Source organism: Pelophylax lessonae (assembly GCF_965119305.1).
Source record: "Pelophylax lessonae genome assembly, chromosome: 1".
In the NCBI taxonomy this organism is placed as follows: domain Eukaryota; kingdom Metazoa; phylum Chordata; class Amphibia; order Anura; family Ranidae; genus Pelophylax; species Pelophylax lessonae.
This window is the reverse complement of record NC_138768.1, coordinates 451,289,685-451,424,160: the sequence shown is the minus strand read 5'-3', so window position 1 is coordinate 451,424,160 and position 134,476 is coordinate 451,289,685. Positions and strand designations below refer to the sequence as shown.

The following is a 134,476-nucleotide window of genomic DNA, read 5'->3' as shown; positions in this document are numbered from 1 at the left end:
TAGCAGGTTTAGCCCTGACACCTGTGTTTAACCCCTCTGCCCATCCCCTAAGAAGTGCAGTATCAGCAGATTACTGTCACTTCCGATACACAGAATACTAAACCACAGCGTTAGCAGAGTCAGGCCTGATTTTTGGTAGCGGTTCAAACAGTCCTTGACAACCAGGTGCTTTTTTACCTGTGAGTCACACTTGGTACCTATAAATTTATTGGCCAAAATGTTCAAACAGAGGTACACTAGTGAAGAGGCCTACACGATGCGGAGCATGACAGATGAGAGCAATGGGGAAGCCTCACTGTCAGAATCAGGCTCAGTATTCCAACCTGTAGAGAGTAGCAACACCCTGACAGATAGTTCTGACAACGGAGTAGTGCTCCCTGCTAAGGTCAGGCATACCCGACCCGTTCTTCTGTTGCTGAGGTGCAACAGTCGCAGGGATCTTGTATGCAGCAGAGTGTCAGTACTAGTGCCGCTTAACCTTCTGGTGAACTGGCAAGAACTAGCAGCCTAGTACATCCTGGTCATAGTGAACCAGCACTGCAGTAACACTTGGTCATGTGGCGAGTCCCATTAGTGCAGTGGCTAGAGCAATTAATGTCCCGCAGCCACCAATAATTAGAAGACAGGCCTGTACAGCCCATAGTGTCCTTCCTAATGCGCTTGCAAATCCTGATTGGGAGCCAACTACTTCTGCAGCGCCTGTACTTCCCGCCATTCAATAGCTAACCCAGAATTCAAGTGGAAACAGCAGATTTTACTCCCCTTGGTTTTTAGGAGCTGTTTTTCTAGGAAGATCTGTACAGATCTATTGTGGATCAAAGCAATTTATATGGCGATCAATTAATCACCGCAAATCCAAAATTTGACCCTTGCCAGAGAATTTGCATGGAAACGTATCACTGTTTCTGAATTTAAAACATTTCTGAGCCTATCCCTCCTCATGGGCATTATTAAAAAGAGTGAATTGCAGTCATATTGGTTCACTGACCCAATTCATCATATGCCTGTGTTCTCTGCTGCCATGGCCAGGACTAGATACGAGCAAATCTTGCGGTTCATGCACTTCAGTGACAATGAACTCTGTCATCCTCGTGGTGACCCTGGATATGACCCGCTGCACAAAATTCGGCCCCTCGTTAATCACTTCAACCAAAAGTTTGCAGCCTTGTATACGCCCCAACAAGCCATCTGCGTTGAGGAGTCCCTGATTACATTTTCTGGCTGCCTTTTTTTCAGTTTCTCCACAGCAAGCGTGCCAGATATGGGATCAAGATGTATAAGCTCTGTGACAGGGCAATAGGCTATACATGTAGTCTCTGGATTTACGAGGGAAAAGATAGCAATGTAGAGCCCCCCAACTGCCCAGACTACATGGGGAGCAGCGGCAAGATTGTTTGGGACTTGGTGTCACCTTTATTCGGAAAGGGGTACCATTTATATGTGGAAAATTATTGTACAAGCGTGCCACTTTTTAGTCACCTTTTTGATTTTGTAATTGGAGCATGTGGCACTGTGCAACCTAATCGCCGGGGCTTCCCTCAACGGCTTGTAGATTTCCGACTTAGACAGGGGGAGAGAGCTTGCTTGAAGTGTAATAAATTGCTTGCAGTGAAGTGGAGGGACACACAGAATGTTATTGTTTTGTCCTCCATTCACGCAGATACAACAGTCCAAATTCCAACGGCGACTGGTGTTGAGAAGCCCCTCTGTGTCCACGAATACAACCTTAACATGGGAGGGGTGGACTTCAACGACCAGATGATGGCGCCGTGCTTAATTGCCCATAAGGCCAGACACTGGTACAAAAAAGTGCCTGTATTCCGATTGTCTCTGCTGAACGCTTAGGAAGAAGTGGATCCTTCCTAAAATTCCAAGAAGAGATAGTCACATCCCATGTATCCAGAAGGTGCTGTGGCCAAAAATTCACAATCCAGATGCAGTGAGCCGGCCGCATGAGAGGCATTTTCTGGATGTCCTCCCTGGTACTCCTACCCAAAGAAGATGTCCTATCTGTAGAAAACGTGGATGTAGGCGTGACACCTACTATTTTTGTCCCTCCTGTCCTGGCCAACCTGGTCTCTGCTTCGGGGACAGTTTCCGTCACTACCACACACTAGTAGAGTATTTGTATAGGGTACAGCATGGCACAGTCTAGGGCACACTTTCACCCTGGTCTCGAAAGATGTTAGATGGCTATCACATTTTGAAAAACCCTAGCCTGGAACGTTTAAAGTTTTTTTACAGTTACATTAAAAGTGTAAAAAAAAAAAAGTTACAAATTTTTTTTTAAAAATAAAAAACCCAAAAATTGTTGTTTTATTGAGTTAATTTTTTTGTTCTTACTCTACTTTTCTACTTTTACTGTACTTTATAATATACTGTTATACTGTAATGTTTTATTGTTATGGTTTTTCATTGTTAGCCATAGTTTGCTTTGAAGATACCACCATTCTACTGTACTGTATGCTATTATAATGTAATGTTTTATTGTTGCTGTGTTTTTCATTGTTAACCATTGTTTTTTTGCAGATACCACCATTATACTTTCTTACTGCACTGTATGCTATTATATATGTTTTATTGTTACTGTGTTTTGTTGTTAACCATTCTTTGCTTTGCAGGAATGCCCATCAGATGCAGCACTGATTTGTTTATTCTGCCAGCAACAGTGTTTGCTCTCAGCATATACGTAAATCAACGATTGCAGCACTGTAGGAGAGGAATTCACCACCACAGTTAAAAAGAAAAGAGCATATATGGCGAAGCATAAGGGATGGGGTGGACACAGAGGGCGGATCTCCCCTATGCTTCACCATATATTTTTTTAAACACTTTTCTTAGCAGAGATTTCTTCATCCACATCGATCGATGTGAATGGAGAAATCGGTTAGGTTATCCTTTTTCGTTCAGCCCACAGGCTGCATGAAAAAAAAAAAGAACCTTACAATATATGCCCAACAAGGACTAACAATGTACTGGTACATCGCTGGACTTTGAGTGGTCATTCCATGATGATGCCTACAGATTTAGTCGTCATCTTGGTATTGTTATTTTACAGCCAGCAGTCGGCTTTCATGTAAAAGCAATCCTAGCGGATAATTAGCCGCTAGACAGACTGCTTTTACAAGCAGTGGAAGGGAACTCCCCCTCCCGCTGCCTTCCACATTTTTCTAGGGCTCTTCTGTCCCACCGGGTAACCTGAGACTGCAGGCTGTTCCGTCAGCTGACCATAGAGCTGATTGGAGACCAGAATGGCATCTCTATGGCCTAAGATACCGGAAGCTACGAGCATTTCATAACTTTGGTTTTGCCAAATATAAACAGCACCATTGGGAAATTGGAAAAGCCTCTTATCCCACCAATCAAAAACAATAAAGCGTATACAATTGCGACACAAATAATATTGAAATTGAATGTTATTAAAAATTACCTTTCCTTTTCAATCTGCAGCTGTTGTATTTTCTGAAATTGTAATGCAATATGGCCACCTGGAGCTGTTCTGTAATGTGTACTAACCACACTCCAGAAACATAATTTCCTGCTTGTGTGATTGGGTCACCAATTTTCCAAGAAGTCTGCTTAAGATACAAGTCAGATTTCTGGCATCCCCAGAAACAAAAATGTAATTTTTGGTGAGATACTACCAATAGAAACACATCTAAAAAGGGATGCAGACCCAGCAGATTTCCTCAGAGCCCTGCAGCTGCCACAACTGACAGATAATTATGAAACCACTCCCATTTGACCCACTCAACACAGAGGAACAAACAATGATTTCCTCAGAATAACAAAAGGTAGTAATCTGCAAAAAAGTTTATTAAAATATTTTAAATATACATAGATCACCCAGAGGGGGATGTTTTTTTCTAAACAAAACTGGAGTCACGCTTTAAATTCCCTGTAAAAACAATAAAAAAAAAAAAATGAAAGGGAAGGTGTCAAAATAAAATAAAAAAGCAAAAGAATTAATAAAAAAAAAAATCAAGCACCTCTGTCCCCCCCCCCCCCCCCCGTGTTTGCGTACAAAGGTGAATGCAAGCATCTTGTCTGGTGTCATATGTAAACACCAACGCAACATGCATGTGAGGTATCGCCGTGATTATTCGATCAAGGGCAGTAATTCTTGCAGTAGACCTCCTCTGTGAATCTAAAGTAGTAACCTGTAAAGGCTTTTAAAAATGTATGTAGTTTGTTGCGGCTGCACGAGCGTGCGCAATTTTAAAGCATGTTATGTTTGGTATCTACATACTTGGCATAAGATCATCTTTTATATTTTACCAAACAGTTGGGCAATATATAGTGAATTTGTGCATTACATTTAGGAAAAAAGTTTTCTTTTCCCACAAAATTGTGTTTGGAAAATCTCTGCACAAAGATCGTGTGACAAAAAAATTCCCACAAAATAGCGTTTGGAAAATCTCTGCACAAATATCGTGTGACAAAAAAAAATTGCAACACCCACCATTTTGTTTTGTAGGGCCTCTGCTTTAAAAAAATAATATAATGTTTGGGGGGGGGGGGGGTCAAAGTGGTTTTCTAGTTATAAAAAAAAAATAAAAACACAAAAGTTGTCACTAAATGATATATTGCTCACACATGCCATGGGTATATCTGCAATGACAGCCCAAAATACATTCTGCTGCTTCTCCTGAGTACAGGGATACCACGTGTCAGACTTTTTGGGAGCCTAGCTGTGTACGGGACCCCGAAAAACGAATCGCCGCCTTCAGGTTTTCTATGGGTGTAAATTGCTTTTTTACTTCCTCACTACCCATCAGTTTCAGTGGCCCTGAAATGTCACAATACCACAAACCCCCCAAACGACCCCATTTTGGAAAGTAGACACTCCAAGCTATTTGCTGAGAGGCATGTTGAGCTATTTGCTGAGAGGCATGGAATATAACATTTTTTAAAACTTGTGACTTTGTCCAACATGGACAAAAATACTTCAAAAGTATTCCATGGACTCAACATGCCTCTCAGCAAATAGCTTAGGGTGTCTACTTTCCGAAAAGGGGTAATTTGGGGGGGGGGGGGGGGTTGTGCTATTGTGGCATTTCATGGCCTCCAAAACTGTGATAGGTAGTGAGGAGTGAAATCAACAATTTAGCCTGAAGGTGGTGATTGGTTTTCGGGGTCCTGTACATGGCTAGACTACCAAAGTCTCACACATGTGGTATCCCTGTACTCAGGAGAAGCAGCAAAATTGTATTTTGGGGTGTCATTTCACATATACAAAGTGACAAAATGTAACAATAATATCCTTAAAACAGTTGTAAAACCATATACATTAAAACAGTTGTAAAACCATAGACATTAAATACAAACAAAGCACATCCTTCTATAATCTGTATTTGTGTCTATCCAAATTACTAGATGTGACTGGCTCATTCCTCTTATCTGCATGTGTCACTTCGGACAGCTTTTTCCGACTTTTAGGAATAACTGGAAACAGGGGAGGAGAGCTCCAGCACACAGCCTGTCACCGGCAGTCTCAGTGGTGCATGTTCACGTATACTATAAGGAGCAGGATGTGTTCCTCCAATCAGGGCTCAGAGCTCTCTGGAAAACTAAGCTCTGCAGTATGAAACGTCAGATCCAATTCCCCTGCTTTTCAGAGCTGAGAGATGCTGTGTAAAATGTGTGTTTTGGAGGGCTATACAGAAGAGTGGGCTATAGATAAGATAAATGGATAGGCGCTATTTAAAAGGGTACCACCTAAAAAATTTTGATAACTTAGACCAATAATAAATTATGGCACCGTATAAATCAAAGAAAATGAATAACCATAAATAACATCTGCAAAGTGCAAAGGGAAATAAATAGTGGTTGAACAAAAATTAATGAAGTGCTATGTGAAAAAAGTATACATACATTGAGTATATAGCCAAATAAGCATAAACAGCAAAACGATTCTGATACGCAATTATACCAATTCTTAAATTAAACAGACAAAAATTATTATGGTATATATCCTTGAATGAAGTGGCCGTTGTGCTTCAAAGACAGTATTATTTAAAGTGATTCAGTGCTCCGTAATAATATAAATATATGATGAAGTGACTATGTGCTAAGACACAAAATCATGCATATAGTGAAAAAATATTAAAAAAATAATACATATATAATAACAAATATCACATGACGTGCTGATGATATTCAAAATAAATAGTAAAATGGTATAAAGTGTCCTTTGTGCTTCAAGAAAGTGTGTCCATTAACAGATAAATAAATATAAAGTGACACTGTGTTGAGCACTCTAGTCCAATTCCAAAAAAATACAGAATTCCAAGAATCTTTGGCTAAGTGGGTGTCTTCAAGTGGTATAGGGGATCCCAAATCACCGGACCAGTGCAGCTTGTGGATACACACTAGTAGCAATGGCCACTCAAATTAGCAGTAGATCTATTGGATACAGTGGGTGTCTCCCTCAGACGATCATCAGGTGCCAGGTCCCCTTTATAATACACGGATGGATACTCCCTCTGGAATATTCCACTAATATGCCCCTCCGCTCATGCAAATATAATCAAGTACATCCTCATAGTGTAGTAAAAAATGGCAAGCTTTATTGAAAAAATAGTAACTCACATATAAAGTTACTATTTATCACATATAAAGATGGACCCATGCCATTTTCAGTATGTTGGCAGAACAAAAAGGCCCTTATGGAAAAAAATTGAGAGAGTACGTACAAAACATTGTAAAGGGTTACCCTAAACATAGTGTCTGTAGACACTATGCTGAATATCACCAAAAGGATCCATCTTCCTTACTTTTTTGGGGCGTTGAAAAATTCAAGCCACACTGGAGAGGAAGTAATAAAATTATCTCCTTAAGCCAGGCAGAATCCAGGTGGATTTTTGAGATTCAATCAACTGCGCCACTTGGTTTGAATATAGAATTCGACCTAAATTGTTTTATTTCAGAATACTTTTTACACATTCACTTAACCACTTTAAGACCGGGCCTATTTTTGACACTTTTTCTTTACAAGTTAAAATCAGTATTGTTTGCTAGAAAACTACTTAGAATCCCCAAACATTATATATATATTTTTAGCAAAGACTCTGGAGAATAAAATGGCGGTCATTGCAATATTTTTTGTCACGCGGTATTTGCGCAGCGGTCTTTCAAACGCCATTTTTTTTTAAATTACAAAAAAAAATCACATTTCACTGCATTTAAAAAAAACTAAACAGTAAAGTTAGCCCATTTTTTTTGTATATTGTGAAAGATGTCACACCGAGTAAATAGATAGCCAACATGTTACGGTTTAAAATTGCCCAAACTCGTGGAATGGCGACAAACTATGGTCAATAAAAATCTCCTTAGGCAACACTTTAAAATTGTTTAACGGTTACCAGTTTAGAGTTGGAATGCAGCTCTTTTTTTTTTTAATTATTGCTCACACTCTGGCGATCGCGGCAATACCTCACCTGTGTGGTTTGAACAGCGATTTCATTTGCAGCTCGACTTCCATATAAGTTTTCTTTCATGCGCGAGCTCACGGCGACGGGGGCGGCTAAAAAATTTTTTTTTCCCATTTTATTTTTTTTAACACAGGTTTTAAAAAAAAAAAAAAAAAAATCTTATCACTTTTATTGCTGTCACAAGCAATGTAAACATCCCTTGTGGCAGCAATATGCAGTGACAGGTACTCTTTATAGAGGGATCGAGGGTCTAAAAGACCCTAGACCCCTCCACTACACTTCCATGTATTCAAAATGCCGAAAACTGCATTTTTGAATACAGTCACTTTTTGAATCTGCCGCCTTACCGAGTAACCCGGATGTGAAGTCATGGACGCCGCCTCCAGGTTACGTCATCGGAGACCCGATCGAAGCCACATCCGGCTTCAATCGAGACTCCATCCAGCTGGCGGATGCGTCGGCTGGTTGCTCGGGTCTCCCGGTGTGACGGGAGACTCGGGCAGAGACGCAAACTGAGGCGGGAGGGGCGTCCCCTCCTGCTCGCCTGGGTAACGATCGAGCAGCTCCCGAGCCGCATCGGTCGCTACTGCCGGAAAGCCAACCCTTGGCTCTAAACAAAGGTATCGGGATGAGAGAGGCATCATCCCGGTACAACCACTTAGGTCCGGTTCACACTTATGCGAGTGTGGGAAGGCTGCGAATCCGCAGCCTGTTCCCGCATCGCACACGCACCCCCGGCAGTTCACACTGCCATATGCGATACGCTGGGGGTGTCAATGTAATCTTAACGACACCCCCAGTTTGATCGCATATTGCAGTGCGATCGTGCAGTTCGCACAGGATCGGATCGCACAAGTGTGAACCGCTGTGCGATCCGATCCTGATGCGGCTGCCAAAAAGGGTCCCTGTGCGTGTTTGGTGCGGCTGCGGTGCGAATTTAGCCATACAAACTGTATGGCTAAACTCGCACCGCACAGCCGATTGCATGTAATGTCGGAGCAGTGTGCTCCGACATTACATGCGAACCCCGCACACGCACAAGTGTGAACCGGGGCTTAAAGTCAGCCGACGTAGGTCTACGTCAGTTTGCGTTAAGTGGTTAATATATATTTTGAAGACAATATTTTATTTATTTAATAATTATATTATCTACATTGATGTATTTATACCTTATTTTAAATGCGTTTTTAATATATTTATATGAGTATTTATTTGAATTAATTGTAGATTTATTGTGTCAGTTATACTGAATTGTGCATTTCATCTATGAATTCGTTGTGCCATATTTATTATGGATGTATATATTTAGCTTTTTAGATGTATATGTTATTAAGATCGGCTGTCTCTAGAGTCTGTATATGCCTTTTATAATATCAGTGCATGTTCCCCCTGTTGTTGGCTTGTTTTTGATTGATGAGCTTTTCTATTTAAATCGCTGTTATGGTTGCTCGTTGATCAAGGGGTTAACATGAGGAAGAAGCTGATGTTTGGAGCGGTTTCTATGACAACCACCAGCCAGTGTTAATTTTGGCAGCAAATTTCAATTTCGTTTTAGTCTTATTCTTAGGACTAAAATGGCATTTTAGTTTTAGTTCCATTTTAGTCTTCTGCAAGTGTTTTAGTTTTAGTCGTATTTAGTCGACTAAAACTCCAGTACATTTTAGTCGACTAAAACGTCCTACATTCTAGTCGACTAAAACGTCCTACATTCTAGTCGACTAAAACTCATTTTTATCATCTATAACCGAATGGGTGTAGTTCAATTGTAATTTGTAATGCATTATTTAAGCATTTCTCTACAAATTCCAAACTCATTATATACTACTGCTGGTCCTGGAGTGAAAAATCTAATATTATTTATGGTATTAAGCTTTGAGCATGCACCAGTGTTAATTTTGGCAGCAAATTTCGATTTAGTTTTAGTTATAGTCTTTTGACTAAAATGCCATTTAAGTTTTAGTCGTATTTTAGTCATCTGAATTGTTTTAGTTTTAGTCATATTTTAGTCAACAAAATTAACACTGCCGCCAGCCTTTATATCCCGTCGATCGTCACCCTAGCTCCAACCCTTGAAAAAGTCATGCTAGTGACGCAACGCGTTGGGAGGAGCCGGGTGACGTCACTTCTGGTTTTGGCCGAGACCGGAAGTAGTTGTGAAAGACGCTGGATCAGTCTACGGACTCTGGCGGTCTATTACCCACGCTGGTTTTATGCAACTTTATATGTGATTTACTATTTTTTTCAATAAATCTTGCCATTATTTACTACACTATGGGGATGTCCTTGATTATATTTGCATGAGCGGAGGAGCATATTAGTGGAATATTCCAGAGGGAGGATCCATGAGTGTATTATAAAGAGGACCTGGAACCTGATGATCGTCTGAGGGAGACACCCACTGTATCCAATAGTTATACTGCAATTTATCATAATCATTAAGGTGAGCGGCCATTGCTACTAGTGTGTATACACAAGCTGCACTGGTCCGGTGATTTGGGATCCCCTATACCACTTGAAGATACCCAATTAGCCAACGATTCTTGGAATTCTGTATTTGCACTTTTGGAATTGGACTAGAGTGCTCAACACAGTGTCACTTTATATTTATTTATCTGTTAATGGACACACTTTCTTGAAGCACAAAGGACACTTTATACCATTTTACTATTTATTTTGAATATCATCAGCACATCATGTGATATTTGTTATTATATATGTATTCTTTTTTAATATTTTTTCACTATATGCATGATTTTGTGTCTTAGCACATAGTCACTTCATCATATATTTATATTATTACGAAGCACTGAGTCACTTTAAATAATACTGTCTTTGAAGCACAACGGATACTTCGTTCAAGGATATATACCATAATAATTTTTGTCTGTTTCATTTAAGAATAGGTATAACTGCGTATCCGAATCATTTTGCTGTTTATGCTTATTTGGATATATACTGAATGCATGTTTACTTTTTTCACATAGCATTTCATAAATTTTTGTTGAACCACTATTTCACTTTGCAGATGTTATTTATGGTTATTCATTTTCTTTGATTTATATGGTGCTATAAATTATTATTGGTCTAAAGTTATCAAAATTTTATAGGCGATACCCTTTTAAATAGCGCCTATCCATTTATCTTACTCAATACCTTTTTTATGTGGTGACACATGTAGGATTGGCAACTGTTTTAATTTAAAGGTTATCCACTAGATTTGCATTCGGATTCGCATCCTGTTTTTTCTACCATATCTGTGAGGTTTTTGAGTGGTAGCGCATTGATCACTTTACACTTTATTATCTATAGATAAGAAGGGTACAATTTATGCAGGAGGATTTTTTACATATAGCCAGAGAAGTGACTAGCATCAGGTGATACACAGAGATGAAGGGGTTTACAACTACGTTTAGATAAAATTTTCTCCAAAGAGGTCTCATCCTGATCTAATTCCACAGAAGGGGGGGAGGAAAATCAGCTTCAACTACTACTGCCACCTCCTCAGGTAAAGTTTCTGGCTCAAGACAGAATCAGGACGGGAGGCTTAAAGGTTGAAACCCCTTTTTTTTTTCTATTGGATTCTATAAGGCATGATCTTCTTCCCATGAATTCTGATGTTGTGGCATAAGAATCCTCTCAAAACAAGAACAAAAAAAAACGAGGATTGCGTGGCTGGCAGGCCAGCAGAATGGCCACAGAAGGCAGGGAGTCAGAGTGAGCGGGCAACAATCTGAATAAAGAGTACTGTGTTAATTATTAAATACCCTGTTGAATACATAAATATGAAGCATTTTGTCTGCAAATATATTTGCAATTTTCTGCTACCAGTATTCTTATTTACATATGCATAGCAACGATGATTACACAACTATTCAATGTTGCAGCTTTCTGGTCTGCTCGTTGGACAATACATGAGCATCATCACACTGGAGGGATCATTTTGGTGCCCCCTTCCTCCTGCAAGATACCCTTCCCTCTATTCCTTAGTGCCTGAAACAATTATCCACTTTATCACCGGAGGATTTTCCTGCTTTACGTCCAGGCCACTTTTTGCAACTTGGCACTGTGCGACTTTAACTGACAATTGCGCGGTCATGCAACGCCGTACCCAAACAAAATTTACATCCTTTTTTTCCCCACAAACAGAGCTTTCTTTTGGTGGTATTCGATCACCTCTGCGCTTTTCATTTTTTGCAATATTAATAAAAAAAACGACAATTTTGAAAAAATAACAATATTTTTCTACTTTGACAGTTAAAAAATATCCAATATATATAAATTTTTGTCATATATTTAGGCCAAAATGTATTTAGCTACACGTCTTTGACAAAAAAATTCTCAATGAGCGTATTTTTAACCGCTTTAAGACCGGAAGATTTTACCCCATTCCTGACCAGGCCATATTTTGCGATTCGGCTCTGCGTTAGGTTAACGGACAATTGCGCGAGCGACGCTGTACCCAAATTAAATGTATGTCCTTTTTTTCCCCCCACAAATAGGGCTTTCTTTTGGTGGTATTTGATCACCTGTACGATTTTTACTTTTTGCGCTATAAACAAAAAAAGAGCGACAATTTTGAAAAAATAACAATATTTTTCACATTTTTTTTTTTTATATGAAATCCCCCCCCCCCCCCCCCCCCCCCCCCCAAAATGTAAAAATAAATTTTTTTTAACATTTTAGGCCAATTTGTTTTCTGCTACATATGTTTGGTAAAAAAAAAAAAATCGCAATAAGCGTATTTTGATTGGTTTGTGCAAAAGTTATCGCAGCTACTAACTACGGGAAAGATTTGTCATTTTTATTGTTTTTTTATTTTTTTTTAAACGAGTAATGGCGGCGATCTGCGATTTTTTTTGCGGGACTACGAAATTGCGGCGGACAGATCGTACCCTTGACTGACATTTTTGACACTTTTGGGGGGACCAGTGACATTACTACAGTAATCAGTGCTATAAATATGCACAGTTACTGTAATAATGACACTGGCAGGGAAGGGGTTAACTTTCTTGGTGATCAAGGGGTTAAATGTATGCCTGCTGCTTACTGACGTGTGTGCGGGGAGGGGATTGTGTGACACAGGCACAGATCGCAGGTTCAGCTATGCTGTATCCTGTAATCTGTCCCTGCCTGTCACATAGGAGATTTCCTCACTCGATCCCCAACGATCGGGGAAGAGCGGCGGTGATCACCGCCTCTCCTCCCCTGGCCCGACTCCCGCTGTGTCTAAATACAGCGGGAGCGAGCCTCCGGCGGCGCGCGCACGCCACCCACAAGGGGAGGAGGAGTCCAGCGACGTAGGTCTACGTCGCTGGACGGAATCGAGCCACTTTGCCGCAGTACGGTCAACGTGAGCAGTCGGCAAGTGGTTAAAGACCGACACCACTGTGCAACACATTAGTGCCTCTGACTCTGTGAATAACCTCATACTCTAATTTCTGCTGTGTAGAAAATTGTGAGGAAAAAAAAAAAAAAAAAAAGACAGATTTCTGGCAAAATTTCAAAATTGTTTTAATGTACACACAACTATACTAAAGATGTTTTCACATTTGCCTGGGAATCATTGGTCTATCATTATTTTGCCAAGAAGCCACAATTACAGAATACTGTTCCAAGCATGCTTTGTTTTTCCTAATTATGTAAAAACACTGATAAAAAGGTCTCTAATTCAGATTTTCCTAAACTGGGAGAATTTCCATGCTAATTCATAGGACAGAAGAGGCCAATTATTCAGAGTTAAAAAGATATTTATTAAATTCATGTTTTTCAAGGAAAGCATCAACAGTGTGAGGGTAAACTGGGAAAGAGCTGTGTGGTCATCCAAGGTTCAGTTCCTGCTGGAATAGATTAAGTATTCCAGTACACAGTTGGACATATAGGTTCTAACAGCCCGCAAACAAGATAGACACAGTACACTTCAGATGTGGATGAGTTCAACATACGTTTCATGGGTCCATCAGTAGTAGGGACGTCTTGGGTTATTCTGCAAGGATGACAAACATAAGTTAACAATGCTGATTCTTGCACTGTATTAAGAAAACACAATCTAACATTTTATTCTACCTTTTTATTACTCTGCTAATATGCGTATACCCAAATACATTTTGTAAGTAAGGCTGCTTTAATTACAGATCTATTTTAGTACACAGTTCCTCCATGATCATGGCCCAATCTAGTTGTTGGTGCCATACTTTGATTATTACCTAGCCATGGTAAGGTCAAATACATCTGATAGTATACACTCACTACAATGTGATTGTATAATCTCAATTACCAAGATCTTTGCATAGTACAAGGGAATACTAAAAAATCCAGACAAATTTGTAGCCAATCAGGAAGGCCCTTGGCCTATAAAAAAAAAATGCTGGTAAAGCTAGGAGATTGCAAAATAAGAATAAAACTTGATTGGCATCAACATTTTCATTGTAAAACTATGATCTTCATTTTGTGGGCTAAGTGATAAAAGCAAAGTGTGAGATTTCAGGCTGCTGCTTTCTGGCTAACAAAGATCGCAATTAGCTTGTCTGAGAAAAAAAAAAAAAAAAAAAATCGAATTTTGCCAATGCATCATTTCTTTTGATATTTTGGACATATCTGTTAAATATTTTAGTCCACAAAAAGGCATTTTATTACAATGAAATGAATAAATCATTTAAAATATATTGCATTTGTTGACATTTAAAGCTCAACTCCAGGCAGATTCAAAATACACAAATCAATGCAGTTCTGTATTCAAGTGGTTGTAAACCTCAGGACATGAAATATGTACAAAGCATATCCCTTTATAGTGTGTACTTGTCTCAATCCAGAGCACCAAGTGTCATTTCTGTCTTTCAGTTTGTTCTTCTGCCATCAGCATCATTTCTGACAAGTTTTCCTGACACCAAGAGAAAAAAAGATGACAGGGGAGGGACCTCCAGCTGATTGACAGCCTCAGCCCTGTCCCTGTGTGAACAGGGGTGTGTCCATAAGTTTTTACAACCATTTTCATTAAGGTGGTTGTAAAGCCTTAATATTTTTCACCTTAATGTATTCTATGCATTAAGGTGAAAAACCTTCTGTGCTGCAGCTCCCCCCCCCCCCCCCTCACTGGACAGACTGATAGCAGCCGGAGCCATTGGCTCCTGCGGCTGTCAATCAAAAGCTGTTACACGGGAGCGGGGGGCCGAGCCCCACTGTCTGTCAATGGACGCAGCAGCAGGACTCGGGAGCGAGCCTGTACAGGTGCCCCCATGGAAAGCGGAAGAGGAGGGGCCTGGAGCACCAGCAGGGGACCCCAGAAGAAGATTGCGGCTGCTCTGTGCAAAAACATAGCACAGAGCTGGTAAGAGCCGGTTCACATACAGGCGACCCGACTTGCCGTGGCGACCTGTGAAGTCGCGGTGCGCACTGCGACCTCGGAGTGACATGCACGGACTTCATATCATTGAAGTCAATGCAGGTCGCTCCAGGTCGCCCCAAAGTAGTACAGGACGCTTTTTCTAAGTCGGAGTGACTTGTGTCGCTCCTATTAGAACGGGTCCTGTGCTGCCCAAGTCGCCTGACAAGTCGCCCCAGTGTGAACCGGCTCTAAGGCTCCGTTCACATGTAGGCGTTTTGAGACGTTTTTGGGGAGTTTTTCTGCTCTAGGATCAGCTCTCAAAACGCCCAACTAGACAAATCCTATTCATTTTAATGGCCCCTGTTCACATCTGAGCGCTTTGATGCTCTGAACAAACGCCCAACACTCAAAAAAGTACATGAGCTTCTTTTTGGGCAGATTACAGGCGTTTTCCATCTCTATTCAATCTAAAAACGCCTGCACAAAAAAACGCCTGTAAATCGCGGTAAAAAACGCTACGCTCAGGTGTGAATGTAGCCTAAGTATAGTCATGTTTGTTATTTAAAATAAACAATCCAAACATTTACAACCACTTCAATACATTAGTAAATGGATTTTTTAACATAGGCAGTGCAAGTACCTGAATTTGATTTGGTATCAACTTCCAGCAGTCCCTAACTAGCACAGCTCAGTCTGGGAGAGGGAGGAGTAGCACAAGGAGCCAATCGGTTTTGCTGCAGTGCTTATGTGCTAACAAGAAACATGCTGATAGGAGGAGAGAGAAGAGTGACAAAGATAAGCTCATGACTCTGCTGCTTCTCCATAGGTTGGGAAAGGGATAGGAAATGTAAGTGTTATGCCAGGTGGCAGACCAGAGTTGATGGGCTATAAAAATACACTATCACTATTACACTCTAGTTGGGATAATAAGGGACAAAAAATTTATGATATTTTCCCTTGCCCTGAATAAAGCTTTCAACACACTAGCTTGGCCAAATCTATTCCATACTTTTACACAAATAAACTTTGAGCCTCAATTCCTAAACCTTTTATTTACTTTATATTTAAACCCCACATCAACTGTAATAGTGAATAGTGAATGGCTGCACATCTGAATCAATAAAAATTAAGATAAGTACTTGACAGGGATGCCCATGATAACCTCTTCTATTTATTATTGTCATAGAAACACTAGCTATAGTGATTAAAGTAAGCCCTGACACACTGGGGGTCAATGATACACACCCCAATTATGCCTTTTTTGCAGATAATTTGGTAATGTTTATCTTGTCTCTATTACAACACTACCACATTTGTTTAACCACTTTACTACCAGTCACGTAACCTCTACGTCATCAGACTTTGCGGGGTTATACCGGGATGATGCCTCTAGCTAGAGGCATCATCCCGGTACCGTTGTTTGAAGCCGACGGTCGGCTTTCCGTCGGTAACGATCGATGCGGCTCGGGAGCCGCTCGATCGTTACCCGGGGGGGCGGGAGGGGACGTCCCCCCCCTCCCGCCGCCTTCCGCGGCTTTGCTCGGGGCTACCGTCCCACCGGGAGCCCCGAGCACCCAGCCGGCACGTCCGCCGGCTGGATGGAGTCCCGATGAATGCCGAAAACGGCATCGATCGGGTCTCCGATGACGTAACCCGGAGGCGGCGTCCATGACGTCACGTCCGGGTTACTGTGCTGCAAAAGGCGGCAGATTTGAAAAACGGCTGTATGCAAAAATGCCGTTTTCGGCGTTTTGCATACAGGGAAGTGTAGTGGAGGGGTCTAGGGTCTTTTAGACCCTCGATCCCTCCATAAAGAGTACCTGTCACGACATATTGCTGTCACCAGGGATGTTTACATTGCTTGTGACAGCAATAAAAGTGATCAGATTTTTTTTTTTTTTAAAAACCTGTAATAAAGTTTAAAAAAAAAGAAAAAATAAATAGGAAAAAAAAAAAAAAAAAATGTAGCCGTCCCCGTCACCGTTAGCTCGCGCACAAAAAAAAACGTATACGCAAGTCGAGCCGCAAATGAAATCGCTGTTCAAACCACACATGTGAGGTATCGCCGCGATCGCCAGAGCATGAGCAATAATTAAAAAAAAAGAGCTACACTCTAACTCTAAACTGGTAACCGTTAAATAAATTTAAAGCGTCGCAGATTGAGATCTCTATTGACCGTAGTTTGTTGCCATCCCACGGGGGGGCGCAATTTTAAACCGTAACATGTTTGGTATCTATTTACTCGGCGTGACATCATCTTTCACAATATACAAAAAAAATGGGCTAACTTTACTGTTTAGTATTTTTTAAATGCAGTGAAATGTGATTTTTCAAATTTTTTCCAAAAAAATGGCGTTTTAAAGACCGCTGCGCAAATACCGCGTGACAAAAAATTTTGCAATGACCGACATTTTATTCTCCAGAGTCTTTGCTAAAAAAATATATATAATGTTTGGGGGTTCTAAGTAGTTTTCTAGGAAAAAATACTGGTTTTAACTTGTGAACAAAAAGTGTCCGAAATAGGGCTGGGGCTAAAGTGGTTAAAATATTGGCGGACATTCCTAAAGCTAGAGGGGTATCTACTGCCATTGGAAAGACCTTCCTATTCTCAATGCTATTCCTTCAATGCATTCTGGAAGGCAGTTTTCTTTTCATTAAGGGAATGATCCTTGGTCAAAAGTATACTATAGCCTATAACTATGCCCTGAATTTGGGGATTGTTAATTTTTTTTTTTTTTCGGCTACTTTAACCGCTTGCCGACCGCCGCACGACTATATACTGCGGCGGTCAGCCCCTCACAGGCAGAGTGACGTATCGGTACGTCACTAGCCTGGGAGGGTCTGGGGAGCTCCCGCGCGGTCACGGACCCCCCCGCGCGTGTGACCGGCGGACCCGATGTCCGCCGGCCACTCTGCGATCGGCGGGGGAGAGGGAGAAAGTCAGGCAGCTTGTGTAAACAAGCTGCCTGTCATTCTCCTCGGTGTAAAGACACTGATCACACGGATCTACTATGTAGATCCGTTGATCAGTGTCCTTACAGCTCAAGCCACTGCCAATCACAGTTAGAATCATGCCCCTAGGGACACACACAGCCCCTCCCTCCCAAATAAAGTTAACCCCTTCACTACCAGTGTATTTTTACAGTAACAGTGCATATGTATAGCACCGATTACTGTAGAAATGTCACTGGTAACCCCAAAAGTGTCAAAAATGTCAGTCAAGGGTCCGATCTGTCCGCCCCAATGTCGCAGTACCGCAAAAAAAAAAATCGCAGATCGCCGCCATTATGCGTTAAAAAAAAAAAAAAAAAAAAAAAATGACAAAAATCTTTCCCTTTGTTAGTAAAAGCCATAACTTTTGCGCAAACCAATCAAAATACGCTTTTTGCGATTTTTTTTACCAAACATAGGTAGCATAAAACAAATTGGCCGAAAATGTTAAAAAATTTTGATTTTTACATTTTTTTGGGGGGGAATTTCATATAAAAAAATGTGAAAAACAGTGCTATTTTTGCAAAATTGACGCTCTTTTTTTGTTTATAGCGCATGATCAAAAAATCGCACAGGTGATCAAATACCACCAAAAGAAAGCTCTGTTTGTGGGAAAAAAAGGACGCCAAATTCGTTTAGGTACAGCGTCGCACGACCGCGCAATTGTCCGTTAAAGTCACGCAGTGCCGAATCGCAAAATACCCCCTGGTCGTTTAGCAGCCAAATCCTCCGGGGCTTAAGTGGTTAAAACGGTTATTGTAATTCCGTGAGGATATGGTACTATAGGGGAGGGCATTTCAATATCATGGTTGATCCTAGTCTGGACATCTCCAGCAAAAACGCACCTCTCCTATAGAGCCCCTAAAACATGTTTGAAAACTCCTTCACGACTTACAATTGGTGGATTGTTGGAGAGTGATGCATACAAAAGTCAAAAACCTCAGCCTCTACTACAAAACATTTGATACTTACTCAGGTCTTGACTTAAACAGGAACTGCAGTCTCCTCACATAATTTGTAATAAAAACATATTTGCCATTCCGCAGCTTCCCTTCAACCACTTTTCATATTTTATATATACGGTTATTCTGTACTTACCAAATATCCTGCAGAAATCTCCCTCCACTAGGTCTAGCTGCAGCCATAATAACTGTGGGCAGCTGAAGCTGCTGCCTGTTCACTTTCTGGATTTACACAGACACACAGAGGCAGACAGACACACAGATACAGACACACATAGACAGACACACACTACAGCTTGCCTACACATTTCTCCTCATGGATCTCTGCAGTCTCCTGTTATCTCCCCCCTTACCCAGCCCCCTTCAGCTTTGTAGCTGTCATTGGCTCTCTTAGGACTCACCCCTCCTACCTAGATGGCAAACTCTCAGAAGAGTTATGGCCGGAATACACAAGTAGAATATCGCCCGATCATTCGACCACCGACTTATAAAAAAGTCTTAGTTGGTCGAAAACGTTGCCAACATACACGGGCTGAATATAGCCCGGCCGTTGACCGCCGACCATCGAAACAGTGTTCAGCGTGATGATGTTCTACAGATTTCAAATGAGCGACCTTAACACCAATGTATAGAATATCGAGACGACAGAATTTTTCGTTTTTTTCAAACTGTATTTTCCGTTCACAATATCGATATCGCTCATTGATGGCTGGGCATTAATGAGTAGAATATCGGCCGATCGTTTGCTGAACGGAAATTTTCGGCCGATTTTCTTATCGTGTATTCCGGCCATTAGAGAGAGAGCTGTTCATGTCATTAGCATAGGCTTTTTACCAGACAAAGAGGAAGAGGCTGTATATGGTATTTACTGGCAGAAAAAAAATGTCTTACTATCCAAAGTTAAAACAACAAAGGCAGAAGATTTGATAAATGGAAAGATGAAAAAATGACTGCTTTAATTCTTGTAAACCAATTTTTGCGGAGTAATGTCCTTATCCTTTTCCATAGAGTCCATAACCGTATTCGATCATGCCCAGGTGTCTCTAGGTCAATCCCAGGGGAAGTCTTTCTGTCCCGCTATCGCTATCGAATGTTAAAGAAGCAACAGGTGCTGCGTCAGGTTTACAGTCTGGCCGTGCAAGGCAGACATGCGGTGGACACCTCCTCTATCGCCCAAGAGTTTAAACGTTTTCATGAATTACTATATAACATCCCATCTGCCTCCCCCCGCCCCCTTCTGGGGCTCCTTCCCAGGCGGAGAAGATGCAGTCCTATTTACAAGATTCTGCTCTTCCTCATTTCTTCTCCACCATAGTTGAGGAACTTGAGTGCCCTATAACTTCTACTGAGTTGGGCACCATTTGTTTCTGACCTTCCCTTTGGCAAGAGTCCGGGCCCATTTGGCTTTACTAATCCATAATATTAGAAATGGTTTACTTTCCTAGCTGATCTCCTTTGCCAATATTTTTATACCATAACAGCCGCTAACCCTCTAAACCCTGAGACACTCCTAGCTCACATTACAGTCTTACTGAAGCCTGGATGAGATCCTCAGTCTTATTAAAATTACAGGTCCATTTCTCTGCTAAACTCATTTACTAAGATTTTGGCTAAATTAATAACTTTCCGTCTTCATGATCATTTTACAGATCTCGTGCACCCAGGTCTGACTGATTTCATGGTAAGCTGGGAAGCTTGAGAGAACACTATCAGAGCTCTGCATATTTTGCACTATTCACACAGCCTCCTAGCATGATACTATCGATGGATGCCGAAAAGGCCTTAGATAGGGTCAACTGGACACACATGGAAGAACTGTTAAGGAATCTGGGCCTGGGTGAACGGATGCTTGGCTGGAAAATTACATTGTATCAGGGTCCATGGGCTAGGGTGAAAGTGAATGGGATGCTGTCTTTTTGTATTGGCAATGGGACTCAATAGGGCTGCACGCTGTACCCATTGCTGTCTGCCCCGATTCTGGAACCTGTTCTCAGGACAGTCAGATGTTATGGGGATATTGCTGGGATCCATATTGGCTCCATAGAACATAAAGATGTCGACCTATGCCAACTATCTCCACTTCTGTCTTTCCTAACCTCATATGTCACTTCCAGTGCTAATGGAGGAACTTTATCAGTTCAAATTATTATCCAACTTCAAAATTAATTGCAATAAATCTGACCTCCTACTGATCCATGTGTCCTCACATATGGCAACCTCTTTACAACACTCTTGCCAGTTTCTTTGGCGGGTAGGATCCCTTCCGTATATGGGAAGGCATATTTCAGCGGATCCCAAATGGTTATATGATCTCAACTACAGCACACTTTTGGATGGAGTGGTCCGAAATCTGAAGCTATGACAGGACTAACTTTTAATGTGGTTTAGACAGATAAACATACTTAAAATGACAGTCCTCCCATGCATTATCTATCTACTGTACTACATCCCCATTTCCCTACTGCAGACCTTTTTTAAATGGTTGTGTCATTTTCAACTTTTTTATGTATAGGAAACAACCAAGACTGGCCTACGGTATATTGTGCCGACAACAACTGGATAGTGGGCCTCCCGAACATAGCCTTTTATTACAAGGCTTTGGCTTTAGTGCGGATTTTAAACAGGTGCCACGACCCATCGACCAAAGTTTGGGTTCCCCTGGAAAAGTCAATGGCGGGTAGAAATTTAGCTGTGCCCCCCTTTGATGCCTTTAGAGCGCTTTCCCCGATTTTTCCCCGGGGGAAGATTTTCGCCTTTTTTGCTCCTGGGGAGCTGATAGAGATTCCTCCTGTGCTAAATTTGAACAGGGAGGTAAACTCCTACCTCCTAAATAATTGCATGCTGCGCATGGGACTTTCCCGATGACTACTTGGTGATATCATCAATTACAGGGCTTCTTTGGCAACCTCGCACCTGCACTACGGGCTCCGGACATTATTTCTCAGTTCGAATCCATGTGTGTTGGGGCTTTCGGAATCCAGACATCTCCTTTCACAAATGTACAAACCTGTCATGGGATTTCAGGTGGCGACAACCCTTTACTATATCAGAGAGTGGGGGAAAGAACTCGATGTAGTATCTTCTCACCCCAAAATTCAGAAAATAATAAAATTGACACATGCATCCTCCATTAGCACTTGCATCCAGGAATCCTCCCACAAATTCCTTGCTAGGTGGTATAGAACCCTTTTCTGTCTGGCTCAGATCTGTCCAGCTGCTGATCCTAGGTGCTGGAGGAGAGGCGGTCAATGGGGCACCTTTTTACATATTTGGTGGTCATGCCCAATGGTCAAGGCTTTTTGGGAGGCAACTACTCCTTGGATTAAAAAGAAGAACTCTTCGACCGGTCACTTGCACTCCATTACAATTTCTCTTTTAGGATATCCCCTCTTCTGTAAAACTATATATAGGAAGAGTGTCACCGCTCATTTGTTAAAAGCACCTAATTCCATGTTACTGGAGAAAGTCTGCTTGCCCCACAGTGGCAGATTGGAAGCAGGAGGTGAACACCATTATGATGGGCACATACGGTCAGAAATCAGTCGGGGAAGTTCCGGGATGTACGGATGGGCTGGATGTATGATTCTAAAAATATCCCATATGATTGAAAACTTGTAAGCATATGTGATCGTAGCGTTATAGGCCTTCCTATTATGCAAACAATTTATTCTACACTCCCCGTTGTGACCCCCTATATTTACTGTGAATACATTTACCCGATTCTAGGACAATATCCCCCCGGACAATATACCCCCTGGACAACATCCCCCCGACAATATCCTCCCTGGACAATATCCCCCCCCCCTCTAACTCTAACCCTATGTCCAGGGGGGGATGTTTTCCGGGGGGATATTGCCCCGGGGGATATTGCCGGGGAGATGTTGTCCAGGGGGGATTATGGTTAGGGTTAGAGGGGGGATATTGTCCGGGGGGGATATTGTCCGGGGAGGATATTGTCCGGGGGGGATATGTCCTAGAATCATCCAGGGTAATGTTTTCCGGGGGGATATTGTCCAGGGGGATATTGCCCAGGGGGATATTGTCCTGATACCATTTACCCGGGATCTTTCTTCTCAGGTTTTTTGAGTGCATTGTTCGTGTCCCCTTTTTTTTAAAAATGTTTGTCTTTGCATTCTGCGCTGTATGCAATACCGCTTGTTATATCGTATATACTGGCTGATTTACTAATGATCTATGCACAGGATTATTAACCTGTTGTTCCCTGACCTAAGGACTACAGTTGGAAATGCTGAGAACTAGGATTAGAATAAAAAAAAAAAACACATACACTGAGTTGTATTTCTTGTAATAACAGAGGGGCTGGCAGTAGCTGAGATCACTAACTTTACTGCAACACGGAATAGCGACAGAAGGAGAGGGGTGGCTCACACACAGGAGCTGACAGGGAGGGGGAGTAGGGGAGATTGGGGGCTGACAAAGGCATGTAACTTGACCACGGTATCATGGCTCAGCAGCCATGATTATAGTGGGTCAGCACACACAGGGGGACACAGGAAAAGAACAAGGGTTTGTTGTATGGGCGCTTCCGTGGAATACAGCAGGCTTTAGGTGAGACACTGCACTTCGGCAGCACTGGAGAGGAGAAGCTGCTCTGAAAGTGATAAAGATAAAAAGACAAAGCCCTCTAAGTGCAGTAGGCTCTGAGCATTTATTAGGTTAAAAGTATAAAAGCACTCACATTTGGTAAATGTGACATGGGCATAGCAAAGATCTGTCTGGAGTCTTCCTATCCGCTGTGCTGAGTGGTTGAAACGAGGACATCCGCTTCCTGTAGATGCGTCCTTTCGTCTGTGTATCAACCTGGTCGGCATGAGATTTCCTGAAGGCAGGGTGTGGACGCAGTGGCTGGTGTCCAATAGAGCGGGTGGTGGGCGGTTACATGTTTCGGAGCTCAGCTCCTTTGTCAGGGAATCTCATGCCAACCAGGTCGAGACACAGACGAAAGGACACATCTACAGGAAACAGATCACCGGATGTCCTCATTTCAACCACTCAGCACAGCGGATAGGAAGACTCCAGACAGATCTTTGCTATGCCCATGTCACATTTACCAAATGTGAGTGCTTTTATACTTTTAACCTAATAAATACTCCGAGCCTACTGCACTTAGGAGGTGCCTTGTCTTTTTATCTTGGACACAGGAAAAGGCAGAACAAGGTTTTTTACAGTATGTTTTAAAGGAACAGGATTTTTTTTTTCTTAGGGTTACAACCCTAAATCAGTCCAGATAAATCTGAAGCACTTAAAGTGTTACTAAACCCAGGACCCTGCATTCACTATATCTGGTCTCCCACAGTACACATAACATGGTAATGCAATCATTTTAGTAAATATAAACAAAATACCTTTTCTCATCAGCAGTATATAGCAGTCTTGTGACCGGTTAAAGCTTGTAGGAGGAGTTTTCATTCTACTCTGACTGTCCTATGAAGTTGCAGGACCCCTGACCCTCTGTCTGGACAGTGCTGATTGGCCCTGTGCTGATCACATGCGCCCTCCCAAGAAAAAAAAAAACTCTCTAGCACTACACACCAAACCGAGCATATGCCGAGTGTCCCCAAGGTTCTGTATGATCAGCAGATGGATTGGGGACAGAAAAGGCGGGGAGGATCAGAGAAGACAGGATCAAACCGCCTTTTTACACAATGCAGAGGATTAACCCCTTAGGTTCCACAGTGAGTATAACAAGCATTCTTTACAGCAAATACAGAGTGATTTTACAGTTGTGATTTTAGGAACACTTTAATGTAAACCTGCCAGATACTATTTTGACTCTTAAGGCCTCTGTCCATTCACTTGACAGTCCCAAGCAATAGCATATTTTAGAATTAAACATACTTCTGATAAATCATTATATAGGGCAAATGACACCCCCCTTTTGCCACACTAGGGGAAGAAATTAATGTGTGGGCCACATACTCTCTCTCCCAGTTGGGCAGAATTGCTGCAATAAAGACGACCTGTTGCCAACAACATGTTGTTAATTATTTCAACACTTTTCCTATCCCCATCCCCTTTTTTCACCTTACAAAGTTTCAATCCTGTATTCAAAGATACATACGGGGCTCTAGGGGATGCAGATTGGCTCGCAAAGGCCTTTATGCCTCTAAACCAGAGATGGCGAACCTTGGCACCCCAGATGTTTTGGAACTACATTTCCCATGAAGCTCAACTGCACTGCAGAGTGCATGAGCATCATGGGAAATGTAGTTCCAAAACATCTGGTGCCAAGGTTCGCCATCACTGCTCTAAACTATCTGGAGGTCTGGAAGTCCCACACATTCTAAAATATTATAGGAGGACACAACTGATCCAACTAACACAAATTTATTCCACTACATATAAACCGGATTGGATCAAACTTGATGCACAAGCGAGCCTCCCACACTCAAAAGACCTAATGTGGTTACCGCCTAAAAAACTGAGCAATATTATGTCCAATCTTCTCCAAATCATTACATGTATATGATACTATCTGTAGATCAATTCCACTGCAGAGCCTATGTGGTGATGTCACCCATAGGCTTAATATGTGGCATTAGTTGTCGGCTTTCCCTTATCTACACTGAAGCTGGCACTGGGAGGTGATTATGTGACTGGACCTTAGCGTCCTCAGCATAGGCAAGTATAGACATCTTTCTTTTCACTGAGCAGTTCAAATAAACTTAGAATGGAGTTGGGAGAAGGTTTAAGTATAGTTAGAATTTGACTGGACTTCCACTTTAAAGGCCAAGTTCAACTTTTAGGAAAAAAATAAATGCACATATTTATGCAGAAAAAAAAATATACAGTTATTTTTCCTACAGAAACCTGCAAAGTCGAAATTAGTGGATCAGAGTTGTAATGTCAAGCTCATGCAAACCCTGCCTACAGTTTTCCATACCTCCATATAGGCTCTCTAGTAGAAAGCTGGAGGAAGTGTAAATGAACTAGGAAGGCGCTCATCAGCACCCTCCTAGGTTCATTTGGAACTACAAGCCATGTGCCACTGTGGCAGAAAGGACTTGTAGTTCATTCATTCACAGATCTTTGGCATTTACAAAATGTGACAGCGGCTACGAACAGGGGATACCACGCCCGACGCTGTCACAGTGGAATGGGTAAGCAGGGCATGAGCTGGAACATGTTACATGTCACTTCCTAAATACAGGTGTAACATGTTCCAAAGTTGATCTTAGCCTTTAAATACAGCTTTTTAAGTCACTCTGTACGTTGACTTACCAGTGGATTGGGTCGGAAACGGTAGGCAAGCATCATCCTTTTCCTAAAAGCTTCATATTCATCATCACTCTTTGATAATTCGGCTGGGCGATCTATGCCAAAACCTGCCCCATCAACTGCTGTAGATCCCCTGAAAACAAAAGTGGAAACCACATGCTTAACAATACCTAAGCAGTGTATGATATATCCAAACCTGTTATAAGAGTGACTCCTCTTCAAGTCGTGATACTGTACAAGAGCCATTATTGCTTTAAAATGTAAATCCAGGTTGACAGTATGACAGCAACTCCCTTCTTCCCCATAGCCTACAGCTGTGGAAGGGCTAAAAGAACTTGGTGGAAAAACTGCTTTAGATCTTTGACCATAAACAGGTACATAGTGGTCACGTGACTACAAGTGAAACAATTTCATAGACTTGTAAACTTAGACTTGGGGCTGTTTTTTTAATCAACATTTACAACTACTTTAAAAACACTGTTATGCTAAAGACTCACAGTGACATCTTATGTTAATAAACTTAATAAAAGTGTATTAACCAAAAGCAACCTCTGCTTTTCCTTTCATCTGTTGTCAAAATTTGCATTGGGAGTCAACTGTATGTATCATTAATGTTTGGCAACGATGCCCCCTGGTGGAGAAGATAAAAAAAAAAACCACACACACCTTTCTATAATGATTGCAAATACTATATATATGAAGAGTCAAAGACAAATTGCAACAGGGATTTACTTTTCTTCTTAATTCTGTGTACATTGCTAATAATTTCTAACTATGCTAAAGTTCCACTCTAAAATCAGTTTAAAAAATAACTAAAAAAGTATATAGGAAGCTGGTTAATTGTTCATTTTATATGTTCATACAGTTGGGACGGTTTAAAAAGGATCTGTTGATTAATATTCTGTTTCAACACAAATCCTGTATAACCAATACAACTTTTCAGACTGTTGCCTCTGAGAATGCAGTGTGCAAAGTTAAAAGATCTGCACAAAATGCAGTTTGTATTAATGGCAATGAAAAGAAAAAATGCAAAAAAGTCATGAAAGTCCTCTTGAAGATTAAATTAAGAAGTACCTATCTGCAAGCCACTCCCCACCTCTTGCTAAATTGTGAGCATGTATTAAAATAAATGAAATCCTTGCTTACAGCCTGTTCCTATAAGCTTCAATGATGTAAATCAGCCTTCCAGGAAAGTGGAGGATCCAAAATCATTGGGCAGCAACAAGTTTTGTTTTGCAAGATTTCAGATCCTCATTGAAGCCAGAAGCTCGAATGGCGCTTTTCCACTGCATGGAACCGAACGGTTCGGCTCGCTTTTGTGCTTTTCCACTGCTGGTAACGCATGGTATGGTGTAGGAACGGTTCGGTACGGTACGGCGGCGCTTTTCCACTGCATGGAACCGAACGGTACGGCTCTCAAAAACAGTACCACCTCGATTGTGGTTCCAAGAGGTACCATACCCGGTACCATATCCCACAATCCTTTGCATGCAGTCACTACTAGCCACTGATTGGTCAGAGAATCCCACCCACCCCGTTGTTATACCACCCACTTAACTTTAGTACTACTTTAGTGGAAAAGCAAACCAATGCCGTACCGTAGCGAACCGTTCCGACACTATACCATGCGGTACCAGCAGTGGAAAAGCAAACCGGGCCAAGCAGGGCCGAGTAGAGCCGAGCCGGTACTTGCAGTGGAAAAGTGCCATAAGTGATGCCAGTAGCATCTATGGGAAAGAGCCAGATGCTAGGGTGCAAGGTAAGCAGCTTTTACTAACTTTTGTCTTATAGGCTTTTTTTTTTTTTTTTTTTTTTATTACATCCTAGTGATGTGAGATTGGCCAACAAAAAACAGGACAACAAGGTCCACTTTAAAGGTGGAAAAAAAAACAGAGGACAGTTTCCTGTAATCTCGAACCTGATACTTTGATTCATTTTCACAGAATGTAGCAGATGATACCTGACTGTTCTTTATGGGAGAACGCTTCTTTTTTGAGAACGCTTCTTTTGCCTATGCAGGGTAAAGCATCGGGTTCCTCTCATGCAGCATATACCTTCAGTTTATCGCACCACTGCTCCATTCAGTCACTACAAAAACTAAAGGAAAGCCCTATGTAAGCTTCAAGTTTCTGGAGTTGCAGTATACACAGGGTTATACACTTCCCTGTTTGACAGCTCTGATTGGCTTAGCATAGTAACATGGAGTGAGCCATGTGCATCTCCATATGTGAAATTCAGGGTATTTCCTTTAAGCTCTTTGTGCTGAACAGAGTGGTGGGGGAGAAAACGAAAGGCCTGAGTAGGTGAAGCACCTGTTTGCCTTAATGTGCACAACACTATTCCTGTAAGTTGCTTACTTATTGTTTGTATGATTCTAGATACCTTACTAACTGCATGTTGCTAACCTGTTGGTATTCTTGTATTGTTTTACACTATAAACACAAAATGTTGAAAAAAAAAAAATACTTGTTCACAGGATTCTTGATTCCTTGGCCTTCAGTACCCAAGCCCTCTCCTTCCTTCCATCCCATCTTCATAAGCATTTGGTAACCTATGTTCTCTACAGTCAATTTGAATTCCTTATATTCTGAATAGTCTGGTTCACGTCCCTCCTGCAGGAAGAAAAAAAAAAAAAAAAGGGTAGACACATTGCAACCTATAATTAATAAAGGTCACATATCCATGTACTATTTTATACATTTTATAGATTTATACATTGGACCATTCCGGATTTGTAACGTCAATCATTTTTAATGAAAGTAAATGGAGAACAATTGCGTATTTTAAAAGGAAATGAAAAAAAAAAAAAAGCTTTAGAAGGATGTATCTACTTTCTTTTAAGTTGCAAAAAATAAAGTGCAGCGCAATCCTAATAAGTAGACATAATAGATGTAGTAAAGGAGTCCCAAACAGGTGCAAGGTGTTCATTTGATGGGAAAATAACTCAGAGCAAGCAACCTCCTGATCCACACTGTAAAAAGAGTGCTCATATGATCCCTCCACCTGTCACTCTCTGCCTCTCACACCTTATCTCTGAGACCCTGCAGGGTTAAACAGCATGTGATAACCGAGCCAAAGCAGTAATTCACCTGCACTCCTCCTCATCTTATTAATCTCCCCTCAGGATCAGATATTGGTAATCAGACCTGGAGTCATCATAGTATAGATGGACAATAACCTCCTCCGGGCGTCTCCAATATGTAATAATATATAAAAGCAAATCTAGTGCTCTCTGTATACTGGAGATAACTATATTGGGGTGATAAAAATACACTCACGTTTAACCACCAGAGGATTTTGCTGTCTTACGTCTGGGCCACTTTTTGCGATTCGGCACTGTGCGACTTTAACTGACAATTGCGCGTCATGCAACGCCATACCCAAACTAAATTTACGTCCTTTTTTTCCCCACAAACAGAGCTTTCTTTTGGTGGTATTTGATATTTTGATATTTTTTGCGATATTAATAAAAAAAAAAAAGCGACAATTTTGAAAAAACAACAATATTTTTCTACTTTGACAGTTAAAAAATATCCAATATATTCAATTTTTGTCATATATTTAGGCCAAAATGTATTTAGCTACATGTCTGACAAAAAAATTCTCAATGAGCGTATTTTTAACCGCTTTAAGACCGGAAGATTTTACCCCATTCCTGACCAGGCCATATTTTGCGATTCGGCACTGCGTTACTTTAACGGACAATTGCGCGGTCATGTGATGCTGTACTCAAATTAAATTGACGTCCTTTTTTCCCCCACAAATAGAGCTTTCTTTTGGTGGTATTTGATCACCTGTGCGATTTTTAGTTTTTGCGCTATAAACAAAAAAATAGTGACAATTTTGAAAAAATAACAATATTTTTCACATTTTTTTTTATATGAAATTCCCCCAAAACAAATGTAAAAATTAAAATTTTTTAACATTTTAGGCTAATTTGTTTTCTGCTACATATTTTTGTTAAAAAAAAAAAATCACAATAAGCGTATTTTGGTTGGTTTGCGCAAAAGTTATCGCAGCTACTAACTACGGGAAATTTATGTCATTTTTATTGTTTTTTTTTTTTTTTTTAACTAGTAATGGCGGCGATCTGCGATTTTTTTGCGGGACTTTGATATTGCGGCGGACAGATCGGACCCTTGACTGACATTTTTGACACTTTTGGGGGTACCAGTGACATTACTACAAAAATCAGTGCTATAAATATGCACGGTTACTGTAAAAATGACACTGGCAGGGAAGGGGTTAACTTTTATTGGTGATCAAGGGGTTAATGCATACCTGGTGCTTACTAACGTGTGTGGGGGGAGGGGACTATGTGACACAGGGACAGATCGCAGGTTCAGCTATGCTGAATCCTGCAATCTGACCCTGCCTGTCACTTAGGAGATCTGCCCGCTTTGTTTACACAAGCGGGCGGATCTCCACACTCGATTCCTACGATCGAGGAAGAGCGGCAGTGATCACCGCCACTCCTCCCCTGGCCCGACTCCCGCTGTGACTGAAAATAGCGGGAGCGAGCCTCCGGCAGCGCGTGAGCGCCGCCAAGAGAGGGGAATGTCTGGTGACGTAGGTCTACGTCGCCAGATGATAACGAGCCACTTTGCCGCAGTAGCAGCACAGTGAGCAGTGGTAAAGTGGTTAAGTTGAATATAAAATGCAGAGCCTGCAAGCGTGCGTGCATGTCTTTAGCCTGTAGGGAAGACACTCAAAATGATGTGACGTCACGTGACCCGAGGCCATTTTTTTAATGATAAAACCTCCAGGACACTGGCATAAGTCCTTTCATATAAATAGCATTCCAATATTACCTCCCTCACCCTTCTGCTTCTCCTAACCTCTGGTGATATATCCCCGAAACCCTGGTCCTTCATCATTTACCTGTACCCAACACGCCCTCTGGCAGCAGCCGCAATCCACAGAGCTTCATTTCCATTCCTCTTTTTCCCAAAACCAGCCTCCCCTTCTCCTGCACTCTCTGGAATGCCTGCTCTGTCTTTAACAAGCTCACCTCCCTCACTGACCTCTTTATCACAAATTCCTTTAACCTACTTGCCATTGTCGAAACCTGGGTTCATGAATCCGACGGTTTCTCCGGTTTCCCTCTGCCATGGTGGCCTTCTCTGGACTCACTCCCCCAAACCCAGTGGACAGAAGGGAGGCGGAGTGGGGATCCTTCTAGCCCCACGCATCACCTACCCAACCCTCCCTCTCCGACACTCTCCTCTTTTAAAGCACATTGTATTTGTCTATTTTCTCCCATTTCTCCAAGAATTGCTGTGATCTACTGTCCTTGCTTGATAACTTCTCTGCCAGGCTACCCTACTTTCTCTCTTTTGAAATCTCTACAATCATTCTCCGTTACTTCAACATCCCTGTTAATGCCAGTACTCCTGCTACTTCTAAACTTATCAATCTAACCCCCTCTTTTGTGCTGAAGCAATGGATACAGGCTCCTACTCATTCCGATGGCAACACCTTTGACCTTGTATTCTCCTATCTATGCACTTCGTGCAACCTCTCCAACAATCCTCTTCCACTCCCTGATCACCACCTTTTTAGTTTCGGTCTCTCCTCGACTTCAACCTCCTCTCTCTCCAACCGCCTAACAGTAACCTGTAGAAACCTTCACCACCTCAACTCTTCTGTGCTACTGACCACCTCTGTGACAAAATCTCACCACTGTCCTGCACCAACCTAGCCACTTATGTCTACAACAGCTCTCTGTCATCCTCCCTAGACAAGCATAAAACTAAGTCTCAGAAAAACTTCAATCAATATACATCTGCCCTCCAAAAATACTATTCCTGCCTCCTCACTGCCAAGCAGATCTATTTTATCAAGCTCATTAATACCATCTCATCCAGTCCCTGTCAACTCTTCTTTACCGTCAACTCTCTTCTTCGTCCTCCACTGCCTCCAACCACTAACTCACTCACTGCCCAGGAGATCGCCAATAACTTCAAAAATAAGATTGATGCAATTTATGAGATCGCCAATGTGCAGATACCTCCCCCACTTAACAACCGATGTCTACAGGTACAATCATTACTTCCTTCATTCAACTCAGCTACTATAGACGAGGTTGCTAAACCTAACCACCTGCCCCCTGTTCCCTCGCAAATTCTACGCTCACCCTCTGGCTCTATTCTACACTCTCTAACTCACATTTTCAATCACTCCCTCTCTTCAGTCATCATGCCAACTCTCTAAAACATGCACTAGTCAACCCCATCCTTTAAAAAGCCCCCTTCTCTTTACTCCTTTTTTCCTCTAAATTACCAGAATGTCTGGTCTACAACCAATTGAGCAACCATCTGACTGAGTACAAACTTCTTGATCCCTTTTAGTCCGGGTTTTGCCCTCAACACTACACTGAAACTGATCTCCTTAAACTCACAAACGATCTACTAATGGCTACATTCAATGGGCACGATTCTGTACTCCTACTCCTGGACCTCTCTGCTGCCTTTGACAGGGTGGACCACCCCCCCCCCCATCAAACTCTACTCCTTTAGTCATTGTGACTGTACTCTTCGCTGGTTCTCATTCTACCTATCCCACTGCACCTTCAGTGTCACTTCCAATTCTACTCCCTCTTCTCCTCTTCCTTTCTCTGTCTGGGTTCCCCAGGGTTCTGTTCTTGAACCTCTCTCCTATTCTAAATCTACACCTCCTCCCTGGGTCAGTTAATTGCCTCCCATGGCTTTCAATGGCATTTCTATACTGACACCCAAATCTCTCTACCCCTCCGCTCCCTCCATCAGTCTCCTAGCGTATCTCTAATTTACTAACAGACATAGCCTGGATGTCACACCACTTCCTCAAACTCAATCTATCCAAAACCGAGCTTATAATATTTCCTCCCCCACGTGCCCCTTTCTCTGACGTCTCCGTCAAAATCAATGGCTCAACTATCAACTTGTCCCTGCACGCCAAGGTTCTAGGTGTAATCCTGGTCTCTGAACTATCCTTTCTGCCCCACATCCAGTCACTGTCCAAAGCTAGCTGTCTCAACTACCACAACATCTCCAAGATACACCCCTTTCTAACCAATGACACCACAAAGCTTCTAATTCACTCTCTGGTAATCTCCCACCTCGACTACTGCAACTCCCTCCTCATTTGCTTACCTTTGCATAGCCTATCCCCCCTTCAGTCCGTCATGAATGCTGCCACCAGACTCCTCCACCACCTTACCAACCAATCAGTGTCTGCTCCTCTCTCTTTCAATCCTTCCACTGGCTTTCGCTCACCCGAGTTAAATTCAAGAAACTAACAACTGACAGAGAAAACCACAACTCTGCCCCCCCCCCCCCCGCTATATCATTACCTTTTCGGAAAATACCAACCATATAGTTCTATTCATTCCTCCCAAGTCCTCCTGCTCTCTAGCTCCCTGTCACCTCCTCTATCCCCCACAGTTATTAGCTTTTGTATCTTTTGCCCTACCTCTTAGATTGTAAGCTCTAATGAGCAGGGCCCTCTGATTCCTACTGTATTAACTGTATTGTAACTGTACCGTCTGCCCTTGTGTATTAAAGCGCTGTGTAAACTGTTGGTGCTATATAAATCCTGTATTATAATAACAACAAATGGTTTTGATTTTATATTAAGGGGGCTACACCCCACACACAAAAAGACAAAATCAAAGAGCACAAATCACCTTATTGTAATACCATCTGTCTGAACATAAAAAACAACTCACAAATTCCAATGCACTCACATAGATCTCAAAGACTAGCAGTAGGATTTAGTGATCTGCGCACACACTAGTATATTTTGTATTGGTTGTTTCACCCCTCACACAGCTACCTTTGTTATCCTTATTCAGTTTATTTGTACAGTTAGCATTTTTTATTTATCATTCATTGACAGACGCAGGTCCATATAATTCTTGAGCATTGGGTTATGCTGTGCCCCACAGGAGTAGAACACTAGGCAGAATAAAGCTTTACCACGGCTATGGGGCCATCCCAGCAGGCATTCACCCACACACTCTGCTATAGGCTTCAGTTTGTTTCTGCCTAGTTTAGGAGTAGGACCTAGTTCCCTGCTGGGACTTCGGTCTTAGCTGGTTTGTTTTGGGAACCTTTTTGTAAGACGTTACTTTTTAGTTAGTTTTGTTCCTGAGAGAACTACAAGCAACAGCCGGCTGGGTTTCAGACTGGATATGTTAGATCCTTAAAGCAGAGTTCCACCCAAAGGTGGAACTTCCGCTCATTTGCTTCCTCCCCACCTCTGGTGTTACATTTGGCACCTTTCAGGGGGGAGGAGGGGAACGGGTACCTGTTTTTGACAGGTACCCTTCCCCACTTCCGGGAAACGGCATTGCGGCAAAGTTTGTCCCCCTCCTCCTTCCCCCACCGCCCAGCAAATCTGAATGCGCATGCATAGTAGGGACCCGCCCGTGAAGCCGCAAGGCTTCACTGCCGGGTTCCCTTACTGGCAATGGTGGCAGCAGCACCCGACAGTCGATGGAAACATCATCTGGGGTGCCGACATCGCTGGACCCCAGGACAGGTAAGTGTCCTAATAGTAAAAGTCAGCAGCTACAGTATGTGTAGCTGCCGACTTTTAATTTTTGGTGGGGGCGAAACTCCGCTTTAGGGTCTCCCAGTCTGGCCAGTGAGCGTGCGCAGGTTATAGTCCAGCATTAGTCCTCGCCACGACAGAATCCCAATGGACGGGGCTGGCCTGCAAGTGAAACACCTCGCCGGGACGCATACGACCTGGGTCGCAGCATACCCCTTGGCCGTCAGCACCACCACCCCGGGTGGAAAGGTAGTCTGTTCAGAGTGGTGCCTACCCAATGTCGTTGGTATGATAAGTGTCCCCCCATTTCTCTGGCGGTGGACGTGGGCCCCTCTCTGGGAAAGTCAGACTCTCAGATATCCCTCGGTTCCCCTGGCCTCTCGGTAATACCAGGCCCCCCCTTAGGCTTTCCCCCCCCACAAGCAGGTCCCTACCTCAGGGGGGCGGATGTATTGCGGCCGCTACAGCGGTTCTCTTAGTTTCGCTCTGCATCAATGTAAAAATGTTCCCATTGAAACGCATGGGCGGCCATGTTTTGGTAGTTCCACCATAGGAATGCTTTGGGCGGCCCCTTTCTTGGAGTCCATGATCGCTGGACAGCAGGGATAAGCTAGGGTGACTCCAGTACATGACCCAGGTATTTCCTGTTCTTGTGTCAGATCGTTTTTCTCTCTGCACAGAACGTTTCTATATCCCTCCATATAGTTTTGGTGGTATGTTACTGGGATCCCTGTAGGTATTTCTCATTCACCCTGCTGCAGGCTGTGCTAGGGCTGGAACTTGTGGTGCCACTGGTGCAGCGGTGCAGATCGCGTTTTTTGCAGATTTTTCGTTTTTTCTTAAAGTGACACATTTTTTTTTTGTATTAAGTAAATATGGAGTCCCAGGACCAAATCTCACCCACAGACACCCCCCCCCCCCCCCCAGTGCAATTGCGGGACCCTCCGGGTCGCAACCCCGGTCTGCATTTACGGCAGTGTTGGAAAACCTGGTGTCAAGAGTGGATTTCGTTTTAAAAAAAATGCCACTAGTAGAAAGCGCCCTATGCCTTCCCCTGCCTCTTTAGTGTCCTCAGATTCTGAAGTAGATATGGCCACCGCGGACGCATGCCATCCTGGTGGATCTGCATATTCGCATTCGGACAGCAAGGAGGATGTATCCTTGTCAGCAGCCACGTGGGAAAGCGCGCTGGTGGAGGCACACAGTGTCAGTGCAGGAAACCTTAAAAATGGCAGATGATTTTACCGCGTCAGGGATGCAGGTGTCTTTTGGAACCCGCAAATCCCAGAAGTCAGGCAAGCTTTTCCATGTCTGGAACTTTTTGACAACATTGTCAATGAACAGTGGGGGTGCATCAAACAAATGTTAGTGGTGCCTACGCACTGAAGAAGTACTCTTCTTCCCCAATCCACCAAGGGGAAGGCACCACGTAATAGACAAGGGTCTTAATTTACTGCTCATTACCATGCCTTTTGTACCTCTGGGTCGCAGTAGAAAGAAGCTAAGCCATTCAGGTCTTCTGAGGGTTCCAAGAAGACATGGTCGGGTAAGCCGAGAACAGTTCAATCGGGATCTGCGGACAAATCCTCGTTTGCATGAATTAATGCCCTCACCCATTTCTGGGGTGGGGGGACATCTTTGCTTCTTTCCTGAACCATGGACTTCCTTGATTCAAGACAAATGGGTTCACAAACTGATCCGATCGGGTTACAAGATCTAATTCAGGTATCGACCGTTGGACAGGTGCTTCTGGTCCAACCCCTGCCTATCTCCAGATCGGTTAAGGGACCTATGAGAGGCGGTGCAAGATCTCCCTGTCACAGGGAGTGATTGTGCCAGTTCCCTGTAGGGAACGTTTTCAGGGGTTTTAATCAAACCTGTTCACTGTGCCCAGGAAGGGTGGCAAACTGCATCCAATCCTGGATCTCAAAGCTCTGAACCTCTTTGTGCGGTGAAATCAGTTTCGAATGGAGTCTATTCACATGGTGGTGGCGTCCCTACATCAGGGAGACCTGTTGGCCTGTATCGATATCAAGGACACACATCCACACATCCCTATCTACGCTGGACACCAGCGTTTTCTTTGCTTTGCTGTGGGAAAGGAGAGTTACCCTTTGGTCTAGCCTCTGCACCCAGGGTCTTCACAAAAGTGTTGGCTCCGAAATCGTCACTTCTATGTCAGAGGGGGATTGCGGTCCTGTGGTACCTGGACGATCTTCTGTTAAGAGCAGATTCTCATTCAGCTCTGTTGGAGGATTTGGAAATCACTGTAAGGACTCTGCAAGAGTTCAGCTGCACCATCAATTTTGCAAAATCAGCCCTGGTACCATCCTCAAGACTGGTCTACCTGGGTCTGACTCTGGATTTCATTTCGGCAAAAGGTTTTTCTTTCCCTGGACAAGCTGCAGGGGCGATTTGTTTGTTGTCCAGCAATCTGTCCTCTCTGCAGACTTGCATGCGAGTCCTAGGCCTGATGGTGTCGACCTTCGAGGCAGTCCCATTAGCTCAGTTCCACACCAGGTCATTACAGAGGGAAATTCTGGTTAAATGGAACACAGATTCAAAGTCGTTGGATTCTAGGGTTCGGTTGAGTCACAACACAGACTGCTCTTCTATGGTGGCTTCGCTCCTTGACATTGCGTCAGGGCAAGTTGTTCCTTCCATTGTATTGGACCGTGGTCACCATGGACGCCAGCCTGTCTGGCTGGGGAGGAGTGCTTGGGAAGCTGTGTAACCAGGGGTCTTGGACAGTGGAAGAGTCCATACTATCGATCAATGTTCTGGAACTCAGGGCAATAAAGCTTTGCCTTTGTTACTGGACAAATCATCTACAAGGTTGTCCAGTCCCGGTTCAATCGGACATTGCCACGGCCGAGACTTACATCTTTAAGGGGCACCAAGAGTGTCTTAGCGGCCTAGAAGGTGGCCGAGATCTTGAAATGGGCAGAGAATTTTGTTACGGCTCTCTCGGCGGTACACATCACAGGTGTGGAAAACTGGCAGGAGGACTACCTGAGCCTTCAGGTGTTGGATCAGGGGGAATGGTTTCTACACCCAGAGGTATTCATCTCCTGTGTGCTCGGTGGGGGACACACGATGTCGACTTGTTGGCCTCTCTGCTCAACAAGAAGGTTGAAAGGTTTGTAGCCAGATCACGGGATCCCCTAGCCGACGTTGTAGATGCACTAATGGCTCCTTGAGTACATTATAGGATGATCTATGCGTTTCAACAGCTGAAACTCCTGCCGAGACTTCTGCGCAAAATAAAGGCAAAGGGGATTCCAGTCAGTCATTCTGGTGGCTCCAGACTGGCCTCGCCGGTCTTGGTACGCATATATGGTAAGACTGGTCGCCGATGCTCCTTGGAGACTTCCTCTCAGGGTAGATCTGCTGTCTCAAGGGCTGATCTTCCATCCTGCTTTACAGTGTGGCTGTTGAAAGATAGGGGTTTTTTTGATTCAGTGATTCCTACACTGTTAGGCCAGGAAGTCTACTTCCAGGAAGATCTATCATGGTATGTGGATATCATACATTTCATGGAGTGAATCCATGAAGGTTCATCCTCGCCTTTTTTCGGTGGCTAGGATCTTGGCTTTTATTCAAAGAGGTGTCGAACAGAAGTTGGCCTTGGCTACTATTAAAGGCCAAGTGTCGGCCATGGCTGTGTTTTTCTAACGTCCTTCAGCCTCACATGCGTTGATTTGCACTTTTATCCAAGGGGTCCGTCATGTGGCCCCTCCGTGGTATCTTAATTTGGTATTGTCTGTTCTTAAAAAACTTCCTTTTGAGAACATTAGGGAGATTCCTCTGCCCACCTTGTCTCAGAAGGTTGCCTTTTTGGTGGCTATTACTTCTGCTCGCAGAGTATCAGAATTAGCAGTGCTTTCCGGCCTTTCGCCTTACTTGGTGGTCCACAGAGATAAGTGGTACTTGGACCTAGTCAGTCATTTCTTACTAAGGTGGTTTCTGATTCCCATCTAAATGAAGACATTGTGCTGCCTTCTTTATGTCCTAAGCCCAAGCATCCTAAGGAAATTGCTACTGAATCTTTCAGGAAATCAGATTCTTTACCTAGAAAGGGATTGGCTGTCTGCTGCAACCATTTCTAGGTAGATCAGGCAGACGGTGGTTTAGGCTTATTCACTGAAGGGTCAGGTTCCACCTTTCCCTGTGAAGGCGCATTCTACTAGGGGGCTGAGTGCTTCTTGGGCTTTTCGCCATCAGGCGTCAGTGATACAAGTTTGCAAGGCGGAAACTTGGTTGTATGTGCACACGTTCACAAAATTTTATAAAGTAGATGTGTTGGCATCCTCAGATGCTTCTTTTGGCCGCAAGGTTTTGCAGGCTGCTGTTTGAAAGAGACTTAGTCTCTTTGAGGGTGTTTGTCCAGATGAGCTCCTGTTGTTCCTGGTTGAGCTCTATATTCTCTGGTTGGCTAAAGTTTTAGCCTTGTTGGGAATTACGTTCTTTTGCTGCGTTGTTTTCCCACCCCTCATGCAAATACTGCTTTGGGACGTCCCAATGGTCCAGAATTATATGGAGCTGCATCTGTCAATGAATGTAAAGACTTACCGTAAAATCCTTTTCTCTGAAGTTCATTGAGAGTTGCAGCACCCGCCCCTCTATCTTGAGTGGGTTGGGGGTTTTTCCTCTAAACACTGCTTGCAACGAAACTGAAGCCTATAGCAGAGTGTGTGGGTGTATGCCTGCAGGAACGGCCCCATAGGCATGGTAAAGCTTTATACTGCCTAGTGTTCTACTCCTGTAGGGGGCAGCATAACCCAATGGCCAAGAATTCTATGGAGCTGCGTTTGTCAATGAACTTCAGAGAAAATGATTTTATGGTAAGACACAAATCCAGTTTTTCACCAAGTAGTCCATTTTGTTTTGTAACCATAAACTGGAAAATATAAAAAAAAAAAATACAAACAAACTAACCCTACAACTCATCCACACACGAGCAAAAAATCTAGTCTGTTACTGATAAAAGCTCTAGTCTAAAGCCTCGTACACACGATGAGAATATAAGACGAATATGGTGGTCTTAGTCTTCCGATTTTTTTTTTAAGAATACTGTAGTGATCAAACAAAAATCTTACGATCTGTTAACATACAGGAAATTCTTTTGTGTTAGTCTTTTTGGATAATTTCACATGAACTGTTGTGGCTGGCTCTGGAAAGCCATGTACTACTGATCAGATTGTCGTACAATTGCTTCGAAAGTGGTATTATTTGTCCAATTTTCTCATCCTGTGTACTAGGCTTTACAGCTCTTTATATTCAGGATAAAATAACATTTTCTAGAGATGATGCACAACTGAGAACACATTACTTTTAGTGCTTTGAAGGTTTCCATGAACTTATCCAGCTCATCTGGTGGCAAGAAATCTCCAATGAAATGTTTCCCTCGCCCCATTTCAGTCAGTTGTTCTGCCCATTCTGATAAAGAGGAAGGAAAATCATGTAAACAAAGTATATGGAACCCAAAAAGATAAAGCACAAATCTGTATGTTTAGTCTGATGATGATGCATTGCTTTATTGTAAAGAGCAGAAGTGCTACATTACCAATACATTTACATGTAGCTTATCTGTTCTATCAACAAAATTTAAACATTGGGAACCAACAGACCATCATGGGCAACCTATTGCCTTTAAAGATTTTTCAGGAACCTTAGGTCCCCGTACGCAGTTAGGAACCTACCAAAACATTGTTAGACTAGAATTTCTTCAAGAGTAGGAGGCCAAAGCATTCCAATTTGTTTTGTAAAGAGATCTACCTTATGTGTACACGGGTGACTGCTCTATTATACAAAAAAAAATTCAAAAATGAGAGCACAACAGGACCTAAAGCAATTCCATGAATAAGTTATTAATGCAAAATAAGTCTCCTGTCATGCCTAAATGGGCAAACATGTGGATTTAATGCTCTCTACTCTCTGTTGACAAAATGGCAAGTGACAGGAGAACTGTCCTTGTACAAAGGACAAGAGAAAGGAATGAACAGATACCCTTGCCTAAATATGTTAACCCAACATTTCATTGTCCTGATATTTACCTGCTGTACCATGTACTTGTAGGAAAAAGTATCCTGTTCTCTTTGTATTGTTTCATTTGTGCCAAAAAATATTTATAATATTTATAATACACTGCTCAAAAAAATTAGGAACACTTTGAAAACACATTAGATCTCAATGAGGAAAAATACCACGCTGGATATCAATACTAATATAGACTGGGTGTTGCGTTAAGAGCAAAAGGATGCCACATAGTTTGATGTAAATGAAAATTATCAACCTACAAAGGGGCTGAATTCAAAGACACCGCCAAAATCAAAGTGAAAAAATCATGCAGCAGGCTAGTCCATTTTGCTGAAATTTCAATGCAGCAACTCAAAATGGTATTCAGTAGTTTGTATGGCCCCCACGTGCTTGTATGCATGCCTGACAATGTCGGGGCATGCTCCTAATGAGACGAAGGATGTATTTCCTGGGGTATTTCCTCCCAGGATCTGGACCAGGGCATCACTGAGTTCCTGAACAGACTGAGGTGCAACCTGGGAGCGTCAGATGGACCAAAACATAACGTTCCAGAGTTGTTCTATTGGATTTAGGTCAGGCAAGCATGGGGGCTATTCAATGGTATCAATTCCTTCATCCTCAAGGAACTGGTTACATACTCTCGCCACATGAGGCTGGGCATTGTGCACCAGGAGGAACCAAGGATCCACTGCACCAGCAAAGGGTCTGACAATAGGTCCAAGGAATTCATTCCGATACCTAATGGTAGTCAGGGTGCCATTGTCTAGCCTGTAGAGGTCTGTGCATCCTATGGATATACCTCCCCAGACCCTCACTGACCCACCACCAAACTGGTCATGCTGAATGATGTGACAGGCAGCATAACGTTCTCCACGGCTTCTCTAGACCCTTTCACATGTGCTCTCTGCTCTGCTCTCATCTGTGAAAAGCACAGACGCCAGTGGCGGACCATGCCAATTCTGGTGTTCAGTGGCAAATGCCAATTAAGCTCCATGGTGCTGAGCAGTGAGCACAGGGCCCACTAGAGGACGTCGGGCCCTCAGGCCACCCTCAAAGTCTGTATCTGATGGTTTGGTCAGAGACATTCATAACAGTGGCCTACTGGAGCTCATTTTGTAGGGCTCTGGCAGTGCTGGTCCTGTTCCTGCTTGCACAAAAGAATAGATACTGGTCCTGCTGATGGGTTAAGGATCTTCTATGGCCCTGTCCAGCTCTCCTAGAGTAACTGCCTGTCTCTCGGAATCTCTTCCATGCTCTTGAGACCTTCTGGCAATGGCACATATTTATGTGCAATCCTGGAGGAGTTAGACTGCCTGTGCAAGCTCTATAGGGTCAGATCACCTCATGCTACCAGTAGTGACACTGACTCTAGCCAAATGCAAAATTAATGAAAAACAGTCAGAAAAGAGGAAATCTGGAAAAAACCTTTTAGTGGACTCCACCTGTAAAACCAATCCTGTTTGGGGGTCGTCTCATTGTTGCCTGTGTAGTGCACCTGTTAATTTCTTTAACACTAAAGCAGTGGATACTAACAACCCCCTCTGCTATATAACGGACCAGATCAATATCCCAGGAGTTTAATTTACCTAATGCTATACTCTGATTAAAAAGTGTTCCTTTAATTTTCTTGAGCAGTATTCTATATACACACACATACATACATAGTGCTCAGCATAAAGGAGTACATCCCCTTCGAAAATGAAGATTTTAATCAATATCTCAATGGACACAAGAACAATATCTAAAATGTTGACAAAACTGTTTTATAGAACATTTGTATAGCTGCATTACATAAAAGTAAGGTTAATAATATAACTTAGATTACAAAATCTTCAGTTTTACTCAAATTAGTTGATAAAAAAAAATGAATGCACCCCACAACAAAACTTCTACATCTAGGTATTTTGTATGACCGCCATGATTTGTAAGGACAAACACCAAGTCTTCTAGGTATTGAATCAACAAGTTGGCGACATATTCCAACATCAATCTTTTTTCATTGTTCAAGAACCTGGATGCTGGATGGAGAGTGATGCTCAACTTGTCTCTTCAGAATTCCCCATAGGTGATCGATTGGGTTCAGATCAGGAGACATACTTGGCCACTGAATCACTTTCTCCCTGTTCTTCAGATATGCAGCAGTGGCCTTAGATGTGGGTTTTGCATCATTGTCATATTGGAAAAGTGCACAACGACCAAGGGCACGGAGTGATGGTGGCATCTTCTCTTTCAATATAGAGCAGTACATCTGTGAATTCAATGATACCATCAATGAAATCCCCGACACCAGCGGCACTAATGCAGCCCCACAGGAGGATACTATCACAACCATGTTTCACTGTAGGCACCATGCATTTTTCTTTGTACTCCTCACCTTTGTGACGCCATACAGTTTTGAAGCCATCAGTTCCAGAAACATTTATCTTGGTCTCATCACTCAAGAGTACAGAGTTCCAGTAGTCGTGGTTTTCAGCATGGGCTCTGGCAAAATTCTAGGTGGGCTTTTTTGTGCATTGGCTTAAGGGGACGCTTCCTTTGTGGACGACACCCATGCATTCCCTTCCTCTGCAGTGTACGCTGTATTGTGTCATGAGAAACAAATCAACCCAGTTAGGCTTTCTACTTCCTTAGCTAACTGCAGTGAACTTGCATGGCGATTTTCTTCAACCCTTCTCATCAGAAGATGCTCCTGTCGAGGTTAATTTTCGTGGATGGCCTAGACGTCTCTTCGAGATGACTGCAGTTCCATCTTTGTTACATTTTTGTATAACTTTTGCTACAGTATTCTAATAAGTAAAGCTTTGCTGATCTTCTTGTAGTCTTCACCTTCCTTGTGTAAAGAAATTATTTTCATTTCATGGTTCTTGTGAGATTTCTCTTCTATGTGGTGCCATTGCTGACAGTATGAAATTGGAAGGGATTTTCTTTGTTCGGTAATGCCCTTTTATAAGCAACTGTCCACATGACATCTGTTTAATGAATAATTAGTTGAATTCTTGCTAACCACTTGCCGACCGCCAGCAGTACATATACTACGGCAGGTCAGCTCTGCCACGTGAAACGACGTAACTGTATGTTGCTTCACAGGACCACTAGTGGGGGGGGCGTGCACGTGCCATTGGCCACAGAAGAGCCAATCAATCACGCCTGCCAGTTCTCCACACCCGGAACGTGAACACCCGGAACGTGCGTCTCAGCCCAAGAGAGGATCTTGGTCACTTCTTGGTGCCCCCTTGGTGAGTGAAGTAAGGCACCGCCGTGGCGTTGTCCATCTGCACCCGAACCAGGCAACCCTGAAGCCGAGTTGACCAACGGAACAAGCAGAGCTTGATTGCTCGGAGCTCCAAGACGTCTATCGGTAAGAAGGCCTCCTCCACCGACCACATCCCCTGGGCACAAATCATGCCCAGAACTCCACCCTAGCCCAACAGGCTGCCATCCGTGGTGATCACCGTCCACAGCAGAGGCCGGAAGGACTTGCCTTGTGCCAGAGTCGGTGACAGGAGCCACCACAAAAGATCCGATATTGCGAGGTGGCTCAGAGAAATCCTTCTGTCCAACGACTGAGGCGTTCTGTCCCACCTGGCAAGAATCTCTGCTTGCTACAAAACTGAAGAGCAGCTCCTAGTGGCTGATGGGTAATAGCTGAGGAACAGCCCCCTAGAGGTGTGTTATGTGTAAAGGCTTTTGTTTTGTTAACCTTTTTACTGCCTAGCCTGCTCCTGCAGAGGGCGCCATTACCCACTAGTGAAGGCTAACTGAATGGGCGGCGACTCTTAGAGGACGTAAGAGAATTTGTGTTTTTTTTTTGTAAAAATGGTCACTCTTGTTTATAGCGCAAAAAAATGTAAAAATCGCAGAGGTGATCAAATACCACCAAAAGAAAGCTCTATTTGTGGGGAAAAAAAGGACATCAGTTTTTTCTAGGGCACAGAGCCGTACATCCACGCAATTGTCAGTTAAAGTAACGCAGTGCCGTATCACAAAAAATGGCCTGGTCATTAAGCGGGTAAAACCTTCCAGTCCAGAAGTGGTTAATTAGGATTTTGTGGTCTAAAATTTAGCTTTGCTTTTAAGACTTTTATTGGGGTGTATTCATTTTTCCAACATGGTCTTGAATACATTTGTCAGGAAAAAATACTTTTTTGTGTGTGCAAATTACCAAATCTTGGTTGAAATCAATGGCCCTCATTTGAAGGAGTATTTTTTAGTAAAGTGTCCCTTAGAAAATGATGATTCTAAAAGGAAAGGTTTTTTGACAAATCTGTTGGGGGTGTACTCATTTATGCCAAGTGTGGGTGTGTATTAGAGATCGACTGATTATCGGCAACACCGATATATCGGGGGCCGATATGCACTTTCCCTGATATATCGGAATCGGACTTTTGATTTACCGATATTGCCGATATTTTCGTGATGTCATTCCGTATGTTGCGTGGACACATTATGCCTTCTAACACCGCCTCCCACGCCTGCGCAGCCCATACGTGACGCCATTTCACCGTGCACTGCACTTAAGACTGCCTCCCGCGCCTCACACAGACTCATGTTACAGCAAGCTGCAGTCCGGTCCGGTCAGGCTGCCAGCCATCCATCCACCCACAGGCCCTGGCCTCAGCCACCCACCACAAAAGGGGGCCAGCCCAGCGAGCAAGCAACCAGCAACCCAGATGACACCAAGCAAGCCACCCGCCACCGTGGCCAGTGTTCCAGCAAGCCAGCTACCCGCCACAACACGCCAGGGTGAGCGACACCAAGCCAGCCACCCACACAACAGGATGACCCCAAGCGAGCCCCCCCCCCCCCCCCCACCACAGTGTTCCAGCAAGCCAGCCACCCACCACAGTGTTCCTGCAAGCCAGCCACCCACCACAGTGTTCCTGCAAGCCAGTCACCCGCCACAGTGTTCCTGCAAGCCAGCCACCCATAACAGGGTGATACCAAGCAAGCAAGCCAGCCACCAAAGTGTTCCTGCAAGCCAGCCACCCATAACAGGGTGACACCAAGCCAGCCACCCACCACAGTGTTCCTGCAAGCCAGCCACCCATAACAGGGTGACACCAAGCCAGCCACCCACCACAGTGTTCCTGCAAGCCAGCCAGCCACCACAGTGTTCCTGCAAGCCAGTCAGCCACCACAGTGTTCCTGCAAGCCAGTCACCCATAACAGGGTGACACCAAGCAAGCAAGCCAGCCAACACAGTGTTCCTGCAAGCCAGCCACCCATAACAGGGTGACACCAAGCCAGCCACCGACCACAGTGTTCCTGCAAGCCAGCCAGCCACCCATAACAGGGTGACACCAAGCCAGCCGCCCACCACAGTGTTCCTACAAGCCAGCCAGCCACCACAGTGTTCCTGCAAGCCAGTCAGCCACCACAGTGTTCCTGCAAGCCAGTCAGCCACCACAGTGTTCCTGCAAGCCAGTCAGCCACCACAGTGTTCCTGCAAGCCAGCCACCCATAACAGGGTGACACCAAGCAAGCAAGCCAGCCACCACAGTGTTCCTGCAAGCCAGCCACCCATAACAGGGTGACACCAAGCCAGCCACCGATCACAGTGTTCCTGAAAGCCAGCCACCAATAACAAGGTGACACCAGTAACCAAGCCAGCCAGCCACACATAACAGGGTGACACCAAGCCAGTCAACCAGCCACCACACACTGTTCCTGAAAGCCAGCCACCAATCCACCAATAACAAGGTGACACCAGTAACCAAGGCAGCCAGCCACCTATAACAGCGTGACACCAAGCAAGTCAGCCAGTGCCACCACAGTGTTCCAGCAAGCCAGCCACCCAGAACAGGGTGACGCCAAGCCAGCCACACTGCCAGGCGTCAGTCATCAACCCACAACAGGGTTCCAGTGCCAGCATCAGCAGCAACTTCAGCAAGCCATTTCTTTAATCTTTTTTGTGTCTTTCAAATTGAAATGGAGATGGATGAGGAGAGAAAGAGTAAAAGTGTGGTCTGGGACTATTTCTCGTCACAATCATCTCCAGGAAAAGCAGCAGTGTGCAACACATGTACAAACAACATAAGCATGGGATCAGTAACTGCAAAAAAACAAAATAAGTCAAATCTTTGGGCCCATCTAAGAGTTCATCATATTGAATTGTATCATGCAGCACAGAAAAAAACAAAAATGAATATCAATGTGATTTTGATTCAATACCTCCTCCACTATCCCATTCCCAGACAACAATACCAGATATGTTTGTGAAAAAAAACAGATGGCACTGTCTAGATTCAGATGGAAGATCCCAAATGCTGGACAGAGTAATCACAGAGATGATTGTCACCGATAACCAGCCATTTACAATGGTGTCTGATTCAGGATTTAAGCGGTTGATGTCCATCCTTGAGCCAAGCTACACACTGAAGAGTGAGAAGTATTATCGAACCAAAATGTTGGCAAAACTACACCAAAAGGTAGTTGACAAAGTAAAGGCTATGCTGCAACCAGAGAATGCTGGCAACTCACTCTTATACACGACGGACTTCTGGTCACAGAGTCCAAGTCACTACTGATTCTTACATGCCACTTCATTGACAGAGGATGGACAAAAAGACAATTGGTGTTGAATACAAAAGTGATGCAAGGATCCCACACAGCTGAGTACAGTAGAGAAATGTTTCTAGGCATGCTTGAAGAATGGGGAATCAACAAAGACCAATTGATGCTTGAGCAACTTCGAGACAGTGGAGCAAACATGCCTAAAGGAATGAGGCTTGCTGATACGTCAGACCTCTGTGTCATCCTGGCACACAACACCCTCCAACTTTCAAATGATGGTCTGTCAAGCCAAAGAGCTTTGATTGATATATGTTTTGAGAAGCATGAAGAGATTAAAAATGTTGTGCTTGCAAGTCTTTTGAATCCTCGATACAAGAACCATGCTTTCTCTTCTGATGATGTATTGGCTAAGGTGAAACAGTGGCTGACAGAAGATATGGAGGTGCAGGAGGTTCCTGTGGAAAAGACAAGTCCAGAACACTACTTTTATGAAGAGCAGCATGCTGAAAAAACAGACAAATGTCCAAAAATATGTCAACAAAAAGAAGAGAATCTGCTTCATCGTCGTCGAATTGATCAGGACATTTTCAGTATTTTATTGGGGCCTCATGCGGAGGATTCAATTTCTTCTGAATCTGCAACCATGAGCCTTGATGATGAACTTCATCTCTATTTGAAAGAAACCGTAATTGACAGAAGAAGTCATCCTCTTCAGTGGTGGAGAGAAAATGAGGCACGCTACAAAAGACTTGCTTCCCATGCTAGAAGATACCTCTCTCTCTCTCTCTCTCTCTGCTCCTCTGTCCTCCACTCCTGAGCATGTTTTCGAAGTTGCAGCATTGTTTCAACAAAACACAAGACCTTTAACAGGTGACCATGGACATGCTGAAATGTTCTGCTTTCTGCATTATAATATTGTTCTACTTAACTGGGAGTATTGAAAAGAGTAGTGTCCACTCTACTCCACTGTCTATCTGTTGCTTACCTTTTTTTCTAGCAGTTTTGCACTGATTGCTATAATTGCAGTGAGTGCCCTACTGCAAAGGTAGTCCCGCTGAGTGACTCCAACCCACTGTCTAGCTGTTGCCTAGCTTTTTTTCTAGCAGTTTTGCACTGACTGCTGTAGTTACAGTGAGTGCCCTACTGCAGAGGTAGTCCACTGACTCCAATCCAATCCAGTCTGCCTAGCTGTGGGCTTGATTTCTTTCTAGCAGTATTGCACTGACTGCAGTAGTTGCAGTGAGTGCCATACTGCAGACAGAGATAGTTCTCTGACTCCAGTCCAATCCACTGTGACATGTGTAGCTGTTGCCTTGCTCTTTTTCTAGCAGTTTTTCACTGACTGCACTGCATTAGTTGCAGTCAGTGCCTTACTGCAGAGATAGTCCTCCACTGACTCCAGTCCAGTCCAATCCACTGTGACATGTGTAGCTGTTGCCTTGCTCTTTTTCTAGCAGTTTTGCACTGACTGCACTGCATTAGTTGCAATCAGTGCCTTACTGCAGAGGTAGTCCTCCTTCACTGACTCAAGTCCATCCAATCCACTGTCTATGTGTGGTCACGGTGTACATTGTGTAGCTGTTGCCTAGCTTTTTTTCTAGCAGTTTTGCACTGACTGCACTGCACTGCACTGCATTAGTTGCAGTCAGTGCCTTACTGTAGAGGTGGTCCTCTTCCACTGACTCCAGTCCAGCCAATCCACAGTGTATGTGTATTTTGTGTAGCTGTTGTTGTTGCCTAGCCTTTTTTCTAGCCGTTTTGCCCTGACTGCACTACAGTAACATATTGCAGTGTGTGAGTCCACTACTGCAGCACTTTATTATGCATTAATGCACAATCAGATGATGTGAAATGCAAAGCAAATGTCCCTGCAATTGAAGTTTTCATATCAGTTTTTATGCAGTTAAGGTGTAAAGAACGAGCACTTAATGTTAAAAATGTTAATAAATAAAGATTAACATATTTATTAAGAGATTTGTGTCAACTTTTGTGTTTTTTGGGTAATTTTTACATGTGTGAAAATATCGGCCAATATCGATATGCTAGCTGGAAAATATCAGTATCGGCAAAGAAAAAAACTATATCGGTCGATCACTAGTGTGTATACATATATACATACACACAAACACACACAAACACACACACAGGTTTGGTCTTTCAGTTCTATTTTAAACTGAATGGGTTGTTTTTATACTAAAAAAATAAATAAAAAAAGGGCAGCAGAATACCTGACAAGGTTATTGTCACTTACCTCTTGTTTTGTCCATTTCCATGCGTCTCAGCTGATGCTCCCAGGTTCCGAACTCGTTGTCCACATCTTCATCACTATCATAATCATGCTGGTGCTGTTTCAAAGCTTTCTCCCACATAGATTGCATATCCTGCATGGCTTTCTTGTGTTTCATTATCATGTCATACATTTGTTGCATCTGAAAAGACCATAGGAGACTGATTATCCCGTCACAAAAACGAACATTGTACAATGAAGAATTCAACTCTGCCAAGGTTAACAAACCAAATAAACTGCAGAAAATTGTATTGGTCTGAATTCACTGACCTGAAAAGCCTCTAGATATAGTATCAACTTAAAGCGGTAGTATCCCGCTTTTTGACACTTTGACCTACAGGTAAGCCTATAATAAGGCTTACCTGTAGGTACAAATAATATCTCCTAAACCGGCATGGTTTAGGAGATATTTACAGCGCGAGCGGCGCATGCGCTCTGAAGGTCCGGGGGGGACCTTCAATTAGTTTGCCGGAGTTTGCCGGAAAAATCACTCCCGCGCGCATGCGCGGGAGTGACGTCATCGCGGCTCCGGCCAATCATCGCGCCGGAGCCGTCTCTTCCGGCCAATCAGCGCGCCGGAGCCCCAGAACCCGGAAGAGACGACGAGGGACCATGGCAGCGCCCGCAGCGATGTCCGGGGGTCCGTGTCGGGGCTTCGTTTTAAGGTAAGTTACACATGATGGGCTAGTATGCGATGCATACTAGCTCATTATGCCTTTGTCTTGCAGGTTTTTTTTTTTTTTATTTTTTTTTTAATTGAGTTTACAACCGCTTTAAAACACATCTTTGTTTTGAGCCCAAGAGAATGTGTACATACCTTTAAACTAAAAGTAAACATGGATGTTGCTGAAAATTAATAGTGTGCATTATACAATTTCTTAACGCAGACCTTCTACAAACACCACTAAGATTGACCTATTTAATATTGACCATGGTGGCCATGCACCATGTGACTGTAACAACTTGGTAATTGTGAAGCAGAATGCATGGCTGCAAAACAGCTACACAATTGTACACTGCTTCTACAGTACTTAGACCAAAGAGACTCCAGATGTAAAAAATTCCAGGTTCACGAGTTGTGATTTCAGGTGTTTTAGGAAGAAGAAGAAAGAACACAAAGAAAGCAATCCAACACATGACATCACTTCTGAAGTAGAATTCTGTCGTGCGGGAAAATTCGTGTGCAGTCTAGGCACATTCCAACCAACAGACACCACTCTGGACAAAAGATGGACGACCGGTCGGTGGAAATTCGTTGCGTGTGTACGAGGCTTTAGTCTTTGTTTGCCAGACATCCCCTGCATATCCTTCTCCCCTCTGCCCCTTGCCTCCTTTTTCCCCTTTTCTCCAACCTTCTCCCTTCCTTTCCTCCTTCTCTCAACACTTGATTCCTTGATCATGGAAAGATGCCATGTTGGTTACAAAGGTTAATGTATCGTTTCGGCCTCACGGCTCATATTTTCTCTCCTGCTTACCATACTGATTGTATGTAAACATTACTGTATTGCAGATTGTATGTCACTTGATATAACTATTACTTTGTTGATTCCATATTTGCTTTGTTTATGGGCATCCGTTTACTCCATTTGTAACTCTTTGTAACTCTTTTACAAAAATCAATAAACATATTCAAAAAAAAAAAAAAAATATGTTATACTTACCTGCTCTGTGCAATGGTATTGTACAAAGCAGCCCCTTACCTCCTCTTCCGGAGTCCCCTGCTGGTGCAGTCTGCACCTCTCCTGCATGTGCCCGTATAGCACACCATGTGCTATGGGGGAACCCGTGAGGGCACGCTCTTGATATGGGGTTTTTGTGTCTATAATCACACAGTGTGGCAGAGAGGGGAGAGAAGAACTTCAGTTGGGCACAACACTGGATCAATAGAAGACTCAGGAAATTGTTTAGAGAGGAGGGTAAAGGAACAGACAATGGAAGATTTTTTTTTTTTGTTTTTTTACCTCAAAGCATAGAATGCATTAGGGTAAAATTGGATTTTTTGTAAGAACTTACTGTAAAATCCTTTTCTCTTTGATTAATATCAGTAGGGTTATACTGCCCCCTACAGGAGTAGGACACTAGGCAGGAAAAACGTTCTGGCCACACTTTAGGGGCAGTCCCAGAGGGTATATCCTCTCTCTCCCTGCTACAGGATGTTAGTTATGTCACAAAGCAGTGTCAGAGAATTTAACCCAACCCAACTCAAAAATAGAGGGGCGGGTACTGCGTCTGTCAATGAGCTTAAGAGAAAAGGATTTTACGTTAAGTTCTTACAAAAAATCAAATTTTCTCTGTCGCTCATTGACAGACGCAGTCCTCTGATTAATATCAGTAGGGACGTCCCAAAGCAGTGCCACAAATGAGGGGTGGGATAACGGAAATCAAAATCCAATCCAGAAGGCCCAACCGGTGCCAACTAGAAGTTTTAAAGGCTCATCAGACAAAAGGATGAGACTCAACTGAAAACCCAACAGAAAAAAACCCTCGAGGTAGACCACCGGTCTCCTCAAACAGCGGCCTGCAGAACCTTGCGGCCAAAAGAGGCATCCGCCGATGCCAGCACATCAACTTTGTAAAATTTTGTAAAGGTATGAACCGACGACCAGGTAGCCGCCTTGCAAACCTGAACCACTGAAGGCCCAGGAAGCACCAAGCGCCCAAGTGGAGTGTGCCTTAACAGGGAACGGAGGAACCCGACCCTTAATAGAATAAGCCTGTACCACCGTCTGTCTGATCCATCTAGAGATAGCCGCGGCAGACGCAGGCAACCCCTTTCTAGGGCCATCCGTGATCACAAAAAGTGAATCTGTCTTACGGAAAGATTCCGTAGTAGTCAAGAACACCCTGATCGCCCGAACCACATCCAAGGAGTGTAACGCAAACTCCCGAGGATGACTGGGCTTAGGACACAGGGAAGGTAACACAATATCTTCATTTAGATGGAAATCTGAAACCACCTTAGGAAGGAAGGATGGATTTGGATGAAGAACCACCTTATCCCTATGAACCACCAGATATGGGGAACGACAGGACAATGCGGCCAGTTCTGACACCCTGCGTGCAGAAGTGATAGCCACCAAAAAGGCCACCTTCTGGGATAAAGTAAGCAAGGGAATCTCCCTAATATTTTCAAAGGGAGGTTTCTGAAGAACCGACAACACCAAATTAAGATCCCAGGGCGGTAAGGGCGCGCGCACCGGCGGAGCCAGGTGCCGCACCCCCTGGATGAAACTCCGCACCAAGGAATGAGTAGCCAGAGGCCTCTGAAAGAAGATTGCTAACGCTGAAACCTGACCCTTGATAGTGCTCAAGGACAGTTTCTGCTCAACCCCCTTTTGCAGAAAAGCCAATATACGGGCCACCGAGTAGTAACGTGGAGGAAACCCAAGGGATTCACACCACGCGATATAGGACTTCCATGTGCGATTGGTGATCGAAGCATTGGTGATCATTGGTGATCGAAGCCACCAAACCAGAGATTCCCTGGTCCGTTCGCTCAGCCGAATCAGATTGTCCAGGGAATCGGGATTCCGGTTCCATTTGAGAAGAATCTCCTTTTGGAGAATCCGGGTATGAGAATGGGCAAACGGTACTGCCTTGAAGGAGGCCATCATCAGTCCCAGAACCCTCATGCAAGTCCGCAGAGAAGGCCAGTTAACGGTCAATAATAACTGAGTCGCCGACTGAATCTTCCTGAGTTTCTCCACCGGGAGAAACACCTTTGCTAAGGATGTATCCAAAGTTAGGCCCAGATAGTTCAGTCTCCTGATAGGGACCAGGGATGATTTCTGCCGGTTCACCAGCCACCCGAACTCTTCCAAAGAGATCATCGTGATCTCCAAGTTTAGTAACAGAGCCTGCGGAGACTCCGCATGGAGTAGAAGGTCGTCAAGGTAGCCTAGAACCGATATGCCCCGCTGTCGCAACAGTGCCAAAACTGGGACCAAGACCTTTGTGAAGACCCGGGGAGCAGAGGCGAGACCAAAGGGTAACGCCGCAAACTGATAATGGTTCTCTCCCACGGAAAAGCGAAGAAAACGCTGATGTCCTGCATAAATGGGAATGTGAAGATATGCATCCTTGATGTCTATGGACGCCAGAAAATCCCCTTGATGCAGGGAGGCCACTACTGTGCGAATGGACTCCATCTTGAATTTTTGTACTTGGACAAAAAGATTGAGTGCTCTCAAGTCTAGAATTGGACGCACCTTGCCCTCTTTTCTGGGTATTGTGAATAGGTTCGAATAGAACCCCTGAAAACGTTCTGTCCAAGGAACGTGGACCACCACTCCTTGTTGCATTAAATCCGTCACTGCCCCCCGCAAAGCTTCTAAGCGGTCCGGGGATAGTCGGATATTGGAAGGGAAGAACCGCACCGGTGGAAGTGATCGAAACTCGATCTTGTATCCTGCCCGTATGACCTCTTGAACCCATTTGTCTGGAATCCTGGAGAGCCATGGGTCCGGAAACCGGTGAAGATGTCCCCCCACCCCAGATATGGGTGGGGGCACACCTTCAGGCTGTATTGGTCTTATCTTCAGGTCTGGCAGGGCCGGACCTTTGTTTATTCGACCAGCGCCCTTTGAATCCCCCTGGGGGGGCTTTGGAGGACTTCGCCTTATCGCCCGCCCCAGAGGAGCGAAAAAATTTCTTATGAGCGGAAAAGGAAGGTCCCCGTCTGCGACGCGGTGCTATCCCCTTAGTAGTCTGTGGTAAAAAGGTGCTCTTACCACCAGTGATACCCTTGATGATCTCATCCAAGGTGGCACCAAACAGGCAATCCCCTTGAAAGGGGAGGTTAGTCAAAGCTTTTTTGGAAGCTTGATCCGCTGTCCAGCATTTTAACCACAGCATACGCCGAAGGGCCACTGCCGAGATAGATACGCGCCCCATTAATGGAGCGGCGTCCAGGGCGGCGTCACAGACAAACTGTAGCGCTTGTACCATCTGCTCCAGCAAGTCCGATACTGCCGGGGGGAGACTTCTCCCCTCCAGATCTCGGCGTAACAACTTGGTCCACTCTGTCAATGTTTGTGCAACCAGAGCAATGGTGAACACTGGCCTTAAGGCTGACCCTATCAGGGAAAATATAGAGCAGGATATAGATTCCACTTTACGGTCCACTGGATCCCGAAAGGACGGAGCGTCCTCCACCGGCATAACCGTAGCTTTATTTAATCTGGAAATCGGTGAATCCACCGACGGTGGTACCATCCATTTATTAAGGAGAGATTCTTCAAATGGATAGCGTCTAGCAATCCGTTTGGAAATACCAGGGGCTCGTTTTGGACGGACCCATTCTTCCTTAATAATGTCTTGAAAACTTTTGGGCAAAGGAAACACCTTTGCCATCTTGGTAGGCTTGCGAGTATCAAAAGCAATTTCAGTATCAACTGCTTTCGTAGGTATAAGCTCAAGTCTTAAAGTTTCCCGCACAGACACAATCAGTGCATCTACCAATGCTTCATCCTGCGCTATAGCGGAGGGAGAAAGGTCTTCCTCACTATCCGAGTAGATGGGATATGAGACACTAGCCCCAGAAGAGGGACCTGCAGCTGCTGCGACAGGCTCAGAATCTGTATCTGAAGTGTCAGATGAAATAGGGGTAGGCGGGGGGTCGCTTCTTTGCGCCCCGTCCCTGACAGGCCACCTCCACCCGGGATACAAAAGACTCCAAAACCGCTGATAATGCATCAATACTAAGTGGGGAACTGGAGGGTCCTGCGGCCACCTCGAGGGGATCAGGTGGGGATACATGTGTAACAGGTTCCATGACAATTCCAGGAACACTTGCCAGCAACCAAGGATTAGGGATGCACCGAAATGAAATTCTTGGCCGAAGCCGAATAATAATAAAATGTTTGGCCGAAGGCCGAATACCGAACGCGGTGTTTCACATTTTTTCCATATATTTTGCCAATTTTTTGTCCTCTCTCTTGTCCTCTCGTGTCTCTCTCTCTTGTCCTCTCACTCTCTCTCTCTTGTCCTCTCAGGTCTCTCTCTCTTGTCCTCTCATGTCTCTCTCTCTCCCTAAATGTTACTGTAGGGAATGGGATTCAGTGCACACTGCAGCCTTGTACCATAGGGTTAATGTTAGTGACACTGTAGGGATTTGGGAAGGATGCTGGGAATGGAAATCAGGAAGCATGCAGGCAGCCTTGTAAATTTTAATTGCAGATACAGGGCACTGGGCAGGTCAGGGTTAATGTGGTAACATCAATTACTCAGTGACAGTCAGTCAGTGTCAGTGTGGACTCGATCAGATTATACAGTCTCTCATAGTGGTGGTAGTAGGAGGCTGGAGGTGGACTAGTAGTAGCCTGGAAAGGAGCACAGCCGCATACATACATTACTCACTCGTGCACTGCAGCCCGCCCCACACATTCAGTGAGTCTTACTCTCCTCCCTAGTTTTTTCAATGGCACATTCAGGAAGCCAATCACGCCGTGAATAGCGGCACAGCGGAACCAATCAGGTGTGCAGGCACGCGTGATTGGTTCGCTGTGCAGCTAATCACGGCGTGATTGGCTTCCTGAATGTGCCATTGAAAAAACTAGGGAGGAGAGTAAGACTCACTGAATGTGTGGGGCGGGCTGCAGTGCACGAGTGAGTAATGTATGTATGCTCACCGCTGAAGTGTCCCGGCTTCACGGAAGTCTGTGAGTCCTCCTGTCCTCCTCCGAGTCCCTTCCCCCTGTAAATATCGTGACCTCGGCGATATGAATATCGCCTACGGCCACAGAACGATAGTCGATATCATATCGACTATCGTTCAGCCCTATTATTCGGCACAAAATTATTCGGCCTTTTGACTTATTCGGCCGAACACCGAAAGTGCTATTTTTTCTATTTTCGGCCGAATAATGTTCGGCCGCCGAACATTCGGTGCATCCCTACCAAGGATTGTAAAAGAAAAAACTTTTTTTTTTTTTGTATAATCCCCCAGCGCAACAGCGCCCCTCAGTGTTACCTGCTTCAGACCCCCACAGAGAGAGAGAGAGAGACCCCAAGGGCTCCCCACCTGATGCACAGAAGCTTCTACCGAACTGCTCTCAGTGCTGTCCTTTACAGAACAGGAAGTCTTGTGGATCGATTTACCCGGGTAAAGGAGGCGGCTCCGCCCCTTTACACGCCTTCCGGCACTCCCACTGCTACTCCACGAGGTAGCTGGGTGTATCCAAAATGGCCGCCCCCATGTAGGAGACATTAGGCTATGCCAAAATGGCGGCCCGTGCGGCCTGCGGAAGAATGGCGGACCGTACGGTCTGCCGGTGTGTGCGGCCTGCGGAAGGATGGCGGTCCGTGCGCCTGCGAAAGGATGGCGGCCCGTGCGGCCTGCGGAAGGATGCATCGCTATGTGATAGGTAGGTGCTTGATCTTATCACCTCTCTGTATGGCTGTTTACAAACAGCAATGCCAGCGGCACCCTGTCCATCCCTGACTGCTCAGTCATGGCTCCTTCCTTTTAAAATGCAGGCTCCTTGCAGTGACTCATGTAGATAGTCAGCTCCCAAACCAAGCCTGCTGGAGTGGTATACCTGCAAGTAGGGAGATATGTGGAGTGTGTCACAGGATAGAGGGGACCCGGGATCATGAGGGTCCGACCATCCACAGAGAGGCCCGCATCCATTCCCAAAACCTGACAGGGGGAGAGGTGGGAACATTCTACTCACTATACCGGAACAGGCGGGCACCCACTCCTAACAGAACCCCTCTCCACCAAGGTGGGGGGGCTGTCGACCAATACGGACGCCGCGACTCAGTTTCTGACTGGTCGTAGGCGACCTGACGAGAAGTTTAACTCGCAGGGCCAGTCCCTGTCCAGTGGGACTATGTCGCGGCCGACCCAGCGCGGCGCTAGGGCCTGCACGCGCTCGTAGGCCGGCTGGGGTGACCACTGGATCTCAACATACAGCCCGTCGCCCAGCTCCAGCATAATTGCTTGAAGATCTCACAGAAACAAAAAACTGGAGAGAAAAAGCTAACTAAAAACGATTTATCTAAAAAAGCTTGCCAGGACCAGAGATCCCAGCAAGGTGTGGCCAGAACGTTTTTCCTGCCTAGTGTCCTACTCCTGTAGAGGGCAGTATAACCCTACTGATATTAATCAAAGAGGACTGTGTCTGTCAATGAGCGACAGAGAAAATACCTTTAGAGTTTAGAACCACTTTAAACTTTGTTCTGCTCAATGCGAGAGCATAAGCACAGTTTGGCATGGCTAGCCATGTTGTCTCTACAGATACAAGCAAACAGTTATAAACAAAGTGATCTGCTGGGTTGATCAACATGTGAAGGGAAAGAAACAAGTGGTAAGACATATCTCAAATTAGAGAGGAAAATGTTCTTTGCATCCAGGCGCCTACAAGACATGCAAATACTCCAGGTTTTACTGGGTTACCACCCAGTGAACAACAAGATTTTTTTTAATACAATATATGATAAGAACGAATTAGCTCCTTCACCTTATTTCTAGTATTTCCTTGCAATATAAAAGAGGATTTGTTGCTATGGTCCTTTCCCATTTTCATTGTGACCTATAGCTTTCCACGTCTTCCAAGCATAGTCTTATTTAACAGAGTTGCCAAATTTAGTACCAAAAGAAGGGTGGGGTTTGTAAGAAATGTGTTTTTTTTTCTGAAATACTAGCAGGGCAAAACGTTTTCACATTGTGAGACTAAGACCCGGTTCACACTAGCGCGATTTGGTCGCCTGACAAGTCGCCTGCCATTGATTAGCACAGGACCCGTTCTAATAGGAGCGACACAAGTCGCTCCGACTTAGAAAAAGGATCCTGTACTACTTTGGGGCGACCTGGAGGTGACCTGCATAGACTTCAATGATATGAAGTCTGTGCATGTCGCGCCGAGGTCGCGGTGCACTTCACAGGTTGCCCCAGCAAGTAGCGTCGCCCCTATGTGAACAGGGTCTTAAAGTGGATGTAAACCCTCACATATACCCAGTAAAGTGAACAGCCTGGGATGATACACAGAGATGAAACAAATCCTCTCACATAGGTTTTACTTGTATATGTGTTGTCTTCAGCTTTCTAGACTGTTTAGAAAGTGTACATCCTGTTGGAATTTTCTCTTACAGCTTCCCCCGTGGGGTGGAAGTTTGGCCATACACTGTGATACCGCTGATTGGAGAAAATGCACACACCCCCTCTCCATATAGGCAGAAACATGAAGAGCTGTGCTGTGAATAGACTAGCTATCTGCCAATTTACTTATAGCACCCACTCCTACACAAATTTCAGCCTGGTTTTATCTCAGTTGAGGGAGAACTTGTCAGAAGTTATCATGCTGATAACAGAATAACGGAGCAGGAGAAAGCCATGGGACTTAGAACTCTGAGGAGAGATAACTAAGCACTACAGTTATATGTGACCAGGTCAAATTTCATGAAATTAGGTTTACATCCACTTTAAAATTGTTGAGTAATGCTGTCACATGAGCTCAAGTTTTATTTGTAGAAAAAAATAAAAAATACAGATATATACTAAAACAAAAAAGGACTTCTATTCATTCTCTTTATTCCTTACCTCCTGCTGCTCTTTCAGCTGTTTTTTCTGGGCATCTGACAACTCTGTGACTCCCACCAGCCCCACTGGTTTTCCTTTATCATATCCCAGACCTTTCAAATCTTGTTCTGTAAACAAGGATAGAAAACAAATTGATATTGGCATATCTGGTTTAGGCTCATTTGTTTAATTAAAATTTTTTAAGTACTGTCTGTGAGAATATTCTGATATTTGATTTAACTGTGCAGTCTCTGGTTTCCACATAACGTATCTCACAAAAGTGAATACACCCCTCACATTTTTGTAAATTTATTTTTTATATCTTTCCATATGACAACAATGAAGAAATTACACTTTGCTACAATGTAAAGTAGTGAGTGTACAGCTTGTATAATAGTGTAAATTTGCTGTCCCCTCAAAAAAACTCAACACACAGCCAATAACGTCAAAACCGCTGGCAACAAAAGTGAGTACACCTCTAAGTCAAAATGTCCAAATTGGGCCCAAAGTGTCAATATTTTGTGAGGCCGCCAATATTTTCCAGCACTCTTGGGCATGGAGTTCACCAGCGCTTCACAGGTTGCCACTGGAGTCCTCTTCCACTCCTCCATGATGAGATCACGGAGCTGGTGGATGTTAGAGACCTTGCGCTCCTCCACCTTCTGTTTGAGCATGCCCCACAGATGCTCAATAGGGTTTAGGTCTGGAGATATGCTTGGTCAGTCCATCACCTTTACTTACCCTCAGCTTCTTTAGCAAGGCAGTGGTCATCTTGGAGGTGTGTTTGGGGTCGTTATGTTGGAATACTGCCCTGCGGCCCAGTCTCTGAAGGGAGGGGATCATGCTCTGCTTCAGTATGTCACAGTACATGTTGCCATTCATTGCTTCCTCGATAAACTGTAGCTCCCCAGTGCCAGCAGCACTCATGCAGCCCCAGACCATGACACTCCCACCACCATGCTTGACTGCAGGCAAGACACACTTGTCTTTGTACTCCTCACCTGGTTGCCGCCATACACGCTTGACACCATCTGAACCAAATAAGTTTATCTTGGTCTCATCCGACCACAGAACATGGTTCCAGTAATCTATGCCCTTAGTCTGCTTGTCTTCAGCAAACTGTGTACGGGCTTTCTTGTACATCATCTTTAGAAAAGGCCTCCCTCTGGGAAGACAGCCATGCAGACCAATTTGATGCAGTGTGTGGTGTATGGTCTGCCCACTGACAGGCTAAACCACCCATCCCTTCAACCTCTACAGCAATGCTGGCAGCACTCATACGTCTATTTCCCAAAGACAATCTCTGGATAGGACGCTGAGCACGTGCACTCAACTTCTTTGGTCGATCATGGCGAGGCCTGTTCTGAGTGGAACCTGTCCTGCTAAACCACTGTATGGTCTTGGCCAACGTGCTGCAGCTCAGTTTCAGGGTCTTGGCAATTTTCTTATAGCCTAGGCCATCTTTATGTAGAGCAACAATTCTTTTTTTCAGATCCTCAGAGTTCTTTGTCATGAAGTGCCATGTTAAACTTCCAGTGACCAGTATGAGAGAGTGAGAGCGATAACACCAAATTTAACACACCTGCTTCCCATTCACACCTGACACCTTGTAACACTAACGAGTCACATGACACCGGGGGGGTTGGGAATGGCTAACTGGGCCCAATTTGGACATGGTCACTTAGGGGTGTACTCACTTTTGTTGCCAGCGGTTTAGACATTAATGGCTGTGTGTGGAGTTATTTTAAGGGGACAGCAAATTTACACTGTAAGGGTCCTTTCACACTGTGTGCCTTCCAATGAGGTCCATTCTGCTCAGCGGGGGATCGATCCGCCAACCCCTGCTGAGCAGGCAGATGACAGCTCTGTCTCTGCTCTGTGTGCGGAGACGGAACTGTCAGATTCCCCACTGCCCTCTATAGGGAAATCAGATGACAACGGACCGCCTGTCTGTTCTCATTCGATCCCATCCGATCCGCTGGACGGATGGAAAATAGGGTTTCCATCCGTCCGGATTTCACGGACAGGATCGGAAGCGGAGGTCTCCGCTGACATCTGCTGCCCCCATAGGGATGCATGGAGGATCTGATCAAGTCCGCCTAAAAAAACTGACAGGCGGATCTGATCGGATCGTTCGTGTGAAAGGACCCTTATACAAGCTGTACACTCACTACTTTACATTATAGCAAAGAGTAATTTCTTCAGTGTTGTCACATGAAACGATATAATAAAATAGTTACAAAAATGGGAGGGGTGTACTCACTTTTGCGAGTATGCTACAAAACAAGCAAAAGGCATGAAAAAACATTCTTTAATAAAGCTATACTTTTTTTTTTTAAAGCTATACTTTCATCAGCTATAGGCCTTCCATAATTAGAGTGCATACAGTTGTGCCCATAAGTTTACATACCCTGGCAGAATTTATGATTTCTTGGCCATTTTTCAGAGAATATGAATGATAACACAAACTTTTCTTTCACTCATGGTTAGTGTTTGGCTGAAGCCATTTATTATCAATCAACTGTGTTTACTCTTTTTAAATCAGAATGACAACAGAAACTACCCAAATGACCCTGATCAAAAGTTTACATACCCTGGTGATTTTGGCCTGATAACATGCACACAAGTTGACACAAAGGGGTTTGAATGGCTATTAAAAGGTAACCATCCTCACCTGTGATCTGTTTGCTTGTAATTAGTGTGTGTGTAAAAGGTCAATGAGTTTCTGGATTCCTGACAGACCCTTGCATCTTTCATCCAGTGCTGCACTGACGTTTCTGGATTCTGAGTCATGGGGAAAGCAAAAGAATTGTCAAAAGGATTTGCGGGAAAAGGTAGTTGAACTGTATAAAACAGGAAAGGGATATAAAAAGATATCCAAGGAATTGAGAATGCCAATCAGCAGTGTTCAAATGAAGAAGTGGAAAATGAGGGGTTCTGTTGAAACAAAACCACAGTCAGGTAGACCATCTAAAATTTCAGCCACAACTACCAGGAAAATTGTTCGGGATGCAAAAAAAAAAAAAAAAAAAAAAAGCCCCACAAATAACTTCAGGTGAAATACAGGACTCCTTGAAAACATGTGGTCTGGCTCTTTCAAGATGCACAATAAGGAGGCACTTGAAGAAAGATGGGCTGCATGGTCAAATCGCCAGAAGAAAGCCATCACTACGCAAATGCCACAAAGTATCCCGCTTACAATACGCCAAACAGCACAGAGACCAGCCTCAAACCTTCTGGCACAAAGTCATTTGGAGTAAGGAGACCAAAATTGAGCTTTTTGGCCACAACCCTAAATGCTACATTTGGAGAGGAGTCAACAAGGCCTGTGATGAAAGGTACACCATTCCTACTGTGAAATACAGAGGTGGATCGCTGATGTTTTGGGGATGTGTGAGCTACAAAAGGCACAGGAAATTCGGTCAGAGTTGATGGCAAGATGAATGCAGTATGTTATCAAAAAATACTGGAGGAAAATTGCATTCATCAGCCCGGAAGCTGCGCATGGGACATTCTTGGACATTCCAACATAACAATGATCCTAAACACAAGGCCAAGTCAGCCTGTCAGTGGCTACAGCAGAATAAAGTGAAGGTTCTGGAGTGGCCATCTCAGTCCCCTGACCTCAATATCATTGAGCCACTATGGGGAGATCTCAAAAGATGCAGTTCATGCAAGACAGTCAAAGAATTTACAGGAACTGGAGGCTTTTTGCCAGGAAGAATGGGCAGCTTTACCATCTAAGATAAAGAGCCTCATCCACAAATACCACAAAAGACTTCAAGCTGTCATTGATGTTAAGGGGGCAATACACGGTATTAAGAACTGGGGTATGTAAACTTTTGATCAGGGTCATTTGGGTAGTTTCTGTTGTCGTTATGATTTAAAAAGAATAGAACACAGTTGATTGATAATAAATGGCTTCAGCCTAACACTAAGCATGAGTGAAAGAAAAGTTTGTGTTGTTATTCATATTCTCTGAAAAATGGCCAAGAAATCATAAATTCTGCCAGGGTATTTAAACTTATGAGCACAACTGTATCTAGGTTTCTACCCATCTGACATGTCCAGATATTACCTTAAAAGTGTATGTTGGAATACCCTAAAGCAGGGCTTCCCAAACTTTTTTGGACCGAGACCTACTTTTGAATACAGTTATTTTTCAGGACCCACTTGCTTGTAATTTAATATTGTAAAGTGCTACAGAATTTGTTGGCGCTATATAAATGCAAATAATAATAATGCATATATTAAAGGGAGGGGGGATGTTAAATTAGAAATATAAATTTACTACTTTTCAATTTATTATTGAATACACTTGCCAGATGTTCTAAGTGAGGTGTCAGAAACCTGTGGCATATAAGCGGAGTTGTAAGCAATCAGCACCCTCAGACAGTACAAGGCAGGCAGAGGACAGAAATCAAGCACCCCTGGACAGTGATCAGCAGGCTATATGGCACTCACCCTCCTTCCTCTCCCAGTGGTCCACAGTGAAGGTGAAGCCCCTGTTTGCCCTCCTCTCTAGGGCCCAGCACACCTCACCCAGAGTCTCCATGAAGAGGAGCTCTATGCTGGTCTTGGGTGTCCTGGCTCTTCTCCTTCAGATCCTCTATTGGGGTCACCGAAGCTGCCATGAACTCCTGACACCGTCAGGCCACCTGGTCCTCCTACGACACAGAGGCTGCCGTCTCTGCCCACTATAGCTGAGAGAGTCCCGCCGCGAATCTAGCCACCACCGCTGCCACCAGCAGGATCGAGGAGCTGGCTCTGCACCCCATGAACATATCCTACATAACAGCCCACATACCTACTCACTGATGCAAGTATCCTCCTTGCGGGAAATGCAGACCAGCCTCTGTAAACTGTGTGGGCGGGGTCCTGAACCCATTGCGATTTGACTGCTCTGGCTCTCTGTAATTTGCGCAGGCTCGCACAGTAGGCGGGCCCGCTTTCAGTGATTTCCAGCTCAGCAAGACCCACTCAAACGCAGGCACGCAAACCTGCATGGAACTAGGCCTACAATACCAGAGAATAGGGCTGAGGTGGTCCCGGGGAGGTTGGAGAAAGGAAGGTGTCTTTGAGAAGAAAACCCCTGAATACTCACGGTTACTGAAAACAAGGAGAAAACAGTAAACCATGTCTGATAAGGGGCCTGAGATCAACTATGCTCTGAATCCCTCCATTGCACTGCAATGTTGTTTAAAATAAGCTACAAGTGACAGGCAATTTCCAAACACTGAAAGCTCCCAAAGCAAAACCCGGCCATATCTTGCAGAAACATAAGGCTTCAAAGAGTTGTTTGCTCGGGCCAACTGTGACTGCCCTCTTCACAGATGATTGTCTGAGTATTCCAATTGGCATACCATAATATTTTAAGCTCTTATGAGCAGGGCCCTCTTAACCCTCTTGTATTTTATTGTATTGTAACTGTACTGTCTCCCTTTATATTGTAAAGCACTGCGCAAACTGTTAGCGCTATATAAATTCTATATTATAATAATAATGCCAAGAAACGTCAATAGGACAGACATAGAAGTCCACACTCTGAGAAGTTAACAGATGTGCAGGGGCTATACAGATTCAAAATCCTGTTAGGGCAGAGGACAGCCAGTTGACTCTGGAGAAGAAAAATTAGGACAATGAGTCATGCATCACTGATAACTATATAAGAGGACAGGATTTCTCAGACAAAAAGGAGTGGTGTCAAGGCTAGGCTGACCCAAAGGGGGCTCTGAGGAAGAGGTACAGCCTCGAAACGCGTCAGCCGATTTCCTGGACTTAGACAGTGGACTCCAACATTATGGACGTTGTCAGTCGGATTTGATATGCTGGTTTACATCACTTGTTTGTGAGTAGACACTTTTTAATTAATTATTTTATTAATAAAAGCCAACCGAGGATAATGTGCTAGGCTGGTGCGCCCTCTTTTTTTGTGTTTATGTTTACAGTAAGAAATCTGTGTACAGGACCCCCCAAATACTTACCTAACCCGATCAGAAGCTGCTCTCTCTCTCACAGAGTAGGTAAGTATGACATGTATGTCATTTAATAAAAAACCTTTAACTTTACAATCAAAATAATTTTTTTTAAATGCTTCAAATTGAGATTAACTTTAAGTGGCAAACAACTTAGGAGTAAATGAAAGAGTGTACTCCGCGCTAAGGAAGTAGGTGTGAGAAATGATAGGCTGCAGCCCCCCTTAGATATAACCGTAGTTATACACAAAAGGAGCTAGAGAGAAGAGGAGAAGGGGTATGGCGCTGCCTAGATGGCCACTAAGAGTCGGTTCACACTGGGGCGACATGACTCTGTACTACTTCGGGGGCGACTTGTGCATCGACTTCGGAGTGACTTGCATGGACTTCACATAATGGAAGTCTATGCAAGTCGCTCCGAGGTCGCCCCGAAGTAGTACAGGACCCTTTTTCTAAGTCGGAGCGACTTGTGTCGCTCCTATTAGAACGGGTCCTGTATCGGTCAATGGACCGTGAGGGACCGCGACTTGTCAGGCTGACAAAACGCGCTAGTGTGGACAGAGTCTAAATCAGTGTTATATAGAAATAAAAATAAATATAAATAAAAATTACAAAGGTAAATGGATAATCAAGATCAAACACTAATAAAATAAACAAATCCAAAATAAATAGGTGTAGGTTATTCAAGTAGACGAAAAGTGACTGGTGCTTGTGGAGTGTGAAACACCCTGAGCGATAATCAATAGTGGCGAATCCTTAGAAATATGGTAAAAAACTATAAATAACATGACCATAAACATACATATCCACAAGGTGAATAAATATATGGTGACCCCAATAAACTATTCAATATATAAATGAATAAAGTGGCAATGTGCATAAATATAATAAAGGCAATGTGCAACAAATATATGGTGACAAGATATCAGCAACAGTCCATATATAGCATGCAACACAGCCCGTGGATCCTCAGGTAGTGATGGCAGTGATAACCCTGTGTTGGGTATAGCGGTGGGGTGCTCGTGGTCCCTGGGGTAAGTAGCACATTCCCCGGAAATACCCACCCCACACACAGGGGTATAGAGCGGGTCTATAAATATAGGTGGATCCCTCTGGTGGGTCCTGGTTTCTTCTGTGGGTCTTGATGCAAGGTCCTCCTTAAGTTCCTCAGAGCGTTGAGGTAAGTGGTACACTCATGGGAAATGAAAAGAGAGCAGCAATCGTGTAATACCGTTGAATAAAATGTTATTGTAAAATATAAGACAGGTACTCACAGTATCACAGATATAAAAGTGCAATGGATAAGCAGCTGGAACTCAATGCAACGGCGCTGTCACATCATTTCCGGTTCCGGCTCTAGGAGGAACGCATTGCGTTCCAGCTGCTTATCCATTGCGCTTTTATATCTGTGATACTGTGAGTACCTGTCTTATATTTTACAATAATATTTTATCCAACGGTATTACACGATTGCTGCCCTCTTTTCATTTCCCACAAGTGTACCACTTACCCCAATGCTCTGAGGAACTTAAGGAGGACCTGGATTAGGATCTCTAGGAGGACCCAGGTACCCGGGATTAGGAGACCCCAGGGGACATCCCCATCCATTCCCCTAGGAACCTTAGAGAGGCCCCCCAGGATACCCACTCAAAAGTGCCAGGTCCTTACATCAAGAATCCCAGAAGAAACCAGGACCCACCAGAGGGATCCACCTATATTTATAGACCCACTCTATACCCCTGTGTGGGGTGGGTATTTCCGGTGAGTGTGCTACTTACCCCAGGGACCACGAGCACCCAACCACTATACCCAACACAGGGTTATCACTGCCATCACTACCTGAGGATCCACGGGCTGTGTTGCATGCTATATATGGACTGTTGCTGATATCTTGTCACCATATATTTGTTGCACATTGCCTTTATTATATTTATGCACATTGCCACTTTATTTATTCATTTATTTATTGAATAGTTTATTGGGGTCACCATATATTTATTCACCTTGTGGATATGTACGTTTATGGTCACGTTATTTATAATTTTTTACCATATTTCTAAGGATTCGCCACTATTGATTCACACTCCACAAGCACCAGTCCCTTTTCGTCTACTTGAATAACCTACACCTATTTATATTGGATTTGTTTATATTATCAGTGTTTGATCTTGATTATCCATTTACCTTTGTTATTTTTATTTATTTTTATTTCTATTTAACACTGATTTAGTGGCCATCATACCCCTTCTCTTCTCTCTAACTTAGGGGTAAAATTGAGATCTTATAGCGGTTAGTTCACCTACCAACATATCAGTAATAGAACATTCTTTTAGAAAAGTTGGTATGTTTACCAATTAAATTAATTAATTATTTAATGAGCTTACCAAATCACAGGTTATTGGCACTGCTAATTTACGTTAGCCACACCAGACCTTGAAAACATTCACCTTCCTGTCTCCAAACCTTTGAAACCTTGTATGTTTTCTAGTTCTAAATGTACATAATGCATAATTTTTTGGGATTAATGGTAAACATCCCTACAAGGTGCCACTATAGACTATATACATTCTTTCTTCCCTAACTGACTATAAATTTCAGAAACTGAGCACAATTCTCACCAGAAAGAAGGGTCGTATCAGGGGGCTCATTAATCACAGCTGCAGGAGGTAAATCAACCTTCTCCTGTTCGGGGCCCCATCGACTTTTTCTTTTCCTTTTTGCAGTTGTCTGCTGTGTGGGTTGCTGTGGGGGTGAAGCCGATGATGATGAGGAGGATTCAGGGGTAGGCATTACAGTAGATTTAGACTCTGGCTCAAACCGCCGCTTTAGTTCAGGTTCTTCAGTAAAGTCAGCCGAGGCTTTCTTGGCTCGTCTAAACTCTTCCACCTTCATTTTATAATACTGGTAACCTTTACCATTGGTATCATACAAAAACCTGGTAATTACAGAGATAAAAACACGGATTATGAATAGTATTAATTAATCAACTGGACATGCAGCCTGCGAAGCTTATATCTGGTACAGTGATTAGTGATGAGTTAAAGTGTTTGCCAGGCCAAACCTTTTTTCCTAAGATTTTAATAGCTTGGAGGGTAGGGGTGGCTCTTAGAACCCATGTCAGGTTTTTACTGCTATCCAGGGCTTTGTTAGAGATTTATCCTGACTTCCTGTCCTACTGACAATGTTTTACAAGACAAGAAAGGAATAGAACTCTCCAACAGTAACAAAACCATAAACAAACAAAAATGCTTTTATATAGTAGAGTAGGGGGAGGCTAGCACCCCTGCCTGATGTTTTCCTTGGTACAGATTTTACTTCACATCCTGTTTTGTAAAACATAGTTGGTAAGGTTGAATAAAGACACCTGTCCATCCAGTCCAGTCCAACCCGTGTACGTGTGCGCGTTCATATTCATTCTCCGTATCCCAGTATGCTGCGTTTGCTAAGATACCCGTCCAAGATTTTTTATAGAACTATCAATACTTCCCTCTGACACCACTGACTGGAGGTGAATTCCACATCCTTACTGCCCTGGCAGTCAAAAAACCCCTACAAATATGTAGAACTCTATTCTAACATATACTAGCCATGACATTAATACCTACCTCTCTAAATTGTTATTCCCTACACTGACATAGGAACAGGTGGCTGCAGTTGGATGCAGATATAACAGAGGATGAGGTCAGGGAAGCAGTGGCCTCTATGGCTAAAGGGAAGACAACAGCCCAGATGGTCTACCCTTGGAGACATACTGTCGATACCTAGACATTCTTGCCCCTACTCTAAAGCAAATCTATTCCACAGCTTTCCGGGATGGGAGATTGCCATCATCTATGTACTCTGGCCTCTGTGGTCCTTGTACCTAAACCGGATAAGGACCCCACTGAATGTGCATCTTATAGCCCAATCTCTTTATTAAATATAGACTACAATATACTCCCGAAAAGAAAAGCGACCTAACGCAGTAATTCTTAGTATAATTCACCCGCACCAAACTGGCTTTATGCCAGGAAAGTCAACATCTATCAACATCCGTAGAACACAAATGATAGTAAAGCTCAAAGAATTTTTGCCCGAGTCGTGTGCACTGGCTTCGTTAGACACTGCAAAAGCCTTTGACTCGATAGAGTGGCCCTTCCTTATGGCTGCATTAGGTTAATTTAGCTCCGGTACTAGGTTTCAAAAATGGGTGTCTATTCTCTACAGGGATCCTACGTCCCATCTTTTAGTTATTGGACTATTGTCCCAATCTATACAGCTTCACAGAGGCACCAGGCAGGGGCGTCCTATGTCTCTATTATTTGCAGTGGCTATTGAGACCTTAGCTCCTGACCCCTGCGCATGCGCTAATCAGGCTGCTCCAAGGGTCAGCGTTTTCTCCCTTGCGGTGGTCCTCTCACCCTCTCGCCAGTCCTCTTACTCTCAGTCCTCTCTCTCCAATCCTCCCCAGGCAAGGCAACTGTGTCCCCCTCTCCAGTGAATCCCACTGTCCTTCTTTCACTTCCTGTTTGCCTCTCTCAGGAGTGCCACCTCTCTCATAATCAGCAGGATAGGAAGTAAGGGTAAATCTCTCTAACAAAAAGGTCCAGAAAGCAGCACCCCCCCCCCCCCATTCTATACAATTAAAAAACGTTTTTGGCCTTACATTCATTTTAACTGGTTTACAGGTTGAACAGATTCATGGCCTAATCCTCAAAATTCTTGTGCCAGACAACCAGCAGTTTCTGTGATGTGTTCTCTTTAGCATTCTAGCAAGATGAAAAGAAGTAAACCACTTGCTGATCAGTCACTGTAATTTTACTGCGGCAGGTCAGCTCTATAGCTGTACATCGCTTCACGGGACCGCTAGCAAGCGCCCATTCGCCACAGGGGAAGCGAATCAGCGGGTTGAGCTGTCATGATTGGATTGGAGACAGGACGGCGGTCTCCTGTTGTAAACAAGGCAGACTGCTGTTCTGTCAGTTATGAACACCGGGATCCTGTGTTCCTCTTATTTAGGAACACAGGTCTCTGTGTTAGTGCAGCAAGCCCATCCCCCCCCACAGTTAGAAAGCACCCCCGGGGACACATTTAATCCTTTGATCGCTCATGGTGTTAACCTCTTCCCTGCCGGTGTCATTAGTACAGTATATTTTTAGCACTGATTACTGTAGTAATGTCACTGGTTCCCCCAAAACTGTCAAAAATGTCAGTAAGGTGTCCGATCTGTCCGCCGCAACGTCGCAGTCACGCTAAAAATCCTTGATTGCTGCCATTACTAGTAAAAAAATAAATAAGTAAATAAAAAATGACAAATCTTTCCCCTAGTTTGTAGACGCAATAACTTTTGCGAAACCAACCAATATACACTCGTTGGGATTTTTTTTTACCAAAAATATGTAGCAGAATACAATTTAGCCTAAAATTAGGAAAAAATTTGATTTTTTAATTTTTTTAATTGGAAATAATATATAGAAGTAAAAAAAAAAATATATATATTTTTTTTTTTTTTTTCAGAATTGTCGCTGCGCTTTTGTTTATAGCGCAAAAAAAAAAAAAAAAAAAGAACGCACAGGTGATCAAATACCACCAAAACAAAGCTCTATTTGTGGGGAAAAAAGGACATCAATTTATTTATTTATTTATTTATTTTATTTATTTCAGGTACTTCTATATCTCTGTCAATTTACGATTTTTTAGGGTACAGCATACCACGACCGCGCAATTGTCAGTTAAAAGTAATGCAGTGCCGTATCGCAAAAAATGGCCTGGTCATTAAGGGGGTAAATCCTTCCAGGGTTAGGAAAATGTCAGCAAATCAAAGTATTCATTGGAGTCTTGAGAGGAGGATTGGAGCTAGATGGTGTAATTGATCCGGGGCTGCTGTCAGTTGATTTATAACGCATCCATGCTGGATCGGCCTCGTGTAATCTAGAGGTCTGATCAATCTGGTAAGGAGCATATATATATACTGGTGGTAAGGCTATCCACAAGAAGATTTTCATTTGAATGTGTCACAATCTCAATTTTGTAGGATTCCATATTTGGGAATTTTTGCTTGTTTAGCCTTTGGCAAATGCACTTTAAGGTCTTATTTATTTGCATGTACCACTTTATTCATTACCTGCACTTTACTCCTTGCACCGCATTTATATGAATTTTTTGATGTATGAATTTAATTGCATATTATTTATTTGATGAATTCTAGAATAGTTTTTTTATGCATGAATGTTTTGATTGCACTGATAGTATTTAACATTTAAAATGTCAGCACACTCATGATAGCAGTTAATAAGCTTAAACATATGAGGTGTTGGGCCACCTATTATACAACCTATTATACAACCTACTTGTTTCCAATCCGTGATTAATACTGTAGTGAAGGTAGGATGAAGAGAGTTCCCAGAAGCTTCCAACTTCAAAAACAAGTCAAACATTTTAAAAGAGTTAACCCGGATATTCTATACTTACACCGTAATACTAATTACCTAAAGGCAGGGTTTTCCCTGTTATTCTGCAGGGCAATGGCTTCCACCTCTGGACCTCCATCTGCTACATATTTGGCCAACTTCTCTGCAAACATCTTTATTTCTTCGTCTTCTGGCACTGAAAAATGGCACAGAAACAAACAATGGCTGTAGATGGGCAGCTTGCACTAAGAATGATGGATTGAATGGCACTTCCAAAATACTGCGATCTCCCTAACATAAATGTATATAGCATCTGTGCCAAGAAAGGTTGCTTTCCTATTTTTTACAGTGAAATATCAGAAATAAATCATGCAAAAAACTTTTCCAACCTGTCAAGAAAATCTCTGCTTTAGTAGACCAAGTGCTACTGACTTCTTTATAGCTACCCCTGCATCGACTATCACATTTATCGGGCCACTGAATGCGAGGATGTAACAACACAAACATTAGCACATCAAGTACTGTTGGTGCTTAGGAGATGGATTTACTACTTACCATTAGAAGATGTAACTTTCTCTCGAATCTGACATTTCTGCTTAAACTCTGCCAGCTTCTTCCTATAATACAGGAACTCCGGGCTGCTCTGATCATGGAGAAACCTACAGGCAACGATCGAGATTTACTATTTGTTTTTGTCAACAATCAAAATAATTCACTCTTATGAGGTGTGACAAGAACCTCAACTGAACGGACATCATCCAAGCACACAGAGCAGGAGATCTAGCCTAGCCTACTTTCCTAGAGATACTTTCTGGTCATGAGATTTTAGTTTTTAAAATTAAACCTTAACTTTTAGTGGGGAGAAATACAGGAGCTGCCAATGCTGGCCTCCTTGGAGAAGCAGAAGTTGCCTGGATGTCTCAGACTTCAATAATGTCAATGTTAAGGATCAAGCATGCAGATCAAGATGTCAGAGTAAAGTTAGAACTTACGATCCACATGCTTATCCCAGGTCATTGCTTTATGAATAATGACCCCCATAGTAAGTTCAAATGTCCAACCCACAAAAAACACCCCTCCCCCCATCTGAATCATAACTGTTGGGTACATGTTTAAGATCCCCACACGGAATGAACTGCAGAAATTGAACGGCTTTGCTCCTACAATCAAGGACCGGCAATAGATCTACCATTTCCAGCTCATCCAAACATTTTTTTCTTCCATAGATACTCTAATGCTATTTCCTGTAGAACAATCTCAATACATTCAATTGCTGTAATACAGTTCTGAAAAAAATACCATTGGGTCATTTTCAATCCATGATCAGTAACTACAGACTTATTTGCAGCAGGGACCAGCTTTTCAAGCCAGGCTGTGGCTGCTTTTGTAAGAAAAAAAAAGATGCACGCCGGCCCCATTCACTTGAATGGGTCATGTTTGGTGGTGGTACTGCCCATCAAATACAAACAGGGGGTACGATTGTTGCAGTAGCCCCTAAGGTGCAGCTTTTGAACAACCTCCACTGGCTGCTGTGTTGGGAAAAAGGGGGGGGGCTGGGATCAGTAAAACCACAGCTCAACCGCCTATTACTGCTCTCTGGCTGCAAGTGTAAATGAGACCTAACTAAGACTATGCACACATTTCAGGGAATAAAAATAGCTTTAAAGAATGCTGTATGCCAAATTAACAAAGCAGATAGACCTGTTTCAGGTTTATCTGTACCAGATTCTATTTCAAAGCTAAATACAAAAACTTGTGTAACTCTACCCCTAATTAACAGAGGGAATGCGGCAGTTTTCCACATAGAACAGTCAGATTCCCACCAGGTGTGACCTTGTCATATAGGATGTAAGCTGTCAGCAAATTGCTCACATCCACCTTTCTGTCTTTGCAGTGATTATCCTACACGAACATTGAATGCAGGGTTAACAACCCTTCTCCCTTGTTTATGCCCCTTTTGTTCATTAGGAGCTGCGTCTACTTTTTTTTTTAAGCTATATGCCCTGGTTTTCTATGCAACTTCTGACAGCTCACATTCCATATGATAAGGTCACACCTGGTGGTAATCTATATGGAAAACTGCCGTCCGCCTCTGTTATTTAGGTGCAGACCTGCTTTCGTTTCTATGTCACTCTAAAATAGAATTTGGCGTAGGTAGACCTGAAACCTGTCTATCTGCCTCATGTGGTCTACACCACTCCTGACAATTTCCTGCGCCATTAGAATAGCGCAGGGATCTTCGAGTAAATAATGGGTTGGGCAACTACACGGCAGGTGAGGTTTAAAGTGGAAAAATGTAAAGTAATGCACTTGGGTGCCAGAAACCAGAAAGCAAACTACTCACTAGGAGGGGAACCTCTGGGTGAGTCTAGGATGGAAAAGGACCTGGGGGTACTGGTAGACAACAGGTTTGGCAGTGGCATGCAATGCCAAGCCGCTGCAAGCAAAGCCAACAGAATACTGGGATGTATAAAAAAGGGGATTCACTCCAGAAATAAATGGATTTTTGTAAAATCTTACCGTAAAATCCTTTTCTCTTAAGCTCATTGACAGACGTAGTCCTCGTTGATTAATAACAACTCGGGTTATACTGCCCTCTACAGGAGTAGGACTAGACAGGAAAGAAAACGTTCTGGCCACACCCTAGGGGCAGTCCCAGAGGGTATATCCTCTCACTTCCTGCTACAGCAAATCAGTTATGTCACAAAGCAGTGTTTAGAGAATTTAACCCAACCCAACTCAAAAACAGAGGGGCGGGTACTACGTCTGTCAAGGAGCTTAAGAGAAAAGGATTTTACGGTAAGATTTTACAAAAATCCATTTTTCTCTGTCGCTCATTGACAGACGTAGTCCTCGTTGATTAATAACAACTCAGGACGTCCCAAAGCAGTACCACAAATGAGGGGTGGGAAAATGGAAATCAAAATCCAATCTAGAAGGCCCAACTGGTGCCAACTAGAAGCTTTAAAGGCTCATCAATCACACGATGAGACTCAACTGAAATTCCAACGGAAAAAAAACCCTCGAGGTAGACCACCGGTCTCCTCAAATTGCGGCCTGCAAAACCTTGCGGCCAAATGAGGCATCCGCCGATGCCATCACATCAACTTTATAAAATTTTGTAAAGGTATGCACCGACTACCAGGTAGCCGCCTTGCCCACCTGGACCACTGATGCCTGATGGCGGTAGGCCCAGGAAGTACTGAGCGCTCGAGTGGAGTGCGCCTTAACAAGGAACGGAGGATTCCGACCCTTAATAGAATAAGCCTGTACCACCGACTGTCTATTCCATTTGGAGATAGTCGTGGCAGATGCAGGCAACCCCTTTCTGGGGCCATCCGTGATCACAAAAGTGAATCTGTCTTACGGAACGATTCCGTAGTCTTCAGGTATACCCTGATTACCCGCACCACATCCAAGGAATGCAACGCACATTCCAGAGGATGACTGGGCTTAGGACACACGGAAGGTAGCACAATATCTTCATTCAAATGAAAGTCTGAAAACCACCTTAGGAAAAAAGGATGGCTTCGGATGAAGAACTACCTTCTCCCTATGAATCCCCAGATATGGGGAATGACACAATAATGTAGCCAGTTCTGACACCCTGCGTGCAGAAGTGATAGCCACCAAGAAGGCCACCTTCTGGGATAATGTAAGCAAGGGAATCTCTCTGATATTTTCAAAGGGAGGTTTCTGAAGAACCGACAACACCAAATTAAGATCCCAGGGTGGTAAGGGCGCGCGCATTGGCGAAGCCAAGTGCTGCACCTCCTGGATGAAATTCCGCACCAAGGAATGAGTAGCCAGAGGCTTCTGGAAGAAGATTGCTAACGCTGAAACCTGACCCTTGATAGTGCTCAAGGATAGTTTCTGCTCAACCCCCTTTTGCAAAAAAAGATTCGGGTCACCGAATAGGTACGTGGGGGAAAACTCCTACGATTCACACCACGCAATGTAAGCCTTCCATGTGCGATAATAGGACTTTGCTGGAAGTCGCTTTTCTTGCTTTAATTAGAGTAGGAATAACTGAAGCTGACAATTCCTTGTCCTTCAGTACCTGGGTCTCAATGGCCAGGCCGTTAAAGCCAGCGACTGTAAAGCACGATGGAAGATCGGTCCTTGAGACCGCAGATCCTCCCTGAGAAGAAGTCTCCAAGGAGCGTCCGCGACTAGTCTTGCCCAAGTCGGCGTACCCGGCTTGACGAGGCTAGCCCGGAATTACCGGGGTAACTGGAGTTCCCTCCACCTCTATCCTGCGGAGAAATCTCAGCAGTAACTTGAGAAGGGGGAAGACATACAGTAGCTGATACTTCCCCTACGGGACGCTCAGCGCGTCTGCTGCGTCCGCTAGAGGATCGCGGGCGCGAGCCCTGTTGAGCCAACCTGCCAACAGATCCATCTCCGGGGTGCCCCAATGAAGGGACAGCTGGAGAAATACTTCTGGATGAAGAGACTATTCCTCTTGATCCAGAATCCGACGGCTGAAATAATCTGCCTGTCCACTCCCGTGATAACTACCGCGGAGAGAACTGGAACAACTGTTCCCCCAATAGGAAGGTTGGCCACTTCTATGGCAGCCAGGGCACTCTTGGTGCCCCCTGGTGATCGACATAAGTCATGACCGAGGCATAGTCCGATTGGATCCGAACCGGGCTGCCCTGGAGCTGCTCGGTCCAGTAAATCAGACAAAGTCTGATCGCTCTCAGTTCCAACACATTTATCGGTGACCTGGAATTTATCAGAAGAAATGACTTCCCCTGGCTGAGCATCGGAGACCGAAGCCACCAGACCAGAGCCTCCCTGGTCCGCTCGCTCAATCGGATCCGATTGTCCAGGGAATCGGAAATTCCGATTCCATATGAGAAGAATCTCCTCTTTGGAGAATTCGGGTATGAGACTGGGCAAACGGTACTGCCTCTAAAGAGGCGACCATAAATCCCAGCCAGTTGACGGACAGTAATATCCGAATCATGACTGAATCTTCTGGAGTTTCTCCGCATGGAAAAACACTTTTGCCAAGGATGTATCCAAAATTAGGCCCAGATAGTTCAGTCTCCTGGTGGGAACCAGGGATGATCTTTGGGAAAAGCAACGAAAACGCTGATGTCCTGCGAAGATGGGGATATGAAGATAGGCACCCTAAATGTCTATGGACGCCAGGAAATCCCCCTGATGCAGGGAGGCCACCACTATATGGATGGACTCCATCTCTTCCAAGACCAGAATTGGACGCACCTAACCCTTTTTCCTGGGCATTGTGAACAGGTTCGACTAGAACTCGTCCAAGGAATGGGAACTACCACTGCTTGTTGCATCAAGCTGTCCCCCGCAAAGCTTTTTAAGCGACCCGGGGATGTCGAATATTGGAAGGGAAGAATCGCACCGGTGGAAGTGATCAAAACTCGATCTTGTATCCCGACCATATGACCTTGCGAACCCCTTTATCCGGGATTCTGGAAAGCCCTGGATCCGGAAACCGGTGAAGACGTCCCCCCCACCCTAGAGATGGGTGAGGTCCATTCTGTCAATCCCACGGGATAACAGTGGCTTTATTTAGTCTGGAAATCGGTGAGTCCACTATTGGTGGTACCGTCCATCTTTGTAATGAGGGATTCCTCAAAATGATAGCGCCTAACAATGCGTTTGGAAATAGCAGAGGCTCGTTTACAGGCGACCCCATTTGAGCAAGGGAAACCCTTCATAATTTTGGTAGGCTTGCTAGTACCAAAGAAGGAATATGAGTCTTCGCTACCTCTGCCCGTGTAACCTCAAGATTTAAGGTTTCCCGGACAGACAACTGGTGCTTCCAACAACGCTTCTTGTGCTATGGCGGAGGCAGACGCGTCCTCCTCACTGTCTGAGGAGACCGTACCTGAGACAACAACCCCAGAAAAAGGGGCTGCAATGACCAGCTCAGAATCCGTATCGGAAGTATCTGATGACATAGGGGTAGGCTGGGGTCGCTCTTCTTGACCCCCGTCCCTGACAGGCTACCTCCACCCGGGATACCAAAGACTCCAAAACTGCTGATAATGCATCATCACAAATGGGGTACTGGAGGGTCCTGCGGCCACCCCGAGGGGATCAGGTGGGGATACATGTGTGGCAGGGTTCATGTAACAAGACACTTGCCAGCAAACACAAAAAAATTAATTGCAAGAAAAAAACATTTTTCTTTTTTTTTTTTTTTTTTTAACTTAGTCCCCCAGCGCAATAGCACCCCTCAGTCTACCTGCTTGGACCCCTCAAAAAGAGATAGAGAGAGAGACCCCAAGCTCACCTGATGCACAGAAGTTTCTATCAACTTGCTTCCAGCACTGTCTGTTACAGACAGGAAGTCTTTGGCTTGCTTTCCCTGGGCCAAGGAGGCGACTCCGCCCCTTTACACGCCTTCCGGCGCCTCCCCATAGCTCCTCGAGGTGTTTGGTCACCTCAAACATGGCCGCCCCCATGCTGGAGACATAAGGCTATGCCAATATGGCGGCCTCGTGCGATCTGCAAAACAATGGCGGCGGCCTGTGTAGGATAGCGGCGGCTAGCAGCGGCCTGCGGGAAGTATGTATTCGGCCGGGCGGCCTGCGGGAGTGCCTCGGCCCCACAAACTTCACCCTCCGGTGGTATAGGACCCTGGCGGGCCGCATGCGGTCTGTGGGCTGTCGGGAGGCTGTGCAGCCCGTGGGAGTGACTGGTTGCTGGAGGAATGGCGATCTGGACTGCAGTAACTCAGGCACCTGTGTACACACTCTGACAGGTAGGATACCTTCTACTTCAATAGTAATACCCTTTTGTACTGCCTCTGACTTCAGTCCCCTTACAGTCTTACAATGACTTTAGATTGTCCGCTCCCAAACCAAGCCTCCTGGTTACTATTCACAAACAATCACACTCAAATTGGGGGATCTGTGACCTGTTATAGGATAGAGGGGAGACCCATCCTACCATCCCAGAGAGGGGCCCGCGTCCACCACAAACCCGACGGGGGGAGAGGGGGAACATTCTACTCACCATACCGGAACCAGGCGGGCGCCAACTCCTGACAGAACCCCTCTCCACCGGGGTGGGGGGGCTGTCGACCAATACGGACGCCGTGACTCTGTTGGTCATTGGCGTCCAGGCGAGACGTTTAACTCGCAGGGCCAGTCCCCGTCCAGTGGGACTATGTCGCGGCCGACCCAGCGCGGAGCTATGGCCTGCACGCGCTCGTAGGCTGAACTGGGGTGACCACTGGATCTCAACATCCAGCCCGTCGCCCAGTTCCAGCTTTCTTGCTTGAAGATCTCACAGGAACACTGGAGAAAAAAAGCTGTCTAAAAAAAATCTTTCTAAGAAAAAAATCCTGCCAGGACCGAAGATCCTAGCAAGGCATCTAGGTCCTTACTCCTAACTAGACAGAAAAAAACTGATTTGCTGTAGCAGGAAGTGAGAGGATATACCCTCTGGGACTGCCCCTAGGGTGTGGCCAGAACGTTTTCTTTCCTGTCTAGTCCTACTCCTGTAGAGGGCAGTATAACCCGAGTTGTTCTTAATCAACGAGGACTACGTCTGTCAATGAGCGACAGAGAAAAAGAGATTATTCTCCCACTCTACAAGACTCTGGTCCGGCCACATCTTGAGTATGCTGTCCAGTTCTGGGCACCGGTCCTCAGGAAGGATGTGCTGGAACTGGAGAGAGTCCAGAGAAGGGCAACAAAAATAATTAGGGGAATGGAGGGCATCGGCTATGAGGAAAGACTACAAGCACTGGACTTATTCTCTCTGGAGAAGAGACGATTGAGGGGGGAGACGATTGAGGGGGGATATGATATCAATGTACAAATACTGTACTGGCGACCCTAGTATAAGGAAAAAACTATTCAGAGAAAGGGAATACAATAAGACACGTGGCCACTCACTAAAACTAGAGGAAAAACGGTTTAACCTTAAAATACGTAGGGGGTTCTTCACTGTCAGAGCAGTAAGGATGTGGAATTCTCTTCCACAAGCAGTCGTATCAGCAGGGAGCATTGATAGTTTCAAAAAACTATTAGATGGGCACCTTAATGACCACAACATACAGGGGTATACAATGTACAGTTAACAGCAAACACACACACACACACATCATAGGTTGAACTGGATGGACTGATGTCTTTTTTAAACCTCACAAACTATGTAGAGTATTCCCTGAAGAGTGTTCACAAAGCGCAGGATTTATTTTAAAGCACTTATTTGATTATTCACAACCATAAATTTACACGTCACATTTTAAATAAATTGGTCGGCTAGGCATACAGCATTCTATTATCATCAATCACTGAAAAAATCATACCAGCAATGATTTATTAAACTGAATGGCCCAGTGATGTAATCTAGTGCTTCAAAATGGCAATTCACCTGACCTAAAATGTTTTAAAGCAGGTCTGAACCTAGAAGGATCAATAAATAAAATGACGAGTGTTGACTTTGCACACTGATCATATATATATATATATATATATATATATATATATATATATATATATATATATATAAACGGTATTATAAAAAAAATGTTTGATTTGTTTGCTTTCTTCACAGTGCTTTTAGTAAAATACATAGTTAATCCTTCATAAACAATAGCCAAGGAAGAAAATCTTAACGTGGATAAGAATTCATATTTTGAATTAAATATTAATTGGAGTAAGTCTATTTGTTAAAGGAGAAGTACAGCTAAAGCTCATTTGGCTGTATTTCTCCTGTGGATCAAAGGAGTGCGGTCCATTCTGCACTCCTGTGACCCGTTTTCAGCAGACAGTGGGTTGAAGCCCGCTGCTGGCTGAAGCCACAGAGCGGGTCAAGGCTGGGGCAAGATCGCGACAATAGAATCGGGATCTACCCACATGCCTGGACCAGTAACCGAGCGGCTTGCTGAGAGGCTGAGCCGGACACTCCCGCCCTCTCCACAGCCAGGGCTCCATTGAGTAAGGGGAAGCAGAGCAGAGAGTGGCGACTGACAGTCACCAGCTCTCTGCTCACTGAGCTCTGAGAACCGAGCGATTAGCGGTCTTTGAGTAGACAGGGGACCGATCCTGGATCCACGTAGGTAGGATTTAAAAAACATAAAAAAACAAAAAAAAACAAAAAAAAAAGTGCTAAACCGATAAAAATATATGAGCCCTGTCTGAAATAAAATTACTAGGAGAAACAGAGTGAGAATGATGGGGGTGCTTTTGTCCTCTGATCTCAGCCCAGCTCATAAACTATTGGCTGTCCTCTGTGCCACTCATTTCCATCGAAGGCTGCGGTCATACCTAGGCGATTTGAATCGCAGAGGGAATCACCGCGATTCCACCCACGATTCCAAATCATGGCAAATAAGGGCAAATCGGGGGACATGTGTGTGATGCCATTACTTCTTAACTAAAGGTTTTGCCTTTAGTTATACTTTTAAGCGGTGCTACACCCAAATGAGGAAGGCCGCTTGTTTGCCTCCTCCCCCCTCTGCTGCCACATTTGGCACCTTTTGGGGGAGGGGGTACCTGGTATTGACAGGTACACAGTATTGACAGGTACCCGTTCCCACTTCTGGCTGACTTCGCCCCAGTTAAGTCACCTGTAAGTTCGACCCCCCTCCTCCTTCCCCCGCCAGACCATTCACAAAGTGCAGTGTGCTTCACCCTGGGGCAGTAGGGAACCAGCTGCGAAGCCGCAAGGCTGCCGGTTTCCCTTACAAGAAAAGACGATTTTAAAAAATCCATGGGGGTGACAAATTAGTGGACAGGTAAGTGTCCTAATATTAAAAGTCAGCAGCTACAGTATTTGTAGCTGCTGACTTTTAATTTATCTGAAAGAGCCTGGAGCTCCTCTAAGTTTCTGGGATGGTTCAAAATTTTGAAGGCCCATTTCAAACACAAACTGACGAGTCATTGCTTTGATCATCATGAACAAAACTCAGATCTGCACTGATTGAGCCTGCAAATGGATCAGAAGACAGGATACGATGGATGGCTGCAGGTCATGTCTCAGTGGGGAGATTAAAATAATGAAATTGCATTTTTTACAAACCAATTGTCTGTTTTTATTGAATGTGTGCGAAAAAATGTTTATTCTTTACAAAATTTGAATGTGAATGTAGAAGGTGTAGAGTTATAAATATCTGATCAAAACATGGTCAGAAATAAAAGATGGTGGATGCTATCAACAAACTGTCCACCTTTCTGCTTCAGCTATCATAAACTGGCCCTAAGGAGTTTTAATCGTATGGTTTTCATGTATAATTTCAAGAGTAACTAACGACCTTTTGAAGTGCAGAGACAAAATGACAAATAACTAAAAAAATACAAATATAGTTAAAAAAACAAAAAAAACAACTGTAGAATGAAAAAAAAAAAAAAACACCACATTTTAGTACATTCTTCACAATACTTTCACTACTCACCCAAACGCTGGGTTATCTTTGTAATCCTCCATTGCCATTTTTTCAAGATCTCTGCCCCCTTCCGCTACAAATCGAGCCAACTGCTCCACCACCTTTCGGGTTTCAGAGTTCTCTGGGGGTGAAACTTTAAGCAGGCTGTCAGTACTGGCATTCAATTCACACAGCAAATAGTCAACAGGCATTTTATTGCTAGGAAGAGTGCCAAGGCAAAGGAGAGGAAGGGAACAGAAGCAGGCATGAGAAAACGACACACTTATATGGTCTTCTCTTCTGGCCAGCATTCTTCATTAAGTACAAATTATCCAGTGACCTATCTTTCCACAATATCTTTTGAAATCCTTTAACTTGTACTATGTTAAGTACAGTGCTGCATGCGAACTGGTGTCACTGTACGCAATAATATATACTGATGTTTTTCGGCTAAAAGCTGAACTATGGAGAAAGCAAAAAAAATTCTTGTAGTGGGGCTGCTTCTGCACTTCAAGGATTAACTGCTCAATTATGTCTAGGAAACCAAGAAAAACACTTTACTTACCCAATTCTCTGCTCCTACAGGCGCCTACATGCACCAAGACTAGTCCTGGCAGCCTTTCTCCCCAACGATCCAGTGGTCAAAAGCTCAAGACTGATGTAGAGCTCAAAGCCCTACACTGAACGTGAGGACGTCCGGGGAAAATAAACTGTCATCTTTCGGAGGAGCTGGGACCATCATCTTCCGAGGAGCAGTAAATCAATTAAGTAAAACTGCATTTCTGTCCTCTAGACCTAAATGAGCAGTTAACCCTTGCAATGCAGGGGGAGGCCCACAAAAAGGGAGGAGCTTCACTTCTCCAGGACTATACTTTAAAGCAGAGGGAGTCTCAGCACAGCCAAGACCACTGCACCCAAAAAACACTATTCTAGCTATAGCTAGATTCCAAATGATTGAATCGTCCATTTGTTTCATTTCTCTTATGGACTCCTACAGCAGAAGTATCTCAAACTTCAGCCTTACTACTTCAGCTGCCATTTCCAAAAAATATGCACTCATAATGGCTATCATAACTAAGTGGAGCTTTCACTACTGGCAGCATACTTGGGTAATAAAAAAGCCAATGGAGCAAATTACCAAGCCAACATCTGCCAATCACATTAATATCAGTTAGAAACCTAACTGACATTTTACAATCTTCGGTTAACTGGAACCATATTCCAACAGGTAGGATGTTTTCCTTTTAATTGCTAGCAGCATTTCTTTTTTATAAACCTGCGCTGATTCTGAATTTTAATTTGTATTTTAGTTTGTATTTTAGTAGCCAAATATTATAATGCACTCCCACCCCAAACAAAAAAACACAATGCATTCTTCCCAAATAACATTAAAATGGTAACTAAGAATACACCAAACAATGTAAAGTGTATTGCTACATATGCAGCCGAATTGGGAGGACACCTACTCTATATTTTTTACCTGTTCCCATTCACATAGCACAACTTTAAAAAAAAAAAATATATGAAAAACTGCAGCTTATATTTACTTGTTCTTTGCTGAAAACTCCAAAATTGAAGAAGTTTTCCCCTGATATGTAGAGAAGGCCTGGTTGGTTATGTTTTCCAAAAGTAACCCTATTTGTACTGCTGGCAGATCTCACTACCAGTTTAAAAAAAAAGAGTTGAACACAGTCTGTCCTATTACAGGGTTAAAAATTTAGAAGCTTAGTTTCTGCAGTGTGGGTTAATGAAAGGAATCTCAATGGGAAGATCTACTTAAACTGGTGCACACAAAATCTGTGCATAGTAACCAATCAGGTTCTAACTTCAGTTTGTTCAATTAAGCTTTGACAATAAAACCTGGAAGCGGATTGGTTTCTATGCACAGCTGCACCAGATTCTATGTGCACCAGTTTTAGTAAATCTCCCCCAATGTGTCCCTCTTTGCCAGTGGGGACAGACTGAAGTTTCCTTTCATTTAGAACTATTCAGACTAGCTTGCAGTCTGTCCAAGGCCTGCTCTAAACAAAGAATGCTAAGAAATATATTTCATAATTTTTAGGTATGCTGTGTAAATAGGAGAAACAGTGGGGTTTTCTCAAATTTGACTGCAAAAGTAGAAATACGCTCATATTATAAAGAAGTTTATAAAGCAATATTTCATCTAAATTCGCTGCATAATACTATATTCATCAACAACCTATTCAGGACAAAATACACACACTATGGTGTCCAAAACCAAATACGTGATTTAGAATTAACCTTTATATTATTTAGCCTCGAATAACTGTGACTTTTGCATGTGCAATTTCTGTTTCTATGTAATTTAATGTATATGTATCCACTACATTTCTTGCATGACAATAGGATCTAACCACAATAAAGGCATTGAGTAGCAATTCATTGCAGTAACCTAGTTTATATAGCTTACTTCCACTAAAGAACTTATAGTTTAAAGCTTGGCTTACACTGCTGCAGTGCAAATTACATCTGTTTTTGAGTGCTATTGCGGGGTGAATTTGCAGTGCGATTGGTGTGTGTCAAATGCAATTCTAATGCAAATTTATAAAGGGATTTGGAAGAGCTGCAACTTTATGCCCAATAGAAAAAAAAAAAAAGCTGGATTCGCAGTAATGTGAAAACAGGATTGCAATTTGAATACAGACCCAATGAAGCCTACAGAGCTAAATTCGCACCACACCGAAAACACATACATTACTTTTTTTTAGCCGCATCAAAATTGCACCACATTAAGGTGAACGGCCTTCACTGAAAACAATGTTATTGCAGAATACATGCAAATCCATGCATTCAAAACAGATTAAAATCACATCGGAATTCGCATCAGTGTGAGCCGAACCTGAAACATTTTGGCTCAGTTCACATGTAGGCGTTTTGGGGCGTTTTTGGGGAGTTTTTCTGCTCTAGGATCAGCTCTCAAAACGCCCAACAAGATAAATCCTATTCATTTCAATGGCCCCTGTTCAAATCTGAGCATTTTGACGCTGTGAGCAAAAAGCCCAACGCTCAAAAAAGTACATGAGCTTCTTTTTGGGCAGATTACAGGTGTTTTCCATTGGTCTCTATTCAATCTAAAAACGCCTGCACAAAAAACGCCTGTAAAAACGCTTGTAAATCACGGTAAAAATCGATGTAAAAACGCACGAAAATGCTACGCTCAGGTGTGAATGTAGCCTTTAGGTTTTTATTCTCAACAGATAACATTGTTTCTGCCAAGTTTTCTGAGCGCCGAACAAATTGGTCTTACAATATGAACAGTGACCAATACTGGAGTGTGCAGTGCATCATACTATGCCCTGTAAGGGCAATTTCAGACACTGGGAGGAATTTAATAATTCTGCTGTGCCTCTTTTCTGGCGTTAATCCCTCTTGTCAACGTATTGCTTCAAACTCATGAAGCATCTGCGACATTTTTTATTCTGACTGCGACTCGTGCACCAAGTTTAGGTAGTACTAAAACGCACCACTTTTGTATTGTGGTGCACTGAATGCGCCAAATTCAAGATAAAATACCAAAGTGGAGCTAATTAGGACCAACTATCTTTTGGCGTACAAAGAGAGACTGGCTCAGACAGATTTCGCAAAAAGTGTCTCATATGCATTCTAAAAGTGGCACGGCCTAAGCCAAGTTCTAGTCAAGTATTTGAATTTGGCGCATGCTGCACCACTTTTAGAATGCATGAGAGACACTTTCGCAACATCAGTCTGCACCAGTCTTTATGAATACCAGGGATTCTATTTTTTAGGAGTTAAAAACTGCATGGACTGTTTGTGTTGCGCTTAGAAATATAAAACATTTAACTTACAACTGCAAGTGCACAAGCACATGGATAAGGTGTGGACTAAAATGTTTGGTATTAGTCCACATAAAGCCTGCTCAATACACAGATGACTGCATGGCCAACTGGCAGGGCCTTGTAAAAACACCAACAAAACCTATAGCAGTTGGTTTTAAGGCTAAAGTGCAAAGCAGATCCTGGGAGTCCATGAGTTCTTATTTTTACTGCAACCAATTGCAAGTTCAAGTATGTTCAAAGTCAAAACTTGAACAATTTTCTGATAGAGCAGGAAAGGTTTAATGTCTTATTTTTCTCTTTTGTTTCCCATTGGGGAGATTTCCTTCACTTGTTCTAAAGATAGACACAGCAAAAAACGCAAGGGAACAAGTATTGCTATTGGGAGATTTTCCCCTGTTCTGGTGACAACTTACTGTTTTTTTTCTGCCTACTTGTAATGACCTCTATGAGCTCCTAAACCTCTTCTTTTCCCTCATATATACTAGATTACCTTGCTTTCCTAATACACATAACAGAAGTGCCTAGCTCTCACACTGAACGGAATAATAAGGCCCCCAATGGCAAATGTATAAAAAAGTAGAACTTTTTTCTGGCTCACAGCACTTAAATTGTCAGTGTAGTTGGAGAGTTCTTCCATTAGACACATTTCCTTTGATTTACTCTCACATGAAAAAGCTTACTTTTTATCTCTAACCACTGCTCATAGTCCTCTTCATCATCGTCATCCTCATCAGGGGACTTAAAAACGCTGTTTCTTGTCACTTTTGGAGTCTGCTTCGGTTGAGAATAGGACTTCATTTGGTTAAGCATGCTTTCCATAGAGGACCCATGCCGTTTTCCTAGAAGTACAGGCTTCTTCTGAGCTGGTGTTGAATTCCCACTGGAGCGTGTTGCTGAGTTTTCTGCAGAACAAACAAGAGCCATAAGCGTGTACAAGAAGTTGCAGTACCCATTTCATACCTTTTTACGCAACAACGATTTTCAAATAATCAATTTAACAATTTTGTTTTTACTGTATCAGAAACAAAGGCAATAGGCTTGTAGTGGTATACTATTTGTTATAACATGTCTGTATAACTGCCTAGAACAGGCCATCGACCAAAAGTCGGTGACTGTACAAGGAGACTTGTGAGACAGACCACCCAGAGACCGATGACAACTCTGAAGGAGTTACAAGTCTCAGGGCATATTCCATGCAGTGCAATTTCAGTTCCATTCATTTTGAATGAGTTGAAAATCACACCAAATCAAAATGAGTGCATGCAAAGCTTTTTGAAACACACTGCAACCGGATTGCATGGTACTTTTGTACTATGCAATCTGGTGCGGCTGGAGAGTGCAAATGCACTGCATTTGGGGTGTCATTAACTTTGCACTGATACCCACTGCAGATCGCAAGGGCAGTGCGATTGGAATGTGATGCAGGAATGTGGGCACTGCATTCTAGTATGAATGGGCCCTCACTGGCTGAAATCCTAAAAATATTGCATACAACAGTTGCCCCGATGCATGACCATTCACAGTTTAGTAAAACAAGAAAGACATTTTTCATTAAGATTTACTTACATGGGATCCATCGAAGTATAACCAACCAGCCTTTCAGATTTTTTGCATGCGATTTCTGGCGGCTATAGCCACCAGTAGTACTCGTTGCGTTAGGTTGGCATGGAAAGTTCCACACCGGAAGAACACAATAGCGCTGTGGGAGGGAATCCCCCATCAACACTGACTGTGGTTGCAGGAAAGAAAATTGCATCATCTATGGCTTCCTTTAGATTCACACTGCAGATACACAGCTATGAGGCTGTATGCACAGGAGTGCCCAGGCAGCCTCGCTAACCAGAAATGCACTGCTAAATTTCAGAAGGAATCCAAAATAATAGGAAAAAGGTTTTAGGGTGCTGCCTAGATACAAATAACACATCTAGATGTTCCCTACAACATAGCAAATGTTCAAATTTTTAGCCTTAATGGTAAAACATTTGCAGGAGGCTCTTTATATATTTTTTTTGATAGCTGTAATTGAGCAGAAAACAGCTCTGTAAGAATCGAGGACATGCCGTTTTGAGATGGGGGGGGGGGGGTGAATCGAGATCACGATTTTTTAACAATTAATCATGCAGCTCTACTGGACTTAGACAAAGGCAGTTTACTCACAGCCCCCATGCAACGTAACAGAACTGATAAACTTTTGCAAAGAGAAATAGGGAAAATAGCATCCAGATGTGTCCAGATGTGCAAAGCTAATGGAGACTTACATAGACACCACACTGTAATTGCCACCAAAAGTGTATATACTAATGCCCCGTACACACGTGCAGATTATCTGCAGACTTACCTTTTCTATGTAGTGCAAGGGCCTGCCGGATTGCATACAAATTGAAAGTGTTTAGGTTTGACCTCATATTATATGGTTTTGGTAAGTATGTAGACAAAAGTCTGCAGATAATCTGCACGTGTGTATGGGGCATAAGTATTGACTTGAAGGGGGTTTTCCTTTTTTTACTGTAATTCATTTAAATAGCTTTGCTGAGATCCGTTTCAACTTTTACATTTAATATATTACAGCTGAAAAAAAAATAAAAATAACCGAGATTCAGTGTTCTTTTTAATAAAACATTTGACATCACCCTTCAGCAGTTGTTAAAACGTACTGTCCCTCCCTCCCAGCTATGAAAACTTTAAAGTAGGTGGTTTTAAAGCCTAAATGAATTTTACGTTAATGCATTATCTGCATTAGGCAAAAAAACTGCAAAACTATGCAAACTATTATACGTACGTGAACCATATAAAAAGAAAATTTAAAATTTAAAAAATGAGTGTGTCTGGAGGTGCTGCTATAAATAACCTTGTAAGGGAACAACACAAATTAAACTTGGCACTGCTTCCACATACTATTCACATATGCTAAATTGTATATAAAGTGCCAGTGCATCAAATATATAGATAGTTCACCAGTGCTAACAAAGTGCCAATGTTGATGATTCTTTCTTGTGAAATCCAAGGTGCCACTCAATACTCCCCCTCCTGAATTCCCCAGTCATCAACAATATGATTTAAACAGGTATGGTATATGTCCTTTGGCAAAATGTATGAATATGGCTCCTTTCCTCTCCTTCGATTGTAGGGCTCTCAGCAAGGTAATATATGGAATATGGAATCCAATAAAAGGAAGATTTCCACAGCATATTACTGTACGAGTTACTGAAAATGTAAAAGCATATACACTTCCAAAAAGGTAAAATAATTCAAGCATGTACATGGACTAGGATTGCCGCCTCGGCATGGGCTCGAGGTACGGGATATGACGTCACTCTATCGTTCCCGCTTCAAAGCTTAAAGCGGGGACGATAGAGTAACGTCACATCCGATATCTGGAAACCACGCCGAGGTGGCGATGCTAGTCCATGTACATGCTTGAATTTTTTTACCTTTGTAAGTGTAATTGTGTTTAAATTTTCAATAAATCACACAGTATTATGGTATGGAAATATTTCTCTTATTGGATTCCATATTACAACCTTGCTGAGAGCTCTACAATCGAAGGAGAGGAAAGGAGCCACATCCATACATTTTGCCAAAGGACATATACCATACCTGTTTGAATCATACCGTTGGTGACCGGGAAATTCAGAAGGGGAGCAAGCAGTGGCACCTTGGATTTCACAAGAAAGAATCATCAACATTGGCACTTTGTATGCACTGATGGACTATCTATATATTTGATGCACTGGCACTTTATATACAATTTAGCATATGTGATTAGTATGTGGAAGCAGCGCTAAGTTAAATTTTTGTTGTTAGGCAACTATAACCTGTTTGTTATTTTATAAATATAAAAACTGAACTTTTATTATCACTTTAATGATCAAATCAAATTTAGCATCTTCTTTGCGTGTCAGGACAAGTCTGATCATTGGAGGAAAGTACACGCATAGCTAGAGAACTGACCACGATATGTTCTGTTTAGTGTGGTGAGTTTTTAATAAGAAAGCAAGGGGACTAGCATGAACACCAGGGATTTCATACAAAGAGAACAGGAGACTTTCTCATACAAGTATATGGTACAGCAGGCACATATCAGGAATATTAAATGCTGTGGTAGCAAACACTAAGTAGGTACATTTACTTTTTTCCATTTTACCCTCTAGCTAGCAGAGCAGACTGGAGCCACCGCTGGGCAGGACTGCGGTGTACTGCATCCATTAGGCTTCTGGTATGGGGTTGCCCTTAACACTAGACAGTCCCAACAAAAAGGCACACACCAGCCTTCATCTAGCTTATTAGTACAAGGCAGCAGCTGGTGAGAACCTTGTGGCTTTGCTGTTTCAGGGGCCAATGGAGGTGCAATCACCATCATCATGGAGTATTTAAGCATATATGGAGGTGCTGCTAATGCCTTCCCTTTGGAAGCCTTAACCAGCAACACTGCAGTTGAACTCCAAATGAAGCCAAGAAACCCATCTGATTTGTGACAGTTGAAGGAAAAGGTCTTGTTCATCAACAGAGAGGTGTCCTGTACAAAGAAGCCTTCTGCGACCACCAGGTCTGGCCAAGCCTTTAGTGTGCACTGTAGGTTGGCAGGAAAGTGTGCAATCTGCTGCTGAAATGTGGTGTGTGCGGGGGAGTGTTACAGCTTGCAAGAACTGTGCACTAACTTTCACATTCTTCTCCTGAGCTGTTATCTTTTGCTGGAGCTGCACAATGCCCTAAGTCCACAATATATACCTCAGTAATGCCCCAGTGATCACACTTGTTGTCAGTTTGTATCAATTCTGACTGGTGTGTGCATTTGTGTGAAAATTCAAGATACTGGCTCTGTGAAAATATGTCTGCTCCAGGAACTTGACATTACATTAAAAAATTAGAATTGAAAATAAGCAAAGAACCAAAGTTGTGACTAACAGAAGCCAATCACATTTCACTATTTTGAATGGAGCGTTCTGATTGTTACTGTGGGATACAGCTGCAATTGTGCGCTAGTTTTCTTCTTTTTAAAAGAGAAAAACCTCTTAAAGATATAAAACGCGCCAACTCACCAGGGCCGGTCTTTTCCTTCTGTAACTTAAGAAACTGTTGTAAGAAGCTTCCATCATTTGCAAACTTGTTCGAGGTGGATGAAGATGAACTTGCAGGCCTGCAATATAAAAATGTGAAAACAATTTGTAGAAAGAAACATAAAAACTTCAATTTTTTTATTTAGTGCCGGTTCACACTGCAGCGGCACGACTTCGGGGGCGACATGTGAAGTCGCCTGCACCGCGACTTCGGCGCGACTTGCATGGACTTCATAAAATGAATGTCTATGCAAGTCGCTCCAGGTCGCCCCGAAGTAGTACAGGACCCTTTTTCTAAGTCGGAGCGACTTGTGTCGGTCCTATTAGAATGGTTCCTGTACCGAACAATGAGAGCGTGACGGACCGCAACTTGTCAGTCTGACAAGTCGCGGTCCAAGTCGGATCAGTGTGAACCGGCACTTAAAGATAAACTACTACAAATATAGTTACAAAGTGTTTTATCTGTTCCATCTGTCTTTGTAAAAGACCCCATCTTTAGAAAGGTTTTGTGTTCTGTGTTCATTGGAGGTGACACAGCACTGCTTTAGAGGGGTATAGTGCCCCTAGCAAGAGTAGGATGCCAAGACCAAATTAAAAAAACAGCCCAATTAAATACCCTGGCAGAGCAAAGCAAAGTCAGAGGATGGGTGCTGCATCCTCCAATGAACGCAGGAAGAAAGGAAGGATTCTACGTACAAACAAATCCTTAAAAGAAAAATCTACAGGTCATTTAAACTGCCACTAGTAAAATGGTACACCCAAAGTATGCAATCCAAGGACATACTCCAGGAACACAAATTTGATTTACTGTGTGAATATCCTTGCCCCTGACTAATTTACACTCTCTGGAAATCATAAAGACTGGCATAGACAGATTCTGCAAAAGTGTCTCTCAGGCTTTCTGAAAGTGGTGCAGAATGTGCCAAACTTGTGTACCTGTCTAGAACTTACTTGAATCTTTACAATGCAAAAAGGGGTCTGTCTGCGCCAGTTTCTCTCTGTACGCCAAATGAGAGTTGGTCTTATTTAGTTCCACTTTCGTAAAATACAAACTGTCTGTATTATATTATGAATTTGACGCATTCCCTGCACCACAATGTAAATTGGCAAATTTTAGAACTACCTGAAATTGGTGTACAATTTGCTGTCAGAACCAAAAGTCCATCACATCTCTGCTGACAGGATGGAGCTCTGTCTCTCCCCATTGATCAGCGGGTGCCGGCGGACATCCATTGCCCAGCACCTGCTGATCAGCATCTGCTGTGACTAATCCCGGTAGCACGTGCGTGCCCCCTGGACGTAAGTGCAGAATCACGAACAAGCACCCAGTAGCAGTAAATCTGCCATGGAGTGGTCGGGAAGTGGTTAAAACAAGAGGAATTAAACACCAGAAAAGTAGCACAGGACCTTTATTAAAAACCCCACACAGCATAAATCTATTTTAACATAAAAACAAAGGCAAAAGACTAAAAACATTTAAAATACATCCAGGCAATGACAGTTTCTGCTGTAACAAATATACATTTTAAAGAAAGCATTAAGATTTTACGCAAATAAGTTCACAAAGTTCTGATCCAGAACTTTTGCACTGAGATATTAAGTTTAGCAGTCTTCTACATCTGGTATGTGTACTGCAGACAAAGTTGGCACAGCGCACACTCTTGTTCCCTCTTGATGGTTTATAAACGCCACAGTTGTGGTGTTGTCTGACTACCCCAAAGAGGGTGTCTCTCCAGGGTGTGAGTTCAAAGAAGCAGGACACATTTTGATCTATGAAACTTGAAGCACATTGAAACCATTTTTCAGCAGGGAGGACGAAATACCTTCACAGCAAGCAAGTAAGACCAATCTTAGTTATTCCAAGTGAACTGATAGAATTAGTGAGGATTTCAAGATTTAAAATCCAGCCAATCTCCTCCAAATTCCTGATGGTAATGGACAAGTTGGACTAAGTTCTGAATAAAACTCCACACACACACACACACACACACACACACACACACACACACACACACACACACACACACACACACAAAAAGATCACTCAGGTAACCCCACATGAATGGCAGATTTCTAAGGGCTTTCTCGGACATTTGTGCAGCCAACTAAAACTTCACAGCAACCAGTAGTTGATAACAGCCAAAGTCATGAACCTAGAGACCAAAGTTGAAACATTGCAATTATTAAACCCTGTACCAGCTGCTCCACCAAACCGACAAACACGTGAAATTTGTTTCTGTGCCCACTTGGTTATAGTTTTATGAAATAAGCAGAAATGCAAAAATCAGAAGCAGTAAGAATCCGGTGACCATACACATAGATCTAACAGCTGCTTCCGTCTTCATTTCTATAGGATCTTTAAAAGAAGGGACATCCTCCACAGGAATAGTCATGGCCTTGTTTTGATTGTGAAACTGGAAGATAAACCACAGGTGGAGCCACGGATTTTTTTAGCAAACTTCTCTTCAAAGGTATAATACAAGAAAAAGCACCATGGCAAAACAAACGGCCGACTCAGTCACTTTGATTCTTTATAGATAAAATCCTCATAGTTACATAGTTAGTGAGGTTGAAAAATGACATCAGTCCATCCAGTTCAACCTATGATGTGTGTGTGTGTGTGGGTTTGCTTTTAACCGTACATTGTATACCCCTGTATGTTGTGGTCTCTAAGGTGCCCATCTAATAGTTTTTTGAAACTATCAATGCTCCCTGCTGATACGACTGCTTGTGGGTGGAAGAGAATTCCACATCCTTACCGCTCTTACAGTGAAGAACCCCCTACGTACTTTAAGGTTAAACCGCCTTTCCTCTAGTTTTAGTGAGTGGCCACGTGTCTTATTGTATTCCCTTTCTCTGAATAGTTTGTTCCTTATGCTAGGGTCACCAGTACAGTATTTGTACATTGATATCATATCCGCCCTCAATCTTCTCTTCTCCAGAGAGAATAGGTTCAGTGCTTGTAGCCTTTCCTCATAGCTGATGTCCTCCATTCCCCTAATCATTTTTGTTGCCCTTCTCTGGACTTTCTCCAGTTCCAGCACATCCTTCCTGAGGACCGGTGCCCAGAACTGGACAAAAAATTAGTGGTAAAGAAAAAACTTAGCAAAACGTTTCATCCTATGCATTCTAAAAAGGTACTGGTGCGTCAATGCCCCGGCAAGGGATTTTACAATTTTAAGTGTATCCGTAACCAATTAACCCCCACTCACACCCACTCATTCTGCTGAAGTAAAGTTGATGTCGCTGCTTTGTCACTGCTCCCCGAGATTGCCAATCCTGCATTTGCCGCCTCCAATTTAATTGCTGAGACTGTGCCCAATGCCTGGAAAGTCTGATCCAAGAGCACAGAAGAGAGGGGTGGGCATTTATTACTTGTTTGTGGCTGAGAAAAAACACGTTCTTACTGTAGCACAAAACCTTCCCTAAACGGATGGCAAGAGGTACAGGGATGAGGGTGGCCCTGGAATACCTGAAGCTGGCAGTGGGTAATCAGAACATGGGAGGGATGCCACCAGTAACAGTTTGCAGACATTGCAAAAATGGATCACCTGAAGCCATAGTGCAAATGGAGTGAAGAAAGAACTTACTGTCCAGTGGGTCCTCCCGTCCCTCCACTCTGACATGCTGGCCCCATGAACCACCTGCTGAACTTGTAAATGTCTGGGGCAACTGACCAGCATAAAAGAGTGCACTTACCACCCCTTCCATCCTGGTTACAGCAGTTTGTAGACTTATCTCCTGATATCCCAGTCTAACTCCATTGTGCATGTGCACTTACCTGTAAGGGAAGGAGCCTAACAGTGGTCCTTCCTGTGACTATAGGGCAAAATGCACTAAAAGTTTTCATGAAACATCATACCAACTTAGACAACACAAAGTAACGCCTGTTGCTAGAAGACACAAAAAACAAAAACGGCACCCCCCTGTAAAAGATGTCGAAACCGGAAAGTGAAATTTGTGTCATGAAAATCGTAGCACACTTGCCATACGACACTTCTGGGTGTGCCACATGGAAAGTCCCTGGCTATTGGCTTAGAAATACCAACCAATTTTAATCTGAATATTCCTTCCTTGGTATATTTTATTGTGAATCATGTTTGGATTTTATTACTTAGCTATTCTACCTATACATTCTACACTATGTAGTTGACTGTGTTGCACAATTTTTCTTTGGTTTGTTTACCCAGAAATTATGTTGTTTTTTCTCTCTTATTTTATGATGTAAAATATATTCTTGGATTAATAGAGAATGCAAGAAACAAACATAGTTACAGTGAAGCAGAGAATCATTTTAACTTCAGACTTCAAAATCCAAAAACGATTTATCTTCAAATGAGTATGCTGTCCATTGCAAAGACATCTAAAGCCATTTAATGGAAGTCTGGTACACACAGGCAGTTTCTTTTCATTCAAACCAGTGGGCTGAACGGAAAAAAAATGGAGGCAATTCCGGTGCTAACTATGCGATGTACAATAGCAACCTCCGCTGTGCTATTGTGTCTGACAAGGGACCGTCCCCCTGTCAGAACACACTAGTCACCGTTCACAGCCATTGGCTGTGAGCGCTGATCGGATGCTGATTGGCTGCTGGTTTTCCAGCATGCTCATTGACATAAGACGGTCGTGAGACCATTTTCTGTCGGACGAGTAGCTGTACACATGAGCCGAATATCGGGCGGTAACTGTCAAACAGACTATTTTCAGTCCGTGTGTAGTGAGCAGTAGTCAAGTCTGCAACCCATACTTATTACTAATATAGACATCTACATAATGTGGAAACACTTGGTTACTTACTCTGCACCTTTAACTGGGGTGCTTTGAATAGATTTCAGAGCTGCTTGTTGTGTTTTGGCCTCAATCTCTCTCTTTTTCTTCTCTATAAGCTCCTCTTGGTACTGGATATAATCACTTGGTTTCACCGGTTTCTGAGGAGCAGATCCAAACCGTCTTCCACCCAATCCTAAAAAAGGTTGAATATGTTTTTTTAGCCATCATATTACATAAGTTGTTTTAGAAGATTCAACAGTAACTCAGCCAAACTTTGAAACTATAACACTTTTTAACCAACCTATATTTGGGGTACATAACTCAAGGAACTATTTTTTGCAATACAACCCTTTGATAGCACACAGTTACTATATGTACCTTCTGTGTGGGCATATGATACTGCAGAAAGCTGCAGAGAGCACTAGTCTGAAGCCTGCAAGCTGTTTCTATCATACATGCATCCTAAGGCTCGGCGCACCACAGGTTGATTTTAGTCAATCGCCCCCTCATTTTGTGCACACAAAAGTAGCAAGCTTATAGGAGATCATATTTGTACAACAACAGGACAGTGTTACATCAGAGGGAAGATTTCCCCCTCTACAATGCTGATCAGAGGAAAGAATCCCCACCTAATACAATGGTAATTGAGGGAATAATCCCCCCCCCCCTCCATACAATGGTAATTTGAGGGAATAATTCCCCCCCACCCCCTACAATGGTGATCAGGGAGAAGAACCCCCCCCTTACAATGGTGATCAGCCTGCAAGCTGTTTTGATCAACCATGCATCCTAAGGTTGGGAGCACACAGGTGGATTTTAATCAATCGTCCCCTCATTTTGTGCACACAAAAGAAGCAAGCTTATAGGTGATCATATTTGTACAACAGGACAGTGGTACATCAGAGGGAAGATTTGCCCCTATGCAATGGTGATCAGAGGACAATCCCCCCCCCCCACAATGGTTATCAGAGGGAAGAATCCCTCCCTCCCCTTCCACCATACAATGGTGATTAGAGGAAAGAATCCAAGAATCCCCCCCCCCCCACATACAATGGTGATCAATCAGAGGGAAGAATCCCCTAGTACCATGGTGTTTAGAGAGAAGAACCCCCCTCCCCCCAATACCATGGTGATCAGAGGGAAGGATTCCCCCCCCCCCCAATACCATGGTGATCAGAGGGAAGAATTCCCTCCCCCCCCCCCCCCCAACGGTGATCAGAGGGAAGAATCCCCCGCCCCATACAATGGTGATCAGAGGGAAGAATCCACCACCCCCTCCCCCCCCCCCCATTAGTGATCAGAGGGAGGATAACCCCCAAACAATGGTGATTAGAGGGAATAATTCCCCCCCCCCCCTATACACTGGTGATTAGCGGGAAGAATTCCCCCTCAGAAAGGTACATTGGTGGGCAGAGGTAAGAAGCCCAGTTACATTGGTGGGCAGAGGTAAGAAGCCCAGTTACATTGGTGGGCAGAGGTAAGAAGCCCAGTTACATTGGTGGGCAGAGGTAAGAAGCCCAGTTACATTGGTGGGCAGAGGTAAGAAGCCCAGTTACATTGGTGGGCAGAGGTAAGAAGCCCAGTTACATTGGTGGGCAGAGGTAAGAAGCCCAGTTACATTGGTGGGCAGAGGTAAGAAGCCCAGTTACATTGGTGGGCAGAGGTAAGAAGCCCAGTTACATTGGTGGGCAGAGGTAAGAAGCCCAGTTACATTGGTGGGCAGAGGTAAGAAGCCCAGTTACATTGGTGGGCAGAGGTAAGAAGCCCAGTTACATTGGTGGGCAGAGGTAAGAAGCCCAGTTACATTGGTGGGCAGAGGGAAGAAGCCCAGTTACATTGGTGGGCAGAGGTAAGAAGCCCAGTTACATTGGTGGGAAGAGGTAAGAAGCCCAGTTACATTGGTGGGCAGAGGTAAGAAGCCCAGTTACATTGGTGGGCAGAGGAAAGAAGCCCAGTTACATTGGTGGGCAGAGGTAAGAAGCCCAGTTACATTGGTGGGCAGAGGTAAGAAGCACAGTTACATTGGTGGGCAGAGGTAAGAATGCCCATTATGTTAGCTTTTAGTGGAAACATTTCTCCCAACATTGGTGGTAAGGGAGAAGAATGCTCCCTTACATCGGTAGTCAGTAGGAGATCAAAACACCACTGGTGTTAGCAGTTACTTACATTTAACCCCCAGCAGTTAACCCTTACACTGGTGTTCATAAGAAAAAGGGCCCCATTACATTGGTGAACAATGGAATCAATACCCCCCCCCCTTCCCTCCCCTACAGATAGCCCCTAGCAACTTCTAAGAAACACATGCACATATGCTTCACCTGTGCAGGGCCGTCTGCCAAACATGGCTGCACGTACAAAGCCGCTGTGTCCCTGAACACAAACAGGGTGAGTTGTGGGATCAGAACCCACGTCATTTAAGAACACAGCAGCTGTGTCTATGCAGCTGCGTGTCCAGGTAGAAATGAATGGGACAACACAAGTGCATCCTTGTGCCGGTAAAAGATGGCCCTGCATGGGAGACTGGAGAACAGTGCTGTATCTTGGCCTAGGCCGACAAGGCCCAGGCCTAGGGCAGCACTTTGCAGGGGGGCAGCAAAAAACCAGCCTCCTCCCAGCTCCAGCACGAAAAGGGTCCCCGCCAGCTTGCGCTCCACTTTTAGTTTAGCGCCAGTATTATGGGGCGAATAGGGCCAGAGGGCAGGATCCAGGAGGCAAATAAGTCTGGCAACCCCATTAAGCAGTCACATTGCTACCTGCCGATATGATAGGCAGCACTAATGGGCACTGATAGGCTACACTGGTGGCCACTGATGGGGCTGTACTGATGGCCATTGATGAGGCCACACTGATATGCTGCACTGATGAGGCTGCACTGATGGGAACTGATAAGGATATGCTGATGGGCACAGATAGACTGTGGTTGTGGTCTGTGATGTACAGATGACAGGGCGGGTCATAAACCGTAAGGGGTGTGGTCTTTACAGGAAGGGGTGGGTCATATTGAAATTAGGGGGTGCACAAACTTAGTCAGGCCTAGGGCAGCACAAAACCTAAATACACCACTGCTGGAGAAGTGAGCTGAGGCTAATATGGACTTTCATGGAAAGGCTTGACATAATCATTAAGTTTAAAAATGTAATTTTATTCCAACAAAATATTAAAACATACAAACATCTAAAAAATAGACCCCCTAGACTGTGTATTAAACATTTGGCTCTATAAAATCACAGATGAGATGACCTTTGGAAGACGACCATTGTCAATTTTAACATATACCTGAATGTTGGACGCTCTACATGTTTCGCGGGGATACCACCGCATTCTTCAGGAGCTTATTATATACTATTATAGAGCAATCATCAAATTTAATGCTGTAATACAAAATAAAAAGGAAGGAGAAAATGAATTAAGAATACAAAATATAGTAAGATATAGTAAAATCCTATGCACGCTGTCTTACCAAGGGTGAGGGACAACTGCATGAACCCAAGAGTTACAAGTCTGTCCCGGCGAATGCGGGAATCCCACACCGAGGGGGCACACAGTCCTCCGTCTGATAAGAAGATGGTAAAGGTAATATATTGAAATAATATACAAACTTGTCGAACACAGATGGTGTTTACATAAATGTATGTTATAATGCACCGTCACAACAAATGCAGAACATCTGAGTCAGGTCCTCTCAAAAGTTTAAATTAAATCATGGCAAGGTGATAATCCTACCATGACAATAATATGCTTCAAGAACAATGGGAGAAACAACCATAGATAAAGTGCTATTTGATAATTATAGCGCCAAACCTCACAGCCCCCATATAGTAGGAGTATATCCAAGTTTTACCTTGTAGAGTAGGTATAAAAAGGATGAAAGATAAATATATCTATAGCAGTGTAGAGTTCTTAAACTGTGTTGTCTATTGTCACATATATATCTAGGGTAGGCAAACAACGGGGATATGATATTTTAATGAACTTGATGTACACATATAACAATCATCAATGTGCAAGTAGCATCACTTTTATAATGGCAGAAAACATGTACAGTATATCCAATGCTCAGCTTTGAGGGTCAGTAAGAGCATAAAAAAGGGACTGAATGCAGAAATGAAGCCTTAGGCCCCTTTCACATGGGCTTTCCGATTAAGTCTGCCTGTCGGGTTTTTCAGGCGGACCTGATCCGATGCTCCATGCATCCTATGACATGCTCGCTGACACCTGCTGCTCTCCGATCCGATCCGGTCTGTGAAATCCAGACGGATGGAATACCTGTTTTCCATCCGTCTGGAGGATCGGATCGAATGAAAAACAGACTGGCTGTCTGTTTTCACCCGATCTCTCATAGAGGAGAGCGGGGATCTGACAGCTCCGTCTCTGCACACAGAGCTGCTGAGCAGAAAGGTGGATCGATCCCTGCTGAGCAGAACAGAGTCCGCCGTGTGGAAAAACCAGTGTAAAAGAACCCTTAGCAAAGATAAAGCTGATGTTCAGGGCAAGTCTCACAAAGACTTCCCTAAGAATAGAGAGGTGCAGTGATCTCAATCTGTGGTCATAAAGAATGTACTGTATGTAGCAGAGTTGTCAGTCTATGGGGGACTCCAACCCAGCTGCCATCCAAGGAGGAATGGCCTCACTCAATGGCCTCATGCAGAAAACTGCATGACCCCTCCCCCCTTTATTTGTGGGGCTCCTGCCCATAGGTCCGACTAACAGGCACCCGCTCACCCAGAGGGATGCGGCTCCCCCTCCAGTGAGCCAGCCGCTTAATGGACAGCGATGGGAGGGCCACAGACTTACCGCAGCCCATCCATCACTACGGACCTGCACATCCACCAGAATAGACAGGACCGGGTCATCACACAGGAAACCACACCCTGAGTGGGCAAAAGCTCAAGGCTGCCACGATGGAACTGGGCAAAGTGGAACAAAACAAAATAAGGTAAACACCTGGGACAGCCTAATCAAAACAGGGTCCACAGTAGCCATGATAGCATAAGGCAAAAATCCCATAGGGGGCCCATGGCAGCCATGTTAAAAATGGGTAGATGCCCAAAACAGTGTGCATAGGAAAGCACCACGAGAATGTAGGAACATTGTGACAAAAAATGTTTTTCACATTGATTACATTTGCATATTACAATTTGTACAATAATATAAAGAAGAAAATATAAGAGATAAATCATTACAAAAAGTGCTGGACCTTAGTAGGTCACACTTATTTGGATCACGCTTTAGATTGCAGACGGGATAGGGCTATAGAAAGACATAAAAAAGGAAAAAGGGGAGAGGGCAACGAGAATACTTGGTCTTATTGAAAATAAAACTTGATGAAAAATCATAAAAAGGGTTTATAAGAATTCACCTGATTAAGCCCAAGGGGCACCATAGCATTTAAACGTTCGATCCATAGGGTCTCGTGTTGAAGTATACGCTTGTCCCAGTTCCCTCCCCTGGGATCTGGTGAAATTACTTCAAGGACAAAGGAGGACATAATTTCTGTATGGTATTTATGGTGAATTTATATTTATTCTATTTTGTTCCACTTTGCCCAGTTCCATGATGGCTGCCCTGGGCTTATGCCCACTCAGGGTGTGGTTTCCTGTGTGATGACCCGATCTGGTCTGTTCCAGTGGATGTGCAGCGCCATACTGATGGGCGGGCTGCGGTAACTCTGTGGCCCTCCCATCACCGTCCATTGGGCGGCTGGCTTACACTGGAGAGGGAGTCACATCCCATTTGGGTGAGTGGGTGCCCATTTGGCCGACTTCGCGCATGCGTACTACAGGGCCAGGCCAGTGACATCACACGCCACTATGGCAATGCGGGCAGCGCTGGGCAGGAGCCCCACACAAATACGGGGGGGGGGGGTCATGCAGTTCCTCCTTGGATGGCAGGTGAGGTGGAGTCCCCCATAGACTGACAATTCTGCTACATACATTCTTTATGACCACAGATTGTGATCACTGCACCTCTCTATTCTTAGGGAAGTCTTTGCGAGACACGCCCTGAGCATCAGCCTGACCTTTCTAAGGCATTCAGTCCCTTTTTTATGCTCTGACCCTCAAAGCTGAGCATTGGATATACATGTTTTCTGCCATTATAAAAGTGATGCTACTTGCACATTGATGATTGTTATATCTGTGCATCAGGTTCATTAAAATATCATATCCCCGTGGTTTGCCCACCCTAGGTATATGTGACGATAGACAACACGGTTTAGGAAACTCTACACTGCCATAGATATATTTAGATGTTTCATCCTTCTTATACCTACTCTACAAGGTAAAGCTTGGATATACCAATAATATATGGAGGCTGTGAGCTTGGGGGATATAATAGCACTTTATCTATGGATGTTTCTCACCTTGTTCTTGCAGCATAGAATTTTTGTGGCAGGATAACCTCCTTGCCATGATTTAACTTTGAGAGGACCTGACTCAGATGTTCTGCATTTCTTGTGACGGTGCATTATAACATACATTTATGTAAACACCATCTGTGTTCGACAAGTTTGTATATTATTTCAATATATTACCTTTACCATCTTCTTATCCGACGGAGGACTGTGTGCCCCCTCCATGTGGGATTCCCGCATTCACCAGGACAGACTTGTACCTTCTTGGGTTCATGAAGTTGGCCTCACCCTGGGTAAGACAGTGTGCATAGGATTTCAAGTATATCTTACTATATTTTGTATTCTTAATTAATGTTCTCCTTCCTTTTTATTCTATATTACAGTATTGAATGTGATGATTGCTCTACAATAGTAAAGAATAAGCTTCTGAAGAATGCGGTGGTATCCCCGCGAAACATATCCAGCGCCCAACATTCAGATGATAGATGTTAAAATTGACAATGGTCATCTTCCAAAGGTCATCCCATCTGTGATTTTTTTTAGAGCCAAATGTTTAGGACATAGTCTACCGTGTCTATTTTTTTAGATGTTTGTAGGTTTTAATATTTTGTTGGAATAAAATTACATTTTTAAGCTTAATGATTATGTCAAGCCTTTGTACGGTACCATGAAAGTCCATATTAGCCTCAGTTCACTTCTCCTTCAATTTGATAGGACTTGGGTACCATTTCTTTGTGGTATTATCTCTGGCACCCCCTCTTTCAATATACTGAAGCTTATCAATCTGTAACAGTGGTGGCTGCATTCTTTTTCTAGGCTTTTTTCACCTGGTGACCCAGTCAGTAACACACCTCCTGTCCAAGTAGCTCTCCACTGTGGATGGAGGAGCAACACAGACACTCTTAAGGCCCGTACACACGAGTCAAAATTTGTCTGGGAATTTTCGTCCGACGACCGATCTGCCGATTTTCAGCTTGTTAGTATGGTGCTCTCGACAACCGACTCCGACTTTTCGGCCGAAAAAATCCTGGTGTGCAGGCTATAAAATTTTTGTCCTCCGTCAAAACACGTCCGATTTTCGTGCAGTCAGTACAGATTTCGACAGGGAAAAATCTTATGAACAAGACTGGGCATGCTCAGAGAAGAAAGAACACAAAGAAAGCAAACCAACACATGACATTACTTCTGAAGTAGAATTCTGTCGTGCGGGAAAATTCGTGTGCAGTCTAGGCACATTCCAACCAACAGACACCACTCTGGACAAAAGACAGACGACCGGTCGGCGGAAATTCGTTGCGTGTGTACGAGGCTTTAGACAGCAGGATTGCCAGTCTAGGGAGAGGTAAGTGTTAGATGCAATTAAAGTGGAACGAAATCCTCTTATTCTTCCTAGTTAGGGAGGCTGCCATCTTGGTCTCTGTTTGATCTGCAGTTATTATGGTGCTACACATGTGATCAGCTAGAAGACCAGCCATCTGAGGGCTTGACAGTTCAGTTGAGAGCATAAGCTGTTGCGAAAGATATAATTTATGGCATGCTTTGAATGTAATGGCTATGGGAGACTAGAGTTGCACGATTAATCGTTAAAAAAAACTGCGAGCTCATCCAGCCTCACGGTCTTAATTCAGCATTTCCTTCTTGATATATACAAAGCAGGGCTGTACTCTGCTCACTCACAGCTGTCAAAAAAAGCTGCCAGCAAATGTTATTCCAACATTGCTATGTGCTGAGAGATAACTATAAACAAGTTTTACAATGTATCATTTAGTAGTTTTAGATCACTAGAATGAACTTCAGTCTGTAAATAAAGGCATTTTAACCACTTAAAGCGGAGTTCCACCTGTTTTTGTGTTCATTAAAAGTCAGCAGTTACAAAAAGTGTAGCTGCTGACTTTTAATAAACACACACACACTTACCTGTCCCACGATCCAGCCAGGAGCCTCAGTTCTTTCCCTCTTCTCCCCGTGGCGTTGGCATCACTAGTGTGGGCACCCGGCTGTGACAGCTTGCAGCTTCACAGCCGGGTGCGCACTGCGGGAGTCGCGCTGTGCGTCCTGAGTGGACGGGCAATCTTCTGGGACCTGAGACGTGTCCCAGAAGATTACAGGGAGGGAGGGCGAGAAGAGAACTTCAGCTTGAGCCGCCAAGGCAGCCCAGGCGGAAGTGGGAATGTGTACTAGGGCTGCACGATATTGGGGAAAAAAGTACATTGCGATATTTGGTTTTCAACGATATATATCGCGATATTTCTCTAGGTGGAATGCAGAAGACACTAACAGTGTGGATTAGGCAGAGTCGGGACTCACAGTGGTGATAGGAGGTAGAAGAAGAAGTTAGAACACAGCCCGACATGAGTGGAGCAGCCACAGCTCCTCACTGTTGTCCTGTCTGGAGCTCAGGATCAGATGGTGACCCGTCAGTCACAGGGTCACGCCCACTGGCGGGTGGAAGGGTCGGTACAGGACCACCTTGTCCACCCGGGGGGTTTTGATCAGCTCTGCGAACTCCATAGCGGACACAGGAGGATCCCCATCACCGTCCTCTCATCACCAGTACTACACCTGACACAGCGCTCCCCCTCCCTCACCAGAGACGAGTTTCCCCTTGCTTTCGGCTTCGATCCCAGCTCTGCCTCTAGTCTCCAGCCGACCATTACTCCGCCCTGCTCCGCCCATTTTCTCTCCGTGTCTTCGGCCAATCAGATGGCCGGAGGACGCCAACCCAGAAGGAAGACGGGTGAACATGTCGGCTGTGTCAGCAGTGCACAGGCACAGCTGCGGGGGCTTCGTTCTAAGGTTAGTATTTCATTATGAGCTAGTATGCGATGCATACTAGTTCATTATGCCTTTGTCTTACAGGTTTTTTGTTTTTTTTTGGGAGGTTTACAACCTCTTTAAAGACTTCTGAGACTTGTTGCTTACAAGTAAAAATCTGTATTTTTTTACTAGAAGATTACTTAGAACCCCCCCCCCCCCCCACCAAACATTATATATATTTTTTTGCAGAGACCCTAGAGAATAAAATGGGGATCGCTGTAATATTTTATGTCACACTGCATTTGCCCAGCGGGCTTTTAAACGCAATTTTTTGGAATAAAATACATTTTAATGAACTTAGAAAAAGAAACTAAACAGTAAAGTTAGCCCAAATTTTTTTGTATAATGTGAAAGATGTTATACCAAGAATCGTGATCTTTATTCTAAGCAAAAAAATCGTGATTATCATTTTATCCAGAATCGTGCAGCTCTATGGGAAACTGTTAAATCTATGGGTTTAGTTCCATGTCTGAATGGACACAAGGAGCTGTGACTTGGCTCAGGTGCCCCCTTAACAAGCAGCTTGCTGTGGGGACACTTATTAAGAGGGAGGAACCAGTAGCGCTGATCAAGGACCCGAGAAGAGGAGGATATGAGCCACTCTGTGCAAAACCAACTGCACAGAGGAGGCAAGTATAATATGTTTATTTTTTTTTTAAAAAAGAGACCTTTTCAATCACTTTAAAAAAAATGGCTCCAGGACCCAAGTGGTTAACCACTTGCCGACCGCCGCAAGTACATATACTGCGGCAGTCAGCCCCATGCAGGCAAAGTGACGTACCGGTACGTCACTCGCCTACGAGCCAATAGTGGGCGAGCGTGCGCCGCCGGAGGCGCGCTCCCGCCCCCGCTCGTTCACGGACACCTCCGCGCGAGTGACCGGCAGACCCGATGTCCGCCGGTCACTCGCGATCGTCAGTTACAGAGGGAGAAAGGCAGGCGGCTAATGTAAACAAAGCCGCCTGTCATTCTCCCTTGTGTAACAGCAGTGATCATACGGTCCTGCTATGTAGGACAGTAGATCTCTGCTGTTACATGAAAAGCCACATCCCTGCACAGTTAGAAACACGCCCCTAGGGACACACTTAACCCCTCCCTCTCCAATAAAGTTAACCCCTTCCCTGCCAGTGTCATTTTTACAGTAACAGTGCATATGTATAGCACTGATTACTGTAGTAATGTTACTGGTACCCTCAAAAGTGTCAAAAATGTCAGTCAAGGGTCCGATCTGTCCACCGCAATGTCGCAGTCCCGAAAAAAAAAAAAAAGACAAAAATCTTTCCCGTAGTTAGTAAACGCAATAACTTTTGCGCAAACCAATCAAAATACCCTTATTGCGATTTTTTTTTACCAAACATATGTAGCAGAAAACAAATTGGTCAAAAATGTTAAAAAATTTAGATTTTTACATTTTTTTTGGGGGGGGGGGGATTTCGTATAAAAAAAATGTGAAAAATATTGTTATTTTTTCAAAATTTACGCTCTTTTTTTGTTTATAGCGCATGATCAAAAAAAAAAAAAGAAAATCGCACAGGTGATCAAATACCACCAAAAGAAAGCTCTGTTCGTGGGAACAAAAGGACGTCAAATTCGTTAAGGTAAAGCGTCGCACGACCACGCAATTGTCCGTTAAAGTCACGCAGTGCTGAATCGCAAAATAGGCCCTGGTCAGGAAGGGGGTTAAAATCTTTTGGGGCTTAAGTGGTTAATGCAAAAACAGACCGCTTGCCCGTTTACAGTAAACCCCCCTCCAGCCGCGAAAAGTGAAATTCCGCGAAATAGAAAAACCCAATTAAAATGCATTGTAGGCATGATTTTTTTACTGTCACTGTACGTGTAGAAGCATTTTAAGGTCTTTAAACACACTTTTAAAACAATAGAAACTCATTTAAACACATAAAAGATACTTAGAGACAGAGCAAGAGCTATGAAAAACACAAAAATCTTTCATTTTTAATGATTTATATAGTAAAATAACATTACAAAAAAAAAAAAATGCGAATTACCGGGGACCGCAAAAACTGAACCGCGATGTAGCGGGGGATTACTGTACATCAATTTTTTGTCTAATCCGTTTTTTTTTTTGTTTTTTTTTCCCCCAAAAGAAAAATAGAGCTTTGATCATTCCAAAAATTGGATGTAGACGGAAGCGAATGGATGACCATCCATTTAAATCCGTTTTTCCATAGAGGTGCGCTGAGGACTGTTTTTCATCCATCAACGGACGGATGAAAAACAGACAAAAGGGGTGTGAAAAGGGGCCTAACACTTTTTAGGCAGTTATAACAACAGATATTTTTCCTTTATGATAAAAGGTTTTACATCAATGAATAGAATCCGATCATTGTAAAGTATCCGTCAGTGTTAAATAGATTGACTCAACCCTCCAACTGTCACTTTTGTTGGACAACTGAATCTGTTAAAGGAAGTTGAAAAAAAGCAAATTTACTTGCCAGATCACCAGGTGAAAATAAAGGGGGGGGGGGGGGCTAGAAAAAAAAATCCAGCCATCACATCTAAGAATTGGTGAGCTGTAATAAAATTAATGTAGTTGTTGGGTTTAATAACACTGTATTGTATAGCTGCTTTGTAAAATGCCTGTGCCTACAATAACTGATTGCAATACTAGAAACACACTGCAGACTGTATCCTATTGGCTCTGTGTGTACTGCCCAACAATGCTTTGTACAGTCATCTAATAATGGGGCCTGGAAATATCTAGTCCCCTTAGGTCCCCAGGACACTCATACATAATATTCCCCGTAATGATATAATGCAGCTCATGCACAGGGATAACCCTCTAATACCTGCACCCTTCCAGACATCCATCTTGCTCGCTTCCCGATCGGCAGCCCTCCTAGAGCATCATAACATCACAGGCGTTTCCGGTTCCGGGGCATGCCGGGAATCGTAGTCCGGAGGACGCTGCTTCCGGTGCTGGCATTGTGTGATATTCCGAGCAGTTTGTGGTCGGACTCTTCAGAAATAACTGCACTCAATTATTTATCAGGAACGGCCAACAATGAAAAGTTTACGTACAAACATCTAATTGAGGGAAATGCATAACAAAAGCAAAGGGCTAGCAGTGTTGTGTTTGCACACATCTGAAAGGCCTGCATAGTTGCTAAATTGCATTGATTTCTAAGAACAGTCCCATCGAGCCTTGTCAGCTCATCCTAAAGGTAGCCATGCATGTACTGTACTGTACACTATATTACCAAAAGTATTGGGACACATCAACTTTAAAGAGGTTGTACACCGAGAAAAAAAAATCTTCTCTTCTTTACATCCTGAAAGAGAAACCCATAATGAGCTAGTATGCATCGCATAGTAGCTCATTATGAAATACTTACCTTAGAACGAGCCCCCGCCGTGCCGTCCGCTTACCTGTATGACGGGCGACATGTATAGTCGCCCGTCTTCCGGGATCGCGGCATCCGGCCATCTGATTGGCCGGAGCCGCGGTGACGTCACTCCTGCGCACGCGCGCGGGAGCCGACGGTCACGGCACGGGGCTCTGAAGGAACGGCACGATCTGCCCTTCCTTCAGAGCGCATGCGCCAGTGACGTCACTGGCTGCATTAAAGGTAAATATCTCCTAAACGGTGCATGTTTAGGAGATATTTACAGTACCTATAGGTAAGCCTTATCATAGGCTTACCTATAGGTACAACTTCCTGAGGAGGGTTTACTTCCTCTTTAATGGCATACCAGTCTTAAATGGGGTACACACTATTAAGAAAATCAGGTGAACAATCGTAAGAGTTTGCCTCCTTTCACAGCAAATCGGCACCAATGAACGAACATTCGTATGAAAATTCTCGTATGACAAAGGCTTTTTTTTGTTGTTGTTGTTTATTGTTTATGATTTATTTACACTTGATCTTAGCCAAAAGGCCAAGAAGCGATTCTTTTCTGATTTTTCTTGTACAAAAATCGTACAAAAACAGTACACATTAAACGAAAATCGTTCGCTTTTTTCCGTACGAGAAACATTTTGGAGTTTGTCCCTTCGAGAATTTTCTATATATATTTTGTATAACATGAATAAAACTTTATACTGATTTCATTACTCAAGGTTTGGTTATTGCCTACAAAGTCCCACACTCTAGGGGAATTTTTTCTATTTTCGAGAATTTTCGTACAAAAATTCAGAATCGGCTGTAGAAAGTTTACACACTATACAAGCTATTTAAGCTATACTATATAGCTTACACACTGTATGAAAATCGTACAAAAATTCTTTGGACGAAAATGTTTTCCCAGTTTTCATATAGTTACATAGTTTGTGAGGTCGAAAAAAGACATCAGTCCATCCAGTTCAACCTATGATGTGTGTGTGTGTTTGCTGTTAACCGTACATTGAATACCCCTGTATGTTGTGGTCTTTAAGGTGCCCATCTAATAGTTTTTTGAAATTATAAATGCTCCCTGCTGATACAACTGCTTGTGGAAGAGAATTCCACATCCTTACTGCCCTTACAGTGAAGAACCCCCTACATATTTTAAGGTTAAACTATTTTTCCTCTAGTTTTAGTGAGTGGCCACGTGTCTTATTGTATTCCCTTTCTCTAAAAAGTTTGTTCATTATGCTAGGGTCGCCAGTACAGTATTTGTACATTGATATCATATCCCCCCTCAATCGTCTCTTCTCCAGAGAGAATAGGTTCAGTGCTTGTAGTCTTTCCTCATAGCTGATGTCCTCCATTCCCCTAATTATTTTTTTTTTGCCCTTCTCTGGACTCTCTCCAGCACATCCTTCCTGAGGACCGGTGCCCAGAACTGGACAGCATACTCCAGATGTGGCTGGACCAGAGTCTTGTAGAGTGGGAGAATAATCTCTTTATTTCTGGAGTGAATCCCCTTTTTAATACATCCCAGTATTCTGTTGGCTTTGCTTGCAGCGGCCTGGCATTGCATGCTACTGCCAAGCCTGTTGTCTACCAGTATCCCCAGGTCCTTTTCCATCCTAGACTCACCCAGAGGTCCCCCCCCCCCCCAGTGAGTAGCTTGCTTTCGTGTTTCTGATGCCCAAGTGCATTACTTTACATTTTTCCACATTAAACCTCATCTGCCATGTAGTTGCCCACCCCATTATTATGTTCAGATCCGCTTGTAAGGTTTCCACATCCTGCATAGAAGATATTGGCATGCTTAGTTTAGTATCATCCGCAAATACTGAGATTGTACTAGATATCCCCTCCTCTAGATCATTTATGAATAAGTTAAACAGGATTGGCCCCAGGACAGAACCTTGGGGGACCCCACTTTCCACACCCGCCCAATCCGAGTACTCCCCATTAATCACCACCCTCTGTACTCTCCCCTAGAGCCAGTTCTCTATCCAGTTACTCACCCTATGGTCCATACCTACCTTCCTTAGTTTGTACAGTAAGCGTTTGTGGGGAACGGTGTCAAAGGCCTTTACAAAGTCCAGATACACCACATCCACAGGCTTTCCTTTATCTAGGTGCTAGCTCACTTCATCGTAGAAGGTTAATAGATTGGTTTGGCAAGAACGATTTTTCATGAAACCGTGCTGATTACTACTAATAATACAGTTTTCATTACTAAAGTCTTGTATATGGTCCCTTAACATCCCCTCCAAAATCTTGCAGACTACTGATGTTAGGCTGACCGGCCTATAGTTACCCGGGATATATCTCGGCCCCTTTTTAAATATTGGTACCACGTTGGCTTTTTTCCAATCAGCTGGCACCATACCCGTCTGTAAACTATCCTTACAGATCAAGAATAATGGTCTGGCAATCACCTGGCTGAGCTCTTTAAGAACCCTCGGGTGCAAGCCATCCGGTCGGTTAAGTTTCTCTAGTTTAGTTCTAAGTCTATCTTCTGTTAGCCATGGCGGTACTTCCTGAGGTGTATTATTTAGTTTAGCCTTACAAGCTGGGTTAGTGTAGCCCCCGATTCTTTTGTGAAGACTGAAGAAAATAAATTATTTAACACTTCCGCCTTTTCTCTGTCCTCTGTGGCCATATTTCCTATGTCGTCTTTAATGGGGCCAATGTGTTCTGGCCTCGCTTTCTTACTGTTTATATACTTAAAAAAATTCTTGGGGTTCTTTTTACTCTCTTCCGCTATATGTCTCTCGTGTTCTATTTTAGCCGCTTTGATTTCGTAGGGTTTAATATAGAGTTGGCCCACCCTTTGCAGCTATAATCGCTTCAACTCTTCTGGGAAGGCTGTCCACAAGGTTTAGGAGTGTGTCTGTGGGAATGTTTGACCATTCTTCCAGAAGTGCATTTGTGAGGTCAGGCACTGGTGTTGGTTGAGAAGGCCTGGCTCACAGTCTCTGCTCAAATTCACCCCAAAGGAGTTCTTTCGGGTTGAGGTCAGGAATCTGTGCAGGCCATTCAAGTTCCTCCACTCCAAACTCACTTATCCATGTCCTTATGAAACTTGCTTTGTGCACTGGTCCAAATCATGTGGTGGAGGGGGAATACTGGTGTGGAGTTGTTCTTCAGGGTTGGGGTTGGCCCCTTAGAAGGGAACACTTAAGGCCTCAGCATACCAAGACATGTTGGACAATCTCATGCTTCCAACTTTGTGGGAGCAGTTTGGGGATGGCCCTTCCTTTTCCAACATGACTGCGCACCAGTGCACAAAGCAAGGTCCATAAAGACATGGATGAGCGAGTTTGCGGTGCAGGAACTTGACTGGCCTGCACAGAGTCCTGGCCTCAACCCTATACAACACCTTTGGGATGAATCAGAAGGAAATATACACAAACTATTTAGAATTCAGAATGCTGGTGGCCATCATCCCAATGGTTACAATAGAAACAGCAAACCCCCTAGAGGTGGGACTATAAGGGCAACCGAACTTCCAATAGAGTATAAAATAAATATTTATTCATATGAGAGTAGACAAAACATGTTCCTCAAAACAGTTTCAACAATCAATTTAGATAACAAATACAAAAGTACAAAAACGCATAAAAATTACTACAGTAATCAGTGCTAAAAATATGCACTGTTACTGTACTAATGAAACGGTCTGGGAAGGGGTTAACATGAGGGGCGATCAAAGGATTAATGTGTCCCTAGGGGCTGCTTTCTAACTGTGTGTGGGATGGGCTTGCTGAATGAACACAGAGAACTGTGTTCCTAAATAAGAGGAACACAGGATCCCTGTGTTCATTACTGACAGAACAGTGGTCTGCCGTGTTTACAACGGCAGACCGCCGTTCTGTCTCCACAGGGGGCGACCACGGATGCCAATCATCACGTGCGCTCACCCCCACTAGCATAGTTTCGTGGGACAGAGCCAACTTGCCGCAGTATATGTAGTGCTGGCAGTCGGCAAGTGGTTAGAGCAGTAGTAAGCGGCAAAAAAGAAATAGGTCCCGGGGCAGTTTAAGCATAGCTTCCAACTGTCCCTGATTTCAAGGGACTATTCCTGATTTGGAAAAATGTCCCTCTTTCCTCCTCATTCGTCCCTCATTTTGGTCTGATCTATATAGTATATAAATGCACTTTTTTCATTCAAAAAGTGTTTCTTAGTGCTAAACCTTTCATTTAGTTTCTATATTGCTGCATTTCGCACTCCTAATTGGCTTTTGGCAGCAGCGGGAGCCATTGACATGTTTATTTATTTTTTTATTTTTTTTACTAGTAATGGCAATGATCAGCGATTTTTAGCTGGACTGTGACATTTCGGCGGACAGATCGGACCCCTAACTGACATTTTTGACACTTTTGGGTGGACCAGTGACATTACTACAGTAATCAGTGCTAAAAATATGCACTGTTACTGTAATAATGACACTGGCAGGGAAGGGGTTAACCTAGGGGTGATCAAAGGGTTCAGTGTGAGCCTAGGGGAGTGTTTTTCTAACTGTATGGTGGAGGGACTTGTGAAATGACCATAGAGACCAGTGTTCCTATATAGGAGGATAACGGGTGCTCTGTGATCATTTCAAAGAGAACAACGGTCGGCTGTGTTTACAACAGCAGACCGGTGTTCTCTCTCAGCGAGGAGCAATCGCGGGTGCCCGGTGGCAATCGATGCTGCCGGTCCCGTGCATCAACATCCCCGCTCCCGCGAGCCGACGTACCCCTACATCGGTTTGCGCAGCCGAGTCAGCCTGCCGCAGTAAATCTGCAGCGGGGGGTCGGCAAGCGGTTAAATATACATAGTGCCTGATGGTCTCCTTAATGTGCCTGTAAAGTGGACCATCTGTAGCATGCATTAAATATGCTACAGCAAAAATTACATTTCTAAAGGAAAAAAAAAGAGTTCAATCCCATTTAAAATGACTTGGGGTTACAATTGCCAGCTCCTGAAAAAAACAGCTTAGCTGTACCCCCCCCCCAGTCCATACTGGGCCCTTATCCAGGCACGCAGCCTGGCAGGTCAGGAAAGAGAGGGGAAGAGCGAGCGCCCCCCCCTGAACCATACCAGGCCAAATGCCCTCAACATGGGGGGGGATGCTCTGGGGCAGGGGAACCTTGTCCCCATGTTGATGGGGACAAGGGCCTCTTCCCAACAACCCTGGGCTATGGTTGTCAGGGTCCGCGGGTGGGGGGTTTATTGGAATCTGTTCCTGCCCCCCCCCCAATGTGAATGGGTATCGAGTACATCGTACCCCTACCCATTCACCAAAAAAGTGTACAAAAAAATAAACACATGAGACAGTTTTGACAAGTTCTTTATTCAAAAATAAAAAATAGTATCCCTCGATGTAAATCCATCGTCAATCAGCCACCCGCCGTACTGAAAAAAGAAAGAAGCTCCTGTTGAACACTTCCCACGGTCTGCCTTGTTGTGGTTTGACAGTTCTTATATAGGGAGTGGGCGGGTCCACTCACTCAAATGGCTGTAAAAAACACTACGGTTAATTGCCCATCATTAGTCATCTGTCCCCTGCCGGTGTAACGTGAGAATTACCTACCCCGTGAGAAAAACCTACCCTCATCACTTCCGGCCAGAAACAGCTGAGCAGCGCAGCAGTGCGCATGCTCACAGCCCCGGATACGTAATGGAGAAGCTGAGGATCAGACTAGTGCGCATGCGCACTAGGATGAAATGATCTCGGTCACTCGGCGGCGATCGTCAGTGCAGAGGGAGAAAGGCAGGCGGCTAATGTAAACAAGCCGCCTGTCATTCTCCTCTGTGTAGGAATAGTGATCATACGGTTCTACTATGTAGGAGTAGGACCATTGATCACTGTTCCTACACCTCAAGCCACAGCCAATCACAGTTAGAATCATGCCCCTAGGGACACACATTACCCCTCCCTCTCAAAAAAAGTTAACCCCTTCACTGCCAGTGTAATTTTACAGTAACAGTGCATATGCATAGCACTGATTACTGTAGAAATGTCACTGGTAACCCCAAAAGTGTCAAAAATGTCAGTCAAGGGTCCGATCTGTCCGCCGCAATGTCGCAGTACCGCAAAAAAAAATTGCAGATTGCCGCCATTACTCGTTAAAAAAAAAACAATAAAAATGACAAAAAAATTTCCCTTAGTTAGTAAAAGCAATAACTTTTGCGCAAACCAATCAAAATACGCTTATTGCGATTTTTTATACCAAAAATATGTAGCAGAAAACAAATTGGCCTAAAATGTTAAAAAATTGTGATTGTTACATTTTTTGGGGGGGAATTTCATATAAAAAAATGTGAAAAATATTGTTATTTTTGCAAAATTGTCGCTCTTTTTTTGTTTATAGCGCATGATAAAAAAATTGCACAGGTGATCAAATACCACCAAAAGAAAGCTCTGTTTGTGGGAAAAAAAGGACGTCAATTGCATTTGGGTACAGCGTCGCACGACCGCGCAATTGTCCGTTAAAGTCACGCAGTGCCGAATCGCAAAATAGGCCCTGGTCAGGAAGGGCTTAAGTGGTTAAGAGCTAAAGCCACTATGACAGTTATCATTCATGGCATTCCTTGAATGTACCTCTTTTGGAAAACAGTTAAATCGATGCGCTTAGTTATACCTAAAGTTGCATCCATTCTGCTTCTGTTTATATTCACATTGACTTGGATAGAGAAATAAACAGTTTAGATTCATCAGAAAATCAAATGACTGTGAATTGAAATTTAAATGAGATAGTATGTAAGAAAAGAAGACGTATGATTAGGCCCAAAGTCAGTTAAAAAAAAAAAACTGTCCAGTACTGGTAGCAGTTTAAAAAAGGAGCTTGGACTGCAGTGCTCATCTTCTTTCTTGTGCGGTCTCCTAACCAATGTCCACAAAATGCCACTGTTCTTCTGGGTTGGATGACAACCAGCCTCATTCAACCCATTTCCCATAATGGAAACAGACATTGGGAATATGTCATCATGAAAGCCTAGGCGCATGGGCATCCGCAGGTAGGGGCAAGGGGGGGCAAATGCCCCCCCCCCCCTGGAATCTCAAGTTCCCCTTTCAAGTGATTGTTAAACCACTTTATACCATCCTGTCTGGTCTGTTTAATAATCCTGTGTGTCCCTGTGTCTGAGTATGTGTTTTAAAAAAATAAGCCATTCTTTACCAATTTTCAGAGGGTCGAGCACTGCTCATGTGACCTGTCGGCTCTCTCCTCTCCCGTCTGACAGCTGCCTCAGCAGGTGGGGCCGAGGATTCTTCACTGATGTCAGTCGGGAGGGGAAGGGGAGAGGAGGAGAGAGGCGGCAGGTCACATGAGCGATGAGTGGCGCTCTGAAAACTTGTAAAGAATGGCTTATTTTTATAAAACACAGACACAGGGGGTACACAGGATGACGGAGGCACGTAAACTGACAACAGTGTCAGGGCTCAGCCACCATGGTATACCATGGTCAGTTTACAGAGGGGAGGACATAGCCAGGCAGGATCAGCCAGGTATTATAGGTGATAGAAGGGGCCAAATTACACAGCAAAGCACTGGGCTGTATAACATGCTTTAACCACTTAAGCCCCGCAAGATTTGACCCCCTTCCTGACCAGGGCCTATTTTGCGATTCGGCACTGCGTGACTTTAACGGACAATTGCATGGTCGTGCGACGCTGTACCTAAACAAATTTGACGTCCTTTTTTTTCCCCACAAACAGAGCTTTCTTTTGGTGGTATTTGATCACCTGTGCGATTTTTTGATCATACGCTATAAACAAAAAAATAGTGTCAATTTTGCAAAAATAACAATATTTTTCACATTTTTTTATATAAAATTCCCCCCAAAAAAATGTAAAAATCAAAATGTTTTAACATTTTAGGGCAATTTGTTTTATGCTACATATGTTTGGTAAAAAAAAAAATCGCAAAAAGTGTATTTTGATTGGTTTGCGCAAAAGTTATTGCGTTTTACTAACTAAGAGAAAGATTTTTGAAATTTTTGTTGCTTTTTTTTTTTAACGAGTAATGGCGGCGATCTGCGATTTTTTTTTTCTTTGCAGGATTGCGACATTGCGGCGGACAGATCGGACCCTTGAGTGACATTTTGACACTTTTGGGGTTACCAGTGACATACTACAGTAATCAGTGCTATACATATGCACTGTTACTGTAAAAATGACACTGGCAGTGAAGGGGTTAACTTTTTTGAGAGGGAGGGGTTAAGTGTGTCCCTAGGGGCGTGCTTCTAACTGTGATTGGATGTGGCTTGAGGTGTAAGAACAGAGATCAACGGTCCTACATAGCAGAACCGTATGATCTCCATTCTTACACCAGGGAGGATGACAGGCGGCTTTGTTTACATTAGCCGCCTGCCTTTCTCCCGCTGTAACGGACAATCGCGAGTGCCCGGCGGACATCGGGTACGCCGGGCATTTGCGCGGGGGGGGGTCCGTGAGCGAGCGGGAGCGCACCTCCGGCGGCGTGTGCTCGCTCCCTAGAGCCTCACAGGCTAGCGACATAGTACTACGCCGCTTTGCCTGTGAGGGGCTGACTGCCGACGTAAATAGTCGTTAGGCAGTCGGCAAGTGGTTAAGGTAACAGGATCAATTTTTTTTTTTTTATGTTAGAGGCTTTATAAATACTGTAAATGCTGCTGTTTGCTCTTTAAAAATAAATACTCAAAATAAGTATAATGACATTGTTGAAAAGGGGCGGAACATGGGTGACCTTAAAATGTTGCCCCCCCCTGAAAAAAGTTCTGCGGACGCCCATGCCTAGGCGTACAGTACTGCTGTGCAGAGCAGCAGTTACATGTCAATGTATAAGCCCCAATCTGAGCACCACTAGGGACTGCCAGACCTGGACAAGAAAAAAAAGGGCATAAACAGAAGAAAGACTGATTTAAGGTATGTATAAAGTGATAAAAAAAAATAGATAATATGTGTCAGGGAGAAGTGGGAGGAAAGGGGGTAGTTGGGGGGGGGGGTCCAGGAGTTGCAATTTAATGTTTAGGTCAGGGGTCAGCAACCTTTTACATAATAACTGTCAATTCTTCAGCATTTGACAAGCAGCGTGCAAGTGAGTAATAGAGATCAACTCCAACTTTTGCATCTCCAAGCACAGATAAATCTCAATTCCTGGTCTTTCAGATCTCAGATCAACCCCAACTCCTACATTTTCAGACCTCAAATTAGGTCAATACCTGCACTTCCAGATCTCAAATCAGCTCCAAATTATGCTCCTTTATACCTCAGACCAGCCCCAAATCCTGCACAGTTATACCCCAAATGAGTAACAATTATTGCACTTTCAAACCTCAGATACACCCCAATGATGTACCTTTAAACCTCAGATCAGCCCTTTTTCCTGCACCCCAAACCTCAGATAAGTCCAATTTCTGTGCCTTCAGACCTCAGATGACCCCAATTCATGCACCTTCGAAAGTCAGATCATCTTCGATTTAAGTACCTTTGGACCTCAGATCAGACCCAATCCCTGTGCCTTTAGACCTCAGATGACCCCAATTCATGCAGCTTCCAAAGACAGATCATCTCTGATTTAAGTACCTTCAGACATTAGATCAGCTCCAATTCCTGCACCTTTAGACCTCAGATCACCCCCAATTCATGAACCTTTGCACCTCAGATCATTTCCAATTCAAGTACCTTTAGACTTTAGATCACCCCAATTCCTGCACCTGAATTACACCTCAGATCACCCCAATTCATAAACTTTTGGACTTCAGATCAGCTCCAATTTCCACCTCCTTTTTCCCCAGGATGACACTGCCCCATTGAGCATGGAGTGATCCACCCCTACATACACATATTTTGGCTTTATTAGTTGTAAGGATTCGTGTAATGTTGGATTTCTCACTACAATAGTGATACTAGTACATGGCATTACACAGCACTTTGCTCCCCTTAGCCGCATCTGTCACTGCAGCCTAGAGAGACCCAAAACGGCACAGCCCCGCCCTCCCGCGTCCCCCAGCCGCCAGTCCCGCAGACAATAGGCAGACTACAAGTCCCAGGCTGCAGTGCGGCGCCGCTCTCGCGAGCTTTGTGCGGGAGGAGTGGACGGGGCCTTGTTGTTGGTGTCAGTGATGGCGGCTGCGGCAGTGGTAGCTACGCAGGCTGAGGCCTCGGAGTCGTGGTACTTGGCCCTGCTGGGTTTCGCTGAACATTTCCGGACGTCTAGCCCGCCCAAGATCCGGCTGTGTGTGCACTGCCTGCAGGCCGTCTTCCAGTTCAAGCCGCCTCAGCGCATCGAGGCCCGGACCCATCTGCAGCTCGGCTCCGTCCTGTATCACCACACCAAGAACAGCGAGCTGGCCAGGCAGCACCTGGAGAAAGCGGTGAGCTAAGGGGGGTGCCTATCACGTGACTCTGCAAGCTCTATTCTACTGGGACAGGCTGCTTCCCCCTGGGGTGATGACTGGCACCAAGCCTGGTATTGTTATCCTTGCACTCCTCTCATCCACTTCTCCTGAGAAGGCCTGGGCTGGGGGGAATCACATGGGAACCCAATCATCACCATCTCATGTAGACTTTAACATAATCCTCATTTCCAGCAGCTTTTCACTCTTTGGAAGGCTGTAGCTTTCTTTCAGAGGATCCTGCCATTGAAGTTCTTTGTTCAGGCACTTCCTGTTTGAGTGACAACGCTCTGTCCCTGTTGTTCTGCTGTGTTGTCACTACAGGGATTTACCACTTGTGATCTCCTTCTCCAGGTAGGGTTGCCCCCTCATTGCTTTAAACTTCAACACATATGAATTACACAGGTTCTGAGGCTAATTTATAGCGGTGTTCCAGCCTCCCCCTGCAAAAATTAAAAGTCAGCAGCTGCACATACTGTACACATACTGTAGCTGCTGACTTTTAATATTCGGACACTTACCTGTCCTGGAGTCCAGCGATGTTGGCATTGCAGCCAATGTTTCCCTTGGCTGTCGGGTGCTGCCACCGCCATTGCTGGTAAGGGAAGACAGGCAGTGAAGCCTTGCCGCGTCATGGCAGGTCCCTACTGCGCATGTGCGAAGCGCTGCACATTCGTATTGGCTCGGTAGCGGGGGAAGGAGGAGGGGGCCAAACTTCCGAGGGGCAGCGCCGCGGCACCTTCTCCTGGAAATGAGGAAGGGTACCTGTCAAAAACAGGTACCCGTCCCCTTTCCTCCCTGAAAGGTGCCAAATGTGGCACGGGGGGGGGGGGGGGGGAAGCAAATGAGCGGAAGTTTCACTTTTGGTTGAACTCTGCTTTTAAAGCGAAGTTCCACCAAAAAGTGGAACTTTCTCTCATCTGCTTCCTCCCCACCTTCCGGACCATATTTGGCACCTTTCAGCGGGGAAGAACGAGTACCTGCGGCGGCGCCGTCCCTCGGAAGTTCGGCCCCTTCCTTTTTCCTCTGCTGCCAGGCCAATTACAAAGCGCAGCACGCTTTGCGCATGCTTAGTAGGGAACCAGCTGTGAAGCCAAAAGGCTTCACTTCTGGGGTTCCCTTACCCTGAACGGTGGCGGCAGCCAATACGAAAATCGGCTTCAGGTACCAACATCACGGGAACCCTGGACAGGTAAGTTCTAATATTTAAAAGTCAGCAGTTACAGTATTTGTAGCTGCTGACTTTTTTTAATTTTTTCATGGGGGACGGAACGCCTCTTTAACGCAGGTAAGGCACAGAGTGAGTTTAATTACCACCTTAATCAGCCACAGAACTTGTGTAATGTGTTATGTTTTAAAGGGATGAGGTGGCAACCTATTTCTAAGCTAATCTCTTCTTCCTCTAAGCTGGCCGTAGACAGATCAATATTCCGCTGTTTCAGCAAATTTCAATTAATATATGGGCAGGCTGTTTGTACTGAAGTCGATTTATTTATCGATCGACCTCAAGTGGAACTTTAGCTTAAAGTGGAAGTCTTATTTTTTACTTCTGGCTTACCTGTAGGTACTGTGAATATCTCCTAAACTTGCACTGTATAGGAGATGTTTACTGTACATGTAGCCGATGACGTCACCGGCTGGTGCTCCTCCAGAGCCCTGTGCCGTAAACACCAGCTGCCCTGAGCATGCACGGGAGTGACATCATCGCGGCTCCGGCCAGTCACACAGCCGGAGTCTGCAGACCCAGAGGGAAGACAGGGCGAGGATCGACGTGGCCTCCAGCAGTGACAGTGCATCGCTGGAAGGCTTAATTTTCAGTTAAGTTTTGCATAATGTGCTAGTATGCAATGCATACTAGCATATTATGGCCCCTTTCACACAGGCTTTCTGATCAGGTCCGCCTGTCAGTTTTTCAGGTGGACCTGATCGGATAATCAATGCACCCCTTTGGAGCAGCGGATGTCAGCAGTGACATCTCCACTGACACCCGCTGCTATCCAATCCAATGTGGTCCGTGAAATCCAGACGGATGGTAATCCTATTTTCCATCCATCTGGTGGATTGGATCGGATGAAAATGGACAGGCGGTCAGTTTTCATCCGATCTTCCATATAGGAGAGCGGGGATCTGACAGGTCTGTCTCTGCAAAGTAAGTGGAGATGGACCTGTCATCCGCCTGCTCAGCGGGTATCGGCGGACCGATCCCCGCTAAGCAAAACCGAGTCTGCCAGGCGGAAAGCCCGCGTGAAAGGACCCTATGACATTACCTTGCAGGTCAGGGGGAAAAAAAAAATCACCCAGTGGTTTACTACCACTTTAACTGCTACCAGTACTGGACAGTTGTGCGGGAGTGATGTCATTGTGGCTCTGGTCAGTCACACAGCTGGAGTCCGCAGACCTGGAAGGACTATGGGTGAAGATGCCTCCAGCAATGCGTGTATGCTCTGAAGGTCCTGCTTACTGTGCCTGACCTTCAGAACCCATGTCTGTAAATGGCAGCTCCTGTGCAGGAGTGACATAGCCCGTGAAGCAGGAAGAAACACGGCAAGATGTCAGCCGTCCCAGTGGTGTGCAGGCGCCGCTGGTGGCCTCGGACCTGCATACAAGCTCATTATGCCTTTGTCTTATAGGTTTTTTTTTTTCTCCCAGGGTTTACAACAGCTGTAAAAAGAAAATGAGCTGGACCGGCAGGAATTTTTATTCATGCTAAGTTACTTACCTGCCTGTCCAGCTCACTGTAGATGTTTAGCAATGCCAAAGCTGACTGCTCTCCTGCATCAGCACAGGAGTGATGTCACTCCCACTCAGCCAGTGACAGCTGTCGGATCCGGAAGCCAGCCACCTGAAGATGTCAGCGGCGGTGGGGAGCTCCCGGATGCCACATTGCTAGGTCAAAGATCAGTATAGTTCTGTTTTCAGTACAACCAGCCTGTTGGCTTTTTATAGCCGGCAACACCGCTGATTGTATTCTAAAGGCTGGGAAACCTCCCACCGTTGGAATACAATAGTGCGGAAGGAGGGATTTCCACATCAACACTGAGCCGTTGTCTTTCCAGCTTGCTTGTCTTAACGGAAGCCAGCTTGGCTGACAAACACATGGGTTGGGCGTTTTTTATTGAACCGACCAATGTCTCCTGACATTTGGCCCATGTGTACTAGGCATAAGGGTCTTTGGCCGTGCCAGGATGACGTTATCCCTGCACCAAGGTGTGCCAAGAATGTTCAGTGTATATTCTCAATGGTATTGTGGTGAGGAAGATGAGCTTTTATTGTAGAAGAGGACTAGTAGATCTCTTCTGCAATAAATGTATATTTCCCTTGCAGGTTTTTAAATTCAGGGCAAAGTTCTGCTTTAACATGCGCATATATGCGGCCTCTTAGCAGGTGGGTTTTAACGCATATATGCAAACCTATATAGATATTTTTCTGTGCTGAGAGCACGCACCTTGCTTGCTCCCAGCAGAGACCGTTGGGTACCGGAAAACTTCAGATGCATACTTTCAATCAGGAGCTTTCCGATCAAGGACTGCTTTCACAGCCATTGGCTGCCAGCACTGATTGCATGCCGGTTGTGAGTCACATTAAGAGCCGGTTCACACTGAGGTGACACGACTCCTTACTACTTTGGGGGCGACTTGTGCATTCCCATGCACCGTGACTTGCAGGGACTTCACATAATGGAAGTCTATGCAAGTCGCTCCGAGGTTGCCCCGAAATAGTACAGGACCCTTTTTCTAAGTCGGAGCGACTTGTGTCGCTCCTACTAGAACGGGTCCTGTAGCGGTCAATGGACCGCGAGGGAGCGCGACTTGTCAGGCTGACAAGTCGCGCTAGTGTGAACCGGCTCTAACTGCTACAAAGGATAAACACAACCATGGTGCTCCAGGTGATACTAGGGTGCACAATGCTTCTTCAGGTGCAGCCCTCCACAGATCGGGAAATCTCTTAAGTGCACAAAATGAACAAGAAGGCTCAACTTCTTGTGCATTACAACCATACAATTTCTTACATTCCAAATAACAAACAGATACTTACAAACCTAAAAGATCAACAAGCTTGTAACTTGTATGCTTCAGAAACGTGTCCGCTTATCAATCTGATGTTTTTGTGGTGGGGCTCAAGGGTGAAGCATATAGGTTACAAGTCTGTTGATCTTTTTATGTTTGCGAGTATCTATTTGTTTGGAATTCAATAAATTGTATGGTGGTAATGCACGAGGAGTTGCGCCCTCGTGTAGTTTTTGCACATTAACTTCTACGTTCTAACGCAGTACCAGTTATACCTAAGGGCCCTGGTTTTTCAGCACCCGTCTCCCCTCCAGCAATCGCTTTCAGTGACCTGATTGCCTAGAGTGTTTTCAGTCACTTTGGCAAACTGGTAATGGAGATTTTCCAACCCTGGTTTAGATAAACATGAACTCTAAGCAAGCTTCAGGGCAGAAAAGTAGCAAGGAAAAGGTGGGGCCCTGTTTTTAAGCTTTTACTGGGAACCCCCAAAAAAGGTACATTGCTGCAGTGTACTTCAAGAATAACACACTTCCAGCTTGCAACGTAATAGAAAAGTCAACACTTCTGATGGTTCTCACTTTACCCTTATGGCTTTCCCATCTGATTCCCCTCAAACTTTCTGTATTCCCTTGGCTGCAAACAGTTCCTCTTTTTTTGCCCAGTCAGTTTGCTAGAATGAACAACCCTGTCCCCTGGCCTACTACCACCTTGGAAAATGTTGCAGGCTGGTTTTCCTTGGGAACCTTCAGCCTTCTGTTCCTCTGTATTCTACTTGCTGCTTGTCTCAGGCAAATGTTTGGAGCCAAGACAAGCGCCAGATATTAGGCAGTCATCATCGTTTTTTTTTTTTTTTTTTTTGGGTCAGTAAAAGAATCTTTATTGATATCACAATACACAACAAAGCGTAAACAATAGAAAAACGTATAACAGAGTGTTTTCATAACATGATACAGCTTGAGTGCCGGTTCACACTTGTGCGATGCGGGAACGCTGCGAATATGCAGCGTGATCCCACATCGCATCCGGACCTCTGGCAGTTCACACTGCCATATGCGATAGGCAGGGGGTGTCAATTAAATGTTAACAACACCCCCAGTTTGATCGCATATCGCAGTGCGATCTGACAGTTCGCACAGAATCGGATCGCACAAGTGTGAATCACTGTGCGATCCGATTCTGATGCGGCTGAAAAAAAGGGTCCTGTGCGTGTTTGGTGCGGGTACAGTACGAATTCAGCCATACAAAGTGTATGGCTGAATTCGCATCCACACAGGAGATCGCATGTAATGAAGGAGCAGTGCGCTCCGAATTGCATGCGATCTCGCAAGCCGCACAAATGTGAACCGGCACTTACTGTACATAACGTTTGCATGTACACGGTTTGACATAGTCAGCTCAGCAAATAAGGTCTTTCTTATTGAATAACTATGAATATGCCATGTATCTCCAGGTCAAGTGAAGCTACTTCCAGGTACTGGATGGAGTGTATTACTAAGATCGCCCTAGCAGGGCAAAAGATGGTTTAAGACTAATTCTACTGGGGCCATGCCCGGTTTATCCAGCCACAAATGCCAGTGTTTCTCAAATTTACCAAAGCACCCTCTGTGCTGCCAGATGTATTTTTCAAGTCTTAGGATGTCACCCATCTGAGATACCCATTCCCGGACCATAGGCGGGTCAGTGAAGATCCAATGTCTTAAGATCAGTCTGTGGGCCTGAAACGGAGCTCTTGCTATGGCCTGCTTAGTGGTTTCATCAGCTTGGAGGTCACTCACAATGCCCCTGCTTGGAATCCTCATTCACTGCAACCTGAAATGAAAGATCCTATTATTGGTCTCTATGACACCCCAGACAGTCATCTTCTTACTGGCTACTTTGTCAGACCACAAGGGGAGGAAGCGCCCTGTCCAACCTCATTCAAAGCACATGGTACAATATACAACATGTATATGGTCCCTTTGGGGACAGAACACTGAAAAAAAATACGAGAGCTCCTTTTTTTTTTAAAAAAATTCTTTTTTTTTTTTTTTTTTGAGAGCTCCTTTTTAACGCAGAACAACGTGTTGGTAGAAACGCATCATAAATTTGCTTCATGTGCTGCATAAATATAGGGCCTATAATTGCACTACACAATTCTAAAATGAGATACATATACATAATTTTAGAAAGGAGGTACAGTTGAAAAAATGTTATGACATACCAATTGTTTTTTATATTGTCCTAATTACATTGTGGATTATTTTTGTCTTTCAGTGGGTGATTTCTCAACAAGTATCCTTTTTCCTGTGATTTTTACAAGCAGTGTACATTTTGGTAACTAAAGTGACCCACATTTGAATTGCCTGTTCAATACCTGCTAAAAAGACTTGCTGCTGAGCAGAATTGATCCCAACCCTATTTTAGGATTCTGAGTTTCAAATATTGCATTTTATAGGCTTCTGCTGTGATTTGCGTTCTGCTGAGATGTGCAGAGCTAGAGTCCCAAAAATCTTTTTTAATTTGCATAGGGTGATTAATGACAGGTTAGGTGTTAGCCCCCACCAACACTTTTGTGTTGGGTAATGTGTTAAAATGCCACAGTAAACCAAAAACTGCACATTATTACTTTTTGTATCTTTTCTGCAATCTGATCTGCCTGTTTGTTAGTTGGGTGGTCCAAAATATTGAGGGTATTGGATCAGCAATTTAGAAAAGTCTCATATCATTACTTGGTATTTTCAGTACACATTGATGTGTCATTTGAATGCTTTAATACAGAATGATTGCTGTTACTGTTTTTGCTTCCATAACCTTCACACCATAAATGTGTATTTGTTATTGTAAATTAATGTTCTGTTTTGAGTGAGAACCATTTTCCAAAATGTCAAGCTTAACTCATTGGAACCAGATTCCTCAGTTTGAAGATGTTAAATTTGAAGCAGCAAGTCTTCTATCAGAATTGTATTGCCAAGAGGTAAGTTACTTGGATAAATTTTAGTCTGGAGAAGGGTTGGATTAGACATTCATTTAGCTTGTTTGAACCTTTAACCACTTTACCACCGGAGGATTTTGCTGTCTTACGTCCAGGCCACTTTTTGTGATTCGGCACTCTGCGAATTTAACTGACAATTGCGCGGTCGTGCGATGCCGTACCCAAACAAAATTTAAGTCCTTTTTTTTATCACAAACAGAGCTTTCTTTTGGTGGTATTTGATCACCTGTGCGATTATTATATACATTATATTCTATAAACAAAAAGAGCGTAAATTTTGAAAAAATAACAATATTTTTCACATTTTTTTTATATGAAATTCCCCCAAAAAAAAAATGTAAAAATCAAAACTTTTTTAAATTTTTGGCCAATTTGTTTTCTGCTACCTATGTTTGGTAAAAAAAAATCCCAATAAGCGTATTTTGATTGGTTTATGCAAAAGTTATTGCGTTTACTAACTAAGGGAAAGATTTTTGTCAATTTTTGATGTTTTTTTTTTTTTTTTTTTTCCGGGACTGCGACATTGCGGCGGACAGATCGGACCCTTGACTGACATTTTTTGACACTTTTGGGGGTAATCAGTGCTATATATATGCACTGTTACTGTAAAAATGACACTGGCAGGGGAGGGGTTAATTTTATTGGAGAGGGAGGGGTTAATGTATGCCTGGTGCTTACTAACATGTGTGGGGGGAGGTGACTGAGTGAGTCAGGGACAGATCACATGTTCAGCTATGCTGAACCCTGCAATCTGTCACTCCCTGTCACTTAGGAGATCCGCCTGCTCTGTTTACACAGGCGGGCGGATCTCCAAACTAGATTCCCCAACGATCGGGGAAGAGCAGCGGCGATCGCCGCCGCTCCTCCCCTGGCCCGACTCCCGCTGTGACTGAAAACAGCGGGAGCACGCCTCCGGCGGCGCGCGAGCGCCGCCTACAGGGGGAGGAGTCCAGTGACATAGTACTACGTCGCTGGACGATAACGAACCATGTGAGCGGTCGGCAAGTGGTTAAAAAATCCCTTGTGGTTCAGTACCCAGAGTATCTTCTGCAGAGCAAATATGCAGTTATGGACTTTCCTAATATGCATACTTTTTTCCAGGTCAGGGATTCAGAAGGTTTTGAAGCCACAGAAATCGGCATAACAGCCAGAGAATAAAGCTGGCTACACACTATACAACTTTTATACAATTTTCTTGTACAACTTTTCTTTAGATTTACCAAAACCATATAATAGGAGGTCAAACCTAAACACTCTTTAATTTGTATGCAATCAGGCAGGCCCTTGCACTACATAGTTTAAGGTAAATCTAAAGGAAATCTACCAACAAAAGTTGTATAATGTGTATCCAGCTTAAGGCTGCATTCACATGTCAGCTTATAATCGCGGGCAGAACCGCCGCGGTTCCGCCCACGATTCGGAGATTTATTGCAAATCGCGGGACGCCTAGCGTTGCCCGTTGATTTGCAATAGCCCCCCAATCGCCGAGCGATGTTGCCGCGATTTACGCCCGCCGAATCGCGGCAACATCGCGCAAACAAAATCGCAGGACGCAATACGCTCCAAAAAAGTACAAGAGCTTCTTTGGAGCGTATTGCGTCCCGCAATTTTGTTTGCGCGATGTTGCCGCGATTCGGCGGGCGTAAATCGCGGCAACATCGCTCGGCGTTTGGGGGGCTATTGCAAATCAACGGGCAACGGTAGGCGTCCCGCGATTTGCAATAAATCTCCGAATCGCGGGCGGAACCGCGGCGGTTCTGCCCGCGATTATAAGCTGACATGTGAATGCAGCCTAAGGGGTTTAGGAGATCAAGAATGAAAAATATATATCTTGTAAAATGTTTAATGTTTAATTTACAATGTATTGCTCCTACCCTTTGTATGTCTTATATCCAGTAAAGAGTTTGTTAGATTAAAATTACTGCTGTCTGAGACTCCATTAGAGAAATTCTCCCTGTTATGGGGACAACCTTTTTACAAGAAAGGAAGTAAGGAGACCTCTGTAACAGACAGCCAGGGGTTCAAGCATTTCTTTAGTGTTTGTAAATCCTTCCATATACCCAATGAAGTGACTGGCCTCAGGTGATACACAGAGATTAAACAAATCCTCTTCCATAAGTTGTATCCATCTGCAGGTTTCTCTTCTTTACATCTCTTCAAAGTGCTGAATTTATAAGCTTAAGCTTCTCTGAGATGTCAGAAAAAAGGGGGCAGAGAGCTGAAGTCACATTCTGCAGAACTCAGTGAGGAGAGCTTTGAGTGCTGATTGGAGGGAAGGGAACCCCCCCCCCCCTTTTTCCACACTGCATACAGGAACAGAGCTGAGGCTGTCAATCAGCTGGAGTTCCTTCCCTCCCCTGTTACCTTTTTTCTCTTGGTGTCAGGAAAACTTGTCAGAAGTAACTCATGCAGATAGCAAATTAACAAAGCAGCAGAAAGAAATGGTAGTAACTGATAAATGTGTGACTATAGTACTTTTTGTTGCAGAATTCTGTGGATGCAGCAAAGCCTCTCCTACGTAAGGCAATCCAAATCTCCCAGCAAACACCCTACTGGCATTGCAGGCTTCTCTTTCAGCTTGCTGTAAGTGACATTATTAGTAATATTATTCTTAAGTGATAGCTACTGCATTGAGTGAGCAAATGTTTACGTTTTTATATATTTTTTTAAAGCAACTTCATACTCTGGAGAAAGATTTGGTATCGGCATGTGACCTCCTAGGAGTTGGTGCTGAGTATGCACGTGTGGTGGGCTCTGAGTATACCAGGTAAAAGAAATCCAAGTCAGTTTATCTTTAGTCATGTTTAACCACGTAAGCCCCGGAAGATTTTACCCCCTTCCTGACCAGGGCCTATTTTGCGATTCCGCACTGCGTGACTTTAACGGACAATTGCGCAGTCGTGCGGCGCTGTACCAAATTTGACGTCCTTTTTTTCCCACGAACAGAGCTTTCTATTGGTGGTATTTGATCACCTGTGCGTTGCGCTATGATCATGCGCTATAAACAGAGCGTCAATTTTGCAAAAATAACAATATTTTCAATTTTTTTTTTTATATATGAAATTCCCCAAAAAAATGTAAAAATCTAAATTTTTTTAATATTTTAGGCCAGTTTGTTTTATGCTACATATGTTTGGTCAAAAAAATCGCAAAAAGCGTATTTTGTTTGGTTTGCGCAAAAGTTATTGCGTTTACTAACTAAGGGAAAGATTTTTGTCATTTTTTTTTTTTTTTTTTTTTTTTAACGAGTAATGGCGCGATCTGCGATGTGTTTTTTTTTTTTTGCAGGACTGCGACATTGCGGCGGACAGATCGGACCCTTGACTGACATTTTTGACACTTTTGGGGTTACCAGTGACATTACTACAGTAATCAGTGCTATACATATGCACTGTTACTGTAAAAATGACACTGGCAGTGAAGGGGTTAACTTTTTTGAGAGGGAGGGGTTAAGTGTGTCCCTAGCGGCGTGCTTCTAACTGTGATTGGATGTGGCTACTGGTGTAAGAACAGAGATCACGGTCCTACATGGCAGGACCGTATGATCTCCTCAATTCTTACACAGGGAAGAATGACAGGTGGCTTTGTTTAAATTAGATCGATTAGATACATTACATTAGATACGTTAGATTAGATACATCGGGTCCGCCGGGCACACGCGGGGGGGGGGTTTGTAACCGAGCGGCAGTGCACCTCCGGCGGCGTGCGCTCGCTCCCTAGAGCCTCACAGGCTAGCGACGTAGTCCTACGTCGCTTTGCCTGTGAGGGGCTGACCACCGCAGTAAATAGTCGTGCTGCGGTCGGCAAGTGGTTAATATCGGTACAAGTTTCTTACATTGAGTCTAAACATACTTGTAGACAGAAAATGGTCGCCTATTAGGAATCAGTATGACTATTTTTGCGTAAAATGTGTGCTATAATAGGCATGCAGGCTTTAAAGATATGTAGGCATAATCTGTCCCCTACCAGTCACCTCTTTGGGGACAAATTTTGACAATCCTCCGGTGGTGGTAATGGGGGAGATGTGCGAGACGTTACCCCCATCTCCTTTTTATTGACAAAGTATAGTTCTTAAACAAGATTTTATTAATCTGTCTCAATAAGATTACCCCCAATAGCTCATGGAAAGCAGTATCTGAAATGTATCAGGCATGTAGCACTGCATACTGATGTGTTTTTTGGTAAAAGGAGGGGGAGAAAGGTCAACTTTAAAAGAGCAACACCATGCTATTGTCGTGTCACCAAAAAAAGCAGCAGGACCTATTTTACTTTTCTTTTATGGTGGTCCATTGCAGCTCATTAATTTTTTATTGGGTTTCCTAACCCAACACACCTAAGCCTGTCAAAACAAAACACTGCACTATGGTGTTATGGGGCACTTAGTATGTGCTGGTGGGTAAAGGGAACCTATACTCTGCCCATTTAGGGTAAAGTAATGGGTTCACTGAAGTTTTATATTTCATGCTATAAGGACATTGGTGTGAAGTGGTGCATTACCACTATATTTTTGCCTATCCTTTCTAGCCTTACTACAGCAACAGGTCATCAGCGATGTAGTAGTTTTCAGAACCTAAAGGTTGTCTAAGCCTCCTTTATTATACAATTTTGCATTAATACCTATGACTATGGATTGGTTTCAAGTATATTATTCAAACTTTTTTTCTCTCTACAGGGCGTTATTTTTGCTCAGTAAAGGAATGGTAAGTGTTTTTTGATCATGAAATGCATGTAAATCATATACAGTAGTCTGCTTTATAAAGTAGAGGATCTCGCGTAGTGCAACAGCTGAAGAAATCTGAATAAATGTGCCTATGGATTTGATGTGTTCTACAGAGCACTAATCCATATTTCTGTTAGTCATTATAGGGTTATAGTCTGTGTAAACATGAGTTGTTGCATGGTTACTTAATCTTGTACACAGTGTTCTGTGTTCTGAAAGATGGAAAAATGCAAAATTGGCATTGCTGTATAACTTTATTTATTTTTTTTTTCTTGGCATAGCTCATGGAGTCTAAAGATTTCCTTATATTGATATGTTTTCTCCTTAGCATATAACTTAGAATGTTCAGGGAGGTGAGTTTGAAGGTATAGTAGAATGGCCTTGAGGCATGTGTTGACTTCTGCCATCAGCTCAATCGGAATAGGAAAATTATAGTGAGATAGTGACAATTGTCCTTTTTGACTGCTGGTATTGACAGACAAATGGTAATATTGGAGCGAGAAATCTGCTGTACACACAATCGTCTGAAAATGCATATTCTCTTTTGTCCAGAGCATTGTCTTATTCCCATTTTTGGGTAAGGATTGGATTGCATTTTTTTTTTTTTTTTTTAAAGCATGCTTGCACACATATTCAAAGGTTATTTATAGCTGAGGTTTTAATATTGGTGACGAGTGGATTGGTTGATTGGATTTTCTAATGAATCTGAATGTTTTCCAGCCTAATAAAAAATATAACATTAATGTTTGGAGTACTTAAATGCAGTAACTATCGTTTTCTTTTTCAGCTTTTGCTTATGGAACGAAAGCTTCAGGAAGTGCATCCGCTGCTGACTTTGTGTGGGCAGATTGTGGAGAATTGGCAGGGTAACCCTATCCAGAAGGAATCCCTACGAGTTTTTTTCTTAGTTCTTCAAGTGACACATTATTTGGATGCAGGGCAGGTATGAATACCTGATGGAAGAATATATTTTCTCTATTTCACTCTATGCGGTAGCAAAGACATGATCTGTTTTCACATATGAGCTTGTTTGTCAGTACTGGTAAAAAGAAAATATGTGAAATAGGACCATTCTCTAATCACTGTAGCTAGCCAGAAGTCAAAGTAGCAGTCATACATGCTCCCCTTGACTGTTTATTCATAAAATGTAGTTAAAGCAGAACTTCACCCAAAAGGGGAAGTTGCGCTTTTCTTCTTCTTATTCTTCCTCCTCCTTCACATTTGGCACATTTGGGAGAAGGTGCCTGGTTTTGACAGAAACCTGTTTTCCCACTTCTGGTCAGATCTCTGCGGCGTTTGCAGGTCCCAGAAAGCTGCTGGACCGATTGGGTAGTGCAGAGCAGCTCATGCATGTGTAGCCAGCAGTAAAAGCTGAAAGCAGTCATTTTTGACTGAACAACCACATTACAGTGCATCCGGAAAGTATTCACAGCGCTCCACTTTTTCCACATTTTGTATTGTTACAGCCTTATTCCAAAATGGATTCAATTCATTATGATCGTGAAAGAAGTTTGTTTGAAACCTTTGCAAATGTATTAAAAACAAAACTAAAAAATTTCACATGTACATAAGTATTCACAGCCTTTGCTCAATATTTTGTTAAAGCACCTTTGGCACCAATTACAGCCTCAGGTCTTTTTGAGTACGATGCTACAAACTTGGCACACCTATTTTTGGACAGTTTCTCCCATTTTTCTTGGCAGGACCTCTCAAGCTCCATCAGGTTGGATGGGGAGCGTTGATGCACAGCCATTTTCAGATCTTTCCAGAGATGTCCAATCGGGTTCAAGTCTGGGCTCTGGCTGAGCCACTCTTAGAACATTCACTGAGTTGTCCCATAGCCACTCCTTTGTTATCTTGTCTGTGTGCTTAGGTTCATTGTTCTGTTGGAAGATGAACCTTCTGAGGTCCAGAGCATTCTAGAGCAGGTTTTCATCAAGGATGTGTCTCTACATTGCTGCATTCATATTTCCCTCGATCCTAACTAGTCTCCCAGTTCCTGCTGCTGAAAAACATCCCCACAGCATGATGCTGCCACCACCATGCTTCACTGTAGGGATGGTATTGGCCAGATGAGCGGTGCCTGGTTTCCTCCAGACATAATGATTGCCCTTCAGGCCAAAGAGTTCAATCCTTGTTTCATCAGACCAGAGAATTTTGTTTCTCGTGGTCGGAGAGTCCTTCAGGTGCCTTTTGACAAGCTCCAGACGGTCGGTCATGTGCCTTTTACTGAGTAATGGCTTCCACCTGGCCACTCTACCATACAGGCCTTATTGGTGGAGCGTTGCAGAGCGAAACGCTGGAGCTATGTCAGAGTGGCTATCGGGTTTGTGGCCATACCTCCCTGACTAAGGCTCTTCTCCCCCCTACGCTCAGTTTGGCCAGGTGGCCCACTCTAGGATGAGTCCTGGTGGTTCCAAACTTCTTCCATTTACGAATGATGGTGGTCACTGTGCTCATTGGGACCTTCAATGCTGCAGAAATTTTTCTATACTCTTCCCCAGATCTGTAGCTCGGTACAAACCTGTCTCGGAGGTCTTTATACAATTCCCTGGACTTCATGACTTGGTTTGTTCTCTTAAGCCTTGTACACACGATCAGATTATCTAACGATCTTGCGTCAAATTTTTGTTGCATGCTAGTCTCATATGGAAAGTGAAGAGGTTACTTTTCATACGAAAATTCTCGTACGACAGAATTCAACTTCAGAAGTGATGTCATGTGTTGAATTGTTTTTTGTGTTCTTTCGTTTCTAATTAAACGAAAATCGGACGTTGTGTTGACGTACGATAAAAATTTTATAGCCTGCACATCCAGATTTTGTCATCCGAAAATTCGTAATCGGCTGTCGAAAGCACCTTACTAACAATCCGAAAATCGGCAGATCGTTCGTCGGACGAAATTTTACTTCCGATTTTCGTATCGTGTACATGCACTGTGGGACTTTTTTTTATATAGACAGGTGGGTGCCTTTCCAAATCATGTCCAATCAACTGAATTTACCACAGGTAGACTTAAAGTTGTAGAAACCTCTCAAGGATGATCAGTGTAAACAGAGTTCACTTTTGAGTGTCATGTCAAATGCTGTGAATACTTTTGTACTTGCAAATTTTTTATTTTTAATAAGTTTGCTAAGATTTCAAACAAACTTTTTTCACGTTGTCTTCATGGGATATTGTTTGTAGAATTTTAAGGAAAATAATGAATTTAATGCATTTTGGAATAAGGCTGTAACAACAAAATATGGAAAAAGTGAAGCGCTGTGACTACTTTCCAGATGCACTGTCAGAAGTGCTAAACTTCCTGTTACACGGTCTAAAAGGGTTTTCTGCGTCTAGCATCAGTGTCAGGATTTAGCTCTGGTTACAAAATTGGTTATAATTGTTACATGCTATGTTTGTTTTACCATTACTTGCATATGCTTTTCTTTCCTCTTGTCATACAGCTCTTAAATGTCTTTAATACGTCTTTTCTAAGTATACAAATCGTGTGGGTTTTTTTTTTTTTTCTTTTTTTACAGGTCAAAAGTGTGAAACCATGCTTGAAACAACTTCAACAGTGCATCCAGACCATTTCAACTCTCCATGATGATGAGATTCTACCTAGTAATTCAGCTGACTTGTTCCACTGGCTGCCCAAAGAGCATATGTGTGTTTTGGTTTACTTGGTAAGTCTTGAAATACCACTTTTTCAAAATGTAGCAAAACTGTAGCCTTTCAGGGAGAGGCTTCCTCCAAGCTGTAGAAAGACATGTATAAGGGCTCTTTCACACGGTCCGCCTCCGTAGGCGGATCCGTGCTGCTCAGCAGGGATCAATCCGCCAATCCCCGCTGAGCCGGCGGATGACAGCTCCGTCTCCGCTTGCAGTGCGGAGAGGGAGGTGTCACAGCCCCCGCTGCTCTCTATGGGGGATCGGATGAGAGCGGACCGCCTGTCCACTCTCATCCGATACCTGAACGGATGGAAAAATATGGTTTCCATCCATCCAGATTTCACGGATCGGATACGGATGGCAGCGGAGTCTCCGCTGACATCCGCTGCCCCATAGAGCTGCATAGAGGATCCGATCAGATCCGCCTAGAAAACTGACAGGCGGATCTGATCGGATCGCCCGTGTGAATGAGCCCTAACTGCTCTATTCACCAAGTACTAGGAGCTCCTACCCATCTTGTAAAGCTTAGTGTTTTTTTTTTTTTTTTTTTAGCACATGAGCTCACACTTGGCACTATAAATTGGGGTGTCCAACTGATGCACATAGCTGTGCTTATTAAAATGCTGGTATATGCATCCAACTAAGTTCACAATTTGTTTTTCCAGTGATTCCAAGATTAATTTTAACAAGTGCCGTTTTCAAATTGTTTTAAAAAAAAAAAACAAGCACAAGAGACATTACTATCAATTTAATGTGTCCCTTGTGTTGCTGACTGCTGATTTTACTTTTTTTTTTTTTTTCTTCTCCATATTCAGGGTGTAACATGTTACAGATGAAGCTGTCCCCACACCCTCACACCCCCCCCCCCCCCATTCTCTCCTCACGGTCACAATTCTGAAAAGATGTGGCCATCCAGGGCTCCGCTATTGCGGCTGTCTGCTTGTAGTTCTCAATGAACTACCAGGGTGCTGTTGAGTTGGTTTATTGATGCTTCCTGTTAGTGTGTAACTGCTTAAACTGACCAGCCTGCAGGAGCCC

At 43.7% G+C, this 134,476-nt stretch overlaps 2 protein-coding genes across 2 annotated transcripts in view; one reads left to right on the top strand and one right to left on the bottom strand.

Moving 5' to 3' along the window:
* Nucleotides 1-13,015: 13,015 nt before the first annotated feature.
* SUGP1 (SURP and G-patch domain containing 1) lies at nt 13,016-107,315 on the bottom strand. Its single transcript, XM_082268166.1, has 14 exons — nt 107,195-107,315; nt 95,246-95,411; nt 90,431-90,528; nt 86,072-86,293; nt 81,604-81,727; nt 71,760-71,863; nt 71,283-71,400; nt 67,434-67,750; nt 58,862-58,968; nt 49,285-49,462; nt 39,814-39,920; nt 28,413-28,558; nt 25,950-26,079; nt 13,016-13,416 (listed from the first exon to the last, which is right to left on the bottom strand). Exons 1-14 carry the CDS (start codon nt 107,214-107,216, stop codon nt 13,390-13,392), a joined length of 1,866 nt encoding a protein of 621 aa, XP_082124292.1. The 5' UTR covers nt 107,217-107,315; the 3' UTR covers nt 13,016-13,389.
* Nucleotides 107,316-117,768: 10,453 nt separating this feature from the next.
* Nucleotides 117,769-134,476, top strand: part of MAU2 (MAU2 sister chromatid cohesion factor) — a 61,900-nt gene continuing 45,192 nt past the window's right edge. The window contains exons 1-8 of the mRNA XM_082268276.1: nt 117,769-118,067; nt 124,349-124,366; nt 124,983-125,048; nt 127,554-127,649; nt 127,739-127,833; nt 129,739-129,766; nt 130,574-130,729; nt 133,307-133,453. Of these exons, the coding sequence (XP_082124402.1) occupies nt 117,816-118,067; nt 124,349-124,366; nt 124,983-125,048; nt 127,554-127,649; nt 127,739-127,833; nt 129,739-129,766; nt 130,574-130,729; nt 133,307-133,453 (858 nt within the window). The 5' untranslated portion in view covers nt 117,769-117,815. The remainder of the gene's footprint in view (nt 118,068-124,348; nt 124,367-124,982; nt 125,049-127,553; nt 127,650-127,738; nt 127,834-129,738; nt 129,767-130,573; nt 130,730-133,306; nt 133,454-134,476) is intronic.

What these genes read in the sequence shown, in the direction of transcription:
- SUGP1 (XM_082268166.1), bottom strand. Translation starts at nt 107,216, where the DNA reads ATGGATGTCTGGAAGGGTGCAG. An exon ending in GAAAGTTACATCTTCTAATG is followed by an intron (nt 71,401 to 71,759) that starts GTAAGTAGTAAA and finishes GCCATTTTTCAG; the next exon opens with TGCCAGAAGACGAAGAAATA. An exon ending in GGAAATGGACAAAACAAGAG is followed by an intron (nt 39,921 to 49,284) that starts GTAAGTGACAAT and finishes CCTCTTTATCAG; the next exon opens with AATGGGCAGAACAACTGACT.